The sequence below is a fragment of the Phyllostomus discolor genome, chromosome 3 (genome assembly GCF_004126475.2).
Source record: "Phyllostomus discolor isolate MPI-MPIP mPhyDis1 chromosome 3, mPhyDis1.pri.v3, whole genome shotgun sequence".
Taxonomy (NCBI): domain Eukaryota; kingdom Metazoa; phylum Chordata; class Mammalia; order Chiroptera; family Phyllostomidae; genus Phyllostomus; species Phyllostomus discolor.
Genome location: NC_040905.2, coordinates 92,674,023 through 92,794,128, shown reverse-complemented (window position 1 = coordinate 92,794,128; position 120,106 = coordinate 92,674,023). Strand labels below are relative to the sequence as shown.

General features: G+C 41.6%; 3 protein-coding genes, 3 long non-coding RNA genes and 1 other non-coding gene across 7 annotated transcripts; 5 read left to right on the top strand and 2 right to left on the bottom strand.

Moving 5' to 3' along the window:
- The first annotated feature begins 2,160 nt into the window (after positions 1–2,160).
- Positions 2,161–15,931, top strand: BCL7B (BAF chromatin remodeling complex subunit BCL7B). Its single transcript, XM_028515572.2, has 6 exons — positions 2,161–2,394; positions 4,979–5,054; positions 11,028–11,124; positions 13,777–13,947; positions 14,533–14,612; positions 14,882–15,931. Exons 1-6 carry the CDS (start codon positions 2,303–2,305, stop codon positions 14,972–14,974), a joined length of 609 nt encoding a protein of 202 aa, XP_028371373.1. The 5' UTR covers positions 2,161–2,302; the 3' UTR covers positions 14,975–15,931.
- Positions 15,932–25,531: 9,600 nt separating this feature from the next.
- Positions 25,532–103,337, top strand: BAZ1B (bromodomain adjacent to zinc finger domain 1B). The gene is made up of 20 exons (XM_028513880.2): positions 25,532–25,944; positions 39,770–39,886; positions 43,526–43,670; positions 51,527–51,728; positions 53,021–53,142; positions 56,097–56,294; positions 66,871–68,572; positions 73,448–73,586; positions 74,443–74,576; positions 77,113–77,218; positions 77,960–78,058; positions 82,875–83,052; positions 84,804–84,986; positions 93,676–93,823; positions 94,870–95,017; positions 96,682–96,797; positions 99,405–99,553; positions 100,710–100,813; positions 101,107–101,479; positions 101,999–103,337. Exons 1-19 carry the CDS (start codon positions 25,838–25,840, stop codon positions 101,462–101,464), a joined length of 4,455 nt encoding a protein of 1,484 aa, XP_028369681.1. The 5' UTR covers positions 25,532–25,837; the 3' UTR covers positions 101,465–101,479; positions 101,999–103,337.
- LOC118499537 lies at positions 39,893–42,992 on the top strand. Its single transcript, XR_004902033.1, has 2 exons — positions 39,893–40,198; positions 40,476–42,992. It is a non-coding gene; the product is annotated as an uncharacterized LOC118499537 (long non-coding RNA).
- LOC114514230 lies at positions 53,408–53,534 on the top strand. The gene has a single exon (XR_003685965.1). It is a non-coding gene; the product is annotated as a small nucleolar RNA SNORA66 (small nucleolar RNA).
- Positions 57,622–65,627, bottom strand: LOC118499539. Its single transcript, XR_004902035.1, has 3 exons — positions 64,591–65,627; positions 59,451–59,454; positions 57,622–57,633 (listed from the first exon to the last, which is right to left on the bottom strand). It is a non-coding gene; the product is annotated as an uncharacterized LOC118499539 (long non-coding RNA).
- On the top strand, positions 81,094–82,372 carry LOC118499538. Its single transcript, XR_004902034.1, has 2 exons — positions 81,094–81,301; positions 82,116–82,372. It is a non-coding gene; the product is annotated as an uncharacterized LOC118499538 (long non-coding RNA).
- A 3,604-nt stretch (positions 103,338–106,941) lies between the features above and the next one.
- On the bottom strand, positions 106,942–109,314 carry FZD9 (frizzled class receptor 9). The gene has a single exon (XM_028531455.2). It carries the CDS (start codon positions 109,063–109,065, stop codon positions 107,290–107,292), a length of 1,776 nt encoding a protein of 591 aa, XP_028387256.1. The 5' UTR covers positions 109,066–109,314; the 3' UTR covers positions 106,942–107,289.
- Positions 109,315–120,106: the final 10,792 nt, after the last annotated feature.

The window sequence follows — 120,106 nt, the reverse complement described above, 5'->3', positions numbered from 1 at the left end:
TCTAATGCAAGTTGCTCAAGGCAGAGGTCTGGCCTGGGTCGTCTCAGCACCTAGCATAAGGCTTTCACCTAGAAAATATCAAGGTGCAATTTTTTAAAAATAAAAGTATGTCAAAAGATGGCATTTGTGTGGCCTGCAGGGCATATAGTTGTTAGGTATCCATTTTGGTTGCTATCTTAGGCAGAGCACTGCAGTGAAGATAAGGTGAGGAATGTAGGGCCAAGTGGACAAATGTGGGCAGAAAACAGGTGGATCACTAGGTCTTTGGAGCCAGGGATTACCAAGGAAGGTGACTGACTGGCAGGAGGAGAGAGGGGTGAAGGATGCTAGTGCAGCCAGGACAAACAGTGGACTGTGTAGCAGAGATAAGCTATAGGAAAGAAACCTCAGCCAGGAAGCTGGCTGGGATGTGGAAATGAGAGAGGTTAGACAACTGCCAGGAGTTGTGTGCCTAGACCAGGGGGACATATTAACAGAACTGGAGAGGTCTAGAGAGTTGGCCTCTCTCACAACACTTACCACATTATGCCTTGTGTCTTATTTTCTGGTTGCTTTTTCCTTATTCTCAAGGGTAGAGAGTGTTTCCTACTCATCTGTGGGTCACCCAGCTTCCACTGCTGTATGGCATACAGCAGATGCTTGGGCAGTGATTGTGTTATTTTGGATCAGTTGGGCTTGAGAAACAGGTGTGCCTGCCACCTTTTATCCCATTATTTCTAGAATCATTCCTTGCCTTCATATGCTGGTTCCACAAGTCCACTCCTCAGTCAGGCAGACGCTATTCCTGAGCCTCTCACTAGCAAGACAACATATGCTTATCAAGCCATGCTACTGGTCAGTCACGAAAGGCTGAACAGTCATAGACAGAGGCTGTGTCAAGTTCAGGGTTTGCTAGGTATTTCTCTGTGACACACAGGAGGGAAGTTTCTCTAGAGGTGACAAAAGTAGTCACTACCAACCAATGTAAACTGTCACCTGCTGTCTCCTGAAATAGCTGATGTAGGACCATCCCCTGCATACTTCTGCAGGCATCAATAAATGCCTGTCTGGTGAGGGATGCACTGAATATTCAGCATTCACCCAAAAATTTATTGAGCATCTACACTGTGTGTAGACACAGTTATGCCTTGAAGCAATTGCATCTACACTATTTTCAGAAGTCAACTTCAAGGTCATTTTCCCCCCAGAAGCCTCCTGACACCTCTCAATTAGATTAGGGTTGTCCTAGTACCTTGTACTTTCCTTAGCCTATCATTTATAAAATGGCATTTTTAAAAAAGATTTTATTTATTTATTTTTAGAGAGGGAAGGGAGGGAGGGGGAGAGAGAGAGAGAGAGAGAGAGAGACATCAATGTGCAGTTGCTGGGGGTTATGGCCTGCAACCCAGGAATGTACCCTGGCTGGGAATCAAACCTGGGACACTTTGGTTCCCAGTCCGTGCTCAATCCACTGAGCTACACCAGCCAGGGCTTATAAAATGGCATTTTAATGCCTATTTTCTGGTCTGTGGGTCTTACTAAGATGTAAATTCCGTGAAAGCAAAATCCCAGATTTTGTCCACAGCACTTAGCAGAGCATTGTACAATACAGGCAACATTTAATTAACAATTGCTTAATTAAATAAGACAGTGAGGTAGAGTGCTAAGTATGAACAAAGTGGAACCCCAGGATATCAGGTGAATGCTTCTCAGTTCAACTGGATATTGGGAGAGTACCAAAAGTGGTCAGTTCCTCTGGTGAGGAACATGTGTGCACGAGGTTGGAAGGCCTACTGAAGAAAGGTGTGAAATTCTCTGTGGTTGGAGCACAGCGGTTTATCTGGGGAACTAGGACGCCAGACAGGAGGGGCAGCAGGGCAGGATGATGCAGAATCCAGGTCTCCTTAAGGTCAAGTCCATAACAGACAGGTAAGGGCAGCAAACCTGGGCTGAGAATGAAGGTGCCCACTTTCAAAACCTCTGGGAGAGTATCAGCGATTCCACTGGCAGCGCCTCGCGCCTCGCCTTGCCCACAGCACATGCCGCTGCTACCTGGTCCCGACTTGCTTGAGGCCTAAGGGAACTCCCTCCCAAGGCACCCAGGGGACCCAGTCACCAGAGGCGGGGCGCAGGGGCGCGCAGGCGCGCTGAGGCCTCGAGCCCCAAGGGGCGGGCGGGTGCGCGCGCTTCCTCGCGCACGCGCGCAAGGAGGGGGTGACGGCCGCGGTGACGCTACTGCGGCGGGAGGGTGGTGGCGCGTGAGGGGCGCGATTCCCCGCGTCTTGGGAGCAATACCCCAGCTCCCATCGCTCCCACCGCCGCCATGTCGGGCAGGTCAGTCCGGGCCGAGACCCGCAGCCGAGCCAAGGACGACATCAAGAAGGTGATGGCGGCCATCGAGAAAGTGCGGAAATGGTGAGGGGCCTGGGCTGAGGGTGCTGGCAGGGGCCACCGGCCCAGGCCCAGAGGAGCGCCAGACCGACGGATGGGATGGGAACCTACCGGCTGGCGCTTGGGGGAGGGGGTAGCAGGAGAAGGCGGGAGGAGAATGCAGCTCGGCTGGCGTGAGGTCAGAGGGCGCGCCAGCCACGACCAATCAGCGGCTCGACCGGCTCTGGCCCCGCCCACCTGTCAGTAGGCGGTGCGTCACCCGGGAGCGCCGGTATCCGGTTCTGCTGGTCTGCTTGGCTTTGCTCCTTGCACTGGTATGGGTGCGGATGCATCTCCGCGTCAGCCTACTTCTGGAACCTTTTGCGTTGTGAACTGACCCATATAGTAATTAACTATCTGAGTATCCTGTCCGCCAGACTGAGTGCTGTACGTATTAACTCATCTACGTTTGGTGAGAGGTACTCGGTACCTACCTGCCACGGGAGCACACTTGGTATGAAAATCAAAACTCTCTGTCCCCTAACACCAGCCCGCTGTGAACTGGGCAGTAAGTAAGGCGTTTCCTCTTACTGCCTTGGGAGCTGTTGGTAAAGGAGTTTGGGAATGGCTCATGTAACGTTCATTGCAGGCGCTGATTTATAGCCTATTTTGTATCAGGAGCTCTGATGTATATTAACATTAAGGTTTCACAGTCAACTACTTAAGATAATTTCTTGAGTGCTTTTCTGTAGCTGATGACTGTGAATAATATTAAGCTCGAGTAAGTGTTAACGCCCTCCAGGAAGCCTTCCCAAAGCTCTCTTGTCTTCCACCCTCCATCCCCTTTAGGGGCTTCAGTTAGTTACCTTGAACTTTATGTACGTGTTCTTCCATTTTTGCACAAGATCAAGTTCTTTATTCCATTATATCCATAGACTTCATGTATAGTTGGGACCCATTATAAACAGTTAAATAATCATGATTTTTCCTCCTCCAAACGTAATACTCCCTTTTGTTGTTGTTGTTGTTGTTGTTGTTGTCGTTTTGTGTGTGGAACCTAAGAATTGGCACACCTTTTACTGTCTTTTGACATTCTCTGTCCCCTCCAGCAGCCTGGGCTAGATGACCACCGTCTCTCAAACCAGAACTCTGTACCAGCCTCCCTATAATCTCCCTGCCTCAGCCCTTGCTCATTCCTCAGCCCATTGTTCAGATTGCACTCAGAGTGATATCATTTTTCTCAAGTGCAAGTCTCATAGCACTCCCTTGCTAAGAAAATAATGCTTCGGTGACCTTTTCTTGCTCTTAAAACCAAACCTGGTCCTTCCTGCCTCACCTGCCTGGCTCACACTGCTCTGGGCACTGGCCATCTTTCAGTTGGAGTCACACCACTATTCCAGCTGCCTGGCACCCTTCCTCACCCTCACATCCCTCTTGCCTAGTTAACTCTTAGCTCAGCTCAAAAGTTGGTTCCACAAGGACACCTTTCAAGATCCCCAGTCTAGATCAGGTCCCCTTCATAAAACTTTCCATAATTGTAGGTTGGACCATAAGACACTTCCTATATTTGATTTTTAAGCTACAAAAATGGCAATTTGATGTGATTAAACTAAATGATTAAGTAACTAATAGTGAAATGAGTTGTTTGCTGTCTGTTTCCAACTGAAGTACAGGCTCTAGGCTCAAAAGTTACTTCCTCTAAAGTAAAACCGTAAATCAGCCCTTCCATGGCTTGGTCTTCACCTCTTCCAGAAGACAGTGTAAGGCTTGGTTCTGTTAGCTGGAAGCATCCTGGCCTCTGATTATTTTTCAGTGGAGTTGTGTTTCAACCCAGAGTTCCACAGGAGTCATAGGAGTTCTCTCATCTATGGGATACCCTAGTCTTAACTCTGTCTTTTTGTTTTAATTTTACTTATTTATTTATTTTAGAGAGAGGGGAAGGGAGGGAGAAGGAGAGGGAGAGAAGCATTGATAGGTGAGAGAAATGATGTATGAGAGAAACATTGATCGGTTGCCTCTTGCTTGCCCCCAGTTGGGGACCTAGCTTGCAACTCAGGAATGTGCCCTGACTAGGAATCGAACCAGTGACCTTTCCTATTGCAGGCCAGTCCTCAATCCACTAAGCCACACCAGCCAGTGCTTACTCTGTCTTTCAGCCTTGTCTTCCTTGCCACCTTCAGTGATTTCCTTATTCCTTCCAATGAGCTCCCCTGGTAGGGACGCTATCTTATACATCTTTTATATCCTATCCTGCAGGGCCTTGTATAATAGGGCTGTATAAGTATCTGTGAAATTGAGTGAATTTTTGGAAAATAGATAGATGCTAGGTAGATACGTGAGTTTGGAAATGTGCTGGCACTCTATATTGGTATGGTCTGTTCGGAGAAAAGCAGCTCAGGTACGTTGTGTGTGAGGAAAGGTAACAGGTAGAGAGTTCAGATCCAAAGGAATTTGACAAGTTTTTCTGAAAGGATGACTTTGCATTGTAAGTTACGGTGTAATCAGATGGATAGGAAGTTTGGAAGGCATTTAAGATTGAAGGAATGATCTGAGAAGTAGGGCGGCACAAGTTATGAACAGAAAATCTATTTTATTGTTTTATCAGTCCTAAGAAGTGTTTTTCTTTTAGGGAGAAAAAGTGGGTGACTGTGGGTGACACATCCCTTAGGATATTTAAGTGGGTTCCTGTGACAGACAGCAAGGAGGTAAGTGTGGAAGAAAATCCCAACAAAAAAAGGTACTGTTTTCTTTCTTTGATTGACTTTTAATGATCAAGGAATTTATTTCCCCAGACTTGAGTGTAAAATATATAAAGGCACTACCCCCTGTCACTGGCCCACATAAAGCTTCCCTTTATTCCTGTTCCTTAACCTACTCCTCTTTCCCAGGGCTTGGTGCACCGCAGCTCAGGCCTGCTCCCTGTGAGTGTCAGTGCAGCTTTTTTGGAACTCAGCTGTGTGCATTGGTTTCCTTATTGCATGACTACTTTTGACTTACAATGGTAAAGTTGAGTAGTTGTCATAAGACCTAATGGCCCACAGAGTCTAAAATATTTATTATCTGGCTCTTTAAGAAAAAGTTTGCTGACTCCTGCTTTTATCCAGTTAGCTACTCACTGTAATGTACTTTTATGTGTTTGATATGTGTGTATGCCATTCTCATTTCCTTTCCATGGGTTTCTTTGGACACCTGTGTATTCTTGCAAAATACATAGCGTTATTTCATATTGGCATTTAAAAATTTTTATATCTAAATGTAGCAGTGTGCTATAAACCTCTATTCTGTTTTGTTCAACCTTGTTCTTGAGAACTCTCTGTGTTTCAATAATTGTAAATAGAATTTCTGCCTTTGACTCTTGCATAGTATTCTCTTACATACAGTGACCACATTTATCTATCTACACATTCCCTGGGTAATAAAACACCCAGAATATCTCCAGCCTCTTTTTCCCTGATTGTTTTTGAAAAATATAAAATATAAAACAGACATAAAAGTATATAAAGCATAAATGTACCATATAATGAATAAATGTAAAGCTGATACCCTTGTCAAAACAACCCAGGTCAAAAAATAGAACAATGCCAACTCTCCCTGGGGCCTCTGTGTGACTTTTCCCAGCATCCCCTCCCTCCCCTCTAGAGGAAATGTGGCTCCTACTTTTCTTTTTCTTACCACTTTTCTAGTCATTTGCAAGCATTTTAAATTTTATATAAACAGTATCATGAACTGTCTTTGTGTGTGTGTGTCTCGCTTTTTTAAAAGCTCAGCATTATATTTATAAAATTCATCCATGTTGTCTTTGGAGCTGTTTGCTCTTTTTTATTGCTACGTGGAATTTCATTATAGAACTATACCATAATTTATCTTTCTGACTCTTCTGTGCGTGGATGTTTGGAGTGTCCCCAGTTTGAGACACTAAGAACAATGCACCTGTGAACACTCTAATTCAGTACTTGAGGCAACTACACTCCTGGGAGTAGACTTGCCGAATCCTGGATCAGTGGGGGTTTTTTGTTTGTTTGTTTGTTTGTTTGTTTTTTACTTAAACTAGCTAATGCTAAACTATTCCCCAAAGTGAGTGATTGTATCAGTTTACAGGGTTGGGCAAAATTAGGTTTAAGTATCCACTTTTGTCAGTCATTGGTTAAATTACCAGCCATCATTACCTAAAAGATAAATCATAAGTAAGGATATGAAATGCTAATAATAATAAGACAAATAATACAATAATTAATAAATAAATAATAATACAAGAATAAACTCTTCCCTGGCTGGTGTGGCTCAGTGGATTGAGTGCCAGCCTGCGAATCAAAGGGTTACTGGTTCCATTCCCAGTTAGGGCACATGCCCCGGGTTGCAGGCCGGGTCCCCAATAGGGGGCGCACAAGAAGCAACCACACATTGAGGTTTCTCTCTTTCTCTTTCTTCCTTCTTTCCTCTCGCTTAAAGAAAATAAATAAAATTTTTAAAAAATACATTGGTTTAAAAATAAAAAACAAACAAACCTAAAACTCCATACCCATTCAACAATTCCCCATTCTTGTACTACATTTTTGACCTTGTATTCCAAGGTCAGGCTTTAGCCATCATTCATTCAGCACATTCAAGTTCCAAGCAGCAGGAGGAATGGAAGGATGGCAAATGGTATTTTCAGGAATTTAAGGAGTTTCCTAGAAATTGCCTTAGGACAAATATATACACTTACTTTGTGTGTTTATAATAGCTTGTGGCACATCTAGTGGCCAAGTAGGCCAGGAAGATGTGACCACCTAAAAATCCTGTTAACATGGGCAAGGATTTTTGCTATACAATTGCTTTCTTTTCTCTCTTCACCTCATGATGACAAGATAAATTTTCTTCTGCTGATTTGAAAGTCCTATTCTCTTTTTACTATTGGCTACCTCTAAGAATTAATATCTGTCCCTATAAAGCTTATCAAAATCTGTATTTTTCCCTCTGAACCTGCAATACCTACATCTCCTCTGGTTTCTACTCCCGTACCACTTCCTTTCCTACCTTGTGCTTAGTTTTTACTGGAATTTTAGGTTAGATATTTCAGTTTTTTACAGATATTTCTTGTTTTACTCATTGCTTCATTAGATAAAGTAAACATTACTAATTATTTACTAACCCTTTGCCACCTATTATTGTTTTCTCCTATATTCATTTCTCTTTTTGCTGAAATCTATCCTTTAAGAGTTTTTTCAAAGAGGGCTTTTGTAGAGTAAACTTTCTGAAAATATCTTTTTATTCCTAAAAAATCTTTGTTTTATTTTCATGTTTAATTGATTATTTTACCTGTATGTGAAATTCTACATTCAAAATTATTTTCTTTCAGCATTTTAAAATTATTACTCAATTGGGCTCCTGGTGTTGCTGTTGAGAAGTCCGATGTCAGTCTAATTCTTTTTTTTTCTATATAAACTGGTAGTTTTATCTATTGTAGTTTTTTTCCATTGGCATTTAGTCCCCTTGAAATAATTATTGATTCTTTGTAGGTGATCCTCTTGTATTCCTGGAAATTTTTTGAAATTTTTCTCTGTCTTTGATCTCCTAGGACTTCTATAAGAATACCCTATAATGTTCATATCTAGCTTCTTTATTTCTGAACTTTTCTCTCATTTATTTCATCTCCTAATTCTTTCCTAATTTCCTGTTCTGATTTCTCAAGCCAGTTTTTGCTCATTAATCCTTTCTTCACCTGTATCTATTTCTGCTACCAAACTCATTTACTTTTTATTTTGAACAATTATTTATACCAGTTTTTTCAATTGGTTCTTTTTTGAAACAGCTTTCCAGTACATTCCTTATCTTTGTGAGCAGACTTGCTGTGTTTTACTTAAATTTTTCTGTCCCATTACCATTCTGGTATAGCTTGTTCTATTCATTGTCTTTCATGGTGCTTGTTTTCGCTCAGTGTCTGGCTAGTTCTTTCTGTGCACTTACCTGTTATTCCTTTGGGACTCTAAGCTGTCTTGGCTAGTATGTCTAACTGAGGGGAGTATATAAGCTTAAGCTCTGGTTCTCCCTCCTTTAAATGAATTTAAGGGATGGGGTTAGCCTCAAGATTCAGTCTTTCTCTTTCCCCTCTGCTGTCTTTCCCTGCTTCCCGGGGAACTCCCTAGTACCAGTCTTCCATGTGCTACCTTTATATAGGAACAACCATCCTTCCTGTCATTGCCAAACCCAAAGAGCTGGAGGGTGAAAGCTGGGAGGGCTCTGGAGCCACCCTTTATTCTTTACCCAACCAGGGTTGGATGATACCCTGACTCCAGTGATACCATTATTGCTAGAAACAACCTCCTCACCCCACTCCATTTCTCCCATGTAAGTCCCTGGCTCTTTTCTATTCAAATTCTCTCTGCTCAGGACTCAGCTCCCTTTGTCTCACCTGAGGGCTTCTCAGAGTGTTTGTGTTGCTTTCTGAGCTGGACCCCGAGGTCCATCAGTTTATCTTATCCTCTAGTGATCCATGGTAGTATGGCATCTTCTAAAGTGCCAGCATAGACCTGTTAGATTAGGAAAAATGGAAAACGACCATCAGATTGGTAAAGAAAAAATTTTGAAGGCCCTGGCTGGTGTGGCTCAGTGGATTGAGTACCAGCCTGTGAATCAAAGGATGGCCCTGTTCAATTCCCAGTCAGGGCACATGCCTGGGTTGTGGTGGAGTGGGGGGGACGGGGGAGAGGTAACCACACACAGATGTTTTTCTCCTCCTCTTTCTCCCTCACTTCCCCTCTCTCTAAAAATAAATTAAAAAATCTTTTTAAAAACTTGTGAAGGATACAAGGGAGTGGAATACTCACTGCTGATGGGAGAGTAAATTGGCATCAACTTGATCTGGCACCAGGTCAAGTTGATCATAAAGCTTCCAGTGATAGATGGGTTAACCAGGTGGTGGGAGAGATCATAACATATATGTATATCAGGTTAACACAATGTACACTTTAAATATCTTACTGTTTTATTTGTCATGTATAACTAACTTAGTAAAACTAAGGGGTTAAAAAACTTTCAAAATATGTACCCCTTAGGTCTAGACGTTTTTTCTCTAGCAATTTATCCTCAGGAGATAATTGTGTGTGTACGAGATACATCTACAATGTTCAGCATTACATTATTGTTCACAGTGTTTAAAATTGCAGGCAAAATGAATTCTTATTGTAGAATTCATTAAATTATTGTGCATCTATATCTTGTAAAGCTTTGTAACCATTATAAAAAAGATTACTCAATGGCATAGGAAAATGTTCTTAATGCAGTGAATGAAGACAGGAAAGCAAGTTATAATACTATGACCCATTTTCATACAAATATATGTATAGGTTGATTGTGATATTCATTTCTTTTTCTGTATTTCCAGAATTTCCTATAGTGAAATATGTATTCTACATGAACACAGAATCATTAAAATAAAGACAAACGAGAGAGCAGCAAAAAATAACAAGAAAGCCAAATGTTGGCATGGGTGCTTATGAAACTAGTACACCAAATACCTGTATTGCCACCATCCTTTCAGAGAATGGTGGGGTACAGTGTATTTCAAGGAAAATAATATGTTTATGCTTTCTGATCTAGGAGGAATATGTTTTTGTGAATTTTATCTGAATAAAATAATCCAGGAAAAAGTGAAAGTTGAGCATTGTGACTTTATTCCTAATAATAATAAACAAACACAATCCTAAATAAGCTAAAGCTAAATGTTCATTAGTTGAGAAGTTATTAAGTGAATTATGGTATAGAGAATATTATGCATTTATTAAAAACTATGTTTATGTAGATTATTTAGTAAAGTGGTAAAGTGTCATTACATTAAAATTATGTTTGCATAGGAAAAATGAAGGCAAGGACATACATAAATATGTATAGTTGACTTATTGCAGAGATAGAATTGAGAGTTATAAACAAAAATTACATTGTGTTATGAGTACAGTGCACATAGAATAAAGAGACATGTATAAACAGTATGAATTAGTGAATTTGAAATTACCCCTAAACTTTTGGTTGTTGGGACACTCTCATTTGCAAATTTCTTTTCCTGTGGGCTTGTTTGTTGCAAATTAGCCCTTCCTACTATGGTTCTCCATCATGTGTAACCCACATCCTGCTTTAATGAAATCGTGTTATAGACAAAGATTGAAGTAGGCTGATCATTTTGAATGGATGAACCGGTTTCATTGGTCAGGAATAGAACTAGCAGGAGCCCTTTTGTCCTATTACTTCTTGCATTACATGTAAAGTGACTCTTTCCTTTTCCAGTCAGAAGTCCATTCTTCTTTCACTTAGTTTTCCTGCTGTGCTGCTAAAATAGGAATCTTTTTCAAATGAGTATTTTGTGTTTCTCGCCTATCCAATAAGGAAGGGTTGGTTAGAGCATTCTGATCAGGGCAGAAAGCAGAAGAGTACCATGGGGAGATCTAGGGAAGCATGTGTATCTGTCTCTCACTTTTCATTCATGATATTAGCGCTGAGAAGGTTTGTTTTATAGATAGAGGCACCGAGGCTTATGGCACCTTGTCCAGGATTCTGTTATGCCTTGGGCCCTGTAGTCTCAAAACCACTGTCATTTTCCCTGTTCAGTCCTAATCCAGACCTCTGTGGTGTCTCAACAAGCACCAGTCTCTCTCTCTGAGTCTCCTGGTTGGCTCTGTCATATTCCTCTTTTTTTCCTTTTCTAGAAAGAAAAGTCAAAAGCGAACGGTTCAGCAGCCCGGGAACCTAATGGCTTTCCCTCTGATGCCTCAGCCAATTCCTCTCTCCTTCTTGAATTCCAGGGTGAGTTGCATCCATATGTCTTCCTTGCAGGAAAATGAAAACTTAGATGAAACCATTAATAATAAGAATGGTTCTATGTATCATTTCAGTGCCTACTGTTTTGCTGGAATCTTGCTAGGCACTACAATAAATCTTTTCATTTATACCTTACAATAACCCTGGAAGATAGATGATAGTATTCTCATTTTCCATTTTAAGAAAACAGGCTCAGAGAGGCGAAGTTATGTATATAAAGTCACATAACTCATAAGCGACAAAGTTCACATTAGCTTCTGGTTTTCTGGATCGGAAGCTCTTTTCTTTAGACTGTATACTTTATACTATTGCCTGAGAGTAGGCCACCTGAAACCAGGGCATTGGCCTGTCCCCTGCTGCACAGGTTCTGCCCCCTAAATCAGTCTTCAGTAAACATCCTGACTGTCAACACTGCATTCATAATGGTGACTCTCACACCTACATGGCAGTTACTGTTTGTGAAGCACTTGCACTTCAGTTTCTCATTTTTATCCTTACACCAGCCTGTGATATAAACCAGGCAGTTACCATCTCTAGTTAAGGAAACTGATATTCTGAGAAGTGTTTGCCTAAGTTCAAAAGTGATAAAGCTTTATTCTTTTTTTTGTATTTGTTTTTCTTTCCTTTTTTCAAAAGAGCTTTATTCTTTTCATAATAAAATGCAACTTTCAGCCCCGACTGGTGTGGCTCAGTGGGTTAGGCATTGTCCCCCAAACTGAAAGTTTGCCAGTTCAACTCCAGATCAGGGCACGTGCCTGGATTTTGGACCAGGTCCCTGGTTGGGGGCGTGCAAGAGGCAACTGATTGATGTTTCTCTTATACATTGATGTATCTTTCCCTCTCTTCTTCTCTTCCCCTCTCTAAAAACAAATAAATAAAATCTTTAAAAAATAAAATAAAACTTTCATTTTAGCATAGAAGATAGTCTTCATAGGAGTAAAGACTAGAAAGGGCTTATGATTTTTTCCTCAAAACTAGTCTAGGAGCAGGCAGGTATGCCCTCCTTGCCTTTCCCCCAGTCCTCTCCCGACCCCAGGGTCAGTGTGCTATAGGAAGGGGAATATAAGGGAAAGGTTCTCTAGCTACATGTGGGGAGCACAAGGTTCCATTTTCTCAGTCCAGTCACCATCTCATCCTTTTCATTCAGTGAACATTTAATGACCTATCATCTGCCAAGTACCATGCACAAGAGATTCAAGGAACAGTAAGCCAAAGAGCCTATCTGCGCAGAGTATAATGGAAGGAAACTGGTATATAAAATAATAAATGCAGGTGTGCACGGCATACAACAGGAGCATAAAAGAGAGGGTGGTCGTTTTTACCCAAGGGAACCTGGGGTACAGACCTCTGTGGAGGACATGATGCTTGAGCTCAGTGTTGGCTTGTATAGGGGCTTTCCAGGAAGACTAGAAGAGCAAGTTGTAAGAGGCACCTGTGCATGAATCAACTCTTCACTTAGGATCAATCTTGGCTGGAGCCGAGGGGTGTGTATGGATGGCCTGACAATAGGCAGTGAGCCTGGAGATCGCAAAAAGAGTCTGTACATTTTAGTAGGGCCTTCTTGTGCCTCCCCGGAGAAGCACTGGGGTTTGAAATTTATCCTTTTGGCAGCAGGGAATCATTGAAGGGTTTAGAAAGATCATGCGAGCTAAGGTGTGAAGTACAGTGGGAATACATAGTATTGTAGGAAGGGCAGTAAGGTAGCTATTGCTGGAGACCAGGCCAGAGATAATGAGGCCTGAACCAGGGCTGCAGAAGACAAAAGAGTAAACACAACTGGTAGGACAGTAGGATGGATCATAACTGATGACTGGCTGCCGGAGGTAAGGGAGGAGAAGGAGTTGTTGACTCCTATGTTTCTGACTTAGGTGATGACTTTAGTCTTCAGACCGTTTCCCAGGTGGGACTCCCTTGGCCCTTGAAGCATCAGGTGGTGCCTGGGCCACTGAAGGGCCTGAGCTGAAATCTCCAGACACCACCCAGCTCCTCCTTCAGATAGCCTAGACCAGAAGGGGTGTCCAACCTTCTGGCCTCTTCTCTGCGCCACACTGGAAGAAGTATTGTCTTGGGTCACACATTAAATACATTACAACACATAATCACAAAAAAAATCTCCATATTTTATGTAAATTTACGATTTTCTTTTGGGCTGCATTCATAGCCATTCTGGGCTACATGCAGCCCGTGGACTGCAGGTTGGACACTCCTGGCAGAGGGCCAGACAAATTATATTATTTTCTACACTTCATGTTGTGAGAAAGGTTGAGAGGCGCAGCTATGTCCCTCTCTTCCACTGGACAGTAACAAAATACCAGGTCTTGAGCTATCAATGGTAGGTAATAATAACTGTGTCCTGACCTTCTTGAAATATACATGTTGCATTGATTTAAAGATTCTAACTGTAGAATATGTTGTGAAATAGAAAATGCTTAAATTAATCAACTTAGACTGTTGATAATTTGTGGTGCATAGAAGCCCCATGCACGTTGGCCTTCATTTCAGAGTGCACCAGCAGCAATGGTCGTCGTGCCTGGTGTGTCTGTGGCTGCCTGAGGAGACGCCAGGCCCTCACTCTGTACCAAGTTGGAGAACAAATTACCACTCTCAGCTGTTGCCCTTGGTGTCTTTGGTTTTCAGATGAAAACAGCAACCAGAGTTCTGTGTCTGATGTCTATCAACTCAAGGTGGACAGCAGCACTAACTCAAGCCCCAGCCCCCAGCAGAGCGAGTCCCTGAGCCCGGCACACACCTCTGACTTCCGCACCGATGATTCTCAGCCTCCTACTCTGGGCCAGGAGATCCTCGAGGGTGAGTCTCCGTTGACCCAGGACAAGCACCTTGGAGGGGCCTTGCCTCTTGCTCTGGCTGTTTCTCCTCTTTAAGCAAGTGGTTAGAAAAATCGCTGCGGAGTCTGGCAACCTCAGGCTATTTGTTAACAGTTTGGACACAGACTGAAGGAAGAAAACGAGTAAACCAAATGAAGGCCAAGTTCTATGTGAAGCACTTTTAATGTTTAATGCCTGGTACAATTCTCTCCCAGACCCTATGAAACAGAAGTTGTTATCTCCGTTTTACAGATGAGGAAGTGGAGTCTTAGAAAGTTTGAATTGCTTGTCCAAGATCACATAGCTAGTAACTGGTGGAACTGGTTGTCTCCAATTTCATTCCTTCTGACTTCAGAGTTTATGCTCTTTGCATTATCTCTTGGAAGTTTCTTCTTATAGTACATATTTTTTCTAAAATATGTCTGTCGATTTCTTCAGCCAGTGTTGCCTCTTCACCAAGGCACATCTACATAGCTCTTAGGAAAGCTCCCCTAGCTTAAGGCAGATTCTATAGGAGTCTTTCACCTCAGGAGGCCCTGCAGTTGTGCTGACCTTGCTGCTTTTTCAGAGCCCTCCCTGCCCGCCTCGGAAGTGGCTGATGAACCTCCCACCCTCACGAAGGAAGAACCAGTTCCACTGGAGACACAGGTAAGGAGGCACTTTGGGCTTCCCAGTTTCTAAGAGAAAAAGGAAGCACTTCATTGCTGTGAATTTCACCTACTTTGTTGAAATTGCCATAGTATGGTAGGGTGGGGAGGCAGCGAGGGAAATTGGTGTCGCCAGGTGATAAGGTCAGGGAAGATGTTTGGTTATCCATGAGAAGGTTGGCATTGGGCTTCTGCGTTGTAATTAGGGTGGATGGGGAGGTTCTGGTTCAGAGGGACGGCCCTGTAATTCCATGTTCTGGCTGCTCCTAGATTGCTGAGGAAGAGGACGACTCGAGTGCCCCACCCCTAAAACGCTTCTGTGTGGACCAACCTGCAGTGCCGCAGACAGCATCAGAAAGCTAGCACTGTCATGGCACCCTTCACCTCCTGGCCCCTTGCCTCTATTTATTGCATTCTGGTTCTGGCCGTGCTGTGTTGCTGGGATAAAGGCAAGCACTGGGGCCCAGAGCCTGCCCATAGGAGCCTTCTAGACTGGAAGGCTGACATAGGACTTGGGGTTTTAGCATCATCTTCCCATTCCTGGCACCTGTGTCTGCTTGCTCCTGAGGAGTGCTCATGTCCTTTCTGTACCCCAAGTAGGCTGGAGCATCAGCCATCCCAAGGTTCATCTGTCACCTCCAGATAGCAGTCTCTGCTCCAGAACCTCTGGACTGAGCTGCTGGCGCTTCTAGAAGAGGAGAGATGTGGAAGGCACCCTTTAGAGAAGAGTGTCAAGAGTTACTTGAATTTGAATAGCGACTGTTGATTCCTGAACTTGCCCATAGGGCAAGGCGCCCTGTAGGCGGCTATTGGAGAATGCCTGGGTAGGGACTTTGAAGGGAAAGGGCTTTTCTCCACAAAAGGGCAGAAAAGTCCATATAGATTTCTCGCTGCCCTGGCACTTCTGCCCATTCCTGAGGTTTTCCTGCCTCTCGTGGGCTGTCTAGCTGCTGACAGTTCTTTGTCCCCCACCATAACCATGCCCTTCCCCAAACACACATACACGTGCAGCTTTCTGTTTTCACCTGTACATTTCATTCCAGCGTTCTCTGCCTCCGGCCGCAGTCCCCAGCTCTCACGCCACAAACTGCCCCAGCAAGAATATGAAGTCTGACGACAGTACTCATCCCCCACAGTATCCCTGCAGCTCAGACTTTCTAGAAAGATTCCTTTTCTTTGAAATCTGCATGTTAAATTGAACTTTGTGATTTTATTTTTTGTTTCATAAAAGTTTAAGAAATGGAAATGGGCAACAGTGAGTGAAGACATATTTTAGCACTGAATAGATTATTTTTAAAAATTAAACTATTTGAAATATGTCCTGTTGGTATCTGAGTGCTTCATTCTTGAAGGCTGTGGGGGTAGGGGTGGGGCGTGGTGGTGGCTGAGTGCTTGTGAAGTCACTGTGTGCCGGGCTCTGCCCATTGTCTTACTCCTGCTGAGTGACTGATGAAAATGATTGGAGACGCCCTTTGAAGTTGTCCTGTAGTTCAAATGGTACATATGTTTGTTTGTGCACTGCATGCAACCAACTGGTGTGTGCGCCACAGCTCTAGGTCCTTAGGGGGCATTTACGAGTTCTATGTTTTGTTTTCTTTTGTTTACAGCAAAATACACATAACATAAAGTTTCACATTTTAACCATTTTAAACTGTAGTTCAGTGGTACTAAGTACATACACAGTACTGTGCAGTCATCACTCCTTTCTACCTCCCAACTTTTCACTACCTCAAACAGAAATCCCACAGGTATGGACCTATGAAGCAGTTGTTCCCTATTTGCCCCTTTGCCGAGGCCCTGGCAATTACTAATTTGTTTTCTGTCCATTAGTCCCTTTCTGCTCCTGGTTTCTCAGGAAAACAATAGAGCCATGGTTGAAAAGAATTCTACATTCTGTATGTTCAAGAATTTCATTTCAATATTTTCTAAAGTGATTCCTCTCATTTTCTTCTCTTTTTTAAAGAAATGTTTTATTTACTTATTTTTAGAGAGAGGGGAAGGGAGGGAGAGAAAGAGGGAGAGAAACATTAATGTGTGGTTGCCTCTTGCATGTCCCCTACAGGGACCTGGCCCATAACCCAGGCATGTGCCCTGACTGGGAATTGAACTGGTTACCTTTTGGTTTGTAGGCTGGCACTCAATCCACTGACTCACACCAGCTGGGGTCATTTATCTGAGGGGCTTCAGGTTTCTGGGATGAGACTAGAACCCAAGTTTTGCTGCCCTATTTTGTCATACCTACTTCGCTTTTAAAAAAATATTTATTTATTTATTTATTTATTTTTAGAGAGAGGGGGAGAGAAGGAAAGAGAAACATCAATGTGTGGGTGCCTCTAGTGCGCCCCCTACTGGAGACCTGGCCTGCAACCCAGGCATGTGCCCCTTACTGGGAATTGAACCAGCGACCCTTTGGTTTGCAGGCTGGTACTCAATCCACTGAGCCACAAGAGCCAGAAATGACTTCTATTTTAGCACAACTTAATTAATATTCTTTTTAAAAAAGGTTTTATTTATTTATTTTTAGAGAAGGAAGGGAGGGAGAAAGAGAGAGAGAAACATCAATGTGCGGCTGCTGGGGGTCATGGCATGCAACCCAGGCATGTACCTTGACTGGGAATCGAACCTGTGACACTTTGGTTCGCAGCCCGCACTCAATCCACTGAGCTACGCCAGCCAGGGCTTTAATTAATATTCTAAGAAATTCAGGCTAGGACTCTAATACCATCCTAGAATCTTGATGGGGGTAAGGGTTAGGAGGAGGAGTAAAAGAGAAGGGGAAAAGGCATGTTACAAACAAATAACTTATACATTTCCTCAAGGTAGTGGTAGGCCCAATACATAGGCACATTTGAATTACTAAGAAAAATCTATATAAACCCAGTCACTAAGTTCACTGAACATGAATGAGCACTAAAAATCAATAGAGCTTGATGGATTTTTACACAAGAGAACTTTGGAGTGTGGAAAAGGTAAGTGCATGGGAGCAAATTTACTCATTATCTTGGAAAATGGCATTTATTTGATTTACAAATATTTGTTGAAAGCTTGCCCTGGCTTCTCTGTAAAGTACAACTGGCAGACACGTGGTCTCCGCCTTTCTGAAGCTCATAGTCAGGTGAGGCAGAGAAGCTAGATAGGAGTTTGTGCTGTGGAGGTGGTGAGGGTAGAATACTTTTGGAGCTCAGAGAAGAACCTTGGAGGCTTTGAGATCAGAAAAGCTTTTCTGTTTTTATTTTTTAATAAGAGAAAGTTAATTGAGAAAGTCACAGAAGTAGAAGTGACCTTGTAGGTCTTGTCAGTTTGCCCCCTTATTGGTAATGAGTTTGATCAGTTAGCTAAGGTGATGTTTTCCAGACTTTTCCACCTTTAGGATGCTTTTATGTAAGTAATCCATAGGGAATGATAATTTTAGATGGTTCCACAACAGCCTTTCACCCACTGATTTTAGCACACATTGATGATCTATTTCTGAATCAATTACCTCATTGGAGCTTGCAAAATGGTAATTTTTGTAAATCATTCTTTTCACACTCACTGACAACATTCTGTAAAAGATTTCCCTTCTCTTTCACTTCTGTCTTTTCTCTCTGAGTTTCATTGTAGACTCATGGATTCCTTTTACTTATCTTTTTAAAATATTTTATTTATTTATTTTCAGAGAGAAGGAAAGGGAGGGAGAAAGAGGGAGAGAAACATCAATGTATGGCTGCCTCTTGCATGGCACCAACTGGAGAGCTGGCCAGCAACCCAGGCACGTGCCCTGACTGGGAATTGAACTGGCAACCCTTTGGTTTGCGGGCTGCCACTCAATCCACTGAGCCACACCAGTCAGGGCATGGATTCCTTTTATATTCAATGTGTATTATATTAAATTCATTACTGTCAACATTTTTAATGTTCAAACTCCCAGATTCAGCCAGTTTGTGGTTCCTGTGTCCTTTTGACATGTCCCCATCATTTTTTGAGCAGATCCTTTCTTTTAGACACAAGATATTCCTGACTCACCTTGAACTTTGCTATCCCCCAATCATTTTTCCAAGGAGCCCTGGATCCTTTCAGTGGGAAATGAGATTTAGAAACCTAGATAAACCTGGCTTTGCTGAGTAAGTAGTTTGAGGGATATGGTGAAAAGACCTGACAGATTGTGGAGGGCCTTAAAGGTCAGGCTAGATAGTTGTGTTTTACTCTGTTGGCTTTAGGGAGCCAACCACTGGAAGCCAAGACCAGGAGAGTGACATAGTGTGCAAGATACTATGGAAGAAAGGAAAGAGAGGGAGGCAGGGGGACAAATCGGAAGGACATTGCCCACGTGGTGTTTTTGCACATATTGAGAGGAGACATTCAGTTTAGGGTTACAGCGAGCAGGTATAGGTACATAGAAAACAAAATAAAAATAGACAAAGCAAATCAGGGAAAATAAAAGGAAGGAAGTATAATCAGTTCACCATGTGGATCATATGTAAATAATACATAATTATAAGTTATACACAATTTTTGTTTAAGGAATTACAATACAGTTATTTTGGAAATATATATATGTATACATGTATGTAGTGTTTCTGGGGGAAGAAGAGGGCTAAGTTCTCACCTTCCTCTGGAGAAAGTAAGCAGCTAATATTAAAACTGAAAAATTAGCACTGACCGGCGTGGCGCAGTTAGTGTAATGTCATCCCGCAAAGCGAAATGTTGCAGATTTGATTCCTGATCAGGTGACATGCCTGCGATCTGGGTTTGATCCTCAGCTGGGGTGTGCAAGAGGCAACCTACTGATGTTTCTCTCACACATCGATGTTTCTTGCCCTCTTTCCTCTCTCTAAAAATAAATAAATAAAATCTTTAAAAAACCTGAAAAACTAAAGAATAGCATTATATATGTTATTTAGAAATAGGGAGGTAAATATTGGAGGAAACAGCTTAACAAATTGAAAATGGATGCCTGGGGGAGCAGGAAGTAGATGAGGATGGGCTGCAGGGCTGCTTTTTATAGAATTGTTTGTTTGTTTGTTTTTTAACTGTAAGTTTCCTTTTTGGAACTAAGTACATTTTACCATGAAAAACATAATTTTAATATAATTTAAAACATTTTAAAACAAGGAAGTCATAGCAGTAGTTTTGGCCGGAAATAATAAAGGCCTGAAGTAGGAAGGTGGGGATAGATCAGGGCCTTAGGCAGGTAGAATTGGTTTTATCCTGGCTTTTGCTTTCCGTGGTCTCTGCTACCCAAGGTCAACTATGGCCTGAAAATATTCATTGAAAAATTCCAGAAATGAATTCATAAGTTTTAAATTGCATGCCTTTTGGAAATTGTTCTGTCTCGCTCAGGACAGGAATCATTTTTTTGGCTAGCGTATCCACACTATACACCTCTTGCTGGTTAGTCACTTAAGTAGCCCTCTTGGTTACCATTGAAGTGTTTGTGTTCAAGTAACCCTTATTTTACTTAATAATAGCCCCAAAGCACAAGAGTAGTGATGCAGGCAATTCAGATTTGCCAAAGAGGAGCAATTAGGTGCTTCCTTTAAGTGAAAAGGTCTGGCCTGGCCTGGTCACTCAGTTGGTTGGAGTGTACCCCATGAACCAAGGCTTTGATTCAATCACTGGTCAGGGCACATACAAGAATCAACCGATGAATGCATAAATGAATATAACAACAAATTGATATTTCTTTTTCTTTTTTCCTTCCTCTCTCTCTCTAAAAAAAAAAAATGAAGAAACAAATTTTTTTTTGCCCTGGCTGGTGTGGCTCAGTGGATTGAGTACCGGCCTGCGAACTGAAGGGTCGCCCATTTGATTCCCAGTTAGGGCACATGCCTGGGTTGCCAGCCAGGTCTCCAGTTGGGGGTGTGTTAGAGGCAACTGATGGATGTATCTCTCACACATCAATGTTTCTCTCCCTTCTCCCTCCTCCCTTCCCCTTCCTCTAAAAATAAATAAAATCTTTTTTAAAACTAAATATTTAAAAGTGATAAGGTATATAGTTATAGGGAAAAAAAGTGGGGTATATTAAACAAGAACTTTTATGGCTGAAATCTTTTCTAAAAGAAAGGGTTTATTAAGCCAAATGTAACCAGAAAAAGGACCAGGTCCTGGAACACAAGTTCTAAACCACCAGTAGCAGTTCTAGTTGGAGAAAAAAAAACATATTCACAATCTTAGGGTTGATGGCTGGCTCTTTTATGCAAATAGTTTGGAAAAGAAAGATGTACATTGTGTTGAAAAAATTGACATTGGCTGTAGATAGTGGGAGAAGGTGAAGCTGGGGCCAGTTCAGACTCCATGAGGAAGAAACATTTGTTACTTTGGATGGGTTGTGGGTGGCTGTCAGGAAAGTTCAAGTGTAAACAAGAAGTTGAACTGCCTGGTAGTGAGCTACTTAGCTATTCTCTTTGGATAATCCAGTGGAAATAGCCACCTAGAAGTTCACTCAAAGTTTTAACATATATTTAGGAATGTAAATAGTCTTTTGTTGGTTTTGCCCTTTATCTATTGACTGAATAATCTCTCTTGTCTCCTTCCACTCTCAGGTCTACTGCAATTTAATTTAGGATGTCTCAGAATTTTCTCTCTGTCTTATATAGGTTTTGGTACTATTTGTGGTTTCAGGCATCCACTGGGGGTCTTGGAAATTTTCCCCACATATAGGGTTAGTGGGGACTACTGTATCTGGTTGACCCAATGACTGTAGAGCTCAAGAGATATCAAGGCAGAGCCTGTGAGGTTGTAAAGAAGGTGGGGTCCTTAATAGAAATAAAAAAACAGTCCTGGCTGGTGTGGCTCAGTGGATTAAATGCCTGCCTGTGAACTGAAAGGTTGCAGGTTCGATTCCTGGTCAGGGCACATGCCTGGGTTACAGGCCTGGTCCCCAGTTGGTGGCACATGAAAGGCAACCACACATTGATGTTTCTCTCCCTCTCTTTCTCCCTCCCCCCACTCTCTAAAAATTAATAAAATCTTTAGAACCCAGATAGAGTAGATATTGGAGGAAAAAAAGATAATAAACTGTGGTTTGGGCATGTGTTGAGTTTGAGGAGCCAACAGGACAGTCAGCAAAAGACCAGCCAGAAGATGGAACTGTCTAAGCAAGGGTTTATGTCTGCATCAGCAAAGGATGGGTGTCTGGCAGGGCACAGCTCCATATGACACTGACCACAAAAACAGACCCTGCTGATTGAGCTCATGTCGTGAAGCTATCCAGTGGAGATCTGCATAGGGAAATGTGCTCTGCTTCTGCTGCTAAGCAGTCCCAGTCGACTTTGACCAGTAAATGCTCTGGTGTCAATTCCTGGAAACTACACATTTTAGTCTCTGCCCTTCATTATTACTTATTCAAATGTTGGGAAAGAAAACCCATTAAACAACAAATTTTGCTAAAATTATGATTAAAACTTGAGAATTCAGCAAATGCATTATATGGGCAGGAACAATCAGGAAAAGGTATGAGGAGGAAAAGTGTGAAATTTAGATGCACAGAGGAGAAAGAAATACGCTTTTGGCAGTGGGGAATTCTGGGAATTAGGAGAAAGTGGTTTACTTGGGTCTTGCTGAGACTTAGGCATTGAAGACTGGATAGGAAGAGTAAACTCAGAAGAGTATGATAGGCAGCAAGAGTCAATGAAAGTATTAGAACAGAAAACTGGTAAGTTGCATTAACTTAGTCTCACCCCTTTTTTTGACACCTTCAGGACAAGATGTTAAAATATGTTAATCGGTTACTTGTAAATTTCAGCCATAGAAATAGAGGAAATCTGCCCTGGTTGGGTAATATAATTGGTTAGAGTATTGTCCAGGTAAGCCAAGGTTGTGGGTACAATCCCGGTCAGGGTACATACAAGAAGCAACCAATGAATACAGAAGCAGGTGGAGCAACAGATCAATGTTTCTCTCTTCCTTCTTCTACATCTCTCTTTCTCTTAAAAAAATAAATAATAAAGGACATCCACCAAAGAAGAGTCACATTAAAGTTTTTTTATATTGTTTCTTCTTTTCCTTTTATAGAGGTGGGTAGAGACAGAGAGAGAGAGAGAGAGAGAGAAACATCAGTTTGTTGTTCTACTTATTCATGCATTCATTGGTTGACTCTTGTGTGTGCCCTTGACACAGGTGGGCACAGGTAACCAGGTTCTTGGTAATTGTGGACAAAGAATTGAACCGAACACACAGAGTTTATAGAGCATAAAGAGAGAAGACAGATTTATTAGGCAATAGTACACTCCGCAGAACATGGGAGTGGGCTAACTCCAAGCAAAGATTGACCTCAGGGGCTGGAGGGATTCTTTTATTTTTTTTTTAAGATTTTATTTATTTTTAGAGAGGGGAGAAGGGAAGAAGAAAGAGAGAAAGAAAAACGTCAATGTATGGTTGCCTCTCACGCACCCTCTGGGGACTTGGCCTGCAACCCAGTCATGTGCCCTGACTGGGAATCGAACTTGTGACCCTTTGGTTTGCAGGCCAGCATTCCATCCACTGAGCCACACCAGCAAGGGCTGGAGGGATTCTGTTCTTATAGGACGGATGTTTCCTGGCTAGTTTGGGTGGGCTTTTATTGCACAGATACAAGTAGTTGTATTACTTTAAAGCTACTGCGTATGTGGCCTCCAGAGATTTTCCTTGATTGGCCACTAGAGAAGGGGGTCCCACAATGTTATATAAATGCTATTATAATGAAGCAGGGGTCATGTAGCATCTTCTGCGCAGGTGCATTCATGATTCACCATGATGCAGCGCTTTTCCAAAAATCGGGAACAATGGGTCTTAGAACGAATGGGGTCTCTGTCTGGTATCAAAGTCCTTTATCTTAGCTCCAGGGCACCTCCGCAGTTTCCTCCTTCCTGTCTCCTGCCTCACCCTGATTAGGGATGAAACCCACAACCTCAGTATATTAGGATGACATTCTAACCAACTGAGCTACTGGGCAAGGGCCTTAATTTTTTTGTTTGTTTGTCTCTTACTGTTTTTGGTCTTTACTATGTGTATAGTCTACCATTAGCTATGTAGTCCTGCAAATGTCTATCCCATTAGTCATCTAGTCTGTGCCTCTCAAATCTATCAGCCTGTCTCCACAAATCTTGTTACATTTGAGGCCCTTGGTATCACTGCCATAAACTACTGCAGTTGTCTTTTAAGTGGCCACTCCAACCATCACAAGCTGTGGCCAGGGTGGTCACTTCTTTTGCCATTCCCATCTCTCAGTGTTTTCTGCCTCAAAACCCCTACTTTATAGGCACATGTCCTGAATTTGCTAAGTCTGCCCTGTTGATCCCTCTGCCTACAATGTTTATCTCATTTTTCTGCCAAGAGCTACTCATCTTTTCACAATCAACTCAAATGCCACATCCTCTGAGATTTCTTCTAATCCTCTTAGAAGAAATAGCTACTGAAGAAAAATGAGCTCTCTTCTCTGCTAGGTGATCAGAGGAAGGTTCATACAAGTGGCCTCTGATCTAGAACTTACTTTATACTAGGCGTATACTTCTCACCTCAAGGTGAGAAGAAAAGGAGAAAATGTCTGGTGTTGGCATGCTGCATTCATAGCCATCTAGCAGTCTAGCCCTGTTGAACAAGCTGCAAAAGATGTTCTGGGGCCACTGAAATCTTTGACTCAAGGTAGACAATAGGGAGAAAATTATTATCAGTGTGTTTCCGATTGCATTGACTAGCTAAACAGATTCTGGACTATGTTGGTATAGTCTGCTTGGAGAAGTGGCCCAAATGTCCTCACCCCACAAGCACAGTTATTGCTGTCTTCTTACTGTGCATTTTGGTGAGCACTCATCACAATCACATACAACTATGATTATTATTTTTTCTCTTTTTTTGTGTGTTTCCCAAGGTCAAGTCTCCCCCCTTTTTTTAACCCTCACTTGAGAATATGTTTATCAATTTTTAGAGAGAGAGGGAGAGAAATATTGATGTGAGAGAGAAATGGGTTTCTCTCGATGGATGGGTTGCCTCCCACATGCACACCAACTGGGGATCAAACCTGTAACCCAGGCATGAGCCCTGACTCTGGGATTGAACTTGTGACTTTTTGATTTAAGGGACTACCTCCAACCAACTGAGCCACCCGGCCAGGGCATTTGTCTCTTATTCAGGGAAGTCTGTCTTATTTTTTTCCCTCATAGCACCCAACACAGAGCCCTGAATGTTGTAGGTGCTAGTAAGGACGATTTGAAGGAATGGGTGTCTCTTTCACAGGTATGTCCTTTACTAAGAAGCTTCCACGTTATCCTTTCCAGCAAGCCCCTAGAAAGGAGCACCACACTAATACCCAGATCTCAACCACACTCTTCATCTAGCATGAACCTTTCGGGTGAGCAAGGCTGGGGCTTAAGTTGTTCTCCAGTAGAATCTTTGCTTGCGCAAGGTTTTGGAGTTACCGCCAACCCCTCCTCCCATCTGCTCTACCCGCGCATCCCCGGGTGTGGCCGAGCGCTGCGCCTTTAAGAAGGGGGCGGAGCACAAGTGGAAAGACAAAGCCCCTGGCCGCGCGCTCCCCCTTCCCCCCTCTCCAGCGCAACACCCGGACAGTGGTGCCCGGATGTCGGTGTCGCCGTCCGTGACAGATGGCGCAGTGTCTATGTGTTAAGTGGTTTCTCTAGCCTACCTGCCTTAAACTCCCAAGTTTACGATTCCCCGCTAACCCCACTTTCAACTCCAATGCTGGACGCCCGCACGCCTGTCACCGGCGCTTACATAACGTGACCTTTCACCTCTTCGTACTGCCCTATAGTGCGCTGCAACCCAACTACGCGGTCGGGGCAGGGGGCGGGAATCCGAGCGCCGAGCGGCAGCTCCTCTGAGCCAATAGACTATGAGTCCCGTCCAGCTTCCCGCCTATTGGAGCATTCGCCAGCGGCGCAACAGGGGAGCAAGTTAGTGTGTATGCTGGCCCGGCGCGGGGGAGGAGGGGAATCTCCCGCCATTTTTCAATAATTTCCTCCTGTGCAGCTGAAGAGTCGTGACTGCCGAACGCGGGACCGGTAGCGGAGGTTGGCTGGAGGCTGCCAAGCGGCGCATCGGTGTGTGTTGGAATTCAGCGCCATTGCGTCCGGTTCCATGGCCTTCGCGGTGCCGCGCCAGTAGTGAGGGAGCTGAGTTCGCGCCGCCCTCTCACCCCTCCCCTCCCCCACCCTACCCCCAGGAGCCAGGCGCTCGCTCCGGGCCGCGGGGCCTAGTGTTGCGCCTAGGGCTCGTGGAGTTGCTGTCGCCTTCCCTTCCGTCGCCGTGATGGCGCCGCTCTTGGGCCGCAAGCCTTTCCCGCTGGTGAAGCCGCTTCCCGGTGAGGAGTCGCTCTTCACCATCGCGCACACTCAGGAGACCTTCCGCACTCGGGAGTATCCTTTTCTACTAGCGCCGGCCTGGTCACTGCGGGGTGGGGCGGGGTGGGCCGAGGGTTCGCCGGGCTTGGGGGCCACGCAGCCCCACGCCCGTGGCAGCTGTCAGCGTGCCCGACGCGGGCGGGCCTACACCCTGAGCCCGGGTCCGCGGTTCTGAGGGGTGGGCGGGGGTGCGGACAGGCTTCGTTGAGGGCGCCACAGAGCCTCGCGCCCTCCATCCCTTCCCCGGCTCCGCACTTTGTGCCCCAGCCTTGGTGTTGGGGAGCGACCCCGCGTACACACACACACATCCACTGGAGTTGGTTGGCCTTAGGCCCAAGTACCATGGAGAGAGGGGTTTCCTTTGCTCTTTTCTTTTAAAATTAAACCTTCAACTTAAGTTTTTGAAATTGTACCCGCGTGGTCTCGTGACCCGGCTTGTACAAGTCTCGACTGCGTTTTAGCCTAGTCTGTGCGGGGTGGGGGTGGGGGGCACTTGTGCTTTTCTCCTCCCGAATGGATTCTGGGCTGTTGATGAACTGACAGGATCGTGAGGCACAAAACCAACAATAAAGTTCCAGACCTGAGAGGAGAGGAAAAGAAGAAAAAAGTACTTCGGAGGAGCTGATGCCTTCTTGCCCTAGGCAAGCACAGGTTTGAAATGTTGACGATTTAGAAGGAGATTGGTATTTAAGTAAAATTAAAACATACCAAGACATACTTAAAGTTTTTCTGATGTAATTTAGGAGCTTGAGGCTGATGTTTTACACTCTAAGCATTTTCTTTAATGATTGTTTCTTGCACGAGCTTAGTTTTTTGGTTGAAAATTGTACGACTTTTATTTATTTATTTTATGGATGCCAGTTGAGTCCTTTTTGACACGTGGGTGTAAAAAGAAGGATTTTTGAACAAAGCTTTAATGTACAAAAAACTTAAAGAGTGAAGGCTAATGTATTTAGTTTTTCAGTTCTTTTCCTTTGGAAAGATTTAATTTCCTTTTTTCTTTTTCTTTTTTTAATCCTCACCTGGGATATGCTTACTGATTTTTAGAGGGGAAGGGCGGGAGGGAGAAAGAGAGAAACATCTGATATGACGGAGAGAAATCTATTGCTATTGGTTGCCTCTGCAACGTGTCCCAACCGGAACTGAATCCACAACCTAGGCAATACCCTGATGTACTGGGAGACCCTTCAGTTTACAGGACCACACTTCAACCAACTAGCCACACCAGCCAGGGCAGAACTTTGATTTCTTGTAGTTTCTTACTGCTTTTTATAGAGGAGGAAGTGCCCATGTAGGGATATCATTTGATTTCACTTGTTTTTGATCACCCCTGTAATGTAATACTTGGTAGGGTAATCTCATTCTTCTTAGAGTGAGGTTTGTGACTGTTGAATGTTTACATATAAAGGGACCTGGAAAGTGAGTCCCTGCTGTTAAGAAGGCTCTCAAAGGCCCTGGCTGGTGTAGCTCCATGGATTGAGCACAGGCCTGTGAACCAAAGCATCGCCAGTTTGATTCCCAGTCAGGGCACATGCCTGGGTTGCAGGCCATATCCTCAGTATGGGGTGTGCTAGAGGCAACCATACATTGATGTTACACTCCCTCTCTTTCTCCCTCCCTTCCCCATCTCTCTAAAATAAATAAATAAAATCTTTAAAAAAAGGAAGGCTCTCAAAATATAACTATAGCATCTTGGAGCTGAATGGGTCTTGGAGAGGTTCAGGTTTTCCTGCCTGATGTGCCAGGTGATCCCAGAGAATTGAGGTTGACACAGTGTAAATGATGAGTGTCAGGGGTAGAATCCAGTATTTTTCCTACCTCATCCCTGTACGTAAATTAAAAAAAAAAACCACACCCAAAAAACTATGAACCTTGACTGTTGTGGCTCAGGGTGTCATCCTGAAAAGCACAAGATTGCAGGTTCAATTCCTGGTCTGGTCGGAGTGTGTACCATTGATGTTTCTCACATCAGTGTTTCTCTTTCTCCCTTACCCTCTAAAAATAAATGAATAGAAATTAAAAAACCAAACCAAACCAGAATGCTATTCCTTCCTTTTAATGATGTCACTTTTATGTCAGTTTGTGGTATAAGGTCCATTTAAGGGTGAGGTGGGGTGGTAGTCTGGTTCTTTTTTTTATGCTGTTAGGACTTTTGAATTGCTTTGGAGAAGTACTCTAGCTCTACTAAATATAGCATTATTCTAAAGGTGCCCTACTTTAAAAAAAAATAACACTCCAAACATTGGTGGAGTAAAGAATTACTTGTGAGAATCTGCCATATCCTTTTCAAACCTCTTTCAGATATCTTTTGAGCAGTTGAACTATTACCAAATGTTAGTTTTTCAGTATATATAAATATATATGAGTATAAGATAAATTCTAAGTCTGTAATAGGTACTAAAACCATGTAAAAATGGCAGTAGCCACCTAATTTAGAACTGGCAGCACAGGCTTTTTCATATCATTTACTGAAATCATTGAAATAAAATGATATATATGAAGAGTTCCTCTTAATGATGACAATTGAAAACAAAGCTGAAACTTTTTTAAAAAATTGATTTTAAAGAGGATAGAGAAACATAGATTTTTGTTCTAGTATTTATGCATTCATTGGTTGATTTTTTTTTAAGATTTTATTTATTTATTTGTAAAGAGGGAAGGGAGGGAGATAGAGAGAGAGAAACATCAATGTGCGGTTGCTGGGGGTTATGGCCTGCAACCCAGGCATGTGCCCTGGCTGGGAATCGAACCTGGGACACTTTGGTTCCCAGCCCACGCTCAATCCACTGAGCTACGCCAGCCAGGGCGATTTTTTTTTTTTTTTTTTTAGATTTTATTTATTTCCCCGAATGGTGTGGTTCAGTGGATTGAGTGCTGACCTGCAAACCAAAGGGTCACTGGTTTGATTCCCAGTCAGGACATGCACCTGGAATGCCAGCCAGGTTCCCCAGTAGGGGGCGCTGAAGAGGCAACCACACAGTGTTTCCCTCTCTTTCTCCATCTCCCTCTAAAAATAAATAAATGAGGTTTATTTATTTTTAAAAATAAAGATTTTATTTATTTACTTATTGAGAGGGAGAGGGAGGGAGAGAAACATTGATCAGTTGCCTCTCCCATGCATGCAACTGCACACAACCTTTTGGTTCACAGGCTGGCACTCAAATTCACTGAGCCACACTGACCAGGGCTCATTGGTTGATTCTTGTATGTGCCCTGACTGGAGAGTCCACCCACAGCCTTGGTATATTGGGATAACACTAACCAACTGAACTACCTGGTCAGGGTAGAAGCCTGAAACTTATAAACTGGTATGTATTTCATAGAAATCTACATTAAAAAATTACCATACCAGTACTTGTTGGATGCTTTTAACAGAGGAATTCTTTTTTTAAAAAAAAGACCTTATTTATTTGTTTTTAGAGGGAGGAAGCAAGAGGGAGAGAAGCATTGACATATGAGAGAAACTTCGATCAGTTGCCTCTCGAGAATGCCCCCATCTGGGGACCTGGCCTACAACCCAGGCATGTGCCCTGACCATATGCCCCAACCCGGAACTGAACCTGTAGCCTTTAGGTTTGCAGGTTGGTGGTTAATCAACCCAAACCACACTAGCCTGAAACAGGGGAATTCTTAAATTGTATTACATGTTGGGGGGGAAATTGCTCACTTGGGAATGTCTATAAGTAGAAGCACTTTAAGGATGGTTTTTAAACAATTGTATTGTGTGGTTAGCAGGTTGGCATAGTTGTTTATTAGGCAATCAGATTTTATAGAGAATAAGTATGTGGTTGGGAATAGCTGCCTTTGAAATACTGTTATTTCTAGTTCTTAATTTATATTTACAGTTGTTTTTAATGCATATTGGTACTTTAGTTTTCTCCTAAGTACTACTTGTTGACTGCATGTGTATTCTATAACATATTTATATGATTTTTATTGACTTAAAGCTGTGAGTGTTGGTATGTTCTTAAATGCATTATTGTACATCTTTATTAAACTTACAGTGGTAGTTGTAAATGATGCATACATTTAACGATTAGGTATTATATATTATTGATGACTATGTTTATTGTACTGTGTCTTTGCATCTGTGCTACATTACTCCCTAAGTAGTACTACAGGCAGGACACTAGATCTTAGTTGGAAAATTTCACTTTATCAGAATGTTTTCTTTCTTCAAAATATTTTATTTATTTATTTTTAGAGAGATGGAAGGAGAGAGGGAAACATCAATGTGTGGTTGCCTCTTGTGCACCCCTTACTGGGGCCATGACTTGGCTCGCAACCCAGGCACGTGCCCTGACTGGGAATTTAGCGACCCTTTGGTCCAAAGACGGGTGCTCAGTTTACTGAGCCACACCAGCAAATCTTTTTTATTTTTTTTAAATTTTTTCTCTTTTATTGATTCTAGAGAGAGAGAGGGAGAAAATGAGGGAGAGAATCACTGATGTGAGAAAGAGACATTGATTAGTTGTCTCTTGCATGCACCCCTACCAGAGACAGAACCCAACCCATCCACTGAGCCACACTAGCCAGGGCCATAAGAGTTATTTTTAACTTAACTGGTCCAAAGAGAGAAAAATAGGATAAAAAGCAAATCTTAGTTGGTGCTTTGTTGTCTCCCTTAGAACTCTTGCGGTTATAGTTGCGCTTATTTAACCTCCATATTTTTCCAGACTACTTCCTTTAAGCTGTCAAGTACTTTATTGAAAGAAACAGACCTAGCTGGTGTGGCTCAGTGGACTGAGTGCTGGCCTGTGACCTGAAAGATCGCTGGTTTGATTTCCATTCTGAACGTGCCTGGCTTGTAGGCCAGGTCTTCAGTTGGGGGTGCATGAAAGGCAACCACACATTGCTGTTTCTCTTCCTTTTTCTCCCTCCCTTTCCTTCTCTCTAAAAAAATAATTAAAATCTTAAAAAAAAAGAAAAAGAAATAGTCCTACAAGGCTAACAAGAACAAAGAAGTGCAGTGTATTGTGGTAAGGAGGTAGCCCTTGAACTCATGAAAAAGTGGATGCTTAATGAGATAGTCTAGAACTTGAAAATGTCTTATTTACAGCTTATACAACCTTTGGAGAATTGCTTTGACATTTTCTCTGCAATTATGTATGTGCAGCAGCCGCTGGAACATAAAAACCTCAATTGGCGCTTGCTCTGAGTGGTTATTTGAGAGTGAATGGCTTATTTTGGTAACCTAAAATCTGAAATAGGATTTAGAGGCAGCTGACTCAATAGTCTTCTAGTCAACTTTTTCTACTTTCATATTCATTTTATTCTCTCACTTTCTTTTTACATAAGTTAAAGTAATAACCAGAACAAAATTATATAAACTTAAAAATACCCAGTGTTAGAGGTTGTTATAGGAATTTCAGTTTTAGACTTTTGAACTTAATCTAATTGTGATGATTAATCAATTAAGAATTTTGTGTTATTGCCAGAGAGCATTCATTTCTAGATTTAAACCTTAGGGTTTTTGGTTTTTTTTTTTTTTTAAATCACACTTTTTCATCTTTTTTTTTTAAGATTTTATTTATTTATTTTTAGAGAGGGAAGGTGGGGGAGAGAGAGAGGGAGAGAGAGAGAGAGAAACATCAATGTGCGGTTGCTGGGGGTTATGGCCTGCAACCCAGGCATGTGTCCTGACTGGGAATCGAACCTGGGACACTTTGGTTCCCAGCCCGCGCTCAATCCACTGAGCTACGCCAGCCAGGGACTAAACCTTAGGTTTTTAGTGTTGTCCAATTAGAAATATAATGTGAGCCACATGGAATTAAAAGTTTTCTTGTGGTCACATTTGAAATAAAGGTAAATGGGTTAAAAAAAGGAGAGACACATTTTTCTTATTCCAGTACCCAGGCTGAAGGAGCAGTCCCAGTCTGCATGTACCTTTTTTTTTTTTTTTTTTAAGATTTTATTTACTTATTTTTAGAGAGGGAAGGGAGGGAGAAAAAGAGAGAGGGAGAGAGAAACATCAGTGTGTGGTTGCTGGGGGCTGTGGCCTGCAACCCAGGCATGTGCCCTGACTGGGAACTGAACCTGCCATGCTTTGGTTTGCAGCCTGCATATGCCTTTCTACTGGCAGAAATAGCTGGAGGAAACCTTGATGGCTTTTTAAGCTTATTCCTGCAAATGGCATCTATTGCATCTGCTCACATCTGTTGGTTAAAGCAAGTTATGTGGCCAAGTCCAACATCCATGTGGAGGAGAAATTTTCTCTCCCTTTTTTTTTATTCTCACCTGAGTATATGCTCATTGGTTCTAGAGAGGGGAGGAAGGGGACGGAAAGAGAGAGACAGACTTTCATGCCAGGGAGAGAAACATTGGCTGCCTCTCATAGATACTGTGACTGGACCAACCTGCAACCTAGGCACGTGCCTTGACTGGGAATTGAACCTGTGACCTTTCAGTTTATGGGAGGATGCTTTAACCAACTGAACCAGGACTTCTTGTTTCTGTTAATTCCTCACCGGAGGATATACTTACTGATTTTTACAAAGAGAGGAAAGGAGAGAGAGAAAAACATCGATGTGAAAGTGAAACATTGATCGGTTGCCACCTATATGTGTCTCAACTGGGGATTGAACTTGCAGCCTTTTGGTGTGTAGGTGATGCTTCAACTAACTGAGCTACCTGGCCAGGGCTAGTTTTCCTCTTCACCTGAGGTATTGGGAACCACATGGCAGTGGGTGGAGATACAAAATTCTCTGATGGTAGGGAGGTGAATATTTGGAAAGAATGCAATCTACCATATTTCAGGGTTTCAGGGGACGTATTTTGGGGAAAGTCACTTTTAAGTTGAGATCTGAAGGATGATTTAGAATTTAGCTAGATGAATAAAAGAGGACTATGTTCTTAGAAGAGTTTGTGAATTTGAAAGTTTCTTGATTTAAAAAAAAATTGAAAGATGACTAGAGTGAGGAAGTGGGAATAGAAATGGAGTTGCTTAGTGCTGAGATACAGAAAAGGGTTGCATCACACCAGTCCTTGTAAGATAGGTTGAAGAGTTTGGACGTTACTTTAAATTTAGTGGAGGCTGTTGAAAATTTTGAGCAGGAAAGAAGCAGGCGTTTACTAAGGTTAGGAAGATCACTGTGGTTGCAGTGGTGAGAATGGATCTACCACTAGATTTGTGAGGTGGTCATTAGATAATCCAGCCAATAGATAATGGTGGTCTGAATAAATTTACTAGTCCTTGATGCAGGGAGAAGTATAATAGATAAATATCAGAAATAAATCATTATAGATAGATTGGACAGAATTTGGTGATTGATTGGAAAGGAGTCAAGGATAATATTTTGGTTGTTACTTGGTTAGTGATGTCATTCTCTGATACAGAGAATTCTGGAAGAGGAGCAAGCGTTTATTTCTTGTTTTGGCTGGGAGTGGGGAGGATGGGATAGGAAGTGAAATGTTTAGTTTGGATGTTCTTATATTGAGTTGCTGTGGATATCCAAATGGAGATGTCTATATTACTAGTGTGTCTGTGGTCCTGGAATTTAGAGAGAGGAGACTGAACTGGTGATAGAAGTGATTAGTGTCTAGATTATGATTGCAGTAATGTAATGGAAATGGATGAGGTCAGCCAGGCTAAGATTGCTACACTGATAACAGTGATTTTCAAAGGAGAGTGGGAAAAATATGTATCTGGGTAGAAGGGACTTTCATTGTTTGGAAAACCGTAAATCATTAATATTTGGTATTTAAATATGTACTGCATGAAAAAAGTTCCCCATTTTTTTCCCTTAAAATAATGAAAATAACCAAATATATCTCAACAAAATCTTATTTGGTGGAGTGACTTTTCAGTACACTGTGAGTGGGGATTGCTTCCCTGTTTGGGAACATGTTTGCATTTCAGGCAGCCTGAGGGCAGATGAGATTTATAAAGTAATCAGAAGAAGAAATGGTTTTAAAAACAAACAGAATTGAGAAAAATGGATGTTAGGGTGAGAAGCACAAAGGACCAAACAAATAAGATTGAGAAAATAGGATGTTATAGTGAGAAGCACAAAGGACCAGAGGATTACCAGTGAGGCCAATTAAAGTATTTTGGCTGGGTAAGAGATGAGTATCAGAGAGGCTGGGTTTAGTTAATGGCTCTGTTGTTGGAGAGAAAGGAGTGAATTGAGAAATGTGTGAGTGGTTGCAGTTAGGGACTGAAAAAAGGAAGATGATTTTCTGATTTCAGATTTGGGCAATAGGGTCATTCAGTGAGACTGAAAATACCTATTAAGAAACACAGTTTGGGAGAAGGAGGTGTAGTTAATAAGAATTAAGCTTAGCCCTAGCTGGTGTGGCCCAGTGGATTGAAGATGGGCCTGTGAATCAAAAGGTTGCTGGTTTGGATCCTGGTCAGGGCACATGCCTGGGTTGTGGGCCAGGTCCCCGGTTGGGGGCATGTGAGAGGCAACCAGTCAGTGTTATCTCTTACACATCTCTCTCACACATCAGATGTTTCTCACCCTCTCTCTCCCCCCCTTCCTGTCTCTTTAAAATAAATACATAAAATCTTTCTAAAAAATAATTAAATTTAGCCCTGGCTGGTGTGGCTCAGTTGGTGGGGCATTGGCCAGCAAAGTGAAAGGTCTGTGGCGTGAATGTCTGGGTTGCAGGTTTGGTCCCTGATTGGGGCAGGTATGAGAGGCAATTGATGTTTCTCGTCCTCTTCCTCCCTTCCCTTCTCTCTAAAATAATAAATAGATAAAAGTCTTTAAAAAGAATTTAGTTTAGAAAAAGTTGGGTTTGAGATATCACTGAGGCATCCAGGTGATCCTAGTACGTTATTGACTATATGGGTCTAGATCAAGGTGAATGGACTGGGCACATGTACTTCTAAAAATAGCAAATAAAAAAACTTAATGTTCTTTGTTTAGGATATATTTGCTAATATCATTTACATTCTCTGGTTACTCAGTGAGTTTCTTCAATGAAACTGAATGACTATTAAAATGTTAAGCTTTTTGTATTTTAAATAAATGTACTTACTGGTTTTCTTGACCTCCCTTCCCCCAGTGCAAAAAGGCAAATAAAACAAAACAAATTCATCTTGTTGATTAATTAGTTATGATAATAGGAGCCATGCTATTGCTATTTTTCTCTATACTGTAGTCCCACCTTTCCATAGGGAATTAGTTCCAAGACCCCAAGTGGATGCCTTGAAACAGTATTGAAATACTGAAACAGTACCAAATGAGGACTGTCCAGGAAAAGTCCAGCCATTGTTAATATAATGAGAACAGTTTTTGTGCCATCTATGTAACCTGGTAGCCAAGGACAGTGGGCTGGAGTGTGCATGTGTGAACCATGACAACTTGTCAGTTGGGGGTGTAGATGCCATTGAGTAAGCATGTGTACTGTGTGGTCATCTCATTCAAAATGACTGAATGAGTAGAGCCTCGAATCAAGTTTTGTGTTAAGCTTGAACTTCCTCTGTGGAAACCATTGGGATGATTTAGTTGCCCACCAGCAGCTATGGGCAACTGGTGATTGGCAGCCTCATCACAACAACAAACTCCTCATGCATAACATCTCGTGCAGAGTTTTTTTGTAAAGCATCAAAATCATCCAGGTGACTCAGCTCCGTTACAGCCCAGATTTGACATCCTGTGACTTCTGGATTTTCCCAAAACTAAAATCACCTTTGAAAAGGAAGAGATTTCAGAGCATCGATGAGGTTCAGAAAAATACATGAGGCAGCTGATGGTGACTGGGAGAACTGTATGAGATCCCAGGGTGCCTACTTTGAAGGGGACTGAGGCCCCTTTGTCATTGTGCTGTGTACAGTGTATCTTGTATCTTCAGTAAATGTCTCTCTCTTTTTCATATGTGGCTGAATACCTTCTGGACAGATCTCTCGTATGCTATGTTTTGTTCTTTACATATATACCTCTGATAAAGTTTAGAGCTTCTCTTTGGCACTGAATTGCCAGCAATATTTCTCTTGTACTTGAAGGCCATTATTAAGTAAAACAAAAGTTATTTGAACACAAGCACAGCAATAACCATGATGGTCCATCCGGTAACAGAGATGGCTACTAAGTGATAATTGTGCCTGAATACACTGGACAAAAGGGTGATTCAGGGAGTGGGATGGCACAAGATTTAAAACTTATAAATTGTTTATTTCTGGAATTTCCTATTTAATATGTTTGAACCACATTTGACAGGATAGTTGAAACTGAAAGCAAACAGTTAAGGGAACTAACACAGGTTTTTATAAATTTTCAATGATTGGATTTATGTAACTTTGTATGGAAGTCTGACTTCTGGTTTTTACTTTTTCTGTATTTTGTTTAATTCTTTAAATATTAACGCCAACCCCAGTGAGGAAAATAGACTTGTTGCTTTGTTTCTGTCAGATCCGGAAAAGGATGTGAGAGAAGGTGTTTTTTTACTATTGGCTAAAATGGCTATTTTGGATTACCTCTGGATTTGTCCCTGTTAATTGTCTTTGTATTGATCATAACCCTGGAAAACCAAGAATCTTAATATATTAAAAAGGAACTACTGTCCTGATGGGTATAGGTCAGCTGGTTGGGTGCTTGTCCTGCAAAGCAAAAGGTGCCTGGTTCAATCCCAGGTCAGGGCACGTGCCTGAGTTGCTGGTTCCGTTTCGGGTCAGCACATGTATGAAAAGCAGCCCATCAGTGTTTCTCTCTCATGTCAGTGTTTCTCTCCCTTCTCCCTCCCTTCCCTCTTTCTAAAAGTAAATGAATAAAATTTTACAGGAATTACTTGTTTATTTGTGAGGTAATATTACAGAGGGAGCTGTTTAAATACTTTCATTTCAACCACTATAAAATAGTCATTTGGAAAGTAGAGATGGGCAGCTAATTCTTTAGTTGTGGTGTCAGTTTATTTTCTTGCATAGCATCTGTTGTGCATAAAAGTGTATTAGCTAATTATCATTTGAATTTAAATGTGGCTGGCTGATAGTGAATTTCAGTTGGGATGTTGTACAAAGTTACCATGTGTATGGCACTAACTTACAGGTCCTCTTCCATCTCTCATGATGACTGAACAATGACTGGTAAATGACTTGTGAATGTATTGCTATTGTAGACAACATAAAACTGGATAAATATTATATCAGAATTATTTTTAGGACTTTATGGAGTTTTTTAAATCCTAAGAATCAACAGGTGTTCCAAAAGGTAGACTAGAAGACTTAGTAAGTGGATCATTAGCAGATACACAGGTTATTTCAGATGGCCTCTGACACTGGTCTAGTCAGTCTCATCTTACTGTGGAAATAATTCTTAAACTTGGTGACCATCTTGGTGACCATTGTGTAATAATTCCATGTACCTTAAATTCTTACTTCTTAATGACTTTGTCTCATTTTGCCTTTATTTTTTCTTATGAATTTTTAGTACTGTGTGAGTCTCATGAAATGAAATTTGGATGAATTGAAGAACTCACATTTGTACTATAAAGTGTTAACATTTTTAATTTATTTAAAAAAATCTTTTATTTTATTTTATTTTATTTTAAAAATATATTTTATTGATTATGCTATTACAGTTGTCCTATTCCCCCCTTCACTCCCCTCCACCCTGTATACCTTCTTCCACTCACTCCCCCCCCCTTTAGTTCATGTCCATGTGTCATAAGTTCTTCAGCTTCCACATTTCTCATACTATTCTTACCCTCCCCCTATTTCCTACTACAATCTATGCTACTTATTCTCTGTACCTTTTCCCCCCTCTCTCCTCCTCCCACTCTCCTGTTGCTAACCTTCCATGTGATCTCCATTTCTGGGGTTCTGTTCCTGTTCTAGTTGTTTGCTTAGTTTCTTTTGGTGTGGTTGTTCATAATTATGAGTTTGCTGTCCTTTTACTATACGTGTTTTTTTTTTATCTTTTTTTCTTAGATAAGTCCCTTCAACATTTCATAAAATAAGGGCTTGGTGATGATGAACTCCTTTAACTTGACCTTATCTGAGAAGCACTTTATCTGCCCTTCCATTCTAAATGAAAGCTTTGCTGGATAGAGTAATCTGGGATCTAGGTCCTTGTCTTTCATGACTTGGAATACTTCTTTCCAGCCCCTTCTTGCCTCTAAGGTCTCTTTTAAGAAATCAGCTGACAGTCTGATGGGAACTCCTTTGTAGGTTACTGTCCCCTTATCTCTTGCTGCTTCTAGGATTCTCTTCATCATTTTTACCTTGGCTAATGTAATTATGATGTGCCTTGGTGTGGTCCTCCTTGGGTCCAACTTCTTTGGGACTCTCTGAGCTTCCTGGACTTCCTGGAAGTCTATTTCCTTTGCCAGAATGGGGAAGTTCTCCTTTATTATTTGTTCAAATACGTTTTCAATCTGTTGCTCTACCTCTTCCCCTTCTGGTACCCCTATAATTCGGATGTCGGAATGTTTAAAGATGTCCTGGAGGTTCCTAAGCCTCTCCTCATTTTTTTGAATTCTTATTTCTCCATTCTTTCCTATTTGGTTCTTTCTTCTTTCTGGTCCACTCTATTGTTTTGAGTCCCAGTTTCTTTCCCATCACTGTTGGTTCCCTGTGCATTTTCTTTCATTTCTTCAATGGTAACCTGCATTTGTTCATCTAATTTGCGCCCAAAATCAATCAATTCTGTGAGCTTCCTGATCACCAGTGTTTTGAACTGAGCATCTGATAGGTTAGCTATCTCTCGGTCGCTCAAAAGGATGAGTTCTGGGACACTGATTTGTGCTTCTGTTTGAGCCATATCTCTCTCTCTCTCTTTTTTTTATCTGGTTGCTCCTGTTACGGTGAGGAGCGGAGCCTTAGGTGGGCACTGTAGTCGCTAGATTGTGACGTATGTGAGGGTGGGGTCAAGAGGGAACAGTGGCAGTAACTCCGTTTTCCTGGGACCTCAGTCCCTTCCCTGGGATCCTTGGTTACTCGCTCTGCCCTGCTCCACAATCGCCACCTCACTGGGTCTGCCAGCTCCTGCTTGCATACTCAGGGTCCGCCCGCTGCGATCTTGCACGCCCCAGATGCCTTATGTGCTCTCGGTAGCCTTATACGCCCAATTCTCCCTGTTCTCTGCGCTGTGACCCATGCCCGTCTGCTTGTCTCCACCCCTCCTACTGGTCTGGATAAACGGGTCTACTTCAACTTCTTGGCTGTCCGACTTCCACTCAGATAAATTTTCTGTCAGTTCTGGGTGTTATTCTGCCTCTAAATTGTTGTTGTTCCAATCTTGGTTGTGCGTGGAGGTATGGTGCGTCCACCTATGCCTCCATCTTTACGGAAGTGAAAAAGAAATAATTGATTTTGGAGAGAAAAAAATTGATTTGTTGTCCCACTTATTTTTTAGGATTTTATTTATTTTTTTTAGAGAGAGGAGAGGCAAGAGGGAGGGAGAGAAACATGGATGTGAGAAAGAAACATGGGTCAGTAGTTCTGACGGACCAAGCTGCAACCCAGGCATGTGCCCTGAACGGAAATCCAACTGGTAACCTTTTGCTTTGTAGGACATCACCCGACCATCTGTGCTACACTGGTCAAGGCCTACTTATTTTTGTATTCATTGGTTGATTCTTGTTTGTGCTCAGACCAGGGATCAAATCTGCAACCTTGGCGTATCAGAATGACTCTTTAACCAACTGAGCTACCCAGCCAGGGCTAAAGATATTACTGTTTTATTTGTAAAATGTGACAAACTGTTCTGACCATACTTTAGTCTTATTCATCTTGTTTGGATTTACCAATTGAAAACTGACTTCAGTTTTATCTTCTCATGCTGTATGTCATAGAAAGAATGCTATGGGTTTTTTTCTATATATGGTAAATAGTTTTTGGGTGTGGATTAGTTGTCTCTGTTGCTTGAATATTGTTTTCCTGAGCCACTGCTAACAGAGAATATGAAGCCCGCTTGGAAAGGTACAGTGAGCGCATTTGGACGTGTAAGAGTACTGGAAGCAGTCAGCTAACACACAAAGAGGCCTGGGAGGAGGAACAGGAAGTTGCTGAACTGTAAGTAAGATAAACTTTGCTATTCTAGCACCATCTTCACATTATTAGGAAAGGGGGGATACTAACTATAAAGCAATGTTTGTATTAAAACTTATGGGGCATAAACTGGAATACATTACATTAGTATACTGTATTGTTGTTTAAGTGCCCTTGCCTAGTGGAATTTTGCTAGTAATAAAGAGTGGAATATGTAGTTGTGTGTATACTTATGTAGGTATTTACCAGGCTTTTGAGTGTTCTTGTTCTATACCTTTATCTTGTAAATATTTTGAAAATGTGGTTCTAAGCAACAGAAATGAATACGATCTAGAAGTAACGTGGAGGTGTGAATAAGTGGAAAGTTTTTCTTTTTTTTTTTTTTTAAGATTTTATTTATTTTTAGGGAAGGTGGGGGAGAGAGGGAGAGGGAAAGAGAAACATCAATGTGTGGTTGCTGGGGGTTATGGCCTGCAACCCAGGAATGTACCCTGGCTGGGAATCGAACCTGGGACACTTTGGTTCCCAGCCCGCGCTCAATCCACTGAGCTACCCCAGCCAGGGAAAGTTTTTCTTAATTTTGTGGTCATTTGGAATTTGGTAGTATTTACAGCAGTTATCAAAAATAAATACAGAGTTCCAAGATCATTTATCTAAATGGGGTTGTTGAATGAGGAGTCTTAAAAAATACTGTCTATATTCAGAGTGCCTGCTTGTCTAGGTGTTATCTCAAAGAAAACACTTGGAATTTGGGCAGTAGAAACGTGTGAAAGATAAGTAGAAAATACGGATGATAAATTACTCTTTTGGGAATTTGTAATAGACTCTTTTTCTGTGGACTTCTCATTAACTTGTCTTGATAGCAGATAGGCAGAGAGCATATAATTCTGCTTTTCTGCTTGTGTAATAACACCGGGTTTAGTTGAGGTTTTGGTTCTAGTTATGGCTACAGCACAGACTAATAATTAGTCAAGCTTGTTAACCTGGTGCCTGTTTCTTCTTTTCTTGGGTCACTTCATTCTGTTTTAGATTAGTGTTATTTATGTTTATGTATTTTTTAGTGTACTAGACCAGGGGCTGGCCACCCTTTCCTGTAAAATGACAGGTAGTAGATGTTTTAGGGTTTGTGGGCCATATGGTCTTTGTTTCAGCTATTGAATTCTGAGGTTATTCAGTGAAAACAGCCACAGATAATAATACATAAATGAATGAGAATGATTGTTACAATAAAATTTTATTTACAAAAACTGATAAGCTGGATTTGGCCCATGGGTTGTTGCCTCCTATAGTAGCCCTCTAAACTTCTTGAGGGCAGCTCTCATATTTTACTTTTTGTTGAATTGGTTACAGTGCCTAGGCACAATCCTCTGCACTACATAAGCACTATTTGCTTTTTGCAAATAGAGAATACTACTTTCTTTGCATGTGTTTTTGGGACAAAAAAGAGACTAATTGGAGTTGTTAGGGAAAGCTTTGTGGGACTTTTTGAAGATGGTGACATTGGAAGGATAGTTTTTGCCAAATTATAGAAGCAAGATGGGACATTTGTATTTAATTCATTGAATAGTGTGAGGACAGCAATAATTTTGAACAGAAGTACAAATGACAGTTTGGATTATTGAGGTTGGGCTTTAAGAAGATTAATCCAGAAGCAGTTTGTAGGATGAGTTAGAGGAGGAAGAGACAGGTATGAAGTCTATGTAGGCTAGCCAGGATAGTATCATGATATTATTGAGAATAGAAAGAATGAGGTGGTTTCTCTAATTCTTCCTGAAAGAAGGGTCGTTTTTGGCTGTAACTTTGGAAAACCGCTGCATACTTTGTTCTTAATACACATTAGTGTATAAGATAGTTTTCAGAAGGCCTGTAGTACAGAAACTTTAGTTTGATTTAATCTTATGGATTTCAGACTTAACCTTAGAACTGGTAACATCAGAAGGAAGTTCTGAAGAACACAATTGGGGAATGTTTTATGTGATTTGATAGCTCATAGAATATAGTGGGTGGTGGGAATAGTTACTGAAAAATACAGGTTTTACAACTTATTTAAAATAGAAAACTTTTTTCTTATTATAAAAGGAATGCATACTTATTATGAGAATGTAAGTAATACAGTTAGTAACAGAATCTGAACATCATTGTCCAACTTTACTTCTCAGAGATAACCACAGCCAGTGAAGTTTTAAGTCAAGTGACTGGGAGACTTAATGGCAAGAGACTGGAGTTATAGGGGCCAGAAAGGGTCTCATGAAATTGAGGAAGTCTGAGGACATCTGGGAAGGATGATTAAGCTGAGAGGCAGGACAGCAGGGAGAGAATAAAGCAGGTGAAGGCAGGGAAACTAGAATCTTACTGGTTGTGATTGGGGAATAGCAGATAATGGTGGGTTAAATAATTGTAAGGAAGTATTATAAGAGATTTTAAGTCTAGCAGTCATTTGGTGCAACATTTGTAGTTACGAACAGGAGAGAATGACTGAGAATATTGGAATGTGAAAATAAACTAATACTTGCATTTGCCTGAATGTTCTCATGCCTCTTTTTCCCCTTTGCCCACAGCACAGATATTAAAGTCTGTGGGGAAAGGGGGAGGTATAAGGCAACTAAACAGTAATGGGAAAAAAATACAATAAAGATTAAATTATAAAAAAAAAAACAACCCAGATACTAAACTGGCTAGAATTGGAATCTAACTACTATCCATTAAGTTTGCTTCCTATTTTCTGCTACCATCAAGAATCCAGAAATAAATATATTTGTGTGCACATGATGTAATGGTTTTGATAATTGTCAAATTGCTTTCCAAAAGAGTTGAAACATAGGCTATCAGCAGTGTATGAGTGTTACTTTACACTATTTATTTGCCCATATTGGGAACGATAATTAAAATTCTTTTTTGTTAGCTTATTAAGTGAAAAGTAGCACATCATGGTTTTACTTTGCAAGGGCTTTGGAGTTCAAGTCATGGTTCTAACATGTTAACCCTTCCTGATTTATTTTCCTTATAAAATGAAAATTCTAGAAATCTCGTGAGGTATTAGGAGAACTAAATAAACAAATGCATATGAAAACATGTTATTGATTCAGACATAATATAAATAACAATCGTTATGGTGTCCTAACTGAAAAAATGGGAAAAGGCAATGAATAAAATAATTTGTACCTACAAAGGGAAGTCTACTGAAAAACAAACTACTGGGAAAATGACCAACCTTACTAATGATGTGCCTATTATTTTTACTGTATAGATGAGAAAATTAACCTGGATAGGTCAGTCTGACAAAGCTATTTTTTAAAAGGTTTTATTTATTTATTTTTAGAGAGGAGAAGGCAGGGGGAAAGGGAGAGAAACATCAATGCGTGGTTGCCTTTTGCGAGCCCCGCACTGGGGACCCGCCTGCAACCCAGGCATGTGCCCTAAACGGGGATTTGAACTGGTGACCCTTTAGTTCACAGGTCAGCACTCATTCCACTGTGTCACACCAGCCAGGGTTGACAAAGCTAGTTTTAAGTTCCTTCTTTTTCCTTTGTATCATGTAGTTTTTAATCTTTGTATTCACTAGTGCCTTGCATATATTTGCTAAAGAACCATTCAAATGGACCTGAATTAAAACTCAGTAGGTTTTTCTGCATTTTTTCAGTAATTAATAATGTATTTGTTTAGTTTGAAGGAAGAGTTTCCTGCCTGGTATGAGAAACTTGTTCTAGAAATGGTTCACCATAACACAGCCTCCTTAGAGAAGTTAGTAGATACTGCTTGGTTGGAGATCATGACCAAATACGCTGTGGGAGAAGAGTGTGACTTTGAGGTAAGTGTCTTTTTTTTTTTCTTTTTTAAATGTGATTTGACTCACCATATGTCAAGATTGGAGCTTCTGATGTAGATTACAGAATGCATTTCTGTGTGTATAAACTTGTGTTATATGAAGTCTTCTCTATTTAATATCAGCATAAGGGGCCAAGTTTAGAATAGTGGGCTAGTCGTTTTATATAATATCCTGCAGAGTCTGCATAGACATGTTGGGGTTGTAAACTGGCTCAGATATTTAAATAGATTGTTTACATTGTTATATAAATTATGGGTGATTTTAGCTGAATGTAATGAAATATCTGACAGTGGCCAGTACTTTTCAAACTTCAGCCTAAATAAAACCAATTATCCTTAAACTATTTTAAAAAACTGAAGAGGAAGCCATCATTTTATGAAGCCATCATTACCCTGATACCAAAACCCGATAAAGACATTACACAAAAAAGAAAATTACAGGCAAATATACTTGATGAATATATATGCAAAAAATTTGAACAAAATATTAGCAAACTGGACTCGACAATATATTAAAAGGAGTATACATTGTGACCAATTGGGATTCTTCCCAGGGATGCAAAGATGGTTCAACATTAACCAATCAATCATTGTAATACATCACAACAAAATAAAGGTTAAAAACCATAATGATCTTAGTAGGAAAAAGCATTTGACGGAATTCAACATACTTTCATGGTAAAAACTCTCAACAAAGTGGTTATAGAAGGAACATCTCAACATAAAAAAGGCTGTATGTGGCAAATCCCATAGCTATCATACTCAATGGTGAAAAGCTGAAAGTTTTCCCTCTAAAATCAGGAACAGGGCAAGGATGCCCAGTTTTATCATTTATAGTCAAATGCAGAAGTAGAAATCCTAGCCATAGCAGTCAAACAAGACAAAGAAGTAAAATTCATCTAGATTAGAAAGGAAAAAGTAAAACTCTCATTACTTTCAGATGACATGATACTATGTATGGAAAACCCTAAAGATTCCATCAGAGAACTATTAGAATTAATGATTTCAGTAAAGTTTCAGGATACAGAATCAGTCTATAGAAAACTTTACATTTCTACACAGCAATAATGAACAATCAGAGGGAAAAAATTTTTTAGATTTTATTTACTTTTAGAGAGGGGAAGGGAAGGAGAAAGGGAGAGAAACATCGATGGGTGAGAGAGAAACATCCATCTGTTGCCTCTTGCACGCCCCCAACCAGGGACCTCACCCACACCCCAGGCATGTGCCCTGACTGGGAATCGAACTGGTGACCTTACTGTTTGTAGGCCAACACTCAGTATATTGAGCCACACCAGCCAGGGCAAGAAGAAATTAAGAAAAATGTCACTTACAATTACATCAGGAAGTATAAAATGCTAGGAAGAAATTTAACCAAAATGATGAAAAACTTGTATCCTGAAAACTATGACATTGACAAAAGAAGTTAAGAAGATAAAAATGGAAGAATATACCTTGCTCATGGATTGGAATGATTAACATTGTTAAAATGTCCTTACTATCTAAAGTAATATACAGATTCAGTGTAATCCTTAGTAAAATACCAGTGTCATTCTTCTTGGAATCAGAACAACTAATCCTGAAATTTATATGGAACCGTAAGAGACTCCAAATAGCCAAAGAAATGTTAGAATAAAACAAAGTGGGAGGTATCGTGCACCCTGATGATATCAAACTGTATATAAAGCTATAATTTTGTAGTATAATCAAAATAGTATGGTACTGGCATAAAAACATATGTAAATCAATGAGATGTAATAGAGAGCCCAGAAATAAATCCTCATTTACACAGTCAGTGAATCTACGACAGAGGAGGCCAGGATATACAGTGGGATAAAGACAGTTTCTCCAGCAAGTGGTATTGGCAAAACTTGACAGATACATGCAAAAAAATGAAATTGGACCACTTTCTTATACCATATACAAAAATAAACTCAAAATAGATTAGAGACTTGAATGTTAGACCTGAATCCATAAAACTCCTAGATGAAAACATAGGCAGTAAAGTCTTTGGCATGAGTCTTTGCAATATCTTTTTAGATATGTTTTCTCAAATGAGGGAAATAAAAGAAAAAATAAACAAGCGGGGCTACATCAAACTAAAAAGGCAGCATTACCAGTAATAGCCATGATAGGGAAACAACCTAGAGTAGGGTAAAGATGAATGGGTAAAGATGATGTGGTAAATATATACAATAGAATATTATTCAGCAATAAATGAAATATTGCTATTTGCAACTACCTAGATGAACCTGGAGGCTATTATGCTAAATGAAATAAGTCAGAGAAAGACAAATTCTGTACGATCTCACATATGGAATCTTAGAAAAAGACAAAATAAGTTAACCAACAACACAGAAACAGGCCCATTGATATAAAGATCAAGCTGACGATTGCCAAAGGGTGGAGGGTGGGAGAGATGGAAATTTTTAAAAAGGAGAGTGTAAAGCAAATGAGTTTAAAAAAGAAATAGGGTGGGTACTGTATTCCTGTTTTGGATAAGAGTTTTATTCACAAGTTTGTTATTATGATAGGTTGACAAAGAATCTCACATAGACATATTCACATGGGCACGGATACAGTCATAATGAGCCCACCAAATGAAAACGAGACAAAGAGAAAAGAAAACACACACACACACAGATGAGGATAGAGAAAAACAAATCAAGAGAGATACACGTAAATATAAGGATGCTTTTCTTAAAAACCCATCAACCTGGCCGTTCTGCCTTTCTTGGGAAGTTAGAGCTGGTTCAACTCAACAGGGAGCAGCTAATTGACCTTGAATGATTCCTTGTCCAAAAGGTTCGAATATATAACCACGACTTCAGGCAAGGAGATGATAAAGCCTCATGTCAGGTGCCATCTTGTGGGTCCAGTTAACCCTCAGCTTTGGAAAAGGGACAAATTCTTATCAGCCTGGTCTATCAATCCTCTATCATTCCCCCTTAAAAAAAATATTTGGAGAACTTTCGAATATACATTCTTGGACCCTATCCCCCGAGAGTTTGGTTCAGAAGATTTAGGGTAGGTTCTGAAGATTGGCAGTTCTACCAACTCTTAAGGAGTGGTGATGCTAACATTCTGGAGACAACACTTTGAGTAGCATCAGTTCAAGCAATGAAGACACTTGATAATCTCACATAAAAAGCTTTAGAGGAAGGCAATTCCAAATTTGGTACACAGGCTCAATAATTTTGTGAAGAACCTAGATATTTAGTGTCTCTCTGCTTTTCATCTCTGTTCTTAAGAGTGTTGGATTTTGTCTTTAGCATTGTTGCCTCTTGGTTGTGAAACTGTAGCTGTACTCAGGAAATGATTATCAAAGCATTATGGGAAAGTTTTTACCAGAAGCATATGTCTCCCCACCCCTGTTTATCTTTACATGTTATTGGCTACATCATGGCTCACATTGACACTCTTGACTGCAAGGGGGCTAAGCAAGTTGACACTGCCCTTTTTTAAAGCCTCAAAATGAATGAGGCAGGCTTGCAAGAGAGGGAATGGCTTAGGTAGCCCAGCAATAGCCAGTAAGTGGTGGGACAAGGATTCAGACTTTTTTCTTTGTGTGATTGAACTGAGTTTATTTTTTTAAGATTTTATTTATTTATTTTTAGACAGAGGGGACAGGAAGGAGAGAGGGAGAGAAACATTAATGTGTGGTTGCCTCTCGCACGCCCCCCACCAGGGAGCTAGCCCACAACCCAGGCATGTGCCCTGATTGGGAATCGAACCTGCGACACTTTGGTTCACAGCCCGTGCTCAATCCACTGAGCTACGCCAGCCAGGGCTAAGGAACACATTTTTAACTTACTCATAGATTAAAGAAGAAAGCAAAAAGAAAATTAGAAAATGTTTTGAACAGAAAATGACACCCAACCAACTGAACCACACTGTCAGGGCTGAAAATGAAAACATACTATAATTTGCGAGATCTTGCTTACAGTAGTGCTTAAGAGAAATGCATAGCATGAAACACTCTGTTGGAAAATAAAGTAAGGCCCCGAATCATTGACTTTGACTTCTATCTTAAAAACTAAGAAAAAAGTGACAATATGGATGGATTTAGAGAGTATTACAAATAAGTCATATACTTATGAAAGACAAATACTGTGTAGTTTTACTTATATGTGGTATCTAAAAGCAAGACAAAACGAACAAATGAACACAACAAAAACAGACTCATAGAAACAGAGGCCAAAGGGATGGTTGCTAGAGAGGAGGGGGAGTGGGGGGAGTCGGTGAAGGGGGCAAGGGGAAATATAGTTGATAATATTGTGATGATTTTGCATGGTGACAGATGATTGCTGGAACTGGTGGGATGATCACTGTATTACCCATTTGAAACTAATATAACCAATATAGGATTGGAAACTAACTGTACTTAAATAAAAATAAAAGAATAAATTTAGAAATTAAAAGAAAAAAAGCTAAGAAAAAGAAGAGCAAATTAAATCCCAAGGAAACAGAAGAAAAATGAATTAATAAATATCAGAGTAGAAATCAATAAAAAAGAAAACAGGAAAACTAAGAAAAATCAATGGAACTGAGAGGTGGCAATTTGAAAATTAAGAAAATTGATAAACCTCTGGGTAAACTCAGAAAAAAGAAGACACAAGTGAACCAATATGAAGAATTAGGTGATATCACTACATAGTCTACACATATTTGTAGGATAATAAGTGAATAGTATGAATACTTTTATGACAGTAAATTTAATGACAACAAATGAAATGGACAAATTCCTTGAAAGATAAGAATAACCAAAACCTTCTCAAGAAGAAGTAGAAACCCTAATATCCCTATATCTATTAAATTGAATTTGTAGTTAAATTTGTCCTACAAAGATAACTGCAGGCCCAGGTGTCTTCACTGGTGAATTCTACCAAACATTTAAGAAAGAAAGAATACCAATTCTACACAAACTTTTTCAGAAAACAGAAGATGAGGGAATTCTTTCGTACTCATTTTATGAGATTAGATCAGCATGAACCACATAAACACATTACAAGGAAAAACTACAGTCTAAGGATAACAAAATTTATGTTCACAGAAAAATCCCTCATGAACATTGATATAGAAAAGGTCTAATAAAAATTTTAGAAAATGAAATCTAACAATGTATTAAAAGGATAATATATTAGGACTAAATAGGGTTTATTCTAGGAATGGACACTTGTTTTAATTTGTAATTCTTTTTGCTAAACAAGAGAACCATATGATTGTCTTAATTATATAAGCAAAAAGCATTTGACAAAATTTGACATTAATTCCTTTTTTTTTTAAGATTTTATTTACTTATTTTTAGAGAGGGGGGACGGAGAGAGAGAGAGAGAAACATCAGTGTGTGGTTGCCTCTCACGTGTCCCCCTTGGGGGACTCGGTCTGCAACCCAGGCATGTGCCCTTATTGGGAATCCAACTGGCAACCTTTTGGTCCACAGGCTGGCACGCAATCCACTGAGCCACACCAGGCGGGGCCGACATCAATTTCTATTAAAACTACAAAAATAGAAAGTAACTTCTTCAACCTGACAGGATATTTACAGAGTTACCTAGAATTAGCATCATACCTAATGGTAAAATACTGAATGTGTGCTTTAAATAAAGTCGTATTGGAGGTTCTAGCCAGTGTAGTATGTCTAGAAAAAGAAATAAATGTAACCCAAATTGGAAAAGAACAGCATAAGTAAAATCGTCTTTATTGCAGACATGATTGTCTATGTAGCAAATCTCATGGAATCTACCTTAAAAGCTACTAGAACTAATCAGTGAATTAAGCAAAGTGGCAGGATACAAGATAGCACACAAAGACCAATTTGTATTTATTTCTATGTGTTAGCAACAAACAACTCGATGTTGAATTTTAAAAATCAGAACTATTTAACATCAGAAATATCAAACGCATGTCTCGGCTGGTGTGGCTCAGTGGATTGAGTGCTGGCCTGTGAACCAAAGGGTCACTGGTTTGATTCCCAGTGTAGGGCACATGCCTGGGTTGTGGGCCAGGTCTCCAGTAGGGGGGCACATGAGAGGCAACCAAACATTGATGTTTCTTTCTCTTTCTCCCACTCTTCCCCTCTGTCTAAAAATAAATAAATAAAATCTTTTTTAAAAATGTGATATACCCTGGCTAGTGTGACTCAGTTGATTGGAATGTCATCCTGTAACCAGAAGGTTGTGGGTTTAATTCCTGGTCAGGGCACATGCCCAGGTTGCAGATTTGATCCCCTGTCCAGGCACATATGGGAGGTCACCAACCAATGCTTCTCTCTTGCATTGATCTTTCTCTTTCTCCTTTCCTCTTGCTGTAAAAGTAATGAAAAAATGTCCTCTGGCAAGGATTAAAAAAAGAAGTACTGTAGGAGTAAACCTGACAAAAGATATATGTGACCTCTACATATAAAAATTATTAAACATCGCCAAGAGAAAGAACTTAAATGATGGAGAAGTAGTTCTTGTTTATGCATCAGAAAACTTAGTATTTTTTTTTTACAGATTTTATTTATCTTTAGAAAGAGGGGAAGAGGGGAAAAAGAGCAATAAACATCAACGTATGGTTGCCTCTTGAGCACCTCCTACTGGGGACCTGACCCGCAACCCAGGCTTGTGCCTTCACTGGGAGTCAAACTGGCAACCCTTTGGTTTGCAAGCAGGCACTCAATCCACTGAGCTATACCAACCAGGGCAGAAAACATAATATTGTTAACATGTCAATTTTTCTAAAATTGGTGTATAGATTCAACATAATTGCAATAAAATCCCAGTAGCTTTTTTTGGGGGCGGGGGGTAGGAATTGCCAGGTTGATTGTAAAATTCATTTGGAAAAACAAAAAATGTAGCCAAAACAACTTTGCAGAAGAACAACAAAATTAGAGGGCTAATAATGGTCTGATTTTGAGTGTGTAAATTTTAACATATTATGACTGTGTGGGCTCTGGCCAGGTAGCTCAATTGTGTAGAATGTTGGTCTGATACTCCAGGCTTGTGGGTTCAATCCCCAGTCAGGGCACATATAAGAATCAACCAATGAATGCATAAATTAGAAGAACAACAGATCGTTTCTTTTCTCTTTCTGTCTCTCTCTTCCTCCCTCTCTCTAAAGTAAAAAAAAAAAAAGCGTGAAATTGTTTTGAATTTTGATAGAGGTGGAAAGGTAAGTAAGTTAAGAAAACAGTTCTTTTCAGTAGGTGGTTCTGGAATAGTTGTATATCCATATGTGTAGTTGATTTTTTATAAAATGGAAATTCTTAGATAGTAATTACACATATTTGTGGTTTGTGCAGTGATTGCCCTTGGGCTTAAGTACATTGATACACGAATTATAAACTAGATTGTGTGCATTTTATTTTTTAAGATGTCATATTTTACTGGGTGAAAAAGGTAAAGGGATTAAAAAATACCAGTTGGCAGTTACACAGAATAATCACAGGGATATAAAGTAAAGTATAGGAAATAATAGGCAATAATATTGTCATACCTATTATGATGTCATGTGGGTACTGAACTTATCAGGGGATTGCTTTGTAATGTTTAATAACTATGCCATACACCTGAGACTAATACAATATTGAATGTCAACTGTAATTGAAAAATAATAAAAAGAAGTACCTAGCTATTGTAGAAAAAGAATAAAGAAATGAATGCATGGGGAATAAAATATGTCATTTTAAACCTAGAAGTCTGAGAAATAAAATTAGAAAAATCACTGTACTTGGTACTTTAGAGTTTCATTGGATTTTTAAGTGGGGTGGAATACCTAGGATAATATATTCTAAATATCATCTTTAGGTTCCTAGTTCTTATTTATTATCTCTGAATCTCACTGCTGTATTTGTAGGTTGGAAAGGAAAAAATGCTCAAGGTGAGGATTGTGAAGATTCATCCTTTGGAGAAATTAGATGAAGAGGCCACTGAGAAGAAATCTGATGGTGCTTGTGATTCTCCTTCAAGTGACAAAGAGAATTCTAGCCAAATTGCTCAGGAGCATCAGAAGAAGGAGGCAATTGTAAAAGAGGATGAAGGAAGGAGAGAAAATATTAGTATGTATGATGCTAGTTTTCCTGTGTGACTATTTTATTATACACAAGTCTTTTAGGTTCTCTAGCAGTTAAATTTGTAATTCAGTTTTGTGGCTAGATAGACATGCATTTTTATGATTCAGAAAACAACTGAAATTATCCACAAAGTGAGTCAAAACTTAAATCACCCTATACAGTTAAGACCCCTGGGAAGTCATTTCCTCATGTTAGAAATCTGTGTTCAGAGACCTAGGTACTCAAGTAGCTAGGTCAGAGTAGGAGGAGCAAATTGTAATCTCTGTTTCTGTTCGTATTGCAGGCCAGTTGTGGTGGTTTTAAGATACTTCCTTTTATCTATATTCTATACCTTAGGTCCCTGTCACATGGGGGCTGCCTATTTAGTTAGACCAAAATCTTGTTTCCGTAGTGCCCACAAGACAAATTCTGATCTCTTTAAATGGTATACAAGGTTCTTTATATTTATCCCTGTACTCACCTCTTTAATTTAATTAATTAATTTTATTTATTTTTAAAGATTTTATTTAATTTCTAGAGAGAGGGAAAGGGAGAGAAATATCAGTGTGTGGTTGCCTCTCCTGCGCCCCATACTGGGGACCTGGCTGGCAACCCAGGCATGTGCCCTGACCAGGAGTCAAACCTGCAACTGACTGGTTCACAGGCCGGCCCTCAATCCATTGAGCCACACTAGCCAGGGCTCCTAATTTGATTTTTTTTTACTTTACTCTAGATTATATTCACCCATACCTCATTACTTGCAGTCTCTGAACAAGTCATATTTTTATTTTCATCCTCACCTGAGGATATTGATTTGAAAGAGTAGGGAAGAGAGAGTGGGGGAGAGAAACATTGACGTAAGAGAGAAACAATTACTGGCTGTCCCATACATACCCCTACTAGGGACTGAACCCCCATGCAGGCATGTGCCCTGACTGGGAATTGAACCTGCAACCTTTCAGTCTATAGGATAATGATTCAACCAACTGAGCTATGCTGGCCAGGCCAAGTCATTTTTTTTGTAGGCGTTTTCTGCCTATCTCCCTAAGTTAGACATTGCTGCTCTTCCATATTATTTTTCTGTATCCACGCCTATAATAGAATTTCTACATTTTATTATAATTATGATTGACTCTATCCATAGACTTCAGTTAGTTAAGAATTTTATGATTCATCTTGGCACCCCATCCGTCAGTGCCTGGTGCAGAGTAGGTGTTCAGTAAAATTAATTATTAATGAATGAATGGATGGAATTAAAAGAATTATGTCTTTCACTAATTTTCTATTGATTTGACTAGATGACAGAGCACGTAGATCTCCACGAAAACTACCTACTTCGTTAAAAAAAGGTGAAAGGAGATGGGCTCCTCCAAAATTTCTGCCTCACAAATATGATGTGAAACTACAAAATGAAGATAAGGTTAGTTGGCACTTTATATTAATCCTCTTTCATGTAGTAGATGCTGTTTAAGAAAATATCATAGGGTTAGTTTTGTCAGAGAAAAATGTGCTAAAGGAAAATGTAAATGAATGTAGTTTTACAATACAAAAATTCTTAGTGTTTTCCAGTCTGAGTAATTATGCCTTTAGATTGTATTTTATTTACTAGGAGATCACACACTTTTTCCTTTTAATAGGAATTATTAGGGTTAAGAGTAATTTGCTTTTGAGCTTCAAACTTAGTTTTAAAAATAAGAACCTTGCATGATGTTGCAGAAGTGAAGGGAATCGGGTTTGCTAAAGTAATTGTGGTGATAGAAATGTATTGGCCTCAGAAACTACTGAGGTGGTCCATTCTATCCTAGGACAGTGTAAAAAAAAAAAAAAAAAAGAATCTATTTCCAGCAGTTACAGACTTTCCAAGGTAGTAGCTCTTCCTAGTTAAAAGAACAATTTGTAGTGTAATTAAATTCAGAAACTGAGTCAACAGTAATCAGTGTTTTTACAAGGAATCTGTGGAATTAATAACCTAAAGTAGCAATACCCTTAAAATAATTGAGTGCTGTGTTTTACTGATTCTAAGGTCTTCATGTTTCATATTATTTTATTTATTTATTTTTAGAGGGAAAGGGAGGGGGAGAGAGAAGGAGAGAAACATCAATGTGTGGTTGCCTCTCGTGACCCCACTGGGGACATGGTCTGTTACCCAGGCATGTACCTTGACTAGGACTTGAACCAGCGAGCCTTTGGTTCACATGCTGGCACCCAGTCCACTGAGCCACATCAGCCAGGGCTGTTTAACTCTTTTATGGAAGAAAGAGCTAAGGCCTGAGAAATTTAATAATTCTATTGAAGTTCCTAATTTAGTAATTAAGATTGGGAAGGATTATAACCCAGATCTTTTGCCTCTTTAGGGTATTGTTTTCCTACCTCAGGATGTTGACAAATCTTATTCCATTTTGACTCTGTTTTGTAGTTAGTGATCTGAATACATACTTGGATTATTAGGATTTTTTTTATATTTTAAAATTAGATCATAAGTACAATTATTTACTAAGTTTCTTCCCTCCCATTCGGCAAGGTAGCTAGTTGAAACATTGCTAGGGAGCCTGAACCACTTTCCTAATTTTTATTTGTTTTATTGTTGAGTGTAAATTGAGTGTAAAATGTAATAAATACTGTTCATAAGAAGATAGAAAGTACAACTAAGAAAAAAGATACCTCTCATCCCATATTCAGATGATAATTGATGAATATGGTGGTTAATGGTGGCTAGCTTTTCACTGACTTTTAAAAGCAGGAAAAGTCTATATATACTATTTCATAGCTTGCTTTTTTTCATTTTCTGTCTGCTGGGTATCTGTAATACAATTACATGTTCTTCCAAAATAATATTAGGATGTGGTGTATATGATAGTTATCATGGGAGTTTATGAAAAATGGAATTCTTTCCAAAAGCAGCCAGGGGTTACCTTTGAAATGGTTTGGTATTCACTTGACCCAGAAAAACCCACAAAAATCATGGAAATTAAGAGGTTCAGATCTTCATGTTCACTTTAAGAACACTCATGAAACTGCCTAGGCCATCAAGGGTATGCATATCTGAAAAGCCACTAAGTATCTGAAGGATGTCACTTTAAAGAAGCAATGTGTGTGCCATTCTGTCCTTACTATGGTGGAGTTGATAGATTTGCCCAGGCCCAACAGTGAGGCTGGACACAGGGTCAGTGGCCCCAAAAGTGCTGAATTTTTGTTCCACATGCTTAAAACATGCAGAGAGTAATGCTGAACATAGGGTTTAGATGTAGGTTCTCTGGTTATTGAGCACATCCATGTGAACAGATTTCCCCAGACGTGACACAGTTTATAGAGGTCATAGGTAGTTTAACCTCCATGTGAGTTGTTCCTACCACATTGAGATGATCCTTACTGAAAAGGAGCAGATTATTTCTAAGTCAGAAGAGGAAGTTTCGCAGAAGAAAAAGATATCCCAGGAGCAAATGAAAAACAACAACAACAACAAAAAACAAAACTTATGGCCTGGGAGTATATTTAGCATAAGATCAATAATAAAAGTAAAAACAAAAGAAATGAAAATGTGGAATTCCAGGTTTCGCTGCCAGAGATTTCTCTGATTCAGTAAGTTTGTAGTGAGGCCCAGGTATATGCATTTTAATCGCACCCCAGATGATTCTGATGTTTGTCCTGATTGAAAAATGTTTTTTTTTTCCCCATGGCTACATGGTATCCAATATATGGATGTACTTTTTTTTTCCTGCAAATTTATAAAAACATTTCTTTACTACCTTGATGAGTTCAACTGTGGTCAATTATCTTTTTAAAAAATTTTTTAAAAATTTTAATTATTGTTCAAGTACAGTTTTCTTCTTTTACTCCCATTCCAGCCCACCCACCCAACCCTCCCCATTTCCCTCCCATTACCACCCTCCCCCTAGCTTTTGTCTATGTGTCCTTTAAATTTGTTGCTGTAAACCCTTCCCATTCTCCCCTGAAATTCCCTCTTCTCTCCCCTCTGGTCACTGTCAGCCTGTCCTCTATTTCAGTGTCTTCAATACATGGATGTATTTTAATTTAAAAAGTGAACCCCTTATTAATGTACTTTTTTAGTTTCCCCCCTTTTTTGTTTTTAATAAGCAGTTAATGATGACCATCCATTTATTTCTAAATTTTTAATAAGAGAAATTGTTGGTTCAGTGAGTATACACATTTTTAGGGCTTTGATACATATTGAAAACTTGCCTAGGGATTAATTAACACTCTGTATGTGAAAATTATTCCTTCTCTTTTTATCTATTTTATACCTGTGTTTTATAGATAGAATTACGATTTTTCTGAAGAGAGCACAAATTTTTGTTCTCATTGATTAATTGCTTTTTTACCCCTGTGATGGGATATTTATATTTGTTAACCTAGATCATCAGTAATGTGCCAGCAGACAGCTTGATCCGTACAGAACGCCCACCTAATAAGGAGATACTTCGATACTTTATACGGCATAATGCCTTACGGGCTGGAACTGGTGAAAATGCACCTTGGGTGGTAGAAGATGAGCTGGTGAAGAAATATTCCCTACCGAGCAAGTTCAGTGACTTTTTACTTGATCCATACAAGGTAAGGTCACTATTAAATTTTGGACAGCAGGATAGAACATTTAGGTGAATTTATTTTCTCAGATGGGTCCAATAGTATTAGATTTATAGCAAATTTTGAACTCTAACACCAGATAAGGAATTCAAAAATTTTTATATTTAACCTATTTCATGTAGGTTGTGTGTTGTGCGAGGTTGGTAGGGGAGAGGATACATTGAGTATCTCCCCTAGTTCAATTTATTTTCTACTATGATTATGTAATTAAGAAACAAACTACATACGTGTGCTTTTTTGCCTCAGATCCTTCTTGGAATGAGGTATGGTATAATCACAAAAAATATTTTGCAAATTGAATCCTAAAGATGAAAACTGGTTTTGTACATCAGAAAAGATGATCAAATAGACTGCCCGCCTTGAAAAGGACTTGGAATGAGTATTGCTTTGTATAACAGGTTAGTAGAAAATCTAGCATTTCCCTTTTGAAACGTCATTTTTTCTTTAATTATCTTATTTGATCTTCAGAACATTCTTATGAAGTTCTATGGTATGTATAAATACGTTAGTCTTACTTTCCAGATGGGGAAACATAGGCTAGTCTAATTAGAAGCAATAGTAAGTGAATGACAAAAGACAAGACTTTGGCCTCCAGTTTCTGATTGTCTTTTCCATCTTAGGGCTTTTCCAGTAAGATTTTAATGTAGGTTATGACAGTATTTATGCTTCTTGTGTTGGTAAATTTCCTTATTTCATACTGATGTTTTCACCTGGGTTTCTGGGCCAGAATGCAAAGGAGAGAGCTGCTGGTCCATTAAAACTAAGTGAGTTGCAGGATTTCTCCCCCCTTTCTTGTTTTTAATTGTGAAAAACAAAAGATGTCTTGAGTCATAACTAAAGATAACTATTTCAATTATCTTAGTTTGATTTTGCTGACAAAAGTGTGTTGAGAAATAAGTTTATTTCTCCAAACATTGATAAAGTCCTCTAACCATGGTTTAACATTTAGCATGTTTTTGTATTCTGGAACAGCATGATCAAGCATTAGCTTTTATTGTGCTCTTTAAAGTTTTATTATTTACTTAGAAGAATTTAGGAATTAATTTGCTTTTTCTAGATCAGACTAAATTTTCCATGGAACTATAGTAAACCTAAATTTTTTCCCTCAGTATTTAAAAAACTTTTTAAAAATGTATTGATTTTGGAAAGAGAGAAGGGGAGTAGAGAGAGAGAAAGAAATATTTGTTGTTCCACTTATTTATGCACTCATTGGTTGATTCTTATTATGTGCCCTAACCAATGGGCAATGGTTCTGGGATTGAACCCGCAACCCTGGCATATCAGGACGGTGTGCTAATCAACTGAGCTATCAGGCCAGGGCATTAATATTTTCCTTAATATTTTTATTTACTGAGGGGGGATTTTAATTCATTGTAATTTCACTGCTGTAGTATTTGTAACTGGATACAGCTTTTGGTGGTTATAACATGAGATTACTATTTTTACTATATGAGAGTCTTATACAAAATCATCTGTGAATGAATGGGTTTTAGACTCTTAGGCCATATGAGTCCTTTAATATTTTCCTATTTTTTATTTTATAGTTGTCTTTAATTTTAGTAGTAATTCAAGTATGTGAAAGACTGAGTATTTATGGGTAAAAAAATCTGTGGTTTATTAGAATGAAAAAACTGATTCATACTTTTTGTAGGAGTCAGACTAGAATTACAGAAACTTATATCTTGAAAAGCAATTTCTAAAGAAATCAGCTACTCTCAAATTTTCTAATGAGGACTTAAAATATTAACTGCATGAAATTTGGCTATAATTCAGATTGAGACTGTGAAGTACAAGCTTGTGTAAACTAAATTGTTATAAGAAGATAGTAATTCTATTTAGTCAAGTAAGAGAAATTGAGACTCATGTAAAATACCCATTCTATAAAATTAAGGGCACATACACATTATCTTTTTACATATTTTTCCTGTCTTCAGCAATACTTTATTATTTCTCAGTATTAACTGTTGGATGTTTCACTGACTTTTGTCTCCTGAGTTTTGCATAAAAGTTTTTTCTTCTTTTTTGTAAAATAAATTTTTTTAAAGGCCTTTTGACATCTTAGCCAAGACAATACAGTAAAGGCATAGAAAAATAGACCATAAAACAGTGCTTTTGGATACTTACTTCATTTAATGCATTAAAAATGAGTGATCACACATGTTCCACCTATCTTAAAGGCAGTAGGTAAAAAAAAGGTTTTCTGTCTTTGTTGTCTTTGGTTTTTGTAGAATTTAATGTTCTATTATTATTAGGCTGCTGAACTACAACAATTATTAAGAGATAAGGCTTGGAGAGAGGAGGTGAGTTCTGAGTAATTTTCTTAGGAAAGGAGTGATGGGGAGAGCTGAAGTGTCAGGAAAATTAATTTAGAAGTAGGGAATTTTGAGTGTCATTTGAGTAGGATTGAGTGGGATGATGAGGGTGTTGTGTTGTCTTGCAAACTCGAGAATATAAATGACTTCAGAACAAGCTCTTACTCATTTTATATTGTTAAGTGTAAAATATAGGTTAAGTGGCTAGTGAAGTAATTTCTTAAGGAAATTCTGCTTGTTAAGGAGAAAAATGCTACTATCAGTAGAGTTTAAGGATAACAGTTTTTTGTAGGCCTAATGACTTGGAGGAATGATTAATAAGGTAGTTGGGTAATAACTCATTTAAGATGAAATCAGCTATCTTCGCTCATTTCCCTCTTGTAATACGTACAGCTTTAGTGTTTTACTATCCTATCCATAATCCTATCCTATCTAGTTAAAACTAGAACTCTTAGTTTTAACTGTTACATCCTGGCGGGGAAGCTTTTGGATAGAGACATAACAAGAAAATAACACTTTTAAAGACATTTGGACTCCTGAAATAATGTGGGCTAATTTATTATGGTTCTTTTTTTTTTAATATATTTTATTGATTATGCTATTACAGTTGTCCCATTTCCCCCCTTCTCTCCCCTCCACCCTGTACCCCCTCTCCCACCCACGTTCCCCCCCTTTAGTTCCATGTGTCATACTTACGAGTTCTTTAGCTTCTACATTTCCCGTACTATTCTTGCCCTCCCCCTATCTATTTTCAGTCTACATTCTATGCTACTTATTCTCTATACCTTTTCTCCCTCTCTCCTCCTCCCACCCCCCTGCTGCTAACCCTCCATGTGCCCTCCATTTCTGTGGTTCTGTTCCTGTTCTAGTTATTTACTTAGTTTCTTTTGGTTTTGCTTTAGGTGTGGTTGTTCATAATTGTGAGTTTGCTGTCCTTTTACTATACATGTCTTTTCTTTATCTTCTTTTCTTAGATAAGTCCCTTTAGCATTTCATGAAATAAGGGCTTGGTGATGATGAACTCCTTTAACTTGACCTTATCTGAAAAGCACTTTATCTGCCCTTCCATTCTAAATGAGAGCTTTGCTGGATAGAGCAATCTGGGATGTAGGTCCTTGTCTTTCATGACTTGGAATATTTCTTTCCAGCCCCTTCTTGCCTCTAAGGTCTCTTGAGAAATCAGCTGACAGTCTGATGGGAACTCCTTTGTAGGTTACTGTCCCCTTATCTCTTGCTGCTTCTAGGATTCTCTTCATCATTTTTACCTTGGCTAATGTAATTATGATGTGCCTTGGTGTGTTTCTTCTTGGGTCCAGCTTCTTTGGGGCTCTCTGAGCTTCTTGGATTTCTTGGAAGACTGTTCCCTTTGCCAGATTGGGGAAGTTCTCCTTTATTATTTGTTCAAATACGTGCTCAATTTGTTGCTTTTCCCCTTCCCATTCTGGTACCCCTATAATTCGGATGTTGGAACGTTTAAAGGTGTCCTGGATGCTCTTAAGCTTTTCCTCGTTTTTTTGAATTCTTATTTCATCATGCTTTTCTGCTTGGTTGGTTCTATCTTCCTTCTGGTCCACTGTATTGTTTTGAGACTCAGATTCCTTCCTTTCACTATTGGCTCTCCTCCGTGTATCTTCCTGCATCTCTTTTATGGTAACCTGCATCCTTTCATCTAATTTGCACCCCAAATCAACCAATTCCGTGAGCTTTCTGATCACCAGTGTTTTGAACTGTGCATCTGATAGATTGGCTATTTCTTGGTCACTTAAAAGGATGAGTCCTGGGGACTGATCTGTTCTGTTGGAAACATGTCTTTCCCTGTCTCTCCTTTTTTTTTTCCGGTCTGGTTGCTCTTGTTACGGTGGGGGGCGGAGCCTTAGGTGTTCACCGGGGCTGGGCACCCCAGTTGCTAGATTGTGACGTTATATGTGGGGGCGGGAGCGGGCACGGGAGGGAACAATGGTGGTAGTTCCGTTCTCCTGGGCTCAGACCCTTCTCTGGGATCCTGGGCTGCAAGCTCTGCTCTGGTCCACAATCGCTGCCTCATTGGGTCCGCCAGCTGCAGCTTGCATACTCAGAGATCACCATACTCGGGGATCACCGCTGTGTTCTTGCATCCCGGATGCCTGTCGCGCTGATTTCGCGCCAAATTTTCCCCGACCTCCGCGCGCCGCCCGACCCGCGGCAGCCCCACGCCCACCTGGCTCGTCTTCTCCTACCAGTCTGGATGTACGGGTCTACTTCAATTCTTGGCTGTCCGACTTCCATTCAGATAAATCCTCTGTCAGTTCTGGGTGTTATTCTGTCTGTAAATTATTGTTGTTCTAATCTTGGTTGAGAGAGGAGGTACGGTGCGTCCACCTATTCCTCCATCTTGCCGAAAGTCCCCCTATTATGGTTCTTAATACATTTTATTTGTTCATTTTTAAAATTCAATCTTGATCGTATTTGTTTCCATTACCACTTAGTCCCCTTGTACTCCCCTCCCGCCATCAATCACCACACTGTTGTCCATGTCCATGAGTCCTTTTTCCTTTCTGCTCAATCCCTCCACTCCCTAATAGCTCTCTCCCCCCACCCCCCCAACTGTCAACTTGTTCTCCATCTATGAGTCTGTCCACATTTTCTTTGTTAGTTCTAGTTGTTCATTAAATTCCACATATGAGTGAAATCATAAGGTATTTTTTGTTCTCTGGCTTATTTCACTTAGCATAATGTTCTCTAAGTACATCCATTCTACTGGAAAGGGTAAAATTTTCGTGGGTTGTTTTTTTTTTTTGTTTTTTTTTTTTTTTTTTGGCCGAGTAGTACTCCTCTTAAAACATTTTACAAACATTTTATTTTGAAATAATCTCACATAGAAGAGTTGACAAAATACTATAAAGAATTTCCCTTCAAGTAGATTGTACTCTTCATCTTGATTTGTCAAATGTTGTTACCACATTTGTTTTATTATTTTCTCTTTTTATATACATACGCACAGTATTTTTTTTCTGAGACATTTGAGAGTAGGTTATAAGATGGGATGCTCTTTTATAAAAAACTTCATTATGTGATTCCTAAAGACAAGAATATTTTCTAATACAACTCAAGTACTGTTATCAAAATCAGTAGACTAACATTGAATCAATACTGTTGATCTACATTTCTTACTCAGATTTTGCCATTTATCATAGTTAATGTCTTTTTAGCCCCCCCCCAAAAATTTTTTTTGTTTTGGTTTCAATGAGGATCTATTTACTTAGCCCCTCAGCTTTTCTTTGTCTTTTAAAAACCTTGATGTTTTTGAAGAATACAAACCAATTATTGTACTCCTTAATTTCAGTTTATTTCCTTATGATTAGATTCAGGCTATAAATTTTTGGTAGAAATACTACAGAAATGATGTTGTATTCTTCTCAAATGAGTTACACTGGAAGGCACATGATGTAATTAGTAATTAGTGTATATTTTAAAAGATGTGTCTTATCTACCCTGGTGGTGTGACTCAGTGGATTGAGAGCTGGCCTGCAGACCAAAAGGTTGCTGGTTTGATTCCCAGTCAGGACTCATGCCTGGGTTGCAGGCTGGGTCCCCAGTTGGGTATATGTGAGAGGCAACCAATTGATGTTCTCTCCTTCTCTTTCTCCCTCCTTTCCCCTCTCTCTAAAAATAAATAAAATATTAAAAGAATATTTTATAGTAGTTTCACAAATTCACTAATAAAGGCCTCTGGAGATTGAGACAAGACTGATATGTGAATGTTGCATTGAAACTCCTCTAACATGATTCCTTGGGTGAATGAGAAGAATGAAATAAAAATCGGATTATAGAGTGCCAAAATTTTCTAATTTATGGTTCTTGCTGCTTCTATTAAGTTAAATTTAGCATCTGAATGAGCTGCTTTAAAGATTATTTAAATTTTTATCTTATTTACTAGATTTTCTTATTTGCGGTATTGGTTTCTTCCAGGTGATAGGGAACAAGTATAGTATTGAATATACTGTTTTTCTTACAGCCTTTCATGTTGCTAAGATAGAAATATTTTTTCACATTTAGCAGTTAGGAAGGGAAAACTTTAATACTGCCAGTCCAGCTGCCCATTTTTTTTTCTCCCTTCCTAGTCATTATTCCAGAAGATGACTTATGTTGAATGGGGGTTAGGGAAGACCCTTAGCACATAAGTGGTTTTATACTTTTTCAGATCCCCCTGAGTCCAGCCATGCCGGCTCCCATTTGGCTGTGATTGCCCCCAGCATGCCCTATGCTGAGATCCAGTTACTGAAGGACTGCTTACTCGGGGAGCTGGCCTGTTGGGAGGGGGTTGGGTGAGTTAAATTTCTTTCATTTTTAAGAGAAAAAAAATTACACAGTGTGACTTTGGCAAAAAACACACCTTATGAATGAAAATGGGTAACTGTACCCTTTCATGGTTAAGCCATCCCAGCTTTTTCTTGCATCATCTCTGAATAATACAGTCCTTCTAAGTAGAAGGAATTTAAAGTAACTGAATACTAAATTTGACTTTTTAAATAGAAAGAAATGTAACCAGTAAATTAAGTGACCCAATTACAATAGACCATTTTAAAACAGTGAAAATGAAACAGTCACACATTAGTCTCCTTTTTAGTGATAAATTTCATTTTAGAATGGTTTTAAATATAACCTGTCACCCTGATTATTAGAAAAAATGGCAATCTGTGTGTCGGTACTCAAGATTTTCCAACGCTATTGAAGAGGATGGTTAACTCTTGGGAGGCACATATTTATCTTTAATTTCTGGCAGGATAGTGGTCAGTCTTACTGTATGACAGCAATTTTCAATCCATGTGCTGTGGCACACCGGTGTGCTGAAAGAATTTTTAAAACATCCAGTACCTGACTTAAGAGGTCAGAGTCACTGACCTCTTTTCCCTTAGACTGTCAAGTGAAAAAATAATAGCCAACACAACAGTACCTGTCTGGTGTGAATGAATCAAAATTATACCTACCTTTTTGTTAGATTGGCAAGAACAGTATTTTTTCGGGTGTGCTGCAGAATTTTAGTAATTAGTTTATATGTGCCATGAGATGAAAAAGATTGAAAATAGCTGCTGTATGATTTTTTAAAAGATGTTATTTATTTATTTTTAGACAGGGGAAGGGAGTGAGAAAGAGAGGAAGAGAAACATCAATGCGTGGTTGTCTCTTGCACACCCTTATTGGGGACCTGGCCTGCCAACCAGGCATAAGCCCTGAGTGGGAATTGAACCAATGACCCTTTGGTTCCAAGGCTGGCACTCAATCCACTGAGCTGCACCAGCCAGGGCTCTTTGTTTTTTAGAATGGTCTTGAAATCGGGTTCTTTGGAGTATTGGTACTGTCATTGTCCATGAGGAAAATGGAATCTTGCATTAGTTATTTTTGCTTATTGTTTTTAACCTTTTGAAATTTATTTCTGGGGAATAAGAACTGGGAAATTCTACTTCTGTGAAAAGCATCTCTTGAAGCACTGATAGTGTTTCTGTTTTGTAAACTACAAGATCACTTTGTTGTCCCATACTGAGGATGATAATTGAGGAACAACAAATTTTAGACAGGCACCAGAAACAGTCAGCTGGAGGAGTAGTAACCTGCAATTGCCTATAATTCTTAAAAGGCAGGTTGGCCTTTAAAGTTATAGAGCTTGGCCAGAAGAAGGATTTCTTAAGTATAAGCCCACTTACTGGAATTGTATACCATATTTATACCTCTTGTGCTACCTTGGTTCTGTGAGTTTGTTTTTCTGGTTATATTCTTTTCTTTGTTAAAGAATTTTTTAAAATTTTCACCAGAAGATACATGTTTTTATTGATTTTAGAGAGGGGGAAAGGGAGAGAGAGAAACTTGATTGCTTCCTTTACATGCTCTAATCAGGGATCAAACCTGCAACCTAGGTATGTGCCTTAATCCAGGATTGAACCCACAATCTTTTGGTTTATGGGATGATGAGCCACCCAGCCAGGGTTCTGATTATATTCTTAATGTTTGTAAAATTGGCATTGTAGTGTAGCTTGTTAAATTTTATTACACCTGTTTGTTTATTCCTAACAAGAGCATAGATGTTACTCTGTATCATCTCTGGGATTTATTTCATCATAGCCATTTCCCTATAGCCTTTTTAAAAGAGCTCATAATTTTATCTTTGATAGCCTTTAGGTGTTTTCCTTGCCTGCAGTCTCATTTCACACTAGTTTGTCTTAGCCACTGCCTCCAGACTGCTTCTTTATACGTTGCTGTTATCAAGTTAGTTCCTTCCACTCAAAAACCGGAAGTTTTTTAGAATTTAATTATTTTAGATGTTACCTAGTCTTTCTCTTAATCACTTGAGACAGTACATTTTTTTGAAATTGGCTGTACCTTTTCATTGCTGGCTGTTATTTACTTTGTGTTTTAGCTGCCAGTTGTTTGTTTTCTTTTTAATTGTATTTTTTAAAGCATAGAAATCAAGTGTTTGTTTTTTTAAATACTCAGAAACAGTGGTATTAATGACAAGTTGACTGGTTCTAACCTATTAACAAATTCTGTATAATAGGAACAAGCTGCAGGAGTGTCCAGCCTTTTGGCATCTCAGGGCCACACTGGAAGAAGAAGAGTTGTCTTGGGTCACACGTTAAATACATTGCAACACATAATCACAAAAAAATCTCATAATGTTTTAAGTAAATTTATGATTTTATGTTTGGCCACATTCATATGTCTTGGGCCATGGGTCGGACACCACTGAAGAGGTTTGAGGAGACAGGAGAAGATGTGTGTCTAAGAAAGTGTAAAATGAATAGGTTAAGGAAATATACTGTGATTACTGGGTGGCATTCAGGACCCATTTAAAGTACTTGGTTATGACTTTAAATAATGCCACATGCTGTGATTGTATCTTTTTCCTAGTCATGTTTAAGTTGAATATGTGCAGGCCAAGAGTGACTAGATAAAATAGAGAAAGGGAGACAAGGGAAGTGGAGCTTCGTGCAAGATTGATTATAATGATTGACTGTGGAATTTAATCTGGGGAAGAAGGGCAGGGAAGTGTGAGCATGATGAAAATGTGATAAAATTAATAGATTTAAGGTCCTTAACAGATTGAAGTATTACAGAGTTGGGGTACTAGAAGGAGTGAATTAGAAAGATATGAGAGGATGATCAGAGACCCTTATATGAACTCGAGGGTTTAGAGGGTTTATAGTTACTCATATATTCATGGGTATGAATTCTTGAATTACAGGGAGAGATCAGAGGGGAGTTTGAGGACCTGTGAGGCCAGGGTCATGAGGATTCTTTATTTGTGATCAGTGTCTTTGTTGTTAGTATACTTACTGATATAAGAAAATATGCTTCTGAATTTAGACAAAAATGCTTAAGTGGTAAATTTGAAACATAAACCTTAGGAAGATAGAATACTCCCAGCTGGAACAAAGGCTTAAATATAAAAACCCAGTCCTGTCTCAAGAGCAATGCTTTTTATTTTGTGTATATGTATATATGTATGTGTGTATTTAAATCTTTATTATATTTTTCCATTACCATTTAGTCCCCTTATACCGCCTTGCTCCCAGTAATCACTACACTGTTGTCCATGTCCATAAGTCCTTTTTCCTTTTAAGAGCAATGCTTTTTTAAAAAGTTTTATTTACTTTTAGCAGGGGGGAGAGGGAGAAAGAGAGGGAGAAACAGCAATGTGTGAGAGATAACATCAGTTAGTTGCCCCTCTCTCATGCCCCTAACTGGGACCTGGCTTGCAACCCAGGCATGTGTCTTGACTGGGAATTGAACCACAGACCTTTTGGTTCGCAGGCTGGCACTCAATCCACTGAGCCACACCAGCGAGGGCTATAGAGCAGTGATTTTTAAATTTCTTACATGTTGCCATTATTCTTCATCTGGGATCCATAGAAGGATTCTGAAATTGTATGCATAATGTTTTTTCTGGGGAAAGAGTTCACAATTCATTAAAGTATTTAAGAACTGTCAATCTGTATATAAACAGAGCTAGTTGCATAACAAAATTGTCTAGTAGTGAGTGTAGACATTTAAGCCTGGGTATGAAGAAAATTTTATATTGATGTGGCTGAAACATTAGCTAACTTCATTACTTTGATTTTTCAGGGACATAGTGTCTATGAAGAGAAATTAATTTGTAGTTTTACCTAAATTCCAGAAAAAGGGCCTTTAGGATACTTAAATATTGCTTCTTTAAATTAGTTTTTAAAATTAACTTTGTTCCTATTCTTAAATTCTAGTATATGACTCTCAATCCTTCTACTAAGAGGAAGAATACTGGATCCCCAGACAGGAAGCCCTCAAAGAAATCCAAGACAGACAACTCTTCTCTGAGTTCACCACTAAATCCTAAGTTATGGTGTCATGTACACTTGAAGAAATCCTTGAATGGTTCACCACTCAAGGTAAAGAACTCAAAGAATTCCAAATCTCCAGAAGAGCATCTGGAAGAAGTGATGAAGATGATGTCTACCAACAAGCTGCATGCTAATTTCCACATTCCTAAGAAAGGCCCATCTGCCAAGAAGCCAGGGAAGCACAATGACAAACCTTTGAAAGCGAAGGGCAGAAGCAAAGGCATTCTGAATGGACAGAAATCCACAGGGAATTCCAGATCTCCAAAAAAGGGCCTGAAGACTCCTAAAACCAAAATGAAGCAGATGACTTTGTTGGATATGGCCAAAGGCACTCAGAAGATGACACGAGCCCCACGAAATTCTGGGGGTACACCCAGGTCCTCTAGTAAACCTCATAAACATCTGCCTCCTGCTGCCCTACACCTTATTGCCTACTACAAAGAAAACAAAGACAGGGAGGACAAGAAGAGTGCCCTGTCCTGTGTTATCTCCAAAACAGCTCGTCTTCTCTCTAGTGAAGATAGAGCTCGTCTCCCAGAAGAATTGCGGAGTATTGTTCAAAAACGCTTTGAGCTTCTAGAGCACAAAAAGAGGTGGGCCTCTATGTCTGAAGAGCAACGCAAAGAATACTTGAAAAAGAAACGAGAGGAGTTGAGAGAAAGGTTGAAGGAGAAAGCCAAAGAGCGGAGAGAGAAAGAAATGCTTGAGAAACTAGAAAAACAGAAGCGATATGAGGACCAAGAATTAAATGGCAAAAACCTCCCAGCATTTAGATTGGTGGATACTCCAGAAGGGCTGCCCAACACACTCTTTGGGGATGTGGCTATGGTAGTGGAGTTCTTGAGCTGTTACTCTGGGCTACTCTTACCAGATGCTCAGTATCCCATTACTGCTGTGTCCCTTATGGAAGCCTTGAGTGCAGAAAAGGGTGGCTTTTTATACCTGAATAGAGTGTTGGTCATCCTCTTACAGACCTTATTACAGGATGAAATAGCAGAAGACTATGGTGAATTGGGAATGAAGCTGTCGGAAATCCCTCTGACTCTGCATTCCGTTTCAGAGCTGGTGCGGCTCTGCTTGCGCAAATCTGATGTTCAGGAGGAAAGCGAGGGCTCAGACACAGAGGACAATAAAGATACAGCACCATTTGAGGACAACGAGGTACAAGATGAGTTCTTAGAGAAGCTGGAAACCTCTGAATTTTTTGAGCTAACATCAGAAGAGAAGCTACAGATCTTGACAGCACTCTGCCACCGGATTCTCATGACATACTCAGTGCAAGACCACATGGAGACCAGACAGCAGATGTCTGCAGAGTTGTGGAAGGAACGGCTTGCTGTATTAAAGGAAGAAAATGATAAGAAGAGAGCAGAGAAACAGAAACGGAAAGAAATGGAAGCCAGAAATAAAGAAAATGGAAAAGAGGAGAATGGATTAGGCAAAACTGATAGGAAAAAAGAAATTGTGAAGTTTGAGCCCCAGGTAGATATGGAAGCTGAAGACATGATTAGTACTGTGAAGAGCAGACGACTGCTTGCCATTCAGGCTAAGAAGGAACGGGAAATCCAGGAGAGAGAGATGAAAGGTAAAATCTTGCGTTAAGAGAAAAAGGGAAGCCCTTTAGAATATAGTAAACGTAAGGAAGTTACTGAGGTAATGGTAGAATCTCTATTTGTCATACCTACTGGTAGTTATTTCTGTATGCAATAATTCAGACCTTACTATGTATGTAGTATGCTAGCAGAAGTGTTCAGCTTGGCATTCTGCAGTTAATGATAGTTTGACTTAGATTAGTGTGATGTTGACATCTTTTCTGGTTTGGACCAAATCCACAAATAGGTATAGTGGAAATAACATGACTTGGGAATTGCTGATATGGGTTCAGACTCCAACTCTGACTTAGCTATATTCTTTGGGCCAGTTACTTATGCCTCATATGCTTGTAAAGATTATTGTAATTGAATGACAAGGTCTTTCAAGTCTTCTGCACAGTTGCCAAGTTAGATATTAATATTCCCCTAATTAAAATACAAAAACATAAACATTTTAGATTTTGATAGCATCATCAAACCTGAACTTTTAAATTAATAGCTTTATTAAGAAATAATATACTATGCAGTTCTTTCATTGATAGTGTCCAATTCAGTGTTTTTAAATACATTCACAGATAATATGCAATGTTCACAATTTTAGAACATTTTCATTATCTCAGAAAATAAACTGCATGCTTTTTAGCTATCATCACCTTTCCTACCCATCCTCTCCAGCTCTAAGCAACCACCCATCTACTACTGTCTCTTTAGGTTTGCCTATTCTGACATAACGTATAAATGAAATCATATAATAAATAAGTGATCTTTTGTGACTGGCTTCTTTTACTCAGCGTAATGTTTTTGTAGTTCATATTGTAGCATATTTCAGTAGTACTTCCTTTTTAATAGCAGAATACTATTCCATTGATAGGATATACCACATTTTATCAGTTGATGGACATTTTATTTGTTTCCACCTTTTTTGTTTTTTAGGAATAATGCTGCTATAAGCATTGCTGTACAAGTTTTGGGGTGTATGTATCTTTTCATTTCTGTTAGGTATATACCTGGGAATGTAATTGTTGGGTCTTATGGTAACTTTCTATTTTACCATTTGAGGATCTGCCAGACTTCTTCAAAGTGGTTGCATAATTTTACTTTCCTACGAGCAGCATATACGGGTTCTGATTTCTCCACTTGTCTGCATCCTCACCAACACCTGTTACTCATGTGATTTTCGTTGTTGTGAATTGGTATCTTCTTAACGGTTTTGATAAGCACTTCCTGATGTTGAGCATCTTTTCATGTTCCTGTTGTCATCTGTATATGTTCTTGGGAGGAATGCTAATTCAGACCTTTTACCCATTTTCTTTTCTTTTTTTTAAAGATTTTATTTATTTATTTTTAGAAAGGGAGGGGGGGAGACAGAGACAGAGACAGAGACATCAATGTGCGGTTGCTGGGGGTCATGGCCTGCAACCCAGGCGTGTGTCCTGACTGGGAATCGAACCTGTGACACTTTGGTTCGCAGCCCGCACTCAGTCCACTGAGCTATGCCAACTGGGGCCCATTTTCAAATTAGATTATTTGTCTGTCTTTTATTACTGAGTTGTAAGAGTTCTTTGTGTATTTTAGATCCTAATTCCTTTCCCATCAAATACATGATCTGCAAATATTTTCACCTATTTTATGTATTATCTTTTTACTTTTTTGATAGTGTTTGTCAGAGCACAAATTTAAAAACTTTGATGAAGTCCAATTTATCTATTTTTTTCTTTGGTTGCTTGTGGTTTCGGTGTCATATCTGAGAATCCATTGCCAAATCCAAGGTCATGAAGATTTACCCATATGTTTTCTTCTAAAAGTCTTAAAAGTTTTAGCGTATACATTTAGGTCTTCGATTCATTTTGTGTTAATTTTTGTCTGTGGTGTGAGGAAAGGTCTAAAATCATTCTTTTGCATGTGGCTATCCAGTAATGTCCTATTACCATTTGTTGAAAAGATTATTCTTTACCCATTGAATGAGCTTGACACCGTTGTCAAAAATCATTTGACTGATGATTTTTGGACTCTTGATTATGTTCCACTGATCTATATACATCAGTATTACAGTGGCTTGATTACTGTTTCTTTGTAATAATTTCTGAAGTAGGAGAAATGTGAATTCTCTAACTTAACTCTTTTTTCAAGATTGTTTTAACTGAATTCTGGGTCCCTTGCAATTTCATAGTAATTTTAGAATCAGCTTGTTAATTTCTACAAAGAAGTCATTTGGGATTCTGGTTGAGATTGCTTTGCATCTATAGATGAGTTTTGGGATCTATACATTAGGACTATAGATTTATTGCCATCTTAGTGATATTTTGTCTTCTGATCCATGAATGAGATGTTTTTCATTTATTTAGACTTTAATTTCTTTCAATATTTTATAGTTTTCAGAATGTAAATTTTGTACTCCTTTTGTTAAATTTATTACAAATTAATCTTGACACCTAAGGTTTCAGCTTTGCCTTCCTCATTCCATATTTTGTCTTCCTTCTTGTATCATGAGCCCCCCTGGCACCTATCAATCACGGTATTGACTTATTTGATCAATCTTACAATGTACACAAAATTTGTTCAGAATTGCTGTTACTCACAGTAAACTAAGTTTAGTAGTTTTTTTGTCTTTAAGACTGAACTATTTTGATCTTTGTTACAGTTTTAAACCTTATGAAAGTTGCCAACTTATGAAATGATGGTAAAACCTATTTATTTGTCAAAATGGGTGCAAAGGGTTGAGTAGCTAGGTACCTAGAAATAGTTTTAAATTATGTGTGAGAGATTTTAGGCTGAGTCAAATAACTTTCTTAGTTCTTTAATTAGAATACATGTAATATTTATTTTAAAACATTTTAGGTTACACTACTTGAGGTTGAAATATCTATGTATGTATATATTGCATATTTTGTGAGAATGTGTGTATATGTACTTTTCAGTTTGAAAGTCAGTATAATTGTATCCCATATAAAACAGCCTGTAGATAAACTCTTTTTATTTTACATTTCAGTGTATTTTACCTGAAATAATGTTTCTTGAGTTTCTGAAGGATTACTCTGTTATATTTATCTTAACCCAGGATAAGGCTAAAAGGTGATACTCCCCCCCCGCCCCTTTTTAAATTGTTGTTCAAGGACAGTTGTCTCCATTTTCCCGTCACTACTTTCCCCCCACTCCACTCACCCCCACCTCCCACCCTCAATCCTTTCCCCCTGACTTTGTCCATGAGTCCTTTGTACATGTTCCTTGACAACTCTTCCCTTTCGTTTATCCCATTATCCCTCTGTCCTCTCCCCCCTGGTTACTGTCAGTTTGTTCTTTATTTCCACGTCTCTGGTTCTATTTTGCTTGATTGTTTGTCTTATGATTAGGTTCCACATTATAGGTGAGATCATATGGTGTTTGTCTTTTACCGCCTGGCTTATTTCACTTAGCATAATACTTTCCAGTTTTATCCATGGTGTCACGAAGTGTAGGAGTTCCTCCTTTCTTTCCACTATGTAGTATTCCATTGTGTAAATGTACCACAGTTTTTTGGTCCATTCATTTACTGATGGGCACTTAGGCTGTTGCTTCCAGCACCTGGCTATTGTAAATTGTGCTGCTGTGAACATAGGGCTGCATAGGTTCTTTTGAATTGGTGTTTTAGTTTTCTTAGGGTGTAATCCCAGCAGTGGAGTCACTGGATCAAAAGGCGTTTCCATTTTTTAGTTTTTTTGAGGAAATTCCATACTGTTTTTCATGGTGGCTGCACCAGTCTCTGCATTCCCATGATATTCTGTCATTGATATGGAGAAACAAGGGACAAAGAGTATTAATTAACACTTTGCTAAAGCCAGTTTTTGAATAGTAGAGTTCAGGTCTTTCAATATCTAGTGCAGCGTTGTAACCGCTGAAACTAAATTTGGTTGTCTTTTGATTGCCCTAGATTGTTTTTTGTTTGTAGCTGCAGGAGAAGGAGCTTTTCCTTTATTATGATTCAGCCATCACTCTTTATCATTTATGTTTGTGTACTGATCTCTACTGTATTGTTGCAAACATAGTTCCATCCAGGCTAGAAAACTTTGTTAAAGGTAACATGCCATAATGGTTTTAAATAGATGAGATTTGTTTTAACTTTTATAAAAGTAATATTATTAGATTGATACATTTTCCAGATTCTAATATTAGATTGATGCATCTTTCCAGTATTGAAGATGTTGTTATCAGTAGAGGATCAGGATTAAAAATTCTGGCATTGTAAATGGCAACGCTTTGTATAAAAATTTGTTACAGTTATGGAAAAACTTACAAGGCCAAATAAGTGGGCTTTTGTTGTTGAGGGAGATTTCTGTCTGCATAGACTAAACCTATATAATGAATGATCAGACATAAACTGATTAAAGCTTTTTGTATGTGTCCTTAATAGTGCTAATTATAGAAAAATAGTATTTAGTATGCAATAATTGTTATTTCCCACAAGTGCTATTCTGCCCTTGCTTTCTCAATTCTTTTTTTCTGTCACAAGGCTAATATGTTCTCATATTCCTCAAGATTGAAATTTATTTTTTTAATAGCAATTCTAGTTGTATTCATCTTACATTTTGAGGATCCAATGACTGATCCTATCATAAAATGTTTGAATTAATAAGTTAAGTTTCAGAGAGACAAGATTTTGCATGGAGTTGATGGCTAAGATACCACCCAAATTCAAAGTACATAGGAGGACCAGATTGAAATTGCTGCCTTTCTGTGTCATTACTTATAACAACTTAGAATTAGGGGAAGGAAACTAAGGTTTGATTGAATTGTTCTTTATACGAGGCACTTCTCACTCCCTATGTTATTTAATTTGTAAGAGTAGAATTTACTAGAAAAAAAATCTAGTTGATTCTTTTTGTCTTTAACAGTGAAGCTAGAACGAGAAGCCGAAGAGGAACGAATACGAAAACACAAAGCAGCTGCTGAGAAGGCATTCCAGGAGGGAATTGCCAAGGCAAAACTAGTCATGCGTAGGACACCTATTGGTACAGATCGAAACCATAATAGGTAACTTATTTAACTTAATTTTTTGTCATCTTGTAGGGCCTTTATATTTTTACTAGTTAGGAAACTGTCTAAAGTGCTAAGAATATGTAAGCTTCCCTGTTCATGGATTTTGGAAAACAGAATTACTTATCACACATTCATTTAACATTTACTGTGTAGATGGTAGACTTAAAAATTAAGTAAGATATGGTCCTGTTCTTAAAATACCACAAATAAAATTATGGTGATAGGTGCAGAGGTCTTTGAAAATGGTATTATAGGCCCTGGCTGGTATGGCTTCAGTGGATTGATCTCTGGCCTGTGAACTGAAGGGTCACCAGTTTGATTCCCTGTCAGGGCACATGCCTGGGTTATGGGCTGGGTCCCCCATTGAGGGTATGTGAGAGGCAACCACACATTGACGTTTCCCTCCCTTCTCCTCTCTAAAAGTAAATAAAGAAAACCTTTAAAAAATAAAAATGGGATTATATATGTTTCTTCATTCATTCACACTATAAGAGAAAGTTTATTTAGAGAGTCACAGATGTAGAAGTGAGCTGTGGAAGAACTGGCTCAGGAAACAATTTACAGAGGCCTTTGGCCTTAGAGTTTAGGAGAGAGAGGCAAGGAAAATACGCCTACAGGAGGTGGGTAGGGAAAGGCATGCTCCATAGAGAGAGCTGCCAAAAAAATTGTATTTTAAATACATACATTGTATGGAATCTAAAGTCAAGAAATATTAGAAATTACAAAAATTACAGCTATTAGACAAGTCTTAAATTCTAAAAGTTTGGTTTTCTTTGTTTTATATTTATGAATGTTTAGTAATATTCTATAATTGTGCTCATGATCTATCATATGTGGTTGTGATTTGTAGATACTGGCTCTTCTCGGATGAAGTTCCAGGATTGTTCATTGAAAAAGGCTGGGTACATAACAGCATTGACTACCGATTCAACCATCACCGCAAAGACCATGCTGGCTCTCCTGATGAGGATTACTGTCCCCGTAGTATGTATATCTATTAGTTATTTTACCTTGCTCAAGTAGGGTAAACATTAAGGACTGTCTGTCCTCTGTCACCTTTTCCATTTGTAACATTTCTTTATTGCTTTCTTAGGTAGATGTATTTGAGTGGGGTAGGAGGATGTGAAATACACAGAAAGGAGGGAGGAAACTAATGGATGAGTACCAAATTTATTCCAGGCATTGTGTGGAAAGATAAAGAGCTGGAAGAGAAAGAAAGAAAACTACGCGTATAAAATCTATATGACTATAATAGCTGTTTGGGGATTAGATTTTGCACACATAGGTTTCAAACTTTGTTCCTTGGAAACCTCTTTGTAGGTACCTCAAGGGTTAGAATTGAGATAAGGGGGCCAAAAAGGCTGTGTCTTCTCCCTCCATTTAAAAAATTTATTTATTTAATATTTATGGATCATCTTTTATGTGCCTACCAATTTTTTCATGTGTTGCAACACAGTAGCAAACAAAACATGTAAAGTTTTGAAATAAAGTTCGATGATTTAACTAAAATTCTAGTGAGGAGAAGCAAGGATTATCTAAATAAAAATACCAGAGGGAGGGGGCCATGAAGGGAGACTGATAATGTTCTTTTTCTTGGTCTGGGTTCTGGTTACATGGGTATGTTCAGTTGGTGAAGTAAATACAGAAGTGTACTTTTCTAAATATATAAATTTATATATTTGTGGAGAGAGAGAAAATAATACAGTTGACCTTTGAACAACACAGGTTTGAACTGCACAGGTCCACTTAAATATGGGTTTGTGGGGTTTTTTTGTTTTGTTTTTCCAGTAAATACCCACACTGTTTTTCCTCTGCGGTTTTGAGTTCATGGATGTGGAGAACCAACTTTATGCATTGATCTACCCCATCTTATATAGGGAACCTGAGCATTTGCAGATTTTTTTGTATCAGCTGGGGGTGGGGGTGTGCCTGGAACAAATCCCTCATGGATACTGAAGGGAGTCAAGTTTTGGGGAAGTCAAAGTTACATGGATTTTTTCAGGGGAGGGGAGAGCAATGGGGAAACGTGGGACCACTATAATTGAACAATTAAAAAAAAGTTATACATGGATTTTCAGTTGCCCAGGGGACTATGCCCCTCACCTTTGTGGTGGTCAAGTGTCAATTATATAATATTTCAAGGAAGAAATTAAAATTTTTTACTAATTAAAAAAATTCAGATGGTTAGGTTAGGTCAAGCTTTCTCAACCTCAGCTTTATTGACATTTTAAGTCAGATAATTCTTTGTAGTGGCAGGGGGTCAGGGTATTGATTATGCATTGTAGGATATTTAGCATTATCCCTGGTATCTGCCCTATAGATGGCAATAGTGACAACTAAATATTCATCTAGGCATTTCCAAATGTCCCCTGGTAGGCACCATGACTTCCTGTTGAACCACTGAGCTAGGTGATCAACAAGCTTCCTTCCAGCTCTGTTTTCTATAATCTAATAAAATTTGCTTCTCAAATAATAGATTATGTTTTGGGGGGAAGAAATCTTCAGTTTTTTAAAAAAGTGCTTTTAAAGAAGTAGTTTTTCTTCATTTTAGATAAACTTATAACCTAAACTTTAAACTCACAAATTTGATAATAAGGAAATAATACATAGTCCCAAACTTCAAATGTAAGACATTTTTCTGTTAAATTATATTAAGTATTAGACTGTAATATGTAGTGTAAAAATCTAGTTCTGGTAGACTGTAAATACCCAGGTGAGAGCAGTTATGTTTGAGAGTAATAAATGTGAAGTCAAGATCTTCAGGCACGAGAGATTCCAGTGGGCTGAGACCATGAGTGTTTCCAGAGCTTAGTGGCGGTCCTTAGAAATTGGGCCTACACAGTTAGAGCTTCCTAAAAGAATATTGGCATCTGAGTCCCTTCACTTCTGTTACATCCTTGTGGGTGTTGTTGCTTTCTTCATGTTTTCTAGTTCTAGCATGTCAGGGTATCTCCAAAATTGACTGACTGAAAAGACTAAAAAAAAGATTGTGTTAGTATTGTAGGGAAAGAATGGAAGCAGGGGAACAAACCAATTGTAGTATGAGGTAAGGCTTCAAATATTGGCTTAAACTCTATCTGTATTAGCACATATATTAGTATATAAGAGTTGGTTTACAAAAAAGTTAATCATATCTGACATTTGAAGCTTCCAGGGGTAAGTTTTTAGTAGTTGATATATGTCAGTAGACTCTCCCTCACCACAGATGTCTTTGTGTTAACATTGAAGTAAATTATTTGCTTTTATATAAAGAGTTATTTAGGTATTTCTCTTCGTGTTAAGTTGCTAAACTCAAACTTTGAACTGTGCAGCTGTTCACCTGTATAGAGAACAGATATCTCAGATAATGTGCCAAATGGCAGATATTTAGGAGAAGTTAGTGTCTATTGTGCGTGTGGGTGGATTTAATAGGCAGCACCTGTGTTATTAGTTGTTAGTTCTGGCACTGTGTACTGCTTAGTTTTGAAACTAGGAATTGGATATTTAACGACATTCAACCTCATGTATTAATTTTTCTTAGGTAAGAAAGCAAACCTGGGCAAAAATATAAGTGTGAATACACAACATGGACCAGCAACAGAAACTGCCGTAGAGACCACCATACCCAAACAAGGACAGAATCTATGGTAATATGAGCGTTCATCTGGCTCCTCTTTCTTTTTCTTTTTAATGTTAAAAGATTATTTAATATATTAACACCAGTGTGTTGCTGATTATCTATTAAGATTATTGTGTGTGACTTAGATTTCTTAGACAGATAAACTCATTGTTTTAAAAGCAGACTTGACATTTTGATAAATATTTGTTCTAATGGTTGGAATTATAGTTTTCCCCCTGTAATGTAACTTTGTATGTAATAGATACCACATATCATTAGAAATGCTTTTCAGTCTGTTTGCAAATAGAAGTATTTAGGATTTTCATCTTCATTAATTAAAAAATAAAAAATTGTATACATAGCCATTAATCTTCTTTTGTGTTGATTCTGTTTTTAGGCAGAGAGCTAGGTTTTGAAAGGGCTGTTAACTTTGTGATTACAATAACTGCTTTAGCTATGATCACCTTTGGTTTAAGGACGATTTATCTTTTATTTTTAGATAAGTTCACTCTTTGAAGATATGTGGACAAATGTACCAAATGTGCCTATTAACTTTATGAAATTTGTCTCATTATATTTCAGTAGGAAACATTAGCTCCAAAGTTCAAAAATATAGTTAACATTAGACATGGAAATAATAAATTAGTTCTCCCTGTGAGCAAATTTGAAATTTTGCTCTCCCAACCCCTATCATCAACCCTAGATCCTTTTCTTAGTGGTTGACTTTTATTTCCCCCCTCAATTATTCAGGTCTCTTTTGTCCCTACAGGTTTTTATGTGATAGTCAGAAGGAATTGGATGAGTTGCTAAGTTGCCTTCACCCTCAGGGAATAAGAGAAAGTCAGCTTAAAGAGAGACTAGAGAAGAGGTAAGGATTTTCATCTTGTTCCTCACATCTTATTTCTCTTCAGCATTAGATATTATAAAGGTCTTAGGTGTTTTTGCTTATCCATAAAAATTATTAATGTTTTAAAAATGTCTGTAATTTTTATATTCCTTTTGTGTGGCATTTTCTTGGCACATCATCCTTATTTGGAAAAATATTCTTTTAAACCATGTATATACAGACTAGCAGAATTAGTCACTGAATAATGTATGCCATGTACCACACTGAGAGCCCCTTGTAGTTAGGTACCCTTGCACATGCAGTTCCACATCAGTTGGTAATCAAAAGTATTCTGTCAGTATTCAAAATAGTCACAAATGAAAACAACCTAAATGTCCATGAACTAATGGATAGATGCAGTTCATATATCCATAAATTCAGCCATAAAAAGGAATGAAGTACTGATGTATCCAACAACGTGGATGAACCTAGAAAACATGCTGAATCAGAGAAGCCAGATATAAGACATCTAGAATAGGCAAATCCATAGATAGAAAGTAGATTAGTGGTTCCCGGGGATTGGGAGATGGGGAGAATTGGGAGTGACTGCTAATAGGTATAGGTGATGGAAGTGTGTTGGAATTAGGTAGTTTTGATGATTCCACAACACTAAACCACTGAAAATGAATGCTTTAAAATGGTGAGTTTAATGTTATGTGAATTATATCTCCAAAAGAGAAAAAAATACCAAAACCCCAAACAAAAACCATTTGTCTACAAAATTAGCATGGACTCTATCTAGGTTTGCTAGTGTCCTTCCTATTCTTAGACATTGTTTCTATCAAAGCCAGGGCAAGGTTTTAGCTTAAAGCACTTTTAATTTCTGACTGCATGCTTTCATGGTTGAATTTAGATTTGATTGAAGAGAGAAGAAAAATACTTAGTACATGCTCTGCAATTTTGCCAGACTTTTATGGGTACATCATAATTGGTTTTAGCCCACTCCTTAATGTGAAAAATTAATTAAAATATCAGAATCATGCTGTATTAATACCAACGTCACTAGGAAAATTAAGAACAAATAAGGGAAATTGTCATACATAGAACCACAAAAAAATATCTTCTATGATGTTTCTTCTGTTTAAAATATTTGTGCCCAGGCTGGTGTGGTTCAATGAATTGAGCACCAGACTGAGAACCAGAGGGTCACAGGTTTGATTCCAGAGTTGGCACACATGGTTTGGTTGTGGGCCAGTCCCCAGTTGAGGGTGTGCGAGAGGCAACAAGTTTATGTTTCTTTCCTTCTCTCTCCCTCTCGTTCTCTTTCTCAGAAAAATAAATAAATTTTTTAAAAGTGTGTGGTATCAACCACCACCATACCATACTATGTACTTGAATAAATGAATGAAGGAATGAATGAACGAATAAAACAAATAATTTGGTTGGCGTATGCATAGGATTGAAAGGACTTCTTCCATTCACTAAATATGAAAATATGAATAGATGAGATCCTTCCAGTAAAAGGTTAGAGATTGTAAGGGTTAGAAACAAAACTCTACACACACACACACACACTTGGTATTGTTGAACATTAGAAAAATATCCACCTTGTTTTATTTTACTTGGTTTTGAACTTTTTAGTAGCTCTCAAGTGGTGTAGATTAGTCTTTAGAACTTACTGCTCTTTACTTGGCAGTAAAGAGCCATCCATTTTTTAAAATAACTGAACTGTATTTTCCTTTCTATTATTCCATGACTACAGTTTTTGTGAATCTGCCCCAATTTATCTATTTGTTCTCTTGTTGGTGGTTGAGTTGCTTCTTCTGGGGATGGCCAAGGGGATAGGACAATAAGTCACAAACCATTTTAGGTTCAAATTTATTTTTAAAAAATGCTTTTTAGCCCTGGCTGGTGTGGCTCAGTGGATTGAGTGCCAGCCTGCAAACCAAAGGGTCGCCAGTTTGATTCCCAGTTAGGGCACACACCTGGGTTGCGGGGTAGGTCCCCAGTAGGGGGTATGCGAGAGGCAACTACACACTGCTGTTTCTCTCCCCCTCTCTCTTTTCTTTTTTTAAAAGATTTTATTTATTTATTTTTAGAGAGGGGGGAAGGGAAGGAGAAAGAGGGAGAGAAACATCAGTGTGCTGTTGCTGGTTGCCTCTGGTGTGCCCCATACTGGGGACCTGGCCAACAACCCAGGTATGTGCCCTGACTGGGAATCAAACCAGCAACCCTTTTGGTTTGCAGGCCCATACTCAATCCACAGAGCCACACCAGCCAGGGCTCTCCCTCTCTTTCTGTCTTTCCCTGTCTCTAAAAATATATAAGAAAATATGTAAAGCAATGAAGGATCTAAATTAAAGGGTTTGCAGTCAGTTATTAAAGTTCAATTTAAAAATTTAACTGTACAAAAGAATACTAGGCCAGTTGGGAACACAAAGAACTAAATTTTTTGGTCATATCCATTGAACTTTTATAAAAATTGTTCATACACATAGCCAAAGAAACAATCTCAACAAATTCAAAAAGCTTCAGGTTACATTCTCTGATCAGATTGCAATAAAGTTATAAATAAATTCTTTAAAGGTGATTAAAAAGATCTTAACTGGTAGTAAGTTAAATATATTCCTAGATAACAGTTAAAGAAGAAAATAAGCCCTGGCTGGAGTAGCTCAGTGGATTGAGCGCGGGCTGCGAACCAAAGTGTTGCAGGTTTGATTCCCAGTCAGGGTTGCAGGCCATGACCCCCAGCAACCGCACATTATTGTTTCTCTCTCCCTCCCTCCCTTCCCTCTTCTAAAAATAAATAAATCTTAAAAAAAATGAAGAAAATAAAAGGGAAATTATGTTGTATCTAGAAAGAATCCTTTATAAGAAAAAGTGGGATACAATGAAGTTGTAGTTAGAGGAAAATAATATAAAAAACCCGCCCTGACTGTGTGGCTCAGTGAATTGAGCATCAGCCTGCAAACAAAAGGGTCTTTAGTTCTATTCCCAGTCAGGGCACATCTGGGTTGCTGGCCAGGTCCCCCAGCAGGGGGCGTGTGAGAGGCAACCACACATCAATGTTTCTCTCCCTCTTCCTCCCTCCCTTCCCCTCTGTCTAAAAAAATAAAATAAAATATTAAAAAAAAATTAAAAGATAACATTAAAAACCCTTATTATTAAGAAAGAATAGGGAACTTAGCACTCAACTTCAATGACTTTGAGTTTTAGTTTTCATTTTGGTATGGGAAGTCAACAGTGAAGCTTACAGTCCCATCCAGGGTAGAGCGTGTTATCAGAGTCATTCTTTTTTTTTTCTTTTCTTTTCTTTTTTTCCCCCATTTATTTATTTATTTTTTAATCATTGTTCAAATACAGTTTTCTCCTTTTTACTCCCAATCCAGTCCCCCACTTCCCTCCCATTACCACCCTCCCCTTAGTTTATGACCATGTGTCCTTTAAGTTTGTTCCTGTGAACCCTTCCCACTGTCCCCTTAAATTCCCTCTATTCTCTTCTGTGGGCACTGTCAGCCTGGCCTCTATTTCAGTGTCTTTGGTTACATTTTGTTTGTTTCTTTGTTTTGTTATTTAGATTCCTGTTAAAGGTGAGATTATATGGTATTTGTCTTTCACTGCCTGGCTTGTTTCGCTTAGCATAATGTTTTCCAGCTCCATCCACGCTGTTGCAAAGGGTAGGAGCTCCTTCTTTCTTTCTGCTGCATAGAATTCCATTGTGTAAATGTACCATAGTTTTTTGATCCATTCATTTACTGATGGGCATCTTGGTTGCTTCCAGCATCTAGCTATTGTAAATTGTGCTGCTATGAACATTGGGATGCATAGGTTCTTTTGAATTGGTGTTTTAGTATTCTTAGGATAGAGTCCCAGCAGTGGAATTGCTGGGTCAAAAGGCAGATCCATTTTTAGTTTTCTGAGGAAGTTCATACTGCTTTTCATAGTGGTTGTACCAGTCTGCAGTCCCACCAACAGTGCACTAGGGATCCCTTTTCTCCACAACCTCTCCAACACTTGTTGTTTGTTGCTTTGTTTATGATGGCCATTCTGTCTGGTGTGAAGTGGTATCTCATTGTGGTTTTAATTTGCATCTCATCAGAGTCATTCTTGCTGGGAGCTCAGATGGTTAATTTTTAGTTTAAGAACAAATGTGCAAGTATGTAGATTATCAGTTGAAATCATTTGTCTTTTGTGTTGTGAAGAATTTCAGGCAGATAATTTAAAATTGTCTTGGGTTGGTAGCAGTTCCTGGCAACTGATATAAGCAAATGCACCTTCTCTCTGGAGGAGCACAACATCAAACCAGGCCTCAACGGATTGCTGTAGGTAAAATTCCAAGAAACCCATAGTAAAAAACAAAAACAAAAACAAAAAAAAATAACAGTTTAAAAATATACAAACTAGGTACCATGAATAAGAGCTAGGAAAAGCAACCTGCTTCATATACTGGAATTATCAAATACAGGATAAAATAAGTTTGTTTTAAAATGAAGCCAGAATGGCTCACTTGGTTGAGCATTGTTCTGCAAAGTGAAAGGTCACCAGTTCAATTCCCAGTCAGGCACATGCTTGGTTTGCACTGGGTCCTTGGTTGGGGTATGTGTGAGAGGCAACCGATCGATGTTTTGCTTCCTCTCTTTCTCCCTCTCTTCTCTCTCTAAAAAAAATAAAATCTTTAAAAAATAAGAGAAATTTGAAAATTCATGTAAGAAACTCTAGACTATTAAAAATTACCAGGGAGAGATTAAAAAAATCTAAATATATCTTACAGAAATAAGACATTATTCAAGTGGTTGAAATGTATGGACCATCTTCAAAAGCTTCTTTATTTTCCCTCCTGCTCACCCCAACTTTCCAGGTACCAGGATATTATTCATTCTATTCATCTGGCCCGGAAACCAAATTTGGGCTTAAAATCCTGTGATGGCAACCAGGAGCTTTTAAACTTTCTTCGAAGTGATCTTATTGAAGTTGCAACAAGGTTACAAAAGGGGGGCCTTGGTTATGTGGAAGAAACATCAGAATTTGAAGCTCGGGTAAGAACCTAGGAAAAGGAGGTGGACTGGGATGGGAGTAAAAGACAGAAAACTACTTGAACAACAATAAAAAAAAAAAAGAACCTAGGAAAACACCCTTTGAAATCTGTTATCATCAAAACCCAATTTGGAATTGTTCCCAGATACTGTTCTTGACTCCCCCTAATGGTCCTAGAACTGATAATTTTGGTTTATCTTGAAAGATGTGTGTAGCTTAAACTTCTCTGTACACACATGGTATTTTTACTTTGTCATCTTTTGCTGGTATCCAGAAAAATCTAATAGTTGGTACAGAGTCTTTGTTCACAAAGAGGTTTTCTATTAAGTTGAATGAAAACAGGTCCTGGAGCTGTAGTCCTATGACATTATTTAACATGTTCATTCACATGTGGTACCTGTTTTTTAAGGTCTGAAATATATCTGTGTACTCTACTGTTATTCATTCAATCATTGTACCAGGTTAGCTTAGAAGCATTATGCTTATATTGGGGCAACAGTCATACTGTTAAATGGGTACATTTCAAAGCTTCTTTATAGTCTTCTCATTTACTGGTCAGTAGGACCCATAAGTGGTATAGGCAAAGCAGTTCAAGAGACCCAATATTCCACGTTAGGTTTAGGTGTCAAAGTTGGAGAGATTGGAGAATACTCTCCATCAATTACTATTGTAAAATGCTTTTTACTGATTTTAAATAATAAAGTCCATATTAACTCCAAACAGTATTTGTGGGTCTTTTCAAATTATTTATATGCATTATTGCATGTGTATCATTGAAATTTTTTTTCAACTATAGTTGACATACAATGTTATGTTACTTTCAGGTATAATTGTGTGATTTTTATGAGCAGTTACATCTTTTCCCTCATTTTTCCTAATTTATAAACACTTTGCATTTCTTTATATCACTTTGGGGTATAAAAATAACCCATGGAGTTGATACGATTTTAAATCTTCCACTCTTAAGAGTTTGTGTTTTATTTTCTTTGCCATTAGAATTAGCAAATTATATATGCAGCTTTTTTCTTTTTAATTAGTCTGGTTATGAATTCTTGGTATATTTCCTATGGAAAAGAATTTACACATTATTATGTCTTTTAATGATTTTTTTGAGTTATTCAACCCAAATGACTGTCATTTTCAAATATTACATTTACTCTTATTTATTTAGCAAATATTTATCAATTGCCTACTTTGTGCCAAACTATACCTTAACTAACATTGGGTTTTCATTGTTCTTTATTTCTCTTTGTGATTATAAAATAGTGTCTTTTAATTGACATATCTTGCATGACTGAGAAGGTAGTGTTTGGTATTTAAGAGCATGATTTGGGTCAAAGTGATTTAGCTTCTGTTTCCTCATCCATAAAATAAATGTAAGACTTAGATGAGGTCAAGTATGTAAAGCATATTATCTGACTGATGGTTTGTAAGCCAGTAGGTCAGAAAATTTTAATTTTTTTCTCAGTTTTTCTTTGTCTTGAGACTGTAGTTTTGCACATAGTTTACTGAGCCAAAGAATGATTTGTGTAACTTCCTTAAGGTAGACCAAGTTTCAGCATTTTGTGGATCCCTTCATTGAGGAAAAGGAACTGGTCAGCTACTTTTAAATGCATAAGCTACCCATTGAACTGAGGAAGCCCATTAAATTAATGTTATGACTGACCCATTGTTTAATTTAAATTTATTCAAGGATAGTTTCATTTTTCTCTTGACCTTTCTCTCAATCTGATTTTTAAATTAATTCCTGTAGGTGGTCTCTTTAGAGAAACTGAAGGATTTTGGTGAGTGTGTGATTGCCCTTCAAGCCAGTGTCATAAAGAAATTTCTCCAAGGCTTCATGGCTCCCAAGCAAAAGAGAAGAAAACTCCAAAGTGAAGATTCAGCAAAGACTGAAGAGGTGGATGAAGAAAAAAAAATGGCAGAGGAAGCAAAGGTATCTAGTTAATGCAGATGTAGTTTTATGACTGTAGAAGAGTGTGATTTGGTTTTAAATTAGTCTAACCCTGTGCTTTTTAGCTCAAGTGTTACAGGAGAAACTTGGTTCTTCTTGCTGACACAGTAAAGAGCTACAGATCAGCAAGCCTATTAGCATGCAGGCAATATTATTAGTGCTAAGTTCTAATGGGAGAGCAAAAGCAAGGGTGACCAGAGATAGGGTAGCCACAGGGCCTGTGTCCAGAGGCCAGGTGATCAGGGGTCCCGAGTGGCAAGAGAGCAAGTCCTTGGTTATAAGGACTTGTGTAGTTGATGGGAGGTGAAGAAGTTTATATATTGATTGACAAGCAAAGGTGGTGCCAGCTTTCCCCCAGGGAGACATGACTACCCAAACATAGGTGTTCGTGGGGGTGTTAACCCAAATCCTTATTTAAAAAAATTTTTTTTAAAGATTTTATTTACTTATTTTTAGAGAGAGGGGAAAGGAAGGAGAAAGAGAGGGAGAGAAACATGAACATGTGGTTGCTTCTTGTGTGTCTCCTATTGGGGATCTTCCCTGCAACCCAGGCATGTGTCCTAACTGGGAATTGCACCAGCGACCCTTTAGTTAGCAAGCTGGCACTCAGTCCACTGAGCCACAGCATCCAGGGCCTGAATCCTTCCTTATCTTGCTCTAGACTCTTATTTGTTCATTTTGCATGTGTGATAGGAGACAGGCAGTTAACCGAAGTTGTTTTCTGGGCTTTTTCTTTAAACACTGTGGACCCCTCCTTGCCCCACTTCTAGCTAGTCCTTGGGGTGAATACAGTCTCAAGGTTTTCCTTTTCCTAGCAAGTGGAGATGATACACAGACTTTCAAGGGCTCCCCACCTCCTGTACTATCACAGTTTTGCTTGTGTTGTTGGATATGCTGAGCAGTATTACCGGACCAGACTCAGGACTGCTTAGTTAGCCTGGGAGACGTGTCTTCCTTTGCTTCCAGCCTCTTGTATTAAGTTCTTCGTTAGACTATAATGGTGAGGGCCCTGCTTTTGTCCCCCATCCCCCCACCCCCGCTGTTAATACCTAGCCTCTATTTAACAAAAGTACTATGAACCAGTGTTCCATTTTTGTCACTTTCACTGAAGTTTGTGGTTTTCAAACTGTTCTGTGGAGTACAGCCCTCCCTCTAGGGCTGGCTAATGGGTCAGAATGCCTCCCTTCCCCTTTCTCAGAGCTGATTCCTTTTTTTTTTTTTTTTTTTTTTTCAAAAAGGTAGTAGTGGTTTTTAAGTTTTTAAAAATTGTGGTAAAAAATACATAAAAGACAATTAGACATTGTAACCATTTTTTTTTTTTGTGGTGCAGTTCTGTCACTAAGTATATTCACATTGTTCTGCAACTGTGTCACTGTCATCCATCTCCAGAACATTTTCATCTTCCCAACTAAAACTGAGTTCATTACAAAGACTAAACTACCCATTTTTGTACCCCACCCCCCTGACTCCTGGCAACCACCATTTTCTTCTGTCTGTATATTTGGATGCTATGGGTACCTCATATAAGTGGAATCATAGAATATTTACTCTTTTGTGACTGGCTTGCTTAGCTTAATTTCTTCAAAGTTCATCTACATTGTAGCGTGTGCCAGAATTGTCTTCTTTTTTTAACACTGAATAATGTGTTATTGTGCGTATATAATACCTCATTTTGCTTGTTTGTCTTGTGGATGGACACTTGGGACATTTCCACATTTGGCTATTGTGAATAATGCTGCTATGAACATGATTGTACAAATATCTGTTTCAGTCCCTACTTTTAGGTCTTTCGGGTATAGACCTAAAAGTAGAATTGCCAGATCATGTAGGAATGCTATGTAATTTCTTGAGGAATTGCCATAATGTCTTCCATAGCGGTTGCACCATTTCACACTCCAGCCAGTGATGTATGAGAGTTCAGATTTCCCACATCTTTGCCAGCCTGGCTATGCTCTGTTTCTTTGATAGTAGCCTAAGGTATGAAATGGTATCTTGTGGATTTGATTTGCATTTCCCTAATGGTTGGTAATGTGGAACATCTTTTTCATGTGCTCATTGGCCATTTGTTTATGTTCTTTAGGCAAATATACATCTAGTCATTTGTTTGCTTTTTAATTGGGTTGTTTGGAGTTTTTTTGTTAACTGAGTTGCATGGGTTCTTTATATGTTCTGGATATTAGTTCTTTATCAGGCACGATTTGCAAATATTCTGGTTTTTCTGTTGATAATGTCTTCTGATGTATAAAAGTTTTACATTTTAATTTTCAACTTAATCTATTTTTTCTGTTGTTGCCTCTGCTTTTGCTGTCATATCCAAGAAATCATTGTCAAATTCAGTTTCATAAAGCTTTTTCCCATTTTCTTCCACAAATTTTATAGTTTTAACTTTTATGTTTAGATCTTTGATCCATTTTGAGTTAATTTTTGTAGATAATAAAAAGAGTCCAACTTCCTGTTTTTGCATGTGGATATCCAATTCTCTTATATTTTAATTTTTAAACTAGTATGCTCATTGTAAGTAAATCAAATGTGAGATGCAAGTAAAATATAAAACAACTCCCATCCTAATTTCACTCCCTAGTAATATTACTCTTAATAGTTTGATGTGTTCTCTATATACGTACAAATACGGGTTTGTGGGCTTTCACAGAATGGAACCCCTAGCATAATGTTAGTTTTTCACTTATCATCATGTCCTGAGCATCTGTCCTCTCTCCCTCTGAGTTTAGGTAGATGTTCATTTTTCTGACATCGTAATTTCATACTGATGAACATTATGTTGTCTCTGGTCTTTTTCTTTTCTTTTCTTTTCATTTTTAGAGAAGGGAAGGGAGGGATAAAGAGAAGGACAGAAACATCAATGTGTGGTTGCCTCTCATGCACTCCCAACTAGGGAACTGGCCCACAACCCAGGCATGTGTCCTGATCAGGAATCGAACTGGCAACCTTTCAGTTTGCAGGTCAACACTCAGTCCATTGAGCCACACCAGCCAGGGCTCTTTCTTTGTAAAAAAACAATGTTTTTAGTCATTTAATCATTTTAATTATTTTTTTAAGATTTTATTTTTAGAGAGAGGGAAAGAGAGGGAAACATCAATGTGTAGTTGCCTCTCACACGCCCCCTACTGGGGACCTGGCATGTGCCCTATCTAGGAATTGAACTGGCAGCCCTATGGTTCGCAGGCCTGGCGCTCAATCCACTGAGCCACACCAGCCAGGGCTAATTTTAAATTTTTAAAATTGAATTTATTGGGGTCACATTGGTTAATGAAATTCTATGGATTTCAGGTGACCAGTTCTATAATACATCATCTCTATATTGTGTGTTCACCGCTATAAGTCAAGTCTCCTTCCATCACCATTTATCCCCCTATAACCTCTTCTACTTCCTCCTACTCTCCTTTCCCTCTGGTACTCACCATACTGTTGTCTGTGTCTGATGAGTGTTATGTTGTTGTTTTTGCTTAATTTCTTCACCTTTTTTGTCCTGCCTGGTTTTTCTTTATTAGAATAATTAGCTGCTCTATTTTATATCTTTTCTGTATTTGATTTCTATTTAAGATTATTTAAGAATTTGAAAACAATACATTATGGGAGAGGTCCCAGCTGTTATCCAGTGGCATGTTTTCCCCTATTTTTGATTTCTCCTTTTCTTCCTTCTTTTATTTTTTTTCCATAAACAACTGGTAGAAGCTTACTTGTGCCAGTCATTGTGGTTACTCTGGAGATTATAATGATGAGTTGAAGCTAGAAGCCTGTGTCCTCAAGGAACTCAGTTTAAGTGTGAGAGACAGTTATAGTAGTGTAACAAGTAGTGATGATAAAGAGCAGTACTCGCTCACCAGGGATACCTAGCAGCAAATTAAAAAGAACTTTCCAGAGGAGAGAGCATGTTAGCTGGGTTTTGAGGAAGAAGTTGGAGTTAATCAGGTCGTGGAAGGGTGCATAGGTTGAACATGTCCTTCTTGTCATTGACAGTTGCCCTCTCATTTACACAGAATAAGTCTACTCTCTCAAGCTCCTCAGATATTTGAACACAGTTGTCATGTATCCCCTAAGTTTCTTCCTGAGGTCAAGGGTGATAATGTGGTACAAGGAAGATCATTTTGGGGAAGAGGTAAGCACAGCAGAGACCTTAAGACTCAGTTAGATAAAGGTATCACTATTAATTCGTGACACAGGCTCAGAGACTTCACAAACATGCCATTATTGTATTAGCATTTAGTTCTCACCTTCTTAATGTTCTTTTTAATGATTATGTGGCATACAGGTAACCTTCCAGATGAAGTCTAAGACATTAGATAGTTAATAGTCTCCTTTGCTAAATCACTTCTCATTAGGCATAACTTTTAGCTTACTGTGTACTATATGGGTTTTGTTTTTAAGTCAGTTTTATACAGAAGAGACTCTTTATAGGTTTGATCTTTCTTTGCCATGTCTTTATCTGTAATGTTTTCTTATTGAGATGTAGATTTCTCACTGAATTTTGTTTTGTTTTTTTTTACTCAGCCCTATAGTAAGTAACCTCTTCTTAGCTTGTCATGTGATGAGACTTGATTCTTAGCTTGATTAGGGAAGAAAATAGGAGCACTTTGCAGGTTTAACCTTGGGGCCCAGACACGTAGTACACAAATAGAAAGCATGAGAGAGTTTCATGGAAAATCAGTTAGGTTGTCTACTGAGCAGTTCAACAATGTTCTCAGTTAAAATGGCATTATGCCCTTCAGTTCCCCACCAAAGGTCAACTTTGCCACAGCTCTGAAATTTTCCACTGTTCTTTGCTTTGAAGGTTTCCATTCAGCATGGGCGAGGGTTGTTTTTTCACTTGGCACTAGGATGTTGCGTGAGCTAATATCAGTCCCTAATCTGAGCTTTAGTTTCCTGATTTATAAAAGTAGATTATCTTTCAAATCTTTTTGTAATAGCCAGTGATTTCAAATATTTAATGGTTATTTCATTTTCTTGTATTAAATGAGAAAGAGATTGTATAATTTGGCAAAATCCTGGGTTCTTTTAGGCCTTCTGTTTACTTTGGATCCATTTGTCCTGACAGCCTGATTATCTGTTTTTGCATTTTATACATTTTTTGTAGAAGAATAAGGTCTGAAGCCTCATTAAATTTTTGCCAAGATACACTGCCTTTTTACTATTAGGCAGAAGGACTTGAATGTAAGCCGGCTTCCCCTTGGTTCTGTTATACTCACTTCTAACTGGGGACCAACTTCATTTAAATTTCTTTAAAAATCCTGACCTGAGGATGTTTGTTGATTTCAGAGAGAGGGGAGAGGGAGAGAGCAATACATCAGTGTGAGGAACATTGATCTCTTGGGGATTGCCTGCCATATGTACCCCAACCCAGTATATTGAACCCACAACCTAGGTGTGCCCTGACTGGGAATCCAGCTTACAACTTTTTGGTGTATGGGACGATGCTCCAACCAACTGAGCTACCCGGCCAGAGTGGGGCCAACTTTATTTAAATGTGGAAGCAACTTTATTTAAATGTGCCATAGAATTTGAATTTTTCACCAGGATAGTGTGTCTAGCCTTGCACAGAGTATTTACTGGGTTTCACCAGTGTTTAATGCCAAAACTTTTTCTTGCTGCTGTTGCTGTGTTTTTAAAAACACTGTCTTGACTATGGTAGGGGTTTTTGTTTTTCTTTAATGTGCTGGACTGTTTAGGATTTTGTGTAGTAGGAGAATACCAGAAGTGCCTCATGTTTTTGTCCTCAAAATTCAAGGCTGGTCTCGATGTATAATTTAGACAGTATATAATAGGACACTAATGATTAGTATGTAAAATGCCAAGAGCATTGGATTGGGATAAATTTCTCCTAAATTGCTGTGAGCCTTTGAGTAAGCTTTCTTTCTGTGAGAAATAATAAACGAATGTAACCCAGATGTACATAGTTCATACCAACATTATTCAGAATAGCCAAAAAATGGAAAACATTCACATTTTCATTAACTGATTAATGGGTAAACAAAATGTAGTATATCTATACAATGGATATTATTCAGTAATAAAAGTGGAATGTAATACTGTTACATGTGGTGATGTAGATGAACCTATAAAACATGTTCTATTTTTTAAAAAGCCAGTCACAGAAGGCCGCATGTTATATGGTTGCCCAGGGCTGGGGAAGTGTGGTGGGGGGTTAGTGTAGGGAATGGGGAATAACTGCTAATGGATAGTGTTTGTTTTTAGGGTGATAAAAACATTCTGAAGTTAAGATTTTTGATAGTGTACGATCCTTTAAATATGAAAAACCATTGACTGTACACTTTACAAGGTGAACTTGTTAAGGTAAATTTTATTTCCATAAGTGTTTTTAAATGAGGTTAAATAAGCGTATTTCCAAGATCTCTTCAAGTTTTTTATTTTAATGAGCCCAGTTATTGGGTACTCAGATTTATAGGCAATAACTTCAGGAAGTAAAAAGCAGTACTGTATTCTGATAAGACTTTTTCTTAAATACATCTTTGCATTTGAGTATCCACTAGAGGACAGCAAAGCCCATTGTAGCCATTTCATCCTTGCTCTCAATAATGCTCTTCAAGGACTGAATCTAAAAATCTTAAATTTATATTCCATTTGAAGAATTCGGGTTGTTGTTATAGTAAGAGAGTCTGTGGTACTGTATGGCAGGGGAGAAAACCAGCAGTTGTCATAATGGATCTCATGTTTTAGTGAGCAGCTCTGAAGAGGGAAGGAAGGAAATTGTCCTATGTTTCGAAGGCAGATACTGAAATATCTGTAGGCAGAGGTTGGAGTAAGGAATGAGTCAATGTCCACTAGAACTTTAGCAGCCTCTTAAATAGATTTTTCTGATGTGTTTAAATTATCCTTGCTGTTCATAAATGTATACCTGCAAGGCTCTCTATGGTTCTCTATTTCCGTAGGAAAGAAAGGACAGCATTAGTTTCTCTCCCTCACACGACAGCCTCAGAAGTGGCTGGACTATCTTTGTCCCTCAGCAGCTCTATTTTAAAGCCTGTGGCCTTCCAGAATAACTGGCCTTTCCTATAGGAGGAAGACTATATTACTTAAAATAGACCTCTTTGCCTAGGGCAGGGCAGTGAAATCCAGCAGTGGTGGTATCAGTTAGCTAGCGCTAGCTGGAGTTGTAAAAGTAGCAGGGATTGCTAACCTACTTTAGTTTAGTCATGACTGAGTCAAGCAGTATGACTTCCACAAGGCTGATGATACTAAGGTAACCTACCTAGTCTCTCAGCTTCTGGTGAACTGTCTTAGCTTTACCTTGTCCATCTCAGGTGTGTTTTCTGAGTATAATACCCCCAAGGTATCCTTTGTTTATGTAGATGCGCACCTAATCATTTAGGCAAGAAGTGGTAATACAAGTAAATGAATTAATTGTAAAATGGCATTTCTCTTCCTCCTTAGAGTGTATATTTTATAGGAGAGAGGGTTGTGTTTATCATCAGAACTCCAGATTATATTTTTCGCCACCCCAACTAGGTTTTGCTTCGCTGAATCTAAATTAATTTGCATTTTATGATCATGGGAGGAAGCAGTGCAGGTTATGCTGAGGTTACCTACCCAGAATGAAATCAGGCTAACTCCTGGGACTTTGAAATTTTCATTTAACTTGATGATAAATTTACAAGGAATATTTTGTGTCAGTACTTCATACTTATTAAGTGTATAGAGTACTTCATGTCGGGTTGGTCAAAAAGTTCGTTCGTTTTTTTCCCCTGTAAGATGACTCTAGTAATGTTTAGTTGTCTTTAACTTCACTCAAAACAATTTTGTTAGATTGTATTTGTGACAGCTGTCATCAGTATGCATTTACAAATAACATCAAAATTGATTGATTTTTGTGCAGCCATTATAATATTGAAGATGGAAAAAATAAGCAACATTTTCAGCATATTAAGCTTCATTATTTTCAGAAGGGTAAAAAATGCAATTGAAATGCAAAAAAACAATTTGTGCAGTATATGGAGAGGGTGCTGTGACTGATTGAACATGTCAAAGGTGGTTTGCAAAGTTTTGTGCTGGAGATCTCTCACTGGATGATTCTCCACAGTCGGGTAGACCAGTTGAAGTTGATAGCAGTCAACTTGAGACACGGAGAACAATCAGTGTGATGTCGTGGAAGATAGCTGACATACTCAAAGTATCCAAATTAATAAAGTTATTGGTGAAAAATGAACAATGTATCTTTCACTTTATGGAAAAAACTAAATGAACTTTTTGGCCAACCCAGTAGGATTTTTAAAAATATTTATTTAATATTTTGATTGTGGCACATATTAATGCAGAAACTAATAATCTTGTTAAGCACAGTTTTATTAGCTGTGTGACTGTTGCATATCAGCATTTGCACAATACAGGGGTTCTTGCCTTTGAATGATACTGAATCTTGAAATAGTTTTCACTAGAAGAGATGTGTCTTTAGTTATTTCCCTCCTTTAATTCCTTGTGTGACCTTTGGCACAAGTTTTTCACCCCCTTAGAGCTTTGATTTCTTCTATAAGATAAATGAGTTAGATAGGAGGAACTCTATGAGGTAAATGTACTCAATTCTCTTGTATCGTTACCTATTCCTAGTCTTCTTTCAATATGTACTCTGTCAGTATTATGTGAAAAATCCATGTCTTTGAGGTCACTGTGGTAATGCTGGCCTGATTTGGTTTCTGTTTAGGTTGCATCTGCTCTAGAAAAATGGAAGACAGCAATCCGTGAAGCTCAGACCTTTTCCAGAATGCATGTTCTGCTTGGGATGCTGGATGCCTGTATCAAGTGGGATATGTCAGCAGAAAATGCCAGATGCAAAGTTTGTCGAAAGAAAGGTATATTTAGGTTAATATTGCTCATCTGAATGTGTATTAGGATCTAGGACTTCCGTTCCCCAGATCTTTTCTCCCCTAAAGAATTGTACATACACAGGTTTTTAACGTGGTGGGATAGATTTTACCTTCTGGAGATCTACAAAATACTATACTAAAGTCACCTGTCCTCAAGTCAGAGCAGGCCCTTTGTCCCTCAGTTTTGAGGATAAAAAGTAAGAGCAGTTGATGTTTCCAATCTTTAAATGTTAGTTATGCAGGAAATAAAATTAGTTAACCTAAACATTTTAATCCCTTTTTATTATCTGTGAAGTAAGACGGGTGCTACCACCAGAGGGCAGTACTTGTACATTGTGAAGAATATTCAGGTTTGGGTGTTTCAGCACTGAGTTCTGTAGACAGGCATTTGGGAACTGTCTAATGCTGAGAGCTTTTAGAGAGTCCATATGTGTAAAAGGAACTTCATGGCTAAAAGCCTACCCTGGTGATTAACTTTTCAGTGGCTAAAATTGTTTTGTGATTTTGGCAAGAATTTAATTTCCAAGTGTGAAAAGACCAATGTAAAGTCATTTGGTTGCTGTAAAAACTGATTTAGAGTAAAAGTTGGGGAGGGGAAATGACCATGTCAAGTTGGTTCAGTGTATTTTCAAATGCAGGGAAATTCGAGTGTTGAAGAGAAACGTACCAGGTGTGAGTTGGGAAGTGTTTAAGGGGTGAGGGGGTGCAGAAGAAGGAAGGGCATAAAATGTAATACTTCATGGGAAGTCCTTTCTTAGTGGGAAAGGAACAGCAAAATTTCCTGCTGTCGCTTGGTTTTTGCTGCCTGTTAGTAAATGTTGACTGTCCTGTCCTAGCCCTTGGTAGATTTGGGGATATAAGGCACTAAGCCCTAAATTACCTACAGACTAATTTTTAAAAAAATACGGGGTAGTACTATACTAGAATGTTTGTTCTTCCATGCTGTTAATTGAGGGTGAGCGGCTCTTTCTTATAACTCGTTGACTGTTGCCATGTTCCTGACAGTGTTTTACAAGTTTATCTCTTTGCAGGTGAGGATGACAAACTGATCTTGTGTGATGAGTGTAATAAAGCCTTCCACCTGTTTTGTCTGAGGCCGGCCCTCTATGAAGTACCAGATGGTGAGTGGCAGTGCCCAGCTTGCCAGCCTGCTACTGCCAGGCGCAACTCCCGTGGCAGGTGAGAATTCTTCTAAAAACAAATAAATGAATAAATAGCTATTATAATTATGCTTCAGTTCCTCAAACCAAATGATTCTAAGGAACTTTAAGTTCATCTATTGAGAATAGAGCATGTGACCATTTAAGGTATTAAAATAGGAGCTCTGATTTAATTGTAGCTTAATGCTGACATTTATAGTTTCCACTGTTTTGTTCTCTGTCTTCTTGACCATACCTCTGCCCCCTGCTTCCAGTTTGCAACCACCAAATCCTGAAACTCCTTATCTTCCTTACCCAGACCTGTTACTTTCCTTCCTTATAATGATTAGAATTTGGGTGTCACTTGGACATCTTCCTCTCCCTTCCCTTCCATAGTCGTTTATTTGCCAGCTATTACCAGTCAGTGTCCAGATATCCTAGGAATCAATCTGCTTTTCATTCTCCAAAGTCCCTATTGTCATCGGTCCTCCTACATCTCTCACCTTGTCTCCTTCAGTGGCTTCTCAACTCCTTACCTCGTATCTTTACCCTCTTAGCTTTCCAGCTTTTGTGGTTGATACCAGAGTGGTTTACAAAAGGCTCTTAATGTACAATACTGGCATGTTTTTATGAGCCCTTCTTCCCATATTTGTGTGTTTGTGACAGACTATTCAGTGCGCATTCTTCACTCTTGTGCTTTCCTCCCAGCGGGGAATATTCTCTCTTCCCAGAAGTTCCTCATTTTGAGGGACTGGGTAAAATACCAAAAATGTTACGCTCTTTTGAATTGTCCTTGCATCCTTAGAATGAATTGTTCTTCTGTGAGTTCCAGTTGGGTGTTCAGTCTCTTAAACAGTATTTTGCTGCATTTTGCCTTTATGATTCGTTTTATACCTGTCTTCCTGAGATTGTTAGTGCCCTGTGAGTAGAGGTCATGCTTTGTTATTCAGTCTAATCCCAGTAAGACCAAACGCAGGGCTTTGTAAAAAGGAGGTGCCTCATAGTTGCCAAGTTAATACTGTTGTTTTCCACATTGAAATTTGAGGTTGTAAAAGGGCAGCTTATAGGCATCCTGGCTTGGTCTCTCTTTGAAAGGGCAGAGCTGTTTGATCCTGACCCCACCTAACAGTATTACTCGGTTATTTCTCACTCCATTCCAGCTACACTTAGAGAGATGAGGCATGCTATTCTGAAATGGTGGGGCTTTGGACCAGCTGTTCTGAGCTGGGATTACCATTGCTTTGATGTATGGTCATCTGCAAGCTGTTTCAGCTCCTGGAAGGGGGCCATCAAGGTGGAGTAACACCTGTCTGGGCTTTTATTCTTTCAGTCTACCCCAGAGTTGGGGACACATTTTAAGACCTTAAATGTTACATTATCTGGCTGCCTTTGCGAGATAAAAGGAATAGAGTTTTGTATTGTTTTGTGTGGAGAGGGATAGGGGTTGCATTTTGCTCTTGATTTCTGCTGCCATTGGTATCTAGTCCAAAGTATTTGGGGCCTGGTGGGAGAGCCGTGCAGCTGAAGTTTAGGTTTTTATTCTCTTTCCTGTGCCCTGGCCTAGATTCAGTTTCCCTCCCCTCATTGTCAGATCTTTGTAGTGTGTGAAGAGAAAAAAGTTGCTGGGATCCCCATGGGACTTGATGCCCCCAGGCACAGTTTGGCCTAGAGCCACGTTCCCTACTTGCTCTTCCCACCTCACAGGAATTATACTGAAGAGTCTGCCTCTGAGGACAGTGAAGATGATGAGAGTGAAGAAGAAGAAGAGGAGGAGGAGGAGGAGGAAGAGGAAGAAGATTATGAGGTGGCTGGTTTGAGATGTAAGTATTTAGTTTGCCTTCATAGTTAACTTCATGGTCTTTCAGGCTGACTTGGAAAGACTGGGTCGGCTGGCAGTGGATAGTCATTGTCACCATGGTGCCTTCTTCCTTGTCTCTCGTATTGCGGCTGCTGGGGTGACTTCACTGCCATGGCTTTATTTTATGTATTGTGTGTATGTGTTTGTAAAAATTCCCAGAACATGTAGATTTTCCTTTATGCCTTTTTTTTTTAACTTTTATTTTTTTTAGAGAGGGGAAAGGAAGGAGAAAGAGAGAGAAACATCAGTGTGTCAGAGAAACATTGATCAGTTACTTCTCACACGCCCCCAACCAGGGGCCTGGCCCACACCCAGGCTTGACTGGGAATCAAACCAGCCACCTTTTGGTTCATAGGCCAGCACTCAACCCACTGATCCACAATAGTCAGGGCCACTGCCATGGTTGTAAAAGGGTTTTCAAGGTGCCATTTAGCTGCCTTCCTATTAGGAGATTGGGTAGCTTGATCTCAAGAACATCAATTTATGGCAGATTTGCTTGATCCAAGATTTAATGGAATTCAAGGTCCCCCAAGTATGTTTATGACAAGTCTTCTGGTTCCGAACCTCTCAGGGCCTGGGGACAGTGGGTAAAAATGGTCTAGGCCCATTGCCACCCCCTAATGGTTCTTTTGCCCTCTGGTGTAGTTATGCTTTCAGAGAAGTTATTTTTCTCTGGTTATAGTCTTTTTCTCTCTTGTGTAGTATGTAGGACCATAGCTTTGCTAGCTTGGAGAGAGAAGACTGGTTTTTCATGGCTATAGGCGTAAAGTTGTTAGGAAGGTTTAGATATGTTTCACACTAGGTGTCAGGAGGCGGGGTGGGGAGACATCTTTTATGCTCACCTCATTGACTCTTACTCTCTCATGTTTATGCCTTGTTATTGTCATGGTTAAACCTAAAGTTATGCAGTTTACCCTTTGAATGGCCTCCCTCTTTCTAATACATACCCTTCTTTGTAAGTTAGATTAAAGACCACAGATCAAAATTTTGATGAGCTCTTGAAAAGATGGTCTGATTCCCAAGCTCATAGTCCTCTGCATGATTGGGCTTTATATGAGGAGAGGGCAGATGTTGGGCATGACCAGTCCCTTTCTACAGTGGTGCTGCCAAACGTGAGGGCTTTGGACATGCACGCCTGCTCCCATCTCTCCAGTCCTGCAGGTTTTTAAGTCGGGACACCTCAATTTCACCCATTCCTATTGGGTTTCTTTTGTTTATTCGCTAGGCATGATATTCCGGATATATAGAGTGAGGAGACATACAGTCCATTAAACTTGCATTACAAAAAGACAAGCATCTACCTGCCGAGAATTGTGATTCAGATGCACGTTATTCTGGGAACACATTCTGAATAGAGCAGTGTATTACTTTTGTTTATTTTCAAACTAGAGATTGTTTTCCACTTCTGAGTTGTTGTTCTCTTTCCAAAGAATTGTTTTCTTTCCAGGTTTCAAGGAAACCTGGCCTTTGTCTGCCAAAAGGATATAGCGGGTATTTGGTACTTCAGATTTTTTTGTCTACTCTACCTTTTAGGCTACCAAAGATGTGATTCCCTAGTTCAGTGCAAATCCTTGGGTTGGTGACTGCCCCTAGCACCCCAAGTTTTATCCTTGACATCAGCTTCTTACTCTCTATTCCTAGCCTAGTCTTGAGCTTGAGATCCTGAAATAGCTGACGAAGGGCTATATCATAGTCTAGAAGTAGAGTATAAAACACTGTTTATTCTTGTTATCACTGCGTCTGTATGCCCATCTTTGTCCAGATGTCACCTCCTTGCTTTCCAGGGAAATTTGTGTAATGGAGAAACCTTGAGCTAATCCTCATGGAGCATTGCTCCCCAAGGAGATACTGAGGAATGCTGGTTTCTGTGACTTGAGCACCTGTCGTAAAACCTGTGACACAGTTAGTCTTGGGTGCTTTTGTATTTTTTCTCTCTGGGGATCCTGGGCAGCGTCTTCATGGAAGTGGCCTAGCCGACTATCTGTGGTTTTCTGAAATGCAAGAAAGCAGGACTAGGGCTATTCCTACATTGTATTCAGTGAGGAAGACTTGGCATAAGTACTTCACATAAGTATCAGCCTTTCTCCGAGAAGATTGTGATGGTGAATTTAGGATACACTGGGAATTATAAAACAGGATCTCTTCTATAGTCAGATTTCATCTCAAATGTAAAATACATTACACTCTTTCAGCCTGGATGTGGGCTGTAGGAATTCCAGGCAGACCTGTAGCCAATGTCCTCTCGGTGAGTCAGTTTACAACTGACTCCTTCAAGGGCCTTGATCCCAGGAGTAACTGAATAGGGTGGGGCCAGGGGATAGAAGAACTGGAGGAACTGACCTTCTGAAGAAGCTCTTAAAAGGTGTTTGGTGGTTTATGAAAGGTGTCCATTCTTCATCTACTGCCACCTTTAAGAGGTCCTGTTAGGTAGGGCAAGAGATATATTAGCAAACAGAGCCCTGTAACCCAAGGAAGCCATTGCTTTGGTTGTCCAGATTATCTGCCCATTCTATAACATGCTCCCTTTATCCTCAGTTGTTCTCCTCTCAGTCTGTATTTTTTATTTCAGTGAGACCTCGAAAGACTCTCCGAGGCAGGCAGGGTGTGATCCCCCCTGTGGTAAGGCCGGGCCGACGACCAGCCAAGAAGCCGCATCCTTCTACCAGGAGGTCTCGTCCAAAGGCACCACCTGTGGATGACGCTGAGGTTGATGAGCTGGTAAGAATTATTTATCATTCTGCCTCTAATGTTTGTTTCTAATGTTCTTATCCCCCATTCCAGCATTAGGAATTCATTTGGCAACAGGTGGGAGCCTCCCCCTCTCCTCCTTCCTCCCTAACTTTGGAGGCTGATGGGTGGGCCTGTAGTAGACAGAGGCAGCAGGCCCTCCAGGAACAGCTATGTCCGGCATTCCCCTGCTATAGCCTGCAAACATTGTCTCCTTTAGTTTAACAGGCAGCCTGCGACTTGTTAAGGATTTTAAAATAGTATCCATGTGTCTCCAGTGGCTCAAAGGGGCTGGGTCTCCATTGTGGGAATGTCAGCAATGTTGGAGCCTCACTTACTCACTGGTCCTTTGCTGGCAGTTGTTATGGGAGGAACATTACCCTCCCCTCTGCTCCTCAGCCAATGTGAATTTAGTGGTTTTGTTTTAGATTTCACTTGAGCTTTAAAGAACAAAAAGAGGCCTTTGAAAACTTTGTTTCAACAGGTCAAATTGGGGTTGGGGTGGACTGGGGGCATAAAGCAAGCTATTACAGGAGCTCAGAGGGCACCGAAGATTCTCCTACTTGCTCAGCCCTAACCCCTTCAACTCTGAAGCTCCTTCTGCTTCAAGTCACAGCATGTTATTGGCTATCTGGGAGGTAGGCCCCACCTCTTTTCTCCTTAGTCACTTAGCTCCCACATGCCTGCAGCAGGAGAGCATAGGAAAAGCATTGTACCTCTTCTTTTCTCCCCTGAGACTACCTACCCCCACAAAATTGTCTGCCAGTGGTTCCCACAACCCCTCTGGCTTTCTGCAGTTGCTTGCTTATACCCAACCACAGTCCTAGGTCCATCTGCTCTCACTGGGCTAGTGCCCTGTTGACAGTGGCCTTCTCTGGCTGCCCTCTGTCAGGACTCTATAATATGGCAACTGCTGTCTGCCCTCTGCTTCTTTGATCACTGTCTGCCAGGCAAGATGCCCATTCCCTGGCCAAGAGGGCTTTCTGACTTGAATGTCAGATCATTTTGACTGTGTCTGCTCTAAGAAAATTGTTGAACTCTTTCTTTCTTTCTCTCTGTTTAAAGCAGACAATACATTTTCTGCTTCATCCACTCTTCCCCTCTTGGACCCATAATAACATAACATGTCTTCTTCCTTTGGCACCAGGTGCTTCAGACCAAGCGGACCTCTCGGAGGCAAAGCCTGGAGTTGCAGAAGTGCGAAGAGATCCTCAGCAAGATTGTGAAGTACCGTTTCAGCTGGCCCTTCAGGTGAGCTTTGTGCTTCCAAGCCCAGGGGAGTTGGACCCACCTAGCAGCTGAGGGGGTGCTTGTTTGAACCCCGAGGAACTAACGTGATCCCATCTTTTCAAGATGTCTCAGTGGCAGGGGATTAGCGTTCCAAACTGGTAGAGACAGCTCTTGGTACAAGGTGAACACGCCTTCTCTGTGCCCACCAGTTGGCTGATCTCAGCAGAAGTGGGCCTTCTGTGGCTAATGGTTTAACAGCAGAGTTTGTTGTATTCAAGACTGTGCTGATAACTCCATTTGGTTCTTCTTCACAGGGAGCCTGTGACCAGAGATGAGGCCGAGGACTACTATGATGTGATCACCCACCCCATGGACTTCCAGACAATGCAGAACAAATGTTCCTGTGGGAGCTACCGCTCTGTGCAGGAGTTTCTTACCGACATGAAGCAAGTGTTTACTAATGCTGAGCTGTACAACTGCCGAGGCAGCCATGTGCTAAACTGTATGGTGAAGACAGAACAGTGTCTGGTGGCTCTGTTGCACAAACACCTTCCTGGCCACCCATATGTCCGTAGGAAACGCAAGAAGTTTCCTGATCGGTTTGCTGAAGACGAAGGGGACAGTGAGCCAGAGACCGTTGGACAGTCGAGGGGACGAAGACAGAAGAAATAGAAAGGCGGGGCCCTGGTAAGGGAGAGGGAGCTGATGTTGGGGGAATAAAGGGGAGAACAAGGGAAGAGTGGAAGGGAGGCGAGAGAGGAAGATGGAGAAGAACATGGAAGGGAGGAGGACATCACAGGGAGTCCAGAAATGCCTGTCACCCCAAGTTCGTGGTTTTTCTAAAACTCTCCATAGGGCCTTAATCAAGCAGAGCTCTTTGGAGAGTGGAATACTGTGTTGGTGGTCTCTGCCTAGAAATGTGGGTGGTAGATGGCCTTAAGCTCTCTCTCCCCCTTCCTGAGAGTTTCCAGGAAGAGCCCAAGGGTTCGAACCCAGTTTCTTCTTTTCCTAAGGTTCCTTCCACTTTGGCCACCACAGTAGTGCCAAGTCCTCTGATCTCCAGGGGCGGGATTACTGTATTTCACAGGAGGAGCAAGTATAATCAGGCCAGTTAGGGAGGTGGTGTTGATTTTTTAAAGTCTATATTTATATACAGCCTCGTTTCTTTAAGCCCATGCTCTGTCTCTTCCTCCCTCTCCCTCTCAGGTGACGATATCAGTGAGTGCCATACAGAATTCTGTATTCACCAGCATCATGAAACAATTGTGCTCTTTTGAGTTGATCTTGGCAGAGTAAAGGGACATTTCCCGGAGCCATTCCTGAGTACCCTTCCCCTTCCCCTTCTTTGTGACAACTCTCTTTCCAATCCCACGCCACCTCACCCTCTCAAACAGACAAACAAACATACAAAACTAAGGCACTTCACTTAGAGACTGGAGTCCTGCTTATAATCATGCATATAATCTTTACTTTGATGGATCTGGCTAGAGGGGTGTTGGAGCCCAGCCCACCCACATACCAGACAAGCTCTTAGGGGAGCAGAAGAAAAGCAGGAAGAATTGAAATGTTTAATTTTTTTAAAATCGACTTTTCTAGTTATTAAAAGTTGCTTGTTTCAGCAGTGATATTGTATAAAGAACATCTTGTAAAATATTTCTGTCATCTTGCTTTGGCACATGTACAGTACAATTTATATGATAATGTGTTTGCTTTCCTTTCCCCCATCTCCTCCCTCAGCCCATGTTCTCTCCTTTAGAGAAGTGGGTTGGAGGTCCATCATAGCAATCAATGTGACCTGGTGGGGCGGAGCACCCCCCTGCCTGCCCACCCCTATGGCTGTTTCCCCCTCCTCCATTTCCATCTGCACCGCCCTCTTCCCGTGCTTCTTCTGGCCTCAGACTCAACTCCCTGTGAACCTGGATCTTTCAGTGGTGTCAGTGGGAGGAGGGATGGGAAGAGAAGTTAGCCCCTCCCCCCAATGACTCTAGCGCTAGTAGTTACATTTAGGCAAAACTTTGTAGTCTTCTTTCCCTTTTATGAAAGATTTTGATAAAAATGCAAAACAGGGTTTAATTTTCTTTTTTATCAACTTTGAATTTGGAAATTTTGAGAACTTAGGTTCTTCTGTACCTATTTAAATTAAGGGAAAAGAATTTCACCAAGGGGATTGCAACTTCTAGGACTTGAGAATAAAGTCTCTTAGTATTAAACTTTTAAGGTGTGGTCCCTGTCTCTCCCGTCCTCCTCGTTCAAGGACTTTGGGGATTTGCTCCAGTGGCTGGTGGATAGGTTTACCATCCCCTCTCCCACAGGCTTGGAATTAGCACTGACATGACAATTTCATAATCCCAGCCACTGACACCTTTTCCTGCCTCTTACCCTAGAGCCAGTCTGTTCTTGTTAACAGTGAGAATCCTGTGTTCCCACTTTAGTGACACCTGAATTGTTTTTTAATTGTCTTTAAGGAGGAAGGGCCCCATTGAGGGGTGAACTTGTAATAAATTGGAATTTCAAATAAACATTATGTACTTGTGTTTATAAAGAAGAAACGATTCTGGTGAATCTTTCTTTCTGCAGGTGGTAGTGGGTAATATATGTCCTGAGCATTGTTTTCCTGTGGACTCTTGGAACCAGTTTTTCCTCAGCATCGAGAGGACCCCTGACTCTTCAGCCACAGGCTAGACCCAGCTTCTGGGTCTTGGAGGCTTCCTCGCCTCAAGGGACATTTCTGATGCCCCGGGTACCAGCACATGACCTTCAGGTTTCTCCTAGCCTTGTCTCTGAAACCCCCCAAAGTTTCATTTGAAATTTCTAAGAGTTAGGGGAAGTATTTTTTTAAGACTTCACTGTGGAAATTTATGTACTCCTTCAGTTAATTTTGGGGAAATTCCTGACATTTTAAAACACTTTCAAGGAAAATTTCAAACTGCACAAAAAGAGTAAAAGTATAGTGAATTGTCATATATATATAGCTTTAACAATTCTACAATATAGCCAATCTTGTTTTCTTTAGACCGTCATTTATTTTTTATGCTGGGCCTTTTTCTAAAGTCTTGAGTGGTCGATTTCAAGTAGGAAACTGCTGGGTTGCAGCTTGTCTGTGGAATTCAAAAATGTAGAGCCACAGCGTGACACCCTGTTTTACTGAGAAGGGAAACTGCCAGTGTCTGACCAGTGGAACCAGGGGCAGCATACGGTAAAATGGGAAGAAGTTTGAGGAGACACAAACCCAGGGTGCAGCTTCTGCCGCTGACGCGCTGTGTGGCCCTGCTGAAGGTGGGCTTGGAGCCAGGCCTGCACTGAGCACTTGGGGATTTTCAGTCTCGAAGGGGAGGAAGTAGTTTGCCCCAAGGTCAAATTGGATTTGATCGGCCCTAAGTTTCTGGATAAAAGGAGGATGCTACCTCTGAGCATTTTCTACACCCAACTGGACTCCCAGCTCACATGTTTGCAGTCCTGTTCCTTGGGTAGATTTCTTAGGCCACACTAGGACAGTGCCTGTGGGGCTGTGTGACTTCACCCAGGGTCTGTATCCTGGTCCTGTCCAGCTTCTCAGCCCCACTCCTCCCTGCTCCTCCAGTGGTGTGGCCACAGGAGAGCCACCTGATTTTGGTTGACTACTGTAAACGGAGATGAGAACTTTTGAAGACAGATGTGAATCATTACTTCTGGGAACCAGCAAAGACCTCTCCCTCATCCTGCTCTTTTTCCTTAGGAGACGCAGTGCAGGGGTGGCGGTGAGGTGGTGTCTGGATTCCAAAGCCACCACTTGGGCAGTGAGTTGTCTACAACTTGCCAGGGAACCAGGGTCTCCTTAGCAGGGGTGAGAAAACTCAAGGTAGAAAGAGAAGGTTGCTCTTGTTACTGCTTCCATTACTACCCCTGCCCAGGGCCTTCAGGCCTTTCTACACCCAGGCAGGATTGCCCCAGAATCCTGGAGCTTTTTCTTGCAGGGTGGGACTGAGCAGCTACTGACACCCCTTGGGCCTCACCTCAACCTGACCTCAGTCAAGACTCCTGCGAACTTTGAATTGTTTCCAGGGAACTAATACCGACTGAGAAGTTCGCTTAACTCAGGCCCTCCCATGTATGAATTCTGACTGTGGACATGTGCATACCCACGAGCTGTGCGGCCCTGAGGCCCACCTGCTGAGCCACCAGGACCAGTGAGGGCAGGGGCCGGAGGCATATAATGTGTAGGCTAGCAGGTGTTGGTTTCTGAGGCATTTGGGGGAGCTCTAGAATTACTTTCCTAGGGGTGGGGGGAAATTCTGCTTTGGGAGGGGCTTCTCTAGACAAAACCACCCCAGGTTACAAGGTCTGTAGTTGGCCCCCGGCCCCCCCCCCCGGGAGGTGGCGGTGGTGGCGGAAGTCACACAAGCTCTGGCTCTCTGCCCTGGAACCCGCCAAGTCCTCCACTTGCCACTGTCTGTGAAGTGGGGAGAGGAGGACCAAATTGAGGACTTTGGTAAAAGGCCTTCAATAAATGTTTCCTTCTTCCTTTTTCTCTAGGGTTTGGGACATTTCCATAGTGGCTTCCAGTGCTGAGAAGCCTTGGCTGGCAAGGTCCACGCTCCCTCCCAAGTAAACCATCTCAGCCTTAAAGCAGACCAGACCCCATTGCACTTCCCCCACAACCCCCGCCCCCTCCTAGCTCTGGAAGCCAGTCTGGTTTCTGCTGAGTGGGGCATAGCCAAGGACCACCCCTCCCTCGTCCAACGATGGGCAAGGAATAGGATGAACTGGTGACACAATAATGCTATCCCTCCGCCAGGACACACTTGCCTTTCTCTTCTCACTTCCTGAATCCTCTCCTTTTGCTCTAGCTGGCCCTGTCCTATACAGGCCCCTAGCGCTTCAGCTCCACTTCCCGCAGACCTGGCCTATCAGCTCAGCTGGGTGCAGCCACTGCCCCTCCCACTCTGACCTTGGGGCCCCTGTTACCGTTAATAAGCTCATCTTGTTTCACTCAAGGACACCTACCTCATAGGGAGAGTTACAAGGTGTTCTGGTCACTTGGCTGCGTTGGTCAAAGAAGGCACGGGGACCTGCTGTGTACTCCGTTAGAAGGGGGAGATTGCACAGGGAGGGGTCCACATGTAGGACATGCAGAAGCAAAGGCACCAGGATTGCAACAGCCAGTACTGTGTCTTATGATGAGAGACAGCCCCAAACCCCTCTCAACTGATGGAGCTAGCTGTCTCTGAGACACTGACACGACTGTTTTTGTTTTGTTTCTTGTCCTTTAAGATGTGTGGTTGGACCTTCACTTTGCTGGAGTCACAGTGGCTGAAACTGAGGCCAAGATAGGGCCCTGGATTCTGACCCCAAGCTGATGGGGGTCCCTGGGACCTGGCACACAGAAACACATGGACATTTTCCTACCCTTCAGCACAGGAATTTGCAAGATGCCCCAGGGATCCATACATACTCCCCTGTCACATTTCTCATTGCTGTTCCCAGCACCTCAAATCTTTCCACAGCCCCTTAGGAGCTGGGGACCCAATACCCACTGTACTCAGGGGATCCCATCTCTAAGCCTATGTCTGCTACCAAGATGCCCAGATACCAGTCCAGGCACATCTCTACTCCACTGAGAGAGACGGGTGGGGTGGGATGCACTGACTGGGGTCCCAGTGAGTGAGGCGGGTGCACTGACGATGGTCAGAGTCTAGCCTCAGGCCCCAGGGAGGAGACAGCAGGCTGGGCTACAAGAGGCAGTAGGAGCAGGTCCTGAACCTCTGAAAGAACCTTTGAGAGGCTGATGCCCTCATTTTCTACACAAACGAGGAAAGCAGAGTCTGAGAAAAGAAAGACTTACCCACAGCCCTGAACGGGCTAGACTCTTCAGGGCCAGAGGTGGGAGTGGCATCCCAGGGGGTTCCCTGCACATCCAGGCAGGCATCCCAGGCCTCAGAGGCAGGCAAGCGGGTTGCCAAAAGGAGCAAAGACAGGCAAAAGGGAAACACCCACAAAATCTGGGACTCCAGCAAAACACAGCTGTTCCATGGGCACATTCTCCTGATTGGTGGGGAGTCAGGGGCAGGGGCATGAACCCTACACCCACCCCAGCTCTGTTCACCAGGGAGACTCCTGCAGAGCACCCACCCTCCTACCTTCCCCCTTCCCAGGCCAGAGAGGACTCAGGGTGCCACAAGGGGGTTTATTCCAGTCACAGCTTCCAGAGAAACTCAACAATAAATTACATCATTAAATAAACTCCGCCTGGACCATGCCCCCTTCTGCCCCCTTTCCACATGCTCCCCCAGGAGGCCATGGAGACTCAGCCAGGCCCACCCCCTGTACTAGGCCATAGGGGAGTGAGCCTCACCAGGACCTCACATTCGAGGGCTGAAGGAGAGTCTTCCCCTCCCTAGTCCTTGGCCCCCTTGCACTCACTTGCCTGACCTTGACAGCTGGGCAGCTGCTAGTCAGCTGTCTCCTCCGGAGGGGGTGTGTAGGAGAGGGCAACAGCCGCCCTGCGCAGGCCTGTGTACCTAGAGGTGTGTGGGGTTCTCCAAAGAGGGGTCCGTCTTAGTCATGTGCAAGACCACGGTGGGGGCCTTATAGTGGCAGTGAGTGCCACGGCCATAGCCCCCTGGGGCCCGGCAGGCCTTTGCGCGAGCCCGGCCAGCTGCCATCTTACGGTGGCATAGGCTCTGCCAGGTCTGGAAAGTCTTGGAGCTCCATACCCAGACACCGCTGGTGATTCCCACCACCAGCGACATGAAGATTTTGAGCATAAAGACAGCCACAGTGGGCACTGAGCCCCCTTGCAGCGAGCAGTCCCTCCGGCCGCCAGGCATGCTGGCTGGGGAACACGGCTGCTCTGTAGCCCGAAGGCGCCAGAAGTCCATGTTGAGGCGTTCATAGACGTAGCACACAATGACGCATGTGGCTGGCACTGTGTAGAGGATGGAGAAAACCCCGATCTTCACCATGAGCTTCTCCAGCTTCTCTGTGTTGGTTCCGCCTGTCTTCATGATCTTGCGGATGTGGAAGAGGGCCACGAAGCCAGTCAGGAGGAAGCTGGTGCCGAGCACCAAGTAACAGGAGAGCGGCACCAGCACGAAGCCTGTGAGCGCAGCCGCGTCCATGCTGGCCACGTAGCAGAGCCCAGTCAGCTCATCCCCCGCCACCTTGCGCAGAGTCAGGATAATGATGGTCTTGAGGGCTGGCAGGCCCCAGGCTGCCATGTGGAAGTAGCTGCCGTGGGCCTCAATGGCCTCATGGCCCCATTTCTTGCCGGCCGCCAGGAACCAGGTGAGTGTCAGCACAACCCACCACAGGGAGCTGGCCATGCCGAAGTAGTAGAGCAGCAAAAAGACGAGGGTGCAGCCCGTGTTCTCTAAACCCTCCTGGATCACGTAAAGCGCACCCGCCTCCTGGTCACAGGCTACGCTCTGGGCCCCGGCCACTGCACGGATGAGGAAGGCCAGCGAGTAGACATTGTAGCACATGGAGAGGAAAATGATGGGTCGCTCCGGGTACTGGAAACGGTGAGGCTCCAGCAGGAAGGTGAGTACGGTGAAGGCCGTGGAGAAGAAACACAGCGCTGACCACACGGCCATCCAGACGAGCGCGAAGTCTTTGTCACGCCGCGACCAGAACACCTCGACACCCGGCCCGCAGCGCGGCGCGCAGGAGCGGCTCTTCTCTACGTACTGGAACTTCTCCGGGTTCTCACAGGTGCCGCCGCCTCCCAGGCCCGGGGCTGCGTCTCCGGGGGGCCGCGCGGGCCGCGGCGCCACAGGCAGCATGCCCAGGCCCTTGTGGGGTTCGGCGGGGCCGGCCGTGGCGTTCTCGGGTGCCTCCATGCAAAGCGCGTGGGGGTCGTTGCGCGTGGGCAGCCTGGCACAGTCCAGTGAGTCCGGCCAGCCAAAGTTGAACTGCTCCATGATGGGCGCGCAGCGCAGCCGCGCCTGCTCGCACATGGGCCGGCAAGCGGGTATGGGCGTCGAGACCTGGTCGGTGCACATGGGCGCGTAGAGTGAGCAAAGGAAGAAGCGCAGGTGGCTGTGGCACCCGTACTGCACGAGCGGCGCAAACTCGGTCAGCTCGGCGGCTGCCTCGCCTTGCGACGTGTGGCCCAGCAGGTTGGGCATACGAGTCAGGTTGTAGCCGATGCCGCGGCACATGGGGATCTCCACCGCCTGGCACGGCGGTGGCCCGCGCCCGCGCTCCGGGTCGAAGCGGCCGATCTCCAGCGCCGCCCCGCCCGCCGCCAGCAGCTGCCACAGCAGCAGCGCCCGGCGGAGCGGCGGCACGGCCATCCCGGGCTGCCCCGGCCGAAGGCGGGAGGTCGGCCCCGGCTCACTCGGGCCGCGCCGTCCGGCGCCCCCGTGCCGGCCCGCCACGTCGCGGGGCGCGGGCCATCGCCGAGCCACCCGCGTGTGTCTGGGCGCAGCTGGCCGCTCTTGAGTAGCGCGCAGGAAAGCCGCCCGAGAGAGAAGAGGCGCTGAGCCGCCACCGCCGCTGCCACTCCAGCAGCCGCGGAGCTAGAGCCGGCGCCTCCTCGGGAGGCCGCGGCTACAAGCCTCGGGGTGGGGCGCCGGGTGGACAAGCCCAGGGGCGGGTCCTCCGCGTGCAGGGCCCGCCCCCGCCCGGGCTTTAAAGGCGCCGCAACCGGCAGCCACCCCCGGGCACCCCAGGGGTGCGGTCCTGTGGGGCGCGTTTTAAGTACCACATCGTCTGCTCGCTCACACTCGTTATTCCTCTTCCCTCGTTGCCCAATCTTTCCTCGCGACAGGACGGTCAGCCGGGAGATTCCCCCTTCTGCATACTGAGTTGTCTCTTCTTGTCCCGCGTGGGAAGACCCTTTCTAATGCTTCCAAGCGTGGGGAGCCGCGGCCTTGCACTCAGTGACACTTCAAGTGCTGCTTCTGCTTTTTCATAGTTATGTGTGACTTTGAGTTCTCTCTAAGCCGCAGTTTTCCTTTCAGTGAATCCGCCAGTAATCCTGTAAAAATTAACAACACACTTTTCGCGCATGTGCTGCTTGTGGGTCACAATGCACACTTGACCTCATCATCTCTTCTGGGCTCTCCCTTTCCCAGAGCGGGAAACAAAAGCTCAGAGAGGAGTGACACGTCCAAGGGCATAGAGCTGTTAAGTGCTACATTTGCGATTGTCTGGTTCCAACCTCTATACATTCCCAGTGCCCCTGAGCTCCCCTCCCAGAGGTGTCCTTACCCCATCATCCAGGAGGCCCTGCTCTCTAGGGTAACCCCTCAGCATCTCCGGGACTGCTTAGAAACTGCTTCCCACAGGACCCTTTAACACCCCAGTCTCCCCTCCCCCCTCCCCCTGCCCTCTGAGCTCCCTCCTGAAGGGCTTGCTCTGAGTTCTTCTCTGTCCAGGGAGTCAGCAGCTCTTTGGTGCTGTCTGCCCCACCGGCCCGCAGGCCCCAGAGAGACCCGTTCTCCTTCCTGTGCCTGCAGAGCCAAGGGTGGTGTACAGCGACACCCCAGGGACATGCACTTCTCACCCCACCACTGTCAGGGTGATACCAGATTATTCCTCCTGCTGCTTCCGTGGGCTGCACCTAATCCGTGGGCAGAGGGAGGACTGTCCTTCCCATAGCACAGGTGGAACCACCAAGGCAGGGTACCCTGTAGTAACCGTGAGCCCCCTGGGATATGGCCCAGCCTGCTGGGGACAGCTAACAGTCAATGAATGAGGTGGGAGGTTGTGACCCCTTACTGCCCACCCCGCCCACCTGTACACACCCAGGTTGGGAAGGTGTTTCTGAGGGACTGGGGTTGTGGGAGCTCCTTAGGTTCCCAGAGCACCTCAGGTCGATATCTTCCATGGTTCCTGGAGAGCTCTGTGGGTGAAACCCAAGCGTACCCAGCAGGCCAGGCCACCCAAGGGGCCGTGCTGTGGTCCAGGGCTTGCTTTGAGACTGCTGTCCCCACTCCCTTGCCTACCTCCCATCTGTCCTCACCCCCTAGGAGTACCTGGAAGGCTCAGACTCATTCAACGAGTGTGCTCAGCACAAGTCCAGTCCTCCTGGCAGCTGCTCGGGACCCTTTGTGGAAGGACGACCGAGGGGGTGACCTGCCGTGCAGGGGCTAGGAGACTGACTGAGGACCTGCAGTGAGCCAGGCAGGCACAGGCCAGGCATTCTACAGTGACCTTTTAAGTCTCATAAACAGTCCTACAAGGAATTCTGTGCCCATTTTACAGATGAAAAACTGACGCTCAGAAAACTGAAGACATTTGCCATAGATGACAGAGCTCACAAGGGCCAGGGTTGGCATTCAGGCTCTTCCACTGCACGAAGTGGCCTGACACCACCAGAGGAAGGGCACCTGCCCAGCTGGCCCAGCTCAGCCAACACTACCCTGCTTAGAGCCTGGTGTGTGTGGGGGCTCAAGAAGAAGTGAGGGCAGTGGCTGCGGTGAGTGCTCAGCCCCTCTTAGAGCTGTGCTGGAATAAGGAAGGGAAAAGGAAAGAAAGATGCTCTTTGCAGGCATGCACCCAGCCTCTTGCTCTCCACGGGTACACGAGAGATCAGGCGTCTGTGGAGATTCAGCCAGTGCTGTGCCCGGCACACAGTACACACTCGGCTCACCTGAGCCATGGGACATGCTGCTGCAAGAAACTGAACCTCCCAAGGAGGTAACGCAGGAAAAAGGACCTGGCTTTGATCACGGGGTCCCCAAAGTGCCAGTGGCAGCTTCCCACTGCACAGGGTGAAGCTCTTGCTCCGGGACGTGGCAGCAGAAACCCTTCAAGGTGTAAACTCCCCACCTGCCTCTTCTGGCCCTGCCAAGCCCCCCTGCCCCTCCCAGCTCCTCCAGGGAAACAACACGTCCCTCCTCCATGCCTCCAGTCTCCCCAGCTCAGAAGACCCTTCTCAGGCTCTGGCTGGCACTGCGGCATCATCTCCTGGGGCAGCCTCTCACCTGGATGGAGCTGGAGGCTCTGCCCTGTGGGCCCAGCCCACCCACCGTCCGCCCTCGTGCACTCATTTGTCATCAGCCCTCCATCCATTCCCCTTTCCTGCTCCACACTAGCAGCCACTCAAGGAACTGATGGGGGCGTTTTATTTTCTCTGTAACTTGCCCCAAGGAGGTGCCAGTGCTCGGGTGATAGTGGAGCATGGCCCTGCCATCTGAGCCCCTACATTCCGGTGTTGGCAGGAGGTGGGAGCTCTGGAGCTGTCCCCTCTGCTGGCAGCCAGATCGCACTGCTTCCCATTGCTAGGCCTGGCCTGGGAGCCAGGCTTTTTATGCCCCTTGCCCCCTCACTGCCCCTTTCCCCACCAGAATGGGAGGAATCAGGGGCCCTTCCTCTGGCAGCCATAAGGGGGAGGCCGCCCCAGGAGCTGTGGGATGCCAGGCCTGTCACCATAGCAACAGTGTCACTGCTCCTGGGAAGCCAGAAGTAGGGAGGGGGTGTGGAACAGCCCCTCCCCCATGCAGATGCTGCCTGGGAGAGAAGAGGCCTCTTGGGCCGCCTGCCCACCCATCCGGCTTTGTCACTTGATCCCCCCCTTTACAAAGGCTGAACAATGCCCAGGCACTCACTGAAAGGGAGACTATGAGGAGGACCGGAGGGGACCGCGAGGAGGGAGATTACCATCAATGCCTAGCCTCATTCCTGCTTTGCTGGGCAGAGGGGGCCAGAACCGGGTGGGGGTGGGGAGACGAGGTGGAAGGTGGGAAGCCCCTCTCAACTCCCCCTCCTGGGGGAGATGCCTCCCCTCCTGGGGGCCCTTGGCTGTGAGCCGTTTCCCTGCATATGTGGGAATGGACATCTTCCTGACCTGTGTCCCCCTCCTACTGTTTCCCCAGACTCCCCACTCCTGAGGCCCTTCCTACCATATCCTCCCTGATGGAAGCCATCACTCACCCCCACTGGACACATGCTGTCCCTTCCTTCCCCACCTCTGCCTGACATTGCCATTTACAGGACACCCCCCACCCGATGGCCGTGGTGCCCACCTCTGTGCCTTGCATCCACCACACCTGTGCCTGTCTCCCCACAAGCCTCGGAGCACCTAGGTGGCTTGTCACCTGCCCTGGAAAAGGCTCTCATAAATGTTTGTTGAGTGAAAAGAATGTTGTAACGAGGAGGAGGCCATAGATCCTTCTGGAAGAAGCTGAATGCAAGTGGGGCCTGAGGTTGGGAACAAGATGTTGACTGGGCTCTGGGGGACAGCAGTGTCTGTGATTAAATAGGAACTAGAAGGAGGCCATCCTGCATCTCTGCCAGGGGCCCTGGACACTCCTCAGGAGGCCCTGTGGCTGGTGACAGAGGACCCAACAGGTACAGTGACACAGCTGCTCCTGGGCAGGGACAAGGTGTGGAGTGTCACTGCAGCCTGGGCAGATAGAGGTGGGCCCTGGCACTTGTGTGCTGTGTGAGGGGGGATCAGGGGTGAGCTGAGTGTGTGTGCACACCCAAGGACACACAGTGGCCTGGTTATTTCCCTGTGTGCACGCCCCTCCCTGCCAGGGCAGGGTAAGGTTCCCGGGTGGGCCTCAGGGAATGGGCCTACCTCCCTAGTTCTGACTCAGTTTCCCTCTATGGGGATGTCAAGGGCTGGACTAGACTATTCTATTCTTACTAAAGAAGTGTTTTAAAAATTCCTTCCTGGGGCTTTCACAATTTTCACAACTACTTCAATGTTAGAAATGAGCAGAGGAGTAAAATAATAATTTCTCCTCCCTCTTACAACCCCAGCCCTCAGGGGATCAGTGTGAAGAGTTCAGGCGTCTCTTTTGGTTCTTATTCTAGATGTCACATAACGCTTGTGCCGTCTTTTATTTCTTTTACTAAAATGGATTTAATCCAGTACCTTTCACACTTCATTTTTCTAACCTAATAATCTATCATGAATAGATGAATGAATATGCGATAAAAATAGGTAAAGTATTAATGGTGGAATCTAGGTGGTGGGCATTCAGGTGTTCACTGTAAGTTTTGTTCAACTTTTCTGTCTATTTAAAATTTTCCATAATAATATATATATATATATATATATATATATATATATTTTAAAACTATTGTGAATGTCTTTCCATCTCAGTACATAGGTCCCAGCCATTCTTTTTAATAAGCAATCTGATTTTCACAGTGAGAATTTATTATAAATCATTTAGCTAATCCCCTTTGGATGACAATTAGGTGGCTTCTGTTATGATATAGATTAGCCATGCAGATACTTGGGTATATGTATCTATATATTTGGGATCTGCAATCTGTGGTCCACAAGCCAAATATGGCCCACTGCCTGTTTTTGTAAATAAAGTTTTATTGGAACACAGACATGATCAGTGGTGTAGAATCTATGGCGCTTTTGAGCTACAATGGCAGAGTTGAGTAATTGTTGAATAATTGACAGAGACAAGATGGCCCACAGAGCTGAACATATTTACTATTTGATCCTTTACAGAAAATGTTTGCCGACCCCTAAACAGACTTGCGTTTTTGTTTCTCTAGCAAAGAGTCTATGTCAACGGATATGTGGATTTTTTATAGCATTATTGAGGTACGTTATTGATATAAAATAAACTTACATACATTTAAAGCATATGATTTGATAAGTTGTTTTTAAAGATTTTATTTATTTTTAGAGAGAGGGGAAGGGAGGGAAAAAGAGAGGGAGAAAAACATCAATGTGTGGTTGCTTCTCGTGCACCCCCCTGCTGGGCACCTGGCCCACAACCCAAGCATGTGCCCTGACTGGGAATCAAACCGACGACCCTTTGCTTCACAGGCCACTGTTCTATCCATTGAGTCCCACCAGCCAGGGCACATTTGGTCAGTTTTGACATATGGATACACTTGTGAAATCATCACCATAATCAATCCAGGTAATGACTATCTTTCAGTTAAAATGCAAATATCTTACAGGGAAGTAGCATGTTAAAAAGTTAATAACTGGTGTATATATGATAACTTGTCAGTATGGTGTGAAATGAGTTTAATAATAACTACCACTTTTTAAGTATTAATTTACATTTCATTTAATCCTCAAAACACCCTATGAGGTGATTATTATTTATTCTAATTTTTAGATGAAGACAAAGGCTTAAAGAGAGTTGAAGCAACTTTTCTAAGTACAAGCCATAGCACCAGGATTTTAAAAAATAAAATAAAATAACAATAATAAATTCTTTACCTCCCAAAGCTTTCTTGTACCCTTCTTCCCCTTCCCAGGCAACCACTGAACTGCTGTCACTACAGATCAGTTTGCATTCAGTGTGTGTAAATGGGACGTGCACGTGATGTGACAGGAATTTGGGTAGCAAACTTGAAGTAAGCACCCACTTGGGGTGAGGCACCGCCTCCTTTGCACTTTGCACAGCACATGGCACAGACGGGGCTGGGTGCTGGGGACACAAGATGAGCAAGACAGGGAACCTGCCCTCTGGTTGCTCAGGTTCCGCTGGAGTCACAGGTAGAAGAGTGACAACTCTGGGGTCAGCTGACATCCGTGATTAGAGAGGGAACCTAGGGGCGGCTTTCACAGAAGGTGATACAGAAGCAGAGTCTCAAACCTGAGTGGGAGCCAGACTGACAAGAGGGACGAGTGTTCTAGACACAGGGAACAAACAGCCTTGTGAAAGCATTGAGAGAAAACGGAAGCAGCCTGCCAGGGCCCACAGTGAGGCTGGAAAGCCAGGGTTTACCCTTGGGGATGGGGAGCCCTGGGAAGGCTTTAAGGGAGGGAGTGTTTTAGATGGTCTGTGCACAGTGGCAGGGGCAGAAGACATGGGCTCTGCTGGGGGTCGGCTGGGACTAGAAGAGGTGACGTGACGAGTGCTTGCACCCTAGAGAGGGAGGAGGCACTTTACGGGCAGCGAGGGGAGGGCAGGCAGGATGGCAGAGCTAACAACGGCAGGAAGCAGGCGCTTTCATTGCAGTGACTCAGACTGGCGGGGAGCTGCTGGGAAGAGGCACGGTGCCTGCTTGTGTATGTGGGGGCAAGGGGCACCCCACCTCCAGGGAGCCCCCATCTGTGTCCAGCTCCAGGCCTGCCAGGGCCGCTGTGGCCACCCTGTGGCCAGGACGCCCAGAGGCGCCTGCTCCTGCTGAAAGCTGCTTTTGTGCGGCAGCTCCAGCTCCTGTTTCGTTGACCTTGGAACCTGCTGCTTATTTATCCAACTCGAAGGGAAATTCGGCAGCGGCCGAGGGGAAAAAAATAACCTCAGTTGCCGAGAGAGGAGGAAAGAGGCCCCGCCACCCTCCCGCCACCCTGTCCAGCCCAGAGAGGGGCCTCGCCCTGCCCCCCACACCCCGGCCCCAGAGGGAGGCCTGGCAGGCCTGCCTCAGTGCTAGGACCTGTGACCCTCATCCGCTCTGAGGCTGCTGGCTCTCTGTGGGCCCCCTCTGTGGCTTCTCCCAGGGAAAGTTACCTGCCTTCCCAGTAAGCTGGTTCTCACTCCGCCCTGAATCCACCTAGGGGGCTCGAGGTGGACGGCGTGTGTATTCCAAGTGGTTCTCCCGCCCCACCCCAGCCCAGTTGCTGCAGCTGACCAAGGAGCCTGGATCTGACCACACTGGCCTTTCAAGGTGTGAGGGCAGAAGCCCAACAGCCTGTCAGATGCGGAGGTCGTGACCTTGAGCCACTCCAGACCACTGCCTCCTTCAGCCAGGGGTGGACACGTGGTGGAAAAGGTGTGAACGTTGCCCCCAGGCCCCACCACACCCAGAGAGAGGCTCCCAGCTCTGCACAGCACAGGCACCGCCCCCGCCCCCCCCCGCCGGCGTCAACCCTTTCAGGTTACAGTCTGTCCTGCATCTGTGTGTCCTTGGAGGCCCTCGTACACCCACGACCTCGTTGATCCCGTTTTCTATGAGGAAACTGAGGCCGAGGGATAGAGCTGGACCTCAGCCCTCCGGACACTGGGCTTGGACCCTCCCTGCCTCACTTCTCTGCACTAGGCTGTTGCACCGGACAGGCCCATCTGCCTCCATGGCCCGGTCAGCCTGTCTGAAACCTCGTCTGCCTCTTTCCCACAGAGAGCTGCACCAGCAGCTCCCACAGGCGGCGAGCGTGTGCATCCATCCCGGCTTACCCTGGTCCTTGCCTGCTCCTGGCCTCTCCTAGGGGTGTGGTAGGGAGGGGGGAATTATTCCCTGTGAAGGACAGAAGCACCTCCCACACAGGATACGCCTTGTCTTTTGCTTGCCCTCCCATCTCGGCGGGTACCACTCGCACAGGGAAAACCTCACGTCTTTCCTTGAGGAGTTCAGGACATGGGAGGTGATGTCACTGGACAGCTCAGCATACTGTTTTGGGATTCAGATACCCGGACTCCAATCGTCTGCTTCAGCTGTCATCTAGATAATCTGTCCAGGGTCTCTGGGCTGTGGTTTTCTCAGCGGGTAAAGGATAATCTGGCGGTGCCCCCACTCTGGGGAAGGCAGATGATCCGGATGGTCCACAGGGGCTGGCTCCGCACAGTGTGGGGCCTGCACACCCAACTCCTGCTCCCGTGCCCCCTCCTCTCACACATGCCCTCTCCCCTCTCTCCAGGGCTGGGCACACTGTCATCTCACATTGTCATTCGACATGAGGCCCCGTTATCATCAGGGCTGCATTTTGACTTTTTTGTTCCGGAGGCACCTTTGCTTTTCTGGCCCCTCCCTTCATTAAAACAACATATTAAAAATTGTATTTTATGGCTGATTATATGAACTATATTTTATGAGTACATTATATTTTATGAATATACTAATATTTTATATAAAAACACTTTTTGACCTAAAAGTTTATTTTTTTCTTCTGTTTTTAAAAGAAGGCATTTTGGTGGGTCCCTGACGGTGTTGTGGGCCCTGGCACGGTAGCCGCCAAGCCTGATGGGTAAGTCGGACCTGGGTGCCGGCCGGCCCAGCTTCCCCTCCTGCTCTGGGACAGTCGTACTCCCGGGGGGAAACACGCACACTGATGGGAGCATCTCTCCTTCTCTTCTTGCTGGAATTCCATCCTCCTCTCTTATGCCTGGACACAGAAGGCTGCCTCCTGTGGGCCTAGGGGGCTGGCCCGGACAACTCAGCAGGCCTTCTCGCGTCCTCTGCAGATGGTAGCTCTGTGTGATCCCACGCTCCCTGCTGTCTGGTGGGCTGGCCTCCAGGCCAACTTGCTGCAGTCCCCTCGCCTTGTCTTCTGACCACAAGTGGCTTCCCTCTAAAGGAAGCGGATCTTCCGGACACGTCACGTCTACTCTGCTCCAAAGCCTTCACTGGTGCCCAGCTTCTGCAGGGTCAGGCCCAAAAGGTCCAGTCTGGATCCCATGTCCTGACTGGGGCCCCGTCCCACTTCTAGAGCCCAGGACCCCAACACTCATGCCCTTCACTGGCCCCAAACACCCCACAACCCCTGAGCTTGGGCCACACCTTTGCTCAGGGCAGTCCCTCTGCTGACTTTCTTCACCATTGTTTCAGTTACTCTTTTTAAAGAGAAAGAAAATAATATACATATAATTTACAATCACATATACTTTAAAATAACAAGCATTATGTGCCATGCCAACTTTAGACTGTACAGGAGGTTAAATAATAAAAGTGAAAATCCACACTCCAGGCAGCCCAGGCCACCTCCCCTCTCGGGAAGGGATCCCTCTTGGCAGTCGGCGGTGTGTCCCTCCAGGCGTTTACAGGCCCGAACACATGCGCTTACTTACAAGTGAATACAATGGGGATGCGTTTATTGATTTAGAATTAATTTTGGAATCAAAGTAATACATGCATGCAGTTTTTTTTTTTTAAAGATTTTATTTATTTATTTTTAGGGAGGGAGGGGAGGGGGGGAGAGAGAGAGAGAGAGGGGGAGAGAGAGAGAGAGAGAGAGAGAGAGAAAGAAACATCAATGTGCGGTTGCTGGGGGTTATGGTCTGCAACCCAGGAATGTACCCTGGCTGGGAATCGAACCTGAGACACTTTGGTTCCCAGCCCGCGCTCAATCCACTGAGCTATGGCAGTTTTTTTTTTAATTGAGATGTGACTTACATTAAAATACACAAGTCTTGAGTGTTCGGCTTGATAAATTTTTAACAGTGTAATCAGCACCCAGATCAAGACCCAGAGCACGCCCATCACCGGGAAGGCTTGTCTGGGTCCCCTTCCAGCCAGATGCTGCACCGTCCTCTCTGCCCCCGCTCGGCTCCGCCGCACCAGTTCTTAAACGTTGTGTAAGTGGAACCCTGCAGTGGCTGCGTCTGGCCTGTTTGGTTCCACGTGTTATGAACTCGTCTGTGCTGTTGGCATGTATCCGCGTGCTGTTCCTCTTCGCTGCTGAGTCGCGCTCCCTCGTGCGGGCTCGGACACTTCCGGTTTTCCTCGTCCCGCAGACGGATGTTTGAGTGGTTTCCGGTGCGGCGCTTCCTTCCAGACCGGGTGTTCGCGTCCTCCCGCCCCAGGTTCCTAGGTTGAAACCTAACCCTCAGTGCGATGGTGCTGGGAGGTGATTTGGTCATGAGGGGATCATGACCTTCGCTGATCTTCATCAATGGGATCAGTGTCCTTATTTTAAAAGAACAAAAGTTCCAGAGAGCTTCTGAGCCCCGTCCTCGTGGAAAGACACGGGGAGAAGACGACCATCCATAAGCTGGAAGTGGGCTCTCGCCAGAGAGCAAATCTGCCGGCACCATGACCTTTTTTACGCCATTCCGTTCTTGTTTCCTTATAAAGAAAATGTAAGCCCATTGAGTGAGGACTTATAGAGCAATGAAAATGCATGAATGGCAGTGATGTGTGTCAGCGTGGTGGGTCTTTAAATCATAAGGTTGAGTAAAAAAAGCCAGGCCTGTTTGTTTATATAAAGCTTGAAAACAGGAAAAAAATCCTAGATTGATTTTTATGATAAACGTTAAAAGATGCAAAGACGTAAACATCAAAATTATTAGGTAGGAAAAAATTGTTAGGCAGGAGGTGGCAGTCGGGGCGAGGTGGGGCGGGGGACTGGTTAGGTTAGGGAAGGGAAGGTCAGGCAGGTAGGTGGCTTCTGGGGGCTGCCGTGTGTTCTCCTTCTTGACTGTTTTAGTGTGAGCACTTACGTTTTGGGCACTTTTCCATGGGTTACATTTTACCTTTAAGACGGAAAAGGTACATGAAGTGTGTGAAGTAAAGAGCCAAGTCCCCGTCCCTCTCCTCTCTGCACAGGAACACGGTGGGTCTCCTCTGGTTTCCTTCGGGGCATTTCATGCATTTACATCCCTATATACACATGTGCATAGGATACAAGTTTTCTTGTTTCTCTTCAATCTGTAAGTATCATTCTGTAACTCGTTTTCACCGGATGAGTCTTGGACCATTTACAGCTCAGTCTGCCTTGGTCTTTACAGCTGTGTCATAGCA

Bases quoted from the DNA above. Each gene is read 5' to 3' on its own strand.
- BCL7B (XM_028515572.2), top strand. From the start codon at position 2,303: ATGTCGGGCAGGTCAGTCCGGGCCGAGACCCGCAGCCGAGCCAAGGAC. The intron at 2,395-4,978 runs GTGAGGGGCCTG...TTTTTCTTTTAG, and splicing joins ATCGAGAAAGTGCGGAAATG to GGAGAAAAAGTGGGTGACTG. The intron at 13,948-14,532 runs GTGAGTCTCCGT...CTGCTTTTTCAG, and splicing joins GGGCCAGGAGATCCTCGAGG to AGCCCTCCCTGCCCGCCTCG.
- BAZ1B (XM_028513880.2), top strand. From the start codon at position 25,838: ATGGCGCCGCTCTTGGGCCGCAAGCCTTTCCCGCTGGTGAAGCCGCTT. The intron at 43,671-51,526 runs GTAAGTGTCTTT...CTGTATTTGTAG, and splicing joins GAGAAGAGTGTGACTTTGAG to GTTGGAAAGGAAAAAATGCT. The intron at 99,554-100,709 runs GTAAGAATTATT...CTTTGGCACCAG, and splicing joins ACGCTGAGGTTGATGAGCTG to GTGCTTCAGACCAAGCGGAC.
- FZD9 (XM_028531455.2), bottom strand. From the start codon at position 109,065: ATGGCCGTGCCGCCGCTCCGCCGGGCGCTGCTGCTGTGGCAGCTGCTG.